The sequence below is a fragment of the Orussus abietinus genome, unplaced genomic scaffold (assembly GCF_000612105.2).
Source record: "Orussus abietinus isolate OABI.00-Male unplaced genomic scaffold, Oabi_2.0 scaffold50, whole genome shotgun sequence".
Lineage (NCBI taxonomy): Eukaryota > Metazoa > Arthropoda > Insecta > Hymenoptera > Orussidae > Orussus > Orussus abietinus.
In genome coordinates this window covers 2,394-143,254 of record NW_019394232.1, presented here as the reverse complement: position 1 = coordinate 143,254, position 140,861 = coordinate 2,394, and the positions used below count along the sequence as shown (strand labels likewise).

The window sequence follows — 140,861 nt, the reverse complement described above, 5'->3', positions numbered from 1 at the left end:
AAATCATCAGATCATCGATCCACCTAATAGTTTGAAACTTTACAACGCGAACAGGGATACTATGAGGAAGGTCCTGAAGCTCATGAAATTTCAATTCCTTTCGAATTTGTTTACAGGTATTTTAAAAATAGTTTATAATAAATGAAATTTCAAGAGTCTCAGGACCTACCTTTGGGTCTCCATATTCACGTTTTAAAGTATGAAACGATTTGAGAAAGCTAGCAAGGCCGGCACTTCCCTGTTAATATTACTTAGTCCATCGATTTCGTCGGCCCCGCGGACCTGAACTTCAATGCTAATTCAACGCCGTCGTCGACGCCAATTCGCCATTTATTTCGCAAGTGCGACAATTCATTAAGGACGCGCTTTCATTCCGCCTAACAACGACGGGGCTGTGTACAAGCCTTCTTTCATAACGAGGCCGTAATTGCGCGAGGCTAAAAGGGGCATTACTTAGTCCATCGATTTCGGCCGCGCCGCCGACATGAATTTCGATGTATGGAAATATGTCACCGGGCTCCTTCCCTTCGGCGTGAATTAATCTCTCGTCGCCTCGAACGATAACGAGGTTACGTCTAAGCGCTCTCGTGTCGAGGGATTATTTTAAATAATAGCTGTCAGTTAGGCAGGAAATTATTCCTCTCGTGTGGAAAAGGTGCCGCGAAGTATCGATGATTTGGTTCCTTCGTGCGGCACAAGATAGCGGCTATGGGGAAGATGCATGGTGGCGCTATCTTCGAGCTTGACGATGAACTTGCTTGCCAGTTTTATTCGGTCGGCTGAAAAGTATTAAAAGTGTTGTGGCATTATCGACATGCGATCAACGAAGAACAGAAATCTTGCGCCTATTTGAAGCATCAGTCGATAATGTAGGGTGACAAATCTGGAAGTGGGAGATCCAATGTATGAGTGTGGACTTGCGCATACGGGACTTTAAAAACGATTGTTCGCGCACGAATTGTTGAACAAGAAGTGCATTCGTAATTTATAACCTGCTGGAAATTACGGAATAGGGAATAAAGCAGAGGATTAACATGATAAGCGAAGTAACGAGTAGATAAATAATTGCTACCTTAACCTCAAATTAGCATCGCGCGATCTCGAAATGGCGCAGATTCAAAAGTACAGTTTGCGACTGGCACGTAAGTTGTTCTCATAATTTATAATTATCTTAAGGTCGTATGTAATCATTATTACAATGAAACTCGACCTGGCAGCCTGCAAAGGCTATTTGGATAGTTTAATTTCATGGGTTAACCTATATGTTCCCTGATGTGGATATTAACAATTATGTAATGGCAAGGCAATGCTGTTTACCTAGAAAAACAGACTTTACTGGCAAGCAGCGCAGCAACTCAGACGTGTAATTACTCCAGTAATCCGAGGATAATTAAGGATTCTAACACAGCGGCTCTAAAAAGAGGAACAGGAGGGCGGAGTTCTTTTAACGGCTCCGTGTGCACCGTTTTTGGTGCTAGTGGGTTTCTTGGGCGGTATGTCTGCAATCAATTAGGAAAAATTGGGACACAGGTAAATTCCGTTGCATATCCAAGGTATAAACATGTTATGAGAGTATGGGAGGTTATCAAAATTGCAGAAATGAAAGTATGAATCTTTATGTTGTAGTTAATTATTCCATTTCGAGGGGATCACTACAACGTTATGCAGTTAAAATTATGTGGCGATTTAGGACAAGTGCTTTACAGCCCTTTCCACTTGTGTGATGAAGAATCCATTCTGAAAGCAATTAAATACTCAAATGTTGTTGTAAATTTAATTGGCTGCGATTGGGAAACCAAGAACTTTAAGTTCAACGATGTAAATGTCGAAGGGCCAGCACGACTTGCCAGACTTGCAAAGCAATCTGGAGTAGAACGATTCATTCATGTTTCTTGTCTTAACGTGACTGCTAATGAGCCAGTGAGTTGAATATTTTATTATAAAATGTACTTCTCTTGTAAGGAATGCTTATCTATCGTTAACGAAACTCATTTCTGTTTCCTTCTTCATAAGCCAAAATTTTTGAAAACTGGCTCCAGATTCTTAAAGTCAAAATTGGCTGGTGAAGAAGCAGTAAAAAAAGAATTCCCAGAAGCTACGATCGTTCGGCCATCGGACATATATGGCCAAGAGGATAAATTCCTTCGCCAGTACGGTACCAAATTCAGAGTGCACTTGAGGTAATCAAAAAACAATTCGTTTCGTTGAGATGGAATTTTTAAAGTAATATATAAGTAGTGACAAGGCTCTTATTTATGAAACTTTTCTCAGAACTGGGTGTACTGAATTATTTCAAGTTTCATGAATGATTAACTTCTCTGTTGCCATTTTCATGTCATCTTAATATTTTAGTTCACTCATTTAAATCGAGTGATAAAGAATGTCATTCTCTTTCAGAGGAATACCCCTCTGGGAGAAGGGTGAAAAAACTGAAAAACAACCTGTTGCAGTATATGATGTTGCAGCTGGCATAGCAGCATTAGTAAAAGATCCAAATACGGCAGGCAAAACATACCAATTTGTTGGGTCTGTAACTAGAATATATTACTTACATCAATTTTGGTTGTTTTGTTACTTCAAAGAACACGATGCAAGTTTCTTTTCTAAAATGTTTGCACTTTTTTTGCAGGCCGAAACGTTATAAGTTGTCTGAGCTGGTTGATTGGTTTTGTGGTTTCCTAAGATACGAATCCAAGAAGTACGGATATCGAAGACTTGATATTAAACGTTTTCCATTATTTTATTTGAAACTTGAATTATGTTCAGCATTAAGCCCTAGTTACCCAGCAGGTCTCCTTCATTGGGAGGGTATTGAAAAAGTGAGTAAGGTTGAAAGATTTTTAAAAAGCCCAAAAATAGATCAAGCCCTTTTCTAAACAAAAGTCCGACAAATGGGGTGCTCAAATAAGTAATTTACCGGCATAAACAAACGTGGTAAATTAATTCTATCTTATAGGAACACATAAGCGACGTCGTTCTGAAAGACTTACCTACCCTTGAAGATCTAGGAATTCAGTTAACCGAAATGGAAAATCAAGTCCCATGGGAGATGAAAATTTACAAAATTGATGGCACTTACGATGCTGACTTAGGAGAATTTGATCCACCACCGTTCCCTAAAACCGTCCCTCTTCCATATTAGTGACAGTTCTTACCATATAAGCACATGAAATCACATCGTACCACAGTGAAGGAGGTATCTCTTCGGTGCGTTATAATTTATTCGTACAAGTGAAAAGAAATCATTGCAACTACGAGGTAGTCATTTGTGTACATAGGAAATCTCCTAAATAAAGATTGTTCCTCGTAAGGAAGCCACTTTCTGTGCGCCCTAACCTCGTAATGATAGGGAACCAATGAACAACACTTGTCGATCGAAGTGGTGAATCATTTTATTGTGGTTATTGTTAACAGAAAGTCATAACCTCAACCGTGTTGGCAGAGGTCTATCTTCGATCAAAGCACAGAGTACTTCTCCGGTTAAGCTAGCTGTCGGTAAAAACGAGGGAATGCCACGCTGTACTAACGAAGCAGACGTCGATACGAGGATTGCACGAATTCTTTAGCAGAGGATGAGAAGATGCAGAAATTCCTTAATTATTCCTGCATCCCGATGTTCGTTTCGCGCACGTACAGTTAAGGCGATGTGGGAGAACCGCTTTAGAGACCGAGTGAGAAACTTAGCAGTTCCCCGGTGTGCTCGATCACTACAGGAGTTTCACGTCAAATGATCTTGGAATGAATAATTAATGTTTAGGACCGATACAAGGTATAGTTAATGTCATTTCTATTGGTCATTGTCCTCGATTGCATTTAAGGATATGCGCGTCAGCTCAGCCGATGGGACTTGAAACTTCCACCGAGCAGAATTCCTTTGAACGTCTCTCACCATTGTAATCGTTTAGGAAGAACAAAGAAGAAAATCCATCCAAAGGAATTCGTAATTCTTTATGACTCGAGTCGAAGTACTCAACTCATCGCACCCCTAATATCCACATAACGAACACCGACAGAGTTGGGGGTCGCAGCGCAAGCTCAACACCGCGGAGGCATGCACACCAGGAGGTGTGGATTCCAGAAAGCCGACCTCGACGAAGAGGACCTTCTTGCTCGAGATACTATCACGGAAGCTGCCCCTCGCGGCGTGCTAGATACAGACGTGCTTTAGATTCCATAGAAAAAGTTAGACGAGGGGGAGCAAAAGGATCGCAAGAACAAGCTGGCTGCCCGCTAAGGTGCTCGACCTGGAGCCCAGATTATCGTGCACGACCTTCTCGTGGCAGCGGGCTATGACGTCGAAGTCGACCGTGTTCATCGGCTTGCCGTTGTACTCCAGCGGCGAGATGCAGAAATTCCGCTGCTGGAATTCAACCACCGAGCTGTTGGCGAAGTCGCTCTCGAGGACGTCGTGGATCTGGCAGTCGCAGGGGAAGTAGTTCTCGACGGCGCTGATGGTGCCGACCTCCAGGACCGCATCGCCGGGTCGAGGGGCCTCCAATACGTGGTTCCCGTGGAACCTGAACATCCCAATGGCGCTGTTCGAGTAGATGTGCAGCTGCTCGATGGCGTCTATCTTGTTGTTCATGATGTTGATGTTGTCCACGTGGCTGAGCCCGTTGAAGGCGTCCTTGCGGACAACGGCGAGGTCGCTGTCCTGGACGTTCAGCTCGTGGACGTGGCTGAGCCCGTTGAACGTGTTCGGCCTCAGGCTGTCCAGGTCCATGTAGGTCATCTTCAGCATCCCTACGTTCTGGAGCCCGTGGAACGAGTCCGCTTCCACGATTCGGATCCCCGAGGGCAAGATCAGGTGCTCCACGTTGCTCAGCCCCGAGAACGCGTTACCGCGGATCGTTATTAACGGATTGTTGCTCAAGAGGATCAGCTTGATGTTCGAGGTCCCGGCAAAGGAGTTCTCCTCTATGTAGCCGATCTTGTTGTTGGCCAGCAGCAGCACGGTCACGTTCTGCAGGGCCGCAAAAGAGAATTGCCCTATGAACGGAAGGGACGTGTGCTGGATAGAGAGCTCGGTCAGCTTGTTAAGACCCCGGAAGGCGAAGGGCTTTATCAGCGAAATCGTGTTCCCGTCCAGGTTCAGCTTCCTTAGCGCCTTCAGGCCGTTGAATGCCTCCATCCTTATCACGGAGAAGTTATTCTTCGTCAAGGACAGCTCCTCCACTGTCGTAGGAAGCTGCCTCGTGGGGATGTCTTGCAAGCCTCCTGTGTTGCAGAGGACCTGGAGCGGATTAGGGAATTAGTCCAGTTCCTCCAAGGGGATGTCAAAGTGCCATCCGAAGAGTCAACACTTTTCTCCGGGTGTACCGATTCGTTTTTTTCGTTTCGAACTTCACCACGTGAACATGGAGGCTATGAGGAAGGTCCCGATACCTACGAGGTTTAATTATTTTTTAAATTTGCTTATAGATGTTTAGAAAAATTGTTATAAAAAAAAAATTTAATTTCATGGGTGTCAGGACCTTCCTCGTGAACTTCGTATTTACCTGCGTGGGGGAGAGACATATGCATTCCAGCAAACACTGAAGCCCTTCCGTGGTGACATCCTCTTGCGACGTGAAAGAGACACTCGTCACAGCCGAACATAATAGGAGATAAATCCAGGTCTGCAATTAACGACAGAGATTACATTAAGACTTGTCAAGACACCCACGAGTGGGAATCCCATGTTGGGTATCCTAATTAACGAGTCGAAAGATCTGCGCTGATTGGAACATAATCCGGGAATACCGAGGATGCGAGGAGGGATCAAAGAAATAGGATTAAATGTCTCTCGACGTATGCAAATACGAGCATTTGTACCTGCGCTCTGCGATACATCAATCCGAGGAGTTGCAGGGCGCATGCCTCAGCATCCGGGCGAGCCAGCGATCGCTACGATATCCACCAGTATTTCGATATGCACCCAGGGAAAAAAGGCACCCACCGCGAACTTTTTTCGAGCGAAGACGAGCCCCTTCTCCAGTCGAGGACGAGGGGAATATTCGAAAACGAGCTAGATGGTCCCTCTGCGCGAACGGCGCTCCCTTGATCGGGCCGAGTCCGACCGCACCTGCATTCGGCTCTACAAGCCGGGTCTCTGCTTTATTTCTCTCTTCACCTGCGTTGTGCGCAAGCTCATAATTATTCTCCCCCGTTCCCTGTGTCAGGAACGAGCTTATTAAGCTGGCTGGCCCCCTTTTTCGGGACGCTCTCCTTCCCGAAAGGCCTGGCTTATGGCTCCTACCTCTAACTTAATTAATCCCATTTTATATATATATATTTTTTTTTTTTCCATCTCATTTGAAATTATTTCCCGTAAGGAGTATATGTAAGAGGGATTTAAATGGGAGTATAAATGAGGGGTATGAAGTTTTAGGATTTAATTGGATTAGAATAGAAAACGACGCACGTCGTTTGAATGGCGCGTATGGATAGTGCACGTCTACGACGGACGTTGGACTGATAGTGAATAATTAAGTGGGAGGTGGGATAGTTTTTGATACTTCTTTGGAGAGGGTGAAAGAACTCCCTGGCTTTTTTGGGGCAATATCTCTTATCGAGGTGTATGCCGCGTTCTAAAATGAAACCGATATGAATATCTATATTATGGAATTTCATCTTCTGAAATGATGCCACTATTTGCGTGGTGGGAAGTCATTCGTGTCTACGACATGTACATAGGAATGTCGGTGCACTTCTCGCGAAGTAGGTCCCTATTTTATCGGCAAGTCGACGGGCATGAAATGTTCACAAAACAGAGATGCGCCAAGTAGAATTGAATTGGGAAATTGCTTATGGGCAGAGTCACGCGGAAACTATGTCACAGAAATAGTATGAAATCTGTTATATCTCCTTCTTGGTAATTTAATATCTAATCGTAGGCTTACATTTTTTTTCTAGAAATATGGAACCTTAGAAACGTTAGAGATGTTAGGTCACCGATTTTGTGGCTGGTGGAGTCAGAAAATAATTCGTTTCATTGGTCGTTTCCGGTGTTTCCCATCGACGAATGGGGACGCAACACGTAAGGTAGAAAGTTCTGATTTTATCGCTGTTAACTGTACTTCCTGATAACCTGTCTTGCCGATAGCTGTTATTACTAACGTTGCATCCATATGTGATGATAGTAAATTCCATGTTTAATATTTATTTTCTTTTGTGCAAATGAAGTCGCAGAAAAATTACAATATTAACATCTGCACACGGCCAATGTTAATTTTAGACTCGGGAAGTGGTGTAGACCGAAGGGAACGCGAACTTATGAGAACCGGTTGCACTGACACTTGGTAATAATCCAGCATTTGGAATTATGTTCCATGATAGGGTCAACGTAACGTTCTTGTTCCCTCTGAAATAAAAAATACACAGTGAGAGCTGGATGGCGTGTTAACTTCAGTTTTACGAGGCCTATGATCTTGAGAAAGAACGATACATGGTCAGAAAAGTCATTACCTTAGACCGTGTCCGTCATCCCAGAAATAATATTTCGTGTTCACATTTTGAAAGTCAAGTAGGGCGTTGTCTCCTCTTAACACTATCTTATCCCATAACACAACCTATGAATAAGGGAGATTATGAACGATCGATACACTTGTTGGACGCTTCCCAAAATATTTAACAAGCAGTAAGAAGTACCTGATTAACATCATTGGTTTCTGTACGATATTCAGCTGTGAGAAATAAAAATAATTGTTTAACGTTCCAGTTAAACAATGGAGTGAGATGTATTACTGCGTTAAGGAAATAAATTCAAAAGCTGGTCAGATGTAGTAACAAAATTTTTGCTCCGAATGCTTCATTAAAAAATTTGAAGGGAAAAATTTTTGTTCAATTACAAGTGAATTTCTGAAATGTTCTCCTTTATAAATATTTATATACACTATGAAAAAGGATATCAGTCTGTAGATTGAAGGTTAAGAAACCAAGATCGTTCTTTTCCCTCGACGCACTGTAATCTGGTACGTTCTTTCTGTAACATACAAGTGTAAAATTATAAAAATTCATACCGACGGTCCAACCAATATTACCACACCAGTTGATTATTTTTTAAAAACAATGCAGCGTTAATAGTAAATACGGGCATGCTGCTTTTATTAATCTTCCTCGCTGCGGTGTATAATTAAAATACCGCCACCATCGGAAGATTACAATATACTCACACGACAACTTTAACAGTGTCTATTGTGGCATTCGCCCTGTAGTCGATAAATACAGTTGTCAGGAAGCAACATAACGTGAGGCAAGCCGACACGCTCAGAGTAAAAGCTACGATAGAGTTTGCTCGGGAAAAAAATGACTGCATTCTCGTATTTATCACTGATCACCGTGCAATTATAAACGACTCTTGAACTTCCACGCAATCGGTTTCCTTTTTCATCAACTCCAGTGCCCGGTCATAACCATTTTCTCTCGTTCGACTTGACCGAATAATTCAACGTGTACCATGTACAGTGAGACACGTTCGTGAAGCATGGAAAAGTAACATTTCCGCTGCCAGGTAGACTTATACCAGAGAATAGCAAAAAGTGACAGAGAGTGCCTGCACTTTGAGTTTTTTCGCCCCTTATGGCGCTGGCATATAACGTCGGTGCATCGAAACTGGTGCATACTTAGCACGGATGCATATCCACTTCCCAGTCCTAAAAATAATTGTTAACTTCGTTCCTAATTTATTTAAAATAAGAATTTACTTCGAAAAAAGAATCCGTGGGTCTTCATATAATTTTCCAAAAATCGGAAATGGCAAGGCTGACATTAACGCAAAATTCATTGGGAATGTTTCACACTTTATTTACAAAAAAACATTCTTAGAACATATATGATAATAGAGTATGTAATAATTTATGTACAGTAATTATTTCGCCGATCAATTACATTTCTCGGGCCACTTGGAAGTGGCAAGTGCCCTCGGGAAATAAATTGCGAACTCCGTTGCTTTGTACATCAAGTGAAGTATGGATTTCGAAGGATCCTCAGAACGCTATTAAATAGCACCGAGTTCGTTCCAAGTTCAATTGACGATTCTTAGAGTTTACCTCTGACTTAATCGGAAAGATGCAGCAAATTCCCTTACAATGAATGATTATTAAACCTACCAAATGACGCATATCTTCTTATCTATACGCTTCTTTTTATCCAACGTAGGGAAAGGGTGGATAGGCAACAGGCTGTGGGAAGTACCCCGGGAATGGCTGTACAGTAGGCTGCAACGGCACCGTGGACGTGACATAAGTCGTCAGTTCCGTTGGAATGACTTTAGTGGAGAACAAAGTGGTGTACGCGGTTTTTGCGCCAAAAGTGAGTTTCAGCACCCTTGAGTCAGACACGGTAGCCAGGGTCTGAGTGACAATGGGAGCACTGGTGACAGTGAATTGTGGTTGTTGCTGGGGGAAAAGCGGCACCTGAGGCTGCGGCACCGGGGGCGGGAGAATAGGCGAAATGGTGGAGGTGCCGTACTCATAGGACGTCCTGGGAACCGTGGCAACGGGTCTCGAAAGGGTGGAATAGACCGTATTCCCGCCACTCAGCACGGGAATGACATGGGACTCGTACACGGTCTCCAGGACGACCACAGGTCGGGACGTGGTGATCACCTGGGGTTGGGGTTGGCCAAAGTACTTGTACAACGCGAGTTGTTGAGCCTGTTCCGGCGAAAGCTGGGGTTCCTTGGCCATGAGACTGGGTTGTACCGAATCTATCTTCGCCTTGGACGGGGTAACCGACCTGAAGACGTCCAAATCGGAGATCCCTTCATTCCCAGGGATCATAACTCGCTTGGGAATGTCGTCGTCGTCCCTATCGTCATCACCAAAGTCCAATTCCAGGTGAAGCTCGCTGCCGGCTTCGTCCAGCTTAGAGTTGAACTCGTTGAGGGTCTTGCTTGGGATGAACTGGTAGATCTCCATCGGTGGAAGAGTCTTCGTGGCTGTGACCACTCTGGCTATGTTGTAGGTCTGGACCAAGGTGAGCCTGGTGGTGTTGCCCCCGGAGATCACGGGCAGGAGGTGGGTCTTCAAGAGGGTCTGGGTCGTGGAGAAGGTCTCTGTGATCGTCTCCAGCGGTGGGGTAGCCTGACCTGCCTCCAGCGATACTGCTGGAAGTGTCGCTATGGACGAGTCGATGGGCAACGTCGTTTCGTAGGCCGCACCCGTGTTGGCCAGGATGTTCTCTGTCAGAGGCTCCGTCGGGGCGATGCTACTTGTCGGTTCTGCCGTCGCGAATGATTTTTTTATGGTGGAGGTCACCGTCACGTAGCGGGTGTTTCGCATGGTTCCCACCTGGAAGCAGAGACGGCAAGCGTGAGCAAAGGGTTCCAAGGAACCTTGGAACTTGGTTCCGCATTAATTCTTCGGTATCATCCAAGCTATGATCGATTCTTACCTGGAAGGTGTACGGCGATTTGATGGTCGCGATCTCGAAATAAACGTCATTAAAGTCTGCAGGCGTGGATATCTCGACATTGAGCGTCTCTACCGGCAGGACGTGTTGCTGCGGCTGCTGCAACGACTCTTGCGGCTGATCTTGCTGCAGCTCGCGTTGCTGATCTTGCTCGTGCTCTTGAGCTACGGTCTCCGCGACTTCGCTCGCTTCTTTCGACTCGTCGTCTAGCGATCCCTCTTGGATCTTTCGCTGAGCCATCGGCATGGGCGTCTTTTCTTCGGCCCCGACTTCCGGCGCGCTTGTTTCCGGCGCCAACGTCCTATCATCTTCATCGGCAACCACCTGCTTGCGGATCGCAATTCTGGGTTTAGGAGTCGTCTTGTAGGACCAGCGGCCTGGGGTCCTTGGGAGCTTTACCTTGGGCAAGGGACCCGCCGATGCGAGTGGTTCGTTCTTGGGCTTACCCGGCTTTGCGATAGGGACTGGGTTATTAGGCCTGAAACCGTTTCGCCTACGCGTTACGGCCGGCTCCGTCGTCGTTGTTTGCTGGATACGATTCCTGAAACGCGAGTTAAGGCCATGTCAATGTGCCGCCAAAGAGGACTCGCTTATGACACTTCTCTTCGAACTGAATGAACCGAATCGTTTGAAACTTTGCTACGCAAATGTGGAGGCTGCAAGGAACGTCCCGAAAAAATTCCAATTTTATAGAAATTATTTATGAACGTTTTTTAAATTTTGTTTATTAGGAAACTTTGTTCGTACGTGGCAGGACCTTCCTTATAGCCTTCGTATTCACGTAGCGCGGGACTGGTCCTTTAAGGAACGGACAAACTGATCATTAGGTAGATACTTGTAACTTGGTCGGGCTGTGGTTGGACGAGCTTTCCCCAGACTTCTTTGCTGAGCCTGTGGCTCGTTGTTCTCCAAATCCTCGGCGATCTTGTTCCGGAATTTTGGTCGCGACTGGATACCTCCCGTGTGTCTGCGAGTGGTTCTCACACTGGGACCTGATAATAGGAAAAAATTCATCCTTGGCGTAAAGAGACTCGGTATTCTTGCCTTCAGGCCCAAGTGCATTTGGCGCGTTTCTCACGAAGCGACCCTACAAGACCCCCAAATGTATTTGGCTCGAAAATTCATCAAGTTACAGATAATGACCTGAGGGTGCACTGAAGAGGACTTCCAGAGGCAAGGACGATTCCTCTTGCTGGACAGTCGGTGTTGGTTCCAGGTGGGGTTTCAGCTTCCCTTGTTGTGGACCAATGGTCTTCAGAATCCTTTGCGCGTTTGTAGGTCGAACTTTTCCTTCGGGAACAGCCGGAGCTGCTGGAGTGAGAATCCTGGAAGAGCTCTGCAAGACCTGGGCGTACTTTCCATTAATGTATGTCCCAATTACGCTGGTTTCATGGACAGTCGTTAAACCATCCTTCACGATGGTACCGCCAAGTTTGGTCACCAACCCTGTTGGATTTTCTTTGTCTCTTCTAGGCGTTGGTCGAGGCTTTGGCGAGATTTTCGTGGATGGCTTCAAGTTTATTATCTGCGAGAGAATATTCTTTTTTAGCAGAGGAGGGATTTTATCTAGAGGTACATGGGCTTGCTTATGGAACTACTCAGGTGATCCGCGTCTCCTGGAATTTTTATTGGAATCTAGACACGTCAATGTTAAAAATAGACTGTTTGTGAGATGCGACCGAACATCCTTCATCATTCTGAATTTAAAAAGCGAGAGGCCGAACAGGGGCCGAGAGAATGGTTCGATAGCGGGAAAGCGTGGGAAATCGGCGGTAATCAGTAAGTAAGGATAGTCCTCGGTTTGCCTCTCAACCTCGTAAAGCAGAAGGCGGCTTCGGAGTACACGAGACATGCCATTAGTTCCGGAGAAACAAGAAACTACTCGTGCCACTAGCACACTATTCAGCTCCTGGAGAACGAGTTTTCTCGGGGCAAATATGCAAAATGTGCCCGCAAAGTCTCAGCTCGCTCATGTTCCGGTAATTCCAGAACATTAGCACCGAACCCGCTTTGCCTATATCATTTTTTATAGAATTAGTAAAATCTCTAATGAGGTTCTCGGATCGTTAGGTACGTCGGTAATTGATAATCTTGTTTTCTACATTCTGACGTTACCTTGTACGTCTCGTCGACGATTTCGCTGGGTTGTTTAGACAGAAAGTCGTACTCTGGCTCTGCCAAATTGTTTCCAAGTACTGGTGTTTCGTACTTAGAGTTGACTTGGATCACCGTTGACATTACCGGTGACTTAGTTACCACGTTTACGTGGGTTTTAACATTCTGTGAACGACAATCGGTTTCAGCAACGTCCATAAAAATCTATAATTAAATACTCTTTTTATCCCCTTACGTTATCGTTCCCGTGCACGACATTCTGTTCGGATTGGTTGACGACGTTTTGCTCCACCACGGAATTGACAACGATCTTTCCACCTTTCTGTGGCTTTTTTGTTTCGGAATCTGCCTCGCTTTTGTAGGTTTTGCTCGGCTGGATGTCTGGATGTTTCTTTTGCACGTCTGGTTTTGTTTGAATCGCCGGACTGGTTATTGCCATCTTTCCTTTATCACCGTCTGGAATGGCGATAACGATCCCATAAGCTTGTTTGTTCCCTCGAAAATCAAAAATCCATCCAATAGTCCCTCTCCAAGTCTTAGAACATTTTCAAGTTAAACTCTTTATTCTAAGCAGAAATTTACACCTTACTGAAGGAACACACTTCTGAGGAAAAGAAAGTTTTCCCTAGGAGGAAGATCTCTGCCGAGTCTGTCGTCAGATTAACTCCAATTATCTCTCGGGTTACGCGGAAGAACTTTGAGGCTTAGAAGAATAATTGTTACTTACCGGGCGGAGCACTTTGCGGGCTGAATACCATTACCGTGTTACCAATTGTTGTGGTGAAATCCAGAAAACCATAGACAGTCTGTGTAATGAAGTCATTGTTTGCGGGCGGTTCTTCTACTGTTGAGACTGCCACCTTGGTACTTTGGGTTTGGCTCGTGTAAACCTGAGCAAAGCATCCTACAGCTGCAAATAAATGGGAAGATGAAGAATAAAACATGATAACTTCCCCATCAGCTGCATTTGCGACTGGACATCAACGGCGACATAGTAAAAGACGTAATCCGTCGATGAAAATCAGCGGACCACTTGCTTTCTTTTATGGACTGAATTTTCCTTCCGCGAGGAAGAAACTTCAGGTGTCATGGAACTGGCATACCATTAACAACGGAATGTCTGCCATTTGCGTATGAATAAGGACGGCGAGTCCTCGAGATGAGGAGAAATAGACGCGCGCCTTTTTAGGCTCGAGCAACGTCCAGGAGCGAAAATTCAAGATGGCCTTCATCCTGGACAATGGCATCTCTCTAACGCACATACTATCGGAAATGGCTCCTTCTTGAAAGACAACCGGACACGTGCCTTCCTTGACTTTCCTCTCTGGACTCAACCTACATATCCACGCTTCGGCGGACTTTCTGCTCGCCGGTCGTTGGTAAAAGTGAAGTGGACCAAGTTGGCGGCCTTACGGATACCCAGGAATTTCTACGAGCTATACTTTTTCAGACTGCAGCACGTGTCACGGTAACACGTGCCACCATGCCCCGACGACGTAAAGAAACCATAGCGTTTGCTGCGCTCTGCTGTATTTGGTGCGCGCACGCAGGTCGATTAGAGTCCCCTCGGAGCGGATCCCGGGAAAATTACATACTCCTTCCTTACACGGGAAATTACACCCCAGGGAAAATTACATGAACCTTTCCGAGCACTGATCGACCGTAATCTACATGCCTTGAATAATCCGGAATACATTTTTTTCCACGGTTTAATCGCCTTTTCATGAAGAATTACATCCACAGAATTCCTGGTAATTGTTGCGTTTTGCAGTATTTTTTACCAGTGGATTTTTCAAGATTTACAATTTTGTTCGGGGTGGATCAAGATAGAAGTTCAATTATTAACATTGTTAATGATCTTACCGTAAGCTAGGACTAGGGCACATGGGATGTACTTAGAAGTCATTTTGCAGTCAGTTTAGCATCGTATGGAATCCCCTCGAGTTCGAAATCTGTAAAGGAGAATTTCTACAAATAGTAATACAGTTTCCCAGGTGAACATTCGAATAGAATAATTGAAATCCCATCGACGATGTTAAAGGCGAGTTTCGAAGCCGCTCTGCGCGCCTTTCACCCGATTATTTTCTCACGGGTTTGCAACATGCACCTCGTAATAGTCGTAATACTCTCTGCCGATGTAAACTGCGAGTACTTATGCTGGAAAATGCGGAAAAGTGACGAATTCTCGATGTGCGAATTTTCTAAACGTACGCGCGATTTTTATTTTAAATTTTTTAAAATGGCCGCCAGGAACCGATTGATTCCTGAAGACGTGAATAATACGAATAGGTGCGAAACAATTGAAGCATCGAAGTCAAGACCGTACTTTCTCATGTGGTATTAAAAAGTAACGAGATTAGAAGCTCGGTACAACTTTCAGGATCCTTCGAATACAAATTCCAGTGAGTCACTCTTGCGTGTGCTCAAGAGTATCTGTAGCAAGGAGTGGCCTCGGATCCTTGACCTCGTTATCCTTAGAGTACTCTACAGTCCTGACCTTACTTACAGAAATGATTTTTAGATCCTCTCGATAGAAATCTCGAGGATCCATAAGAAACGATCCGACAGTTCCTTCGTCTTGAAACATTTGCATATCTTTAAAGAATCGAATTCATTAAATTCGGCACTTAGCGAGTTATCAGTAGGGTCAGTGATAAGACCTTCTCATTAGAAACGAAGATCCAGACGACAAGATTTCTTCTTTAAGTGGAATCAGGGGAAGAAAGGACTCTTTTCGATTTTTTTTTTATTTAGAGGGAAGACTTTTTAAAATCAAAACATCGAAAACTGGTCAACGACCGGTCAGGATCGTCGTCCACCTTTCTCGAGGATCATGGTCAATGTTTCCATTGACCATTTCCAATTCCGCCTTTACATTTACGTGGTCGACCCACGATAAGCATATCTCAAAACCGGTCGAATAACCCGTTAATAAATTAACATATTAAATGCCTGCCACGTCTGGACTTGGCAGAATTCAAGTCAACCCACGCCCCATATGCAGACCTTCTGTCTTCGATTAATCTTTCCTCCTGATAACACTTATCCATGTGCAGACAAGACTGCCTTGGTATGCTGGGGTATCCTACACGGCTAAAAAACATATATTAAAAAAAATAAATAAATAACCACGCATAGAGTAAAAGAGACCAAGCGCGGTTGAATCCGTATCTTGGAATTTTAATTTTTTAAAAAATCTCCCCTGGAGTCTTAGGAGGTGGTATGCTAATTTTTTGTTTGTATATTTTATGAACACGTTAGAAATTTAGTGAGTGTATTTTGCAACGCTATGACGGGATTTTCAGATTTACATTAAATGTGGGAATTTATTATTTTAGTAGAGTCTTATTTATTAAAGGTGTATGGATTTTGTGAAAATTTTTAACGGGGTCCTTTATGTCCAATATTTTTGTTAAGGGTAAAGGTGGAGGCAACGAACAGACTTCGAGGAGGGAAGAAATCGAGTTAAAGTATGCAAAAATGTTCACGGAACCAAAGACCCATCACCTTCGCCGTACCCTTGACCAGTCTCAGGACTTTTCTCTCATTTTGTTCCAGGATCGCCATCCTTGTCCTTCGAACAGCCCGAGGCCGGCTATTTCGGGTCCTGCATAAAGTCCTGAGGAATCTCTCTCGAAGATATTCCACAACGGATTTCTCGAGTCAAGCGAATGGCAAAATGACTAGAAATTCTTCACCATTGAAACTAGCATCTCGATTAGAACGATACCACCTTGGAATATGAGAAATTATTTATTCATATATACTCAATAATTATTTATAACGGGGTAGGCGATCGACGGAGGTCTATGTCGAGGAGGCTGTTCCACCAGCTTTCGCCAATCAATTTTTTTAAGGAAATATTGTCGAGTCTTTTTTAATTAGTTATTCTGCAACGAGTTTCCGCCATTATCCTCCTTTCTGGAGTTTACGTCTCCTTGGAGTCCTTGGATTATCAATGCAATCAGTGTTCAATTCCTGCACCAGAGATCCAATACGCATGTGTAGGTTCCCGAAGGTTGGGAGGTTGTTCCTGTACTTCCTTGACTGTACTTTCACCGTCGATTAATTCCTGATTAACGATCTACAGGTACGCCTTCCAGTTTCTCGCTGCAAGACGTCTTCCTGTTCATAACGCGGCCCTCCTTCGTCAGCAGCCATTTTTATCTTCGTCCTGGCGTCCTTAGAAATTATGCACATCATGTCCTTGATAAAATAGAATTAGTGACGATCATCTTCCTCATTAAATTAAATTTACGAGATTAAAAATTGAATTTTATCGAAGGCAAATTGGAAGGTCGAGTCGCGCACCAAGATCATCAGGCGCTATTGGAAATGCTGGACACGTAGACACGCGTGAACATCGCTAAGAGTCGTGATATTATCTCCAGACAGACACGCAACAATCGTTCCCATCGAATCGTGAGAAAGGATTACGCGGCCGGCATACAAGGAATTAAAGGTTCACCGCGGCCGCCTATCGCGAGCAGATAATATCGCGATTCGGTTTACGTAAATCCCCCGCGTCGTCCCGAAAATAAAGAAACCAGGTTTCGCCACGACGCGGTTTGTGAAACGGTGTCCGCGCCGATGTAACGAGACGTAATCCACGAGCCAATTATCACGCCAAGTGCTCTAAGGGAACGCAAGTCAAGGCACTGATTACAGACAACTTGCGTTCCACAATCGCTCATACCTGTGTACTAGTGAAGTACTTTCACCAGAATTTCGTTAAGTACCGTGTACCGGCGCGGAAAACGCGCATCTTCCTCCTATTGACCTAATCTCAAAAATATGAAATTGCACTTAACAATTTTTCCCCTTAAGGTGGATTTATCACCTTAAGGTGGTATGAAATTTTCTTTTTCACAAAAATTAAATCTCACGAGCATTCTTCCTTAGAGCTTAACCACGTGTTAGTTTCAGATAATTCGGTGCACCCAGTTCGGGAAAATGTTTTATTAAAATGTTTAATTAATTAAAAAATGCAGGGAATTTTAATGCTGGTTTTATCACGGTGTCGAGTTATCATTAAATATGCTCCGTGTCTTGATGCTTCGTTAAACCGAAACTTTTGGGGGATATTAGTCAGCCCTCGTCGGAGATATGAAAAATATTCTGCCTCTGGCTAATGTAATTTTCGTTCCCAGAACAATGTAATGCGTTAGATAGAAAAATGATGGTATTTTGGGACAAATCGCTTCCAGCCTTAATGGCTTCCCTTGCGACGTCGTGTCTCTCGGTGATTTGCATTTGTCATCGACTGCAAAGTGCACTCGGAGTGCATTGGCTGCACGTGGCTCACGTGAGAAACGTGACCACCTTATAATTATTCCACAGCCGTATGCAAACGACATCCACATATTTTCTTAAACGCGTTCTTCGAGGTAAAAATGAGGTTTTTTCACGCGCACTTGCACTTTTCACGTAGTTATTACACCCTGCGTCATTTCTTCGCCGGTCGCAAGAAACGTTTACAGTGGAGTTAGGATTTAAAGCTGAATATAATTTCCACGGTGTGCAATTAGCTACTGAAATTGCATCTCGCTAATGACAAATGTAGCAGGATTTAGGATTTCCGGTCTGGGCATTTTATGGCTGGGTGCTTAATTTACGTATATGGTTTTCTGCTTCTTATTTATATTTATTGTTATACCAATTTTTAACATTTTTCCTCCGGGTACACTTTGACGTTTAAAGTGTATTGTTTAATAAACACGCAGTGTTTAAATTGCAAACTTAACAGAAAATAAATGTTACGGGAAGTTTCATTATTTTCTCGGGTATAATTTAAGAAAAGGGGAACACTCGAAATTGCGGTTGCACTAGTTTCAATTACCGGGCGTCGCTTTTACTTTCTTCGTTCTCCGATCCGGATCACGTTCCAATCTTACTCGAAGGAAACCGAGACTCGGAGCAAGAAGTGAAATAAGAGGAGAATACTTTTCACTTGGACATTGCTTGGGAGACACCGAGAGATAATTTTCCTCGATTTCCGGATCCGTCTTGGACGTTAACTTCTCTCGCGGAACTAACCGAGAGAGAATTCTTTCACCCTTCCTCATGGTCTCCTGGGGTCGGTTTCACTTTCCTTCATTTTCCTCGACGACTTCGAGGGAAAGAAAGATCGATCTCGGGTGGAAGTGTGTCGTTTAAATTCCATTTACAGCTTTTTTTGTTGCAACCAGGTAGTTAGAGTCTGCGAATTACTGGTTACTCTTCTTAACAACCCGCACATTGTTTCATAAAAAAACGGAGAAAATCGAGTTTATTGCATATTGCAATGATTTTTCCTACCGCATTTTAATTTTTTAACACTTTTAATCCCTTAAGAGTTCCCAAGTTCAGTTCCCAAGCAAGGGTAAAGAAAAAAAAAAAATGGCGGCGCGTCTCCCGAGGTCGGCTCTTTAAATCGGTCAACGCCCTTGCAGACCCTATCGGTTATGAAAGCGGAGGAACCTAGGGAAGAGCGTCGAAGATGATTTTGGGGGGTTGTCGATTATCGGGGAAGAGAGTCGAAGTTCGATACGTACTTCTCGCTCGTGTTTCCCGGGGAGTCTCTTGAGGAGGAGGAACGGTTCGACGATTCGATGCCGGCGCGGTACGACGGGGAACATTCCTTTCAGCTCGCCTTGGAGTGACTGGGATGTAGCTGCCGTTGGTTTCCCTCTCTCGACTTCGGCTTCTTTACATTCTACTCCAGCCTCGATCATGGCTTTCACTTCATGCACAGGTAAATAGCCCTAGAGCGGCAACGAGTCCGACAACGGTCCAGCATCTGCGAACAAGAACCGATAATCCTATCAGGCGCGTCCTAACTAAAGACTCAAGAAAAAATCGACTAGGACCAGAATCCTATTGCCATGATCCTTTTCCGAAAGAAAATGCAAAGATCAGTCGTTTTCGTGAAAGTTTCATAAGTGACCCCTGAGACGCCATTTTGGTTTCGCCTTAATGGCTGAGTGGGTGTAAAAAGAAAATTGATAAAGGTAATGGAGTTCTTTTCACCTACAGCAAGTATCGAGGCCGAAGGATCGGTGCGAAATATACTTGGTATGAAAGTATCGAGGAAATGCTCGTATTTACTTGTATCGGTTTATTTCTGACGATCAAACGCGATTTTATGTCCAAAAAGGTGTAACGATATCCGCAAAAAAAAAAGGTGGCGGTGCTGCGTAAGTTCCGATACGCGGAACGAATTGTCCAATTTTAAGGAATTTATCGGAGAGGGAGATGTGGATCGGTGGACCACTTTCAGTCTTTTTCTTTGTCTTAAATGTGCGATTGGGCAAGAAACGCAAGATAGAGAAATTCAGGTGTAAATTCGGTAAATTCGGACATGCTCATTGAACAGACACAAAAATTTATTTTATTCATATTGTATTCTAATTTTTAAAGTTGATTGTTCGATGAGCATATTTCAAAGGTTCAGAACTTGTCTGCGAACTTATTTTGAATTCCCGCTTTACTTTATCGAAATCGATTACATGGAGAACAGCGCTACTTCATGGAACTATTTTAAAGGAATGATACGAGATTCCCTTCTAGTTATTTATGTTCATTGGTTGTTCTTAATGATTGTGTTCACCTGTAAAGTGAATTGTGAACAATTGTGAACGTGTAGCATAAAAGTTAGATGACTTTTAAAGACTCGTTTGCAAAGTAGTTGAAGCGTTATTATTGTACAATATGGTGCATAATTATTAAATTTTCCCGAACGGTAGGTTATTTATCATATCACACGAAAAACAATTTTCTTATGAAATAAGAAAAGAATGCTAATAAATTACAGCAGTGTAATTAGTAATCTTTAATATTTCTGCAGTAGGGATAAGTGATTTTTCCTGAAACAAGATAAAATGGTGGCGGGACCGACAGAGCATGGAATGGAAGCCGATGTAATTTTTGTTATCGAAGGCACAGCCGTTAACGGTGCCTACTTAAACGACCTTAAAACGAATTATCTTATACCGACTTTGGAGTAAGTACACGTTAAAAAATCTACAATTTGTTTGTATTTAGAAAGTTGTTCAATTTTAGTGTTTCAGAAGAGTATTCCAATTAAATTGGTATCCTGTAATGATTATATTTCTTGCAGATACTTCAGTCAAGGTGGAATTGAAGATCGAGAATATGTGTCAGAGGTAAAGAAATATCCGATATGTATCAACGTTATTACTTAATAATTGAATATTTTTAAAAATATAAAATGACAAAAAACTGTTTCAAATTTAGCAAAATAGCACCACTCTCTATGGCGTGGTGGTTTATCACGCAGCCGATTGCTTACCAGCACCATGCACGGGCACTCTTGGACCCTATTCAAATCCACACAAGTTATTGCTCACCTTAGAGAAATTGGAGTATGTAATATAATCCTAAGTGATCTATTTTTAGTATACTTTTATATTTCGCAGGCTTTGCACATGTATTCACCGTCGTCCTTTTACAGGATGGTGGGTGGAAAGGGAGAATCTCACGCTAACATTGCCGAAGGACTCGCAACTGGATTGCAGTGTTTTGAAGATTTACAACTACGTAGAGATCCTAATGCTGCTCCACAAAAACATTGTATATTGCTTTGCAACTCGCCTCCCTACCAAACCGTTGTACAGGAGTCGTACAAGTTTGCCGGTCACACGGTCGAGCAATTGGCCGCTCTGTTCCAAGAAGTAAGTATCAAAGTTAGGAAACGTCAACCATTCGTTAATATACAATAGTAGCAATTAACACACAATTTATAAATTAATTCCTTGATTACGACAATAGTATAACGTGGTCAGTGATTTTTGGTTCCCCTAAAATATTAAAATATCTTCCAGAGGAACATCAATCTCTCAATATTATCGCCAAGGAAAATCCCAGCACTGTTTAAACTGTTCGAGAAAGCAGGTGGTGATCTTCAATCGTCTCAGACAAAGAATTACGCCAAGGATCCGCGTCATTTAGTGCTGCTGCGAAACTACAATTTGAAGGAACGACCAGTCAGTCCAACGATTGGCAGCACGGGTCATGTAGCTGCTGCGAGTGCAGCGCAAATTCCTTTGAGTCCATTGCAGAGCAACGATAGTCCAAACACGAATCAAGCAACGCAGAACATAACTCAGCCACAGCAAACTCAAGGCTCTGCCTTTAGAAGTCAAACGCCACAAAATATTACATCCGTTCATCAGCCAGTGACCCCGTCAATGGCTGCTCCGATGAGTGCAGGGCGTCCTGCATTCGGTCAACAAATTTCTGCTCCACCGAATTACCATGCAGCAGGATTGGGTGCAAGAACTACTCATCAAAGATGGATGCGGCCACCATTCATGCCTCCTAGTTCCACGGCTACGGCGAATACGCAAGGAAGTGCATTGATAGCACAATTGACTCAGCCACCGTCTTCGTTAGGAGGATTGAACGTTCCGTCATTTAACCAGAGAATGGATGGTATGATGAAAACACTTCTGTACAACCTTAAATATCCTATAAATATGTGATCACCGATAGGGCATCGATAATTATAAAAGTATGCTATTAATCTCACAGCTGGTGCACAGCAGCAGCAGCAGCAGTTAACTCAACAACAGATACGACTAACGATGCAACTGCATCAGCAACAAAACGCACAACAAGCTTCGATGGGATTGCAAAATCAACCACAGCAAAACCAGACAGGCCCGCAGTTGGCAGTGACTGGAGTTAGTCAATCGGTGCCGACACAAGTCCAACAAACAGTAACTGCAGCACAAGCTTCTGCATCTGTGTCGTCAGGAACATCACAAGTTTCTCATCCACAGGCTCAGGTATTGATTGAAATTTTTAAATTGAAATATAATTTTTTTATTTCGTCTACAAACAGTTTTTGAACTTTTATTGTTAAAAGTGACATTTCATGGGAGTCAAGATCTTTCTTAGTGTTTCCACATCTTAAGACTAATTGAATCGCATTGCTCATGTTGCAGGGTACCGTTGCTGCTGGAAATGTTCCTGGACAGCAGATCACTACCAGTCGTCAAACAATCTGGCAAGGAATTTTGGAATGGATTGAGAAACCCAAGAGTCCAGTCGACGCTTTGAAGCAAACTCGACAAGTTCCCTGCCAAGTCTCGGCCAGCTCGAAGGATGGCGAACCAGAATTGTGAGTTTGTTAATTTAATCTCCTTTAGTTTATATACGAACTGACATTATTTCTTCCATCCAGGAAAGCAGATATGTGGCCACAGAAACTTATCATGCAATTGATGCCGAAACAACTCATAGGCAATATCGGAGGAGCATATTTGAAGAACTCGAAGTCTGTCATTTTTCATCCTACACCTTCCGAGGGCCTTGACTCTCTCACGAAAGTCATGAGCTCTGGATTTGTAAGTTTAATGTTTTACATGTTATTTCAGTTTATTTGTTAGTACATACAAGGACAAGATCTTATAACTTATTAATAATTCCCATTTCAGGCAGGCTGTGTACACTTTACATCGATTCCCTCACCCTGCGATATAAAAGTACTCATTCTTTTATACACTGCGGAGCGAAGAGCATATTTAGGATTTATACCGAATGATCAGACAGCATTTGTCGATCGCCTTCGTAAAGTGATTCAGCATCAGAAGTCCACGCAGGCGTTGGTAAAGCAAGGACAAGTACGTTTCATTGGATATACATATTTTTAAATGTCAATTATATAAATATTTATAAAACTAATCGATGTTTTTATAACTTCAGCCTGGGTCAGTGTCAGGTAATGCCATATCAGGTTCGATGCCAACAACAGGAATTTCTCAAGGAGGTATTCTTATGTCTCAAACAAACACAATGGCAATGGGTGGCGGTCAAATAACACAAAATGTGGTGTCGTCGAATGGCCCACAGCAGACATTGAACACGTCAACGGGACCCCAAGGGCAATTGAATATGCAGGTATTAATATTAATATCTCAGTTGTTAGAACTTTCAATGAATTCATATTTGGTAAGATTGTAACCTGGCATTGGTATAGAGTTATGATTCTATAAAATTAATTACAGACTGGCGGAATGCAAGGACCTCAGCAAGTCGGGGCAGGATCTGGTAACATGATGGGACAACAACGACCACCTTACGATGACTTAGAAATGGCTAGACAACAAAATCTCTTGAAGATACAACATTTACGTCAGACTCTTGAGGCAGCACAACAACAGGAGGCGCAGTATAAGTCACAATTAGAAGTCAACGTAGGTGTTGTTATTTATATGGTTTATTCACGTTTTACAGTTCAATATTTAACAATCTGAAATTTATAGATTCAGCAAAATCTAGAGGTGGCGCAGCAACAGGAAATGCAGTACAAACAACAGCTTGAGGTTTGCCTTTTCGATTATTGTTTTTAGAAGTGCAAAGAAAATGTATTACCTTTATTATTAAGATATCAGAGATAGACGCGAAATATACATAGGATTTTATTGTTTATGGCAGGCACAACAAGCTCAAAGGGGTATTAATCCTGGTGCAGCGATGAGTGGACAGCAACCGAATGCACAGCGAATGATGCGTCCTGTCATGGCGAACAGTCTTGGCTTAAGACATCTGTTACAACAGGCAAGATATTTGTTTTTGCTCATATAACCTTGATCGATTAGGTGCTTCTATAAGAACGATAATTACAAGAACGATGAATTATCGATAAAATCTGACCCCTAGAAATTTTATCTGAAATTACAGCAACAGCCACAATACAGGCAGCAAGTCCTAGCTATGCAGCAGCAAATGGTTGGACCGAGAGGGCAAATATCATCTAGGCCTATCGGTCCTGGCAATCCTCAAAATCAACAATTCGAAGACGTTTCAAATTACGACTTCCTTGGTTGCAATAACTAAGAGACACGTTTTTCATAAGAGGGACTGGTAGAATAATTTAACACTGTTTTATCATTCAGTATTTATTAATGTAAAAGTAAAAAAATATATATATATACATAATTTTAGAAGTTCCAGAATTAGCATGTCTAGAAATCTATGTAAGCCGTTACGTGACAGCCAAGTACAAAACACATGTCTGTCAAATTATAACACGACGGAAATAAGAAAACCAGGTCACGATTCAAGAAGTGAAACAGCCTACGTGAATTAAATCCGGTAAGTTATTTTTATTAAACGTTAAATATTAAAATATAATTATGTACGTATACGACTATACAGTAGTCATACGGAGAGGAGTGGGGGAGGTTATAAGTAATCGCCGGCCCGGTGGCGTTACTTGTCTCGCAGTCTCGGTGCGCATGTCCGCCGCGCCAAGATGGCGTCATCCGGCAGTCGAGTGGCGTCATCTGCCGCAGGTGGGCGCATTGCCTCGTCTAACGGTAAGGGTTCCACGATTCGGTGTTCAGTTCCATTCAGTTCCATTCGGTGAGACCGCGCGCGAGGAGGGTGCGCGTTAACAGCAGGACGCAGTGGCCGATTCGACCCCCGGCCCTCGCAACGAGCCGGACCGTCTAGTGATCGTCTCGTGCCCGAATTACTAAATCCTCGAGTTCTTCACCTGGGAATGTTGAAGGACTCCCTAATCGTTCGAGCGTCCAGCCAAGAGGTGGGTAAGTTTGGCTCATCATAACTTAGGCAAGTCCCCAACGGCCGTTAAAGCCATTACGCTCACCTCAAGACTCACCGGGGACCAGGAAAGTGGGCGAGGACAATTCGATACATCGATCCTTATCGAATACATTAGATCGAATCTTCAAGAAATAAAGCCGTGTCTAGACTAAACGAGGAACGATCCTCGCGATTTTTCCCACCCTCGCAAATCCAATTGTAGAAATAAAATCGTTCGTTTCTTATTCACGATCTGCCAGGAACCGGCGAAAACGAAGGCGCGGCCAGTTAGGCAGACATTATTTAAATAAATAAATTCCAGTTAATTATACACTGAAAGTAAGAAAAAATTCATCGAACCAAGGAATCTATTTCGGGATTAAAATGTAATGTATCTCGAGTCATGTTATTTAACGACGGAGTAAACAGTGGAGATTAAAAGATTAGCTGGCTGACGCGATCGGTCGTGATGTAAGTGCGTTGTTTATTGCTTTGATGCGTAAGTGGTATGTCCTGGCACGTCATGGTAAGAGACCGGCGAGGGCCGGTCGACCAATCAGGGCCCGACTCGCGATATCGCGCTTCCGCAAGAGACACGGAACGTCCGCAACCTAGGTAGCCGATTGGCGGAGCGAATATCGATCCGAGTCTCGCCGAGAGAGGACCGACGCGGTTTCGAGGTCACCGGGACTTTACAGCCGCAGCCCTCACTCTCGATCTCGTTGCATTATTGGCCGGAATCCCGCTTTTCGGGCCGATCGGCCGACCCTCGGGGTCGGGGATACCCCCTGGACCTTTTCTAGGTTAGGAGGGCCTTCCGCTTCCCAGACGGAATACCCTCGGACCTACAGACCGCATATCGCGAAATAATTCAAAATATTAAATAATATAAAATAATAATTCCCTGAATTATATACCAGAAGAGAAATTTAAAGATGGCGTCTCGTAGATGACAATCGGAGCCGCCGGCTTTTATCGTTACTTTGGCGATCATTGTCACGTTAGGCATTCGGGAAGGCCTTTAGGGAACGACGATCGGTTCGCAGGTGTCGCGTCCACCACCTTGACCGTCGTTTGTATTTTTAAATGTACTCTATGCCATTTGGACGACTCGAAAATAGTCGCCATCCTCGCCCACTGGCACACAGTGTCTCCGTAGACGGCGGACCGCGAGATTCTGCGTTCCCGTCCTCGAGGTTCAACATTAAAATTCCGTGATTCGCGGGAAAGTACACTTTTTTTTTTTCCTTCTCTTTTTTATGCGAAGATTTTACCGAATTCGAGTTTGTAACGTCGATAACAGGACGCGGGGTAATTCGACCGGAAATTAATTACCAATCATCAGTCAACGGGTTATTCTTCGAGCCTGGTAATTTGGAAAATCCTATAATGTGCTCGTGATGGTAAGGGGAATTTTTTAATCTCTATTCTTAAACGACAGTAATTAAAACCACAAGATGTGTATGATACGATTTTTTTTTTTTTTTTTCCTTTAGTGTAAGAAAGAATTATTTAATGGAATACTTTGGAGAAGAGGAGGAAGAAGCGAAAGGCGGTTTCTCTTCCCCGATTTTCTTTTTTCTTTTTTAAATCGTTTAATCGACTTATCGAACGCGCGAACCCGTTTATTTATTTTTTCTTTCATTTTGCTATCATTCGGGGGTTTGCGTCATTATAACGAGTGGTCTAGTTGTTGCTCCCAGGGATACTCTTATCGGGTGACCTTGCTTGTGCAATTAATCGCCTCGCTTCGGCATTTTAATAAAAGCGAAGCGAAGCGGTGGGATGAAAATGAATCGGGGCGAAGGTTTCGCTGTCGTTAACTCTCGTTCAGTTTTATTTTTTTTTTTAGTCGACTTTCCTTTTTTTATTCCTCCTGTGTTTCCCGGGGTATCGCCACGTGTCGGGTTAGCAAGGATGCCGCTAAAAATATTTCGAGCTCGGTGGAGCGCAAAGGATGAGCGCTATGCTAATACTTTGCGGCACGCGTCGGCCGATCGAAATTCAATGCCACCGCGTTATCGCGTCACGGCGCGTCACACCGGTGTCGCGTCAACGCCGCGTCTCGCGTACCGAGGGATACGTCGTCTATGAAATCTGTTTAAAGAGTTCTCTGTGGATGCATATGTTCAATTATTAAATATCCTCAGTGTTGGTGAACATTTAATTTCAATTGTCGAATGGTAATCGAGCCGTGGATGTTTTCGGGGTGACTCGGGGTCGCGGTTTCCTGTTTCTTTTTCAATTATTAATGCAATCCACCGAGCCGAGATATACTCTTATCTATTGTCTCTCCTAATCGTGTTTGGACCCCCGCGAAGCGATTGACGTGAATTATCTGCGGATTGCGAAATCTCGGCCCGTGAGTGCGTTGCTCAATTGCTATCGCTGATAAGAGAACATTTCTATCGGTGTCAATAGCTGGGAACAACAGATCCCGTCATTTAGAAAATCAGAAATCGTAATGTCCCGTCATTATCCGGCAGAAAAGTTCATTCTGATAACATCTGCGAACATTTCTCTTAACGATAAATTTTCTTTCTCTTTGTACAATAAACGTGACCCTTTATACAATATACGTGACGCAACGAGTCGTACTCGATTTCGTAGATTATCTCGGTGCAGCAAAAAAAAAAGAAGAAGAAAGGATTAAAATAGTTCGGTTATCTTTTTCCTAGCTTTTCTTTTTCCATTGTGTTTTTCCGGGAGCAGCGACTTGACCCCTCGGAGAGAGTCCTCTTATCACTATCTCTCGCATTTATCGTAACTCCACGTTCTGGCTCGAATGAATGCAAATGTCAAGTATCCTTAAAAAAAAAAAAAAAAGTTACAGAGACATACATTTTATTTTGAAAATCTAGATCCTCGGAATTTAAAGGGTTATGAAAGGATCATTCTATATATATGAAATAGAATATGAGATTGGGAATAATGACCTTGGGTGAAAAAAAAAAAAAAATTGCATTTCCACAATCGATGATATCAGTAGCGACTTTTTATGCCGATATCAGGTTTACTTAACTTCCACTGTCTTTTCTGTTATCAGGAGAAACGTGGAGTAGTATTTCAAGGGGTATGTAAGGTTTTCTCTATTGTTGTGTTTAAGTTGCACAAAAACGCAAGAGAATGCGCCTAATCTGTGTTAAGTCGATTAGCGAATTAGTCGAATTAGTCATTACTTGTTTAACAATGATTTTCGATCCATCCAGTTGATTAACCAAGTCTTGGCTAACAACTAAACATTCTATTATAATTGTTACGATATTGTTGTTAGCAATCACGACGTGTCTTTTGCCTCGTATGTATAAAATGTATAAAATGTATAAAAATCGCATGCATCATTGTAGTGCGTTTTCGTAGTTGCAAAATACCGGGACGCGCGATAATAACGTTTAAACGCGCTTAATTGTTATTTGGCAGAATGTAGTTGCGCAGTAGTAGTGCTCCGAAGGACTAGGCAATTGACCGTGAAATTTAATTTATTTAAAACTTGAGTATATAGAAATTGTTCATTTGACGTGAAACGGTCGCTTCCTGGTTCCATGGATTTTTTTTTTTTTTTCGTTTCCGGTGCATTTGGTCCATCCGGCCGAGAATGGTTTTCCTAATAGATCACTGTCGACGAAGCTTGCTTCTCTTGGCGCGGAGTGTCGCGACCGTGCACCTGTTAATAATTATTCACGATCAACAAAGCAGAATTATCCCCGATGACTAGAAATTCAGGGTGCATACATGCGCACCGAGCGCCGTACCGAGGTATGCGCAATTTGCGTTCCATATTCAGATCATGAAACCAGCGCCCTCGTACGTTAAACGCGCAATTAACCTACATTTTGAACCGCACACTTGCGCGCCTCTCTGCTCGAGTACCTTCGCGGGATAATTTACTATTTAATTAACAATCGACACGTCCGGCGAAGAGATGCAACTGTGCGGATAAAATGCCCGATTCAATTTCCAGTTGCGGTGTTAATTAAACCGTGAATTTAATTTAATCCCCATGAACGTCGCAAATGGACCGCGTAGGGTGTTGGGCAACTTGGCGCGAAACTCCTGTCTCCTCCACCCGAGTTTCACTAATCGGAGGTTAACTAATCGCGATCAAGGGGTATCACGGTAATCTCGGGTTAACGAATCCTCAGTTAAATTCATAAGGCATTAACTGCCTGCACTTTATACCTGGTAACCATTCGTTCTTAAAGCCGGTAGTAAGGTCTACGGCGCTTTAAGGCTTTTTTAAAACACGTGCCCGTCCCCCCCCCCCCCCCCCCCCCCCCCCCCCCCCCCCACCGGCCCCGACTTCGCGTAATCAGTCGCGACCGAGCGGAGTATTTTCAGAGCGGTGCCTCTAATCAGCTTACTAGAACGGGGGAAAGAGGAAGACGGCCAGTGGGAGGGAAAGAACGATCCGTGTCTTTCGTAGGGCCGGACGGGAACGAGCTCCAGTTTGGTCCCATTAGTCGTGCGCGACGCGCGGACGAAATTCGGCTACTGCGCATGCTCTCTGCGGGTCGCGGATTTTCCTAGAGGGCGCGTCGATCGAGCCCAAGTTGTCTCTTTATATTGAGGGCGAATCAACCACCCACCCTACGGGTCGCGTATTCACTTAAGAGGGTGCACCGACTGCGCAGTCGCGGGTCGTGTACTTACGTAGAGGGCGAACCACCATGCCGAATACGAGAGTACGTTTAAAGTTAATATGAGTATCGTCAAAGCGGTACAGTGAATAAAATCCAAGTGTTTTTTTCGCGTAATAAAAAAATTTAACGTGTAGTCGTAGGTTAGGGCCAGCTCGAGTCCTGGGGAAAAACAGGGGATATGGGAATCGATGCGTGGAAATGCGAGCCTCGTTAATAATTAACCCGTGGATTATTCATTTATAGGAATGTTTATGCATGTTCTCTTTTCCTATCCCGCTCGGCGATAATTCTTTACGACCGCCGATACAAGTTTTCCTCCTTCGACCTCTGATTACGGGACTCACGCGTAAACATCGTGCATCTTTCTATTGCATTTCGAGTCACTAATGGAACTCTGAAGACCATCTCTGGGAGAAAGATCACTCCACAAGCGATGAGTCAGTGCAAAAACCAGTCTTATCCACTTTCCGATAAAACTTCCATTCCGCAAAACTCCGCTATATAGGTCTCCCTGAAAATGTTAGCTCTACCCAGTAATCGCGATGACTTACGTACGTAACTCTTTTATTTTTTCTATTTTTTTTTTATACGTATATATCGCGTTGAAATTCTCCGTGGAGTACGAGCGATTAACTGTCAGCAGGGAGACATCGGCGCGCCACGTGGCGACCACGTGATCGACCACGTGACTGATCATGTGACCTGTCATCTGACTCGTCACGTGGTGCCCGCTCGTATGGCAATCTTGCTTTATTTTTTATAGTCCCGAAGACCTCTCGCGAAAGGTTCGGATTCGACTAACGTAAGTGCAAGCGAGAACGTGCCGATTCCCGTCGTTTAATCCGATCTCCACGTGCGAGCTTTTCGAGGTTAAGGTCAATCGAGGTGATGACCGCCTCGGTCAAGGATGGCGTCGAGGTCGACGATTCGCGGTCACGTGGATTTATCACATTTGCGTGCTTCTAAGTCTTCCTTAGTCGGGTGCACGTGTAATGGTGCTTGTAAAAGCTCGCGGTAGATCTGTATTTAAAATCCAGTTTCTAATGTCCGAATGAAAAGTTGATCCTATTTCAATAATAGGTTTTTATGCCTCTTGTAAGTAATAGACATTGTCGACGGCACCGTAATCAATGATAAGCCCTGGTCGAGATTCGAGATAATCGATTCTCCGTTTCCTAGACGCCTTTCGGAAGAAAATACTTTGTTTACTCTGCTCGCGGTCAAGGTCGCTCGTTTGTCACGACATTTGCCAACTTTTGTCTACTTTTGCGACCCTCGAGTTTCGATTGAAGTCCTTTTATCCATTTCAGGGTCCCGGATATCTGAAGCGTGCGAACAGTGATCGGCTCTATGAAATCTTCAACCAGGTAATTATTAATGAACATCGACCTTCGTCCCCTTCTTTAATCCCAATCTACACGTCTGCGGATCAGATTGGCAGATAAACAATCGACAATACACTTTCCCCATTTTTTAAATGTACACGCTGGAAATGGAAATCTCTTCATCGCACCAAAATCGTTTCATTTCGTGTATAGTTTCGAGTGAACCTAATTTCATGTACACCGATTTTATTATATAAATCTTTTTCTTCGTCTCAGGCAATGAAGTAAATAATTTTCAGCGTGTACGGTTTACAATGGATTTTGTGTACCTACCTTGTATTTCGCGCGGAACGGACGAAGATGACTGAGGGATATATTTGTACCTCCGTTAGCTCGCAGGTAATCACAGTAATTTGTGCTCGTTATTGCAGTATGCCTCGCAGGAGAAGGATGGCGAGAGATTCATGACCCCTTGCGACTTTGTACGAACTTACCTTGGCCTTTACAAGGATGCCGATTACAATCCCGATTCCGTCAGACTCCTCGCTGGCATCGTCGACACCAGCAAAGATGGGTACGCATTGTATATTTATGATAACAACGCCCGCACGTAAATGAAATTAGCATAAACAAAGCTCCAACTTCAGCGGTATTTTTTTTTTCTATTTTCAGGCTCATCTCGTTCACCGAATTTCAGGCGTTCGAGGGCCTCCTCTGCGTGCCGGACGCCCTCTATAAGACTGCCTTCCAACTATTCGACACTAATGGAAATGGAATGGTTGCGTTTGGTAAATTATTATGGATCGATCTAATAAGCGGTATTAACGATACTATGGGTTAACGATTATCGATCCGCAGACGAGTTCGCTGAGGTGATGAAGAAGACCGTTCTGCACCAAAGGATGCCGTTCAACATGGAGAGCAGTTTTATCAAGCTGTACTTCGGGAAGGACAAGAAGAGACTCATTAGCTATGCAGAATTCAGTCAGTTCCTTCACGTGAGTTGACATCGACATTTTTAGCCGTTCGAGTAGGGACTTTGTAAAGTATCTCTATCGGCACGGAGACTGAGCGTCTTTATTCTCTCAGGACTTCCACGAGGAGTACGCGACGGAGGCCTTCAAGAAATTCGACAAGGAGGGCACGGGTTTCATCTCGGCGATGGACTTCCACGAGATCATGCTTAGTATTAAGAGCCATCTGCTCACCAAGGAGGTGAAACGAAATCTCGTCGCGGTAAGTTGACGTCGGACTGGAACACCTCCCTGTCGTCGTTGGACTCTTAAGGGTAGCGCTTGGCTAAGGGATAGGATTCTTAGCGATAGCTTTCGCTACTTTCGTTTATAAATCTTCTCCCCCTTGGTGCTCGCTTATATAAGAGAAATGACGTCCTTCCTTCGGGCGAGGGACAAGGCGAGGTAATTAAAAGGCCCCTCTAGGTTCTACGTACACCGCGGTCGCTTTGATCGGCTCTTGCAAACATTTACGGACCACTTTGGCCAGGTTTCGAAGTGCCTACGATTAATGGCCGCGTAGTTGGCACCCTTTTGAAAGGGTGAAGCCACGATTGTGGATCGAGTCCCGCGCCAAGTACCCTCGTTGGCTCTTTAATGTCATTGCTTCCTACCCGCTACTTTTTCCCCGCGGTTCAACGAGCCGACATCTCGAAGTGGCTCCTTGATCCCGTCGATGACGTTGAAATATATCCACGCATCGCCGGAGACGCGTTTAGATTGAAATGCACGATCTCGTCTCTATATCCAGATTTATAAACGAAATTAGCCGGCGTCTAGACTTGCGAATTGAAGTAAAAATCGAAACGGCACATCGCAGGCAGTGAATATCGGTCAGTCCGGGAGGAAAGTAAGTTTTCCGTACTTCATGGCGTTTAACTCGCTACTCAATAACATGGAGCTGATCAAACGTATCTACCTGAATGCAACCAACGGCCACAGGAATCAGGAAGTCACCAAAGGTACGGAGCAAACTGCGGATACCGCATCGTGGGACCATTGATAGTACGATACCGCGTATGATTTTCTTGGGAAGTTTTCATTTACCGAGCGAAAAAAAAAAAAGGATCACTTTACGCGCAAGTGAACCCTCCACTCGGTGTATTTCATTCTAGCTTTACCACCTCGTTCTATCTCTGGTCCACGGGTGCGTCGATCGCAGGTCGGAATACCAATTATTAGTTCATATCGAAGCGAAATGGTCATATCTTAACCCGAGGTAACGACGTATTTTCAGAGGAGTTCCTCCATTCGGCGCAGATGATGTCGCAGATCACGCCCTTGGAGGTGGACATCCTCTTCCACCTGTGCGACCTGCTCCACCAGACCGGGTGAGTCCTTTGACATTGCCGATAGAAGATGGGAAACCCTCTTCGGGTATATCTTCTCTATCTCGAGGAAGGTCACGTGGAACGATAGGTCGCTCTGGTGTCGGAGATCCAGACGCAAGCCAATCTATTTCAGATAGGATATCTCTGCTTGGCATTCTCGTCCACGTAGCCGGTCGTCGAAAAGCACGAAATCTCACGTAAAGCTATCGTTAGACCGGATCATCATTCATCATCCACTCATCCACTCATCATCCGAACGAACTCCGGTGACCGGGTGATGATGTCGCGCGTAAGGTGAGGCGAAGAGGACCCTTTATATGCAAAAGGGGAATCACTCCGAGAGTGGTCCACCGTGTGTACATGTATACGGATATGTATATATATATTTTTGTATTAATGTATACGTGGACATGTATTGAAATATCTCCGTATTTATGTATACGTGCACACACCTTTCTATGCGTAGAGAAAGATAGCTAAGAGCTAACGGACGTACACCGTGTACTTCTGTTCTGTCTTTTCGGGTTTACGTGGAAGTTTCACTCTCCTCGACTGAGAATGATCTCTTTACGTGTTTACGCTGCTCGGATATCAGGTCCACTGGGGAAGCTGAGCGAGGCTCGCTTTGCGGGTGCGTCTTTTCCCATTTTCCGAAGGAACTCTGTCGCGAACTTCCTGCACCCGCCGCTAGGATCTCTGCCTTTAGGACCGTACTCCTCCGTTAGCGTTCCCGGTGATGGGCCGAACGTGCGAATAAAAGAAATCAATAGTTAATGAAAAGAATATTTAATGTATTTTTTAAAGGTGCGATTAATAAATGAAAATCACGTTTGGCCCATCTTGGCTGGGGACACGGGATGCTTTGCCACCTTTTGCCATTTCTTTTGCCGGCATTCGCCGAGCTCTCTTTCTCTCTCCACGACTTTTTTAAAACCTCGTATGCCCTCGAGCAGTGTTAAAATATTCCTTAGTTGGTCCTCGCTGGACATTCATTACGCATGTTGTCAGCTATTTAAATCCGTTAATTGCATCGGTTGTGTCTTCAACTTGCAGGAAAATCGTCTACAACGACCTCGTGGTGATCACGCCGGAGCAGTATTTCAAGCAGATCACTAAACGACTGGCGGAGATCAAAGCCGTGTCGGTAAGTCCGGTCGAAAGACCATCTTCTTAGGCGCCTTTAGTTCATGGTACTCGTCGGCAACTTTTTTTTTTTTTATTCCAACATTTTTTTACTTCAGAGCCCGGAGGAACGTGGCGTGTTCATCCAAATCCTGGAGAGCGGCTATCGGTTTGTACTTGGTTCCGTTGGAGGAGGTGAGTCTTCGATATTTCCTAGCTTCGCGAACGATTGAAGATACCGCTTTCGCATCCCCTTAAGGGCCTTAATTATTCAAGATGGTCTTTCGCGGATTCGTTCTTGATTTAATATCTGGACGTATTGTCCATTCCGTCACGTTTCGTTTCAGCCGTCGGAGCCACGGCGGTCTATCCGATAGATCTGGTGAAGACTCGAATGCAAAACCAGAGGACGGGCTCCTTCATCGGCGAACTCATGTACAAGAATAGCATTGACTGTTGCAAAAAGGTTGGAATCGAAAAGTCTCCCTACGGACGATTGTCTGCATGATTAATGATGAAGCTGGTGTCCCGCGTTTGACAGGTCATCCGACACGAGGGCTTCTTCGGGCTCTACAGAGGACTGGTGCCTCAGTTGATGGGAGTCGCCCCTGAAAAGGCGATCAAGCTCACCGTAAACGACTTCGTGCGCGACAAGTTCATGGACAAGAATGGAAACCTCCCGTTGGCCGGGGAGATCATCTCCGGGGCTTGCGTAAGTGACCCTTGCGAAGTTGCCCCCGAGCGATGTCGATGGAAACCCCGATTTCGATCAACGTCGTCTCCGAGATCTGAAATATCTCTGCTTCTCATACGGCGCTTAAATGCGTTCTTTTTTATTCCAGGCCGGAGGCTCGCAGGTGATCTTCACGAATCCCCTGGAAATAGTGAAGATACGACTCCAGGTCGCCGGAGAGATAGCTGGAGGGTCCAAGGTCAAGGCGTGGTCGGTGGTCAAGGAGCTGGGTCTCTTCGGGCTTTACAAGGTGAAGACTCTCGGCTTGGCTTTCGGGTCATCCAGGATGTCCTCGAGGTCTCTTATCTCTTTCATGCTTACAGGGGGCTAGAGCTTGCTTTTTACGAGACGTACCGTTCAGTGCGATATACTTCCCCATGTATGCGCACACGAAAGCACAAATGGCCGACGAGGGAGGGTACAACACCCCGTTGTCGCTCCTCGCTTCTGGGGCCATCGCTGGAGTACCTGCGGCTGCTCTGGTTACACCTGCTGACGTCATCAAGACTAGATTACAGGTGAGGGGGTTAACGTTTCTCTACTTGAAGACCGAGTTCTATGCACGGCATAGTTTCTCCTTTGGTACTTCCTCGTTTTGTATAGACATTTGTACTAATCTTATGATAATTCGTCATTGTTCCCAGGTCGTCGCGAGGCAAGGCCAGACGACGTACAATGGACTCGTGGACTGTGCACGAAAGATTTACAAGGAGGAGGGTGCGAGAGCTTTCTGGAAAGGCGCATCAGGTATGACCTTGAAGAGCGGAACTTACGAGCGTTCCTGCCCTTTATCACGCTTTCTTATCTCAGTCGTATATTTCGATACTTTAAGGGGTATTAAATACGCTGAAGACTGCAAAGCTTATACTTGTACCCCGTATGGCAAAATTACATACGTGGGGTACTTCTTAAAGCATCCTATACCTACATAAATTTGTTCATATACGCGTCTTAAATTTTCCATGGCGAAATTTCAAACGATTTGGCACACATTGAGAAAAGCTTCGTACAGGAGGAAATCCAGCTTTTGCAGTCTTTTCGTATCCCACCTCCTGAATGTTTGTACGTCAGCTTTGAGGCTCACCTCATCTGGTACTAGATTTATTTTTTTTTTATCTATGCTTCGGGGGGATATGTTGCAATTGGGAGGTACGCAGACCTCTCTGCCACTTGCTGTATGTAGCATCTAGTGTACATAGACGCGTAGAGAAAAATGTAATTAGGTCGTAGAGAAATTAAGGCAGTTGGTAATATTTTCTGATGGTCGATTGCATGCGCGGGGTTCGGCCCTGCTGCATTCGTCGGCCTTTCTTCCGCCTCAATTATGACCCGGCGATTTACTTATCAGTGAGTACTCTGTCTCTGTCTCTTTCTCACCCTCTGTTGTTGCCTTTGTTAAACGGTGTTTCACGTTTGTCGTCTTCGTCTCGTCAAGGCCTTGTACAGCGCAGGGCGATGAGTCCGAAATTCGGAACACTCTGTGAATGACTTAAAGGGAAAAAAAAAAAAACAATTAATTAAATCTTCAATGAAAATAATTTTTTTTCCTCGGTATAAGCAGTACGTCGATTTTAAATGCTGATCCTAATTAATTCTCATTTATCGATTTATATTTATATCTTTGAATTTCCATTCACAGGGTGCTCCAAAACTTGACCGTCCATTTGTTCGTTCGAAGTTGATCCTACTCGTTTGCTCTTTTTTTTATTTTTTTATTTTTCTTCACTTCTGATTTAAATAATCCCTAATACTCTGACGCATTTGTTTGGGTGATGAGATATACTGAACAGTGACTAAAATAGGATTTCCAGCATTTACGAGGAGTCTAGAATTAATCTTCACAGTTCATGCTCTGCATTTTGTCATCGATGAAACATTCAAACCCCGGTACGGGTGTTTTTTAATTATCTCTTTCGATTATAAAACGCATCTTATCATCCCATGACTCTGAGAGGAGATCCTCGCCGTAGGCGAATATAACGAGATCTTTTGTGTTGTCGATAACGAAGGAGGGAAATTATGCCGAATGTCGCACCTTAATCTCTGTACTTGATGCAATGTCTAATTACAGCTCGAGTATTCAGATCGTCCCCCCAATTCGGAGTCACCCTGTTCACCTACGAATTACTGCAAAGGCTGTTCGTCGTCGATTTTGGAGGATCGTGAGTGTCCCTCGATATTCCTTGCATCCATTATCTTGCGCTTGCCTCTTTTTTTTTTTATTCTGCCTAGACTTATTTCCCAGTATCGAGGTTGAATTTCCGACGTGGACGCAATTAGAGTAGTTTAAGGATCTCTGTCCACCGAAGTTCTGCTTTCTGTATGTCATAGGACGAGGATAGATATCGGGGATTTATTTTATTTTTTTATTCGCACGTAAAGATACTCGGTCTCTTCTCGCGTGAGGATTAGATGTTCTTGCCGTGAGACTCCGTCGCGTTCTGAACCTGAAGATCGGCAGAGAGACAACGAGCATGGGCATGGCAGTTCCAGATTCGGAATTACTGGAGAGAACATCCGGGGGGGTCGATTAATAACTCGGTTCGATTATTTGCAGCCGGCCAACCGGCTCGGAGCAGAAGGTCCCCGTCATGGGAGTGGCGGACGAGATTCGTTCTACCAACCCGGACCACATCGGTGGCTATCAAGTAGCTCTGCCCATCTTCACAGGGATCGAGACCAAGTTCGGTCTCTGCTTGCCCAAGTTCCAGGCGGCTATTGGGCATTAACATCGTGCTAGGTGCTGCTAGAGGAGCTTTTAGCGACCTAGACCTCCCAGTAGTGTATCTATTTGCCGCCAGGGCGGCCCTAAATCGGCCGAGCTAGGCGAATCTCGCAACTACCGAACTGCGTCGGTCATCGCGGAAGTATCTCGGCAGAGCAACTCGGAGACGTCGCTATTCCCCGGATTCCTAGCTAGAAGAGCTCCCAGAAGAGTTTACAATGTTCGGCTATGATTGGCGGTAGAGTTCGCTCGCGATAACGCTATGATAAGACCTGCGATGAAGAGAGACGGTTCGCCCTATCTGGAGTTTAATTAGAATCGAGAATTTGTTCATTTAAGAAATTATGCGATCCTAGGCCGAGAGAGACAGGTCTTAGGGTCTCTGGAATTTAATTCAAGCCGATGATTTCTTCATTTCCTACCTCGTACAATTTAATCCGGAGGAAGACAGGTCGCAGAGTTTGTGGAAATCTTTAAAGCCGTCTCTCGATTCATCTCTGGTAGAACCTCGTTTCCATCAACGTTCGATAAAAAAGATAAACAACGTCGACACTCCTGATGAGGCCAACGAAGTACAAAATGGTTCCAAGGGATTACGAGTACCCACTGACGTTCGTAATTGTAATACGGATCGATGTATCATGGTATTGCGATAGGGAAGAGCGTCGTTTACGGTATTTGCAATTTTCTTCATGTGAAAGGTGCAAATAGGTCGGCATTCCTCGATTGAACACGCGAATTATATATTTTAGCGCGTTTAATTGCAATTTTATGACTACATCGTCCGACTCCGATGTCGGTTTTCGTATCTGCGAACATGGGCGAGTTTTTTTTTCTTTTTCTTCTTTTCGAGTACGCGAAGAGTTCGAAGCGAGTCCAACTGCGTTTCTTTTAAAGGCTGAGAACACCAATCTGTCCTCGATTAATTGTTCGATAATGGCACACTCGCTAATGCAACATTTCCGTCTGCAATTCTCCTCGCTCGAGTGGATTCTTTCAAGTTCGTGCGGTCGCCATTTTCAAATGTGGCGCCATCTGTCCGGCGCTCTGGTGCGATAGTCAAGGGAATAATTGAAATGGTTTTGCGAGTGTAGCTCCTTTATGTATGTCGAAAAAAAAAAAAAAAAATTGTAACGTGTAATTTTCTATGTGACAATGCAGCAGCGATCGCACGAATTTGTCATATCTTCGATCCTTAAGCGTGGGCTTTAACTTTTGTAGAGCTTGGTCGTCGACAATGCGACGTAACAAAGGAATCTCGCAAGTGCACGCTTTTTTACCTCCCAAAACGTCCGAAATAGAAACGAGGGCTGTGTTTATCCTCCGAGAGATGAATGTGTATCCGTGCATAATTAAACAATTGCCAATAGACGAGGTAAATTTCGCGGCATCTTATCGGAACCTTTATCAGCCAAAGAGGCGCTCCTCTTGCGCGACCTTTTCAAGGAGACGCGGAAGTGGCGTCGAAGGTCTCGTTTATTAAGCCTTGAATATTCTAAGACCTTGTACGCTTAAAAGTAAAGCAGATTTGCATCGATAACGCGATATGCAATTTTAATTTCAATTTATGCTCCGAACAAAATTATTCCATTATTTTAGAAATGGCGCAACGACATTTCCCTTCGTAAATTGCTCAGTTATCAGAAATTGGAGGCGTTGTATTGTTTCTTTCTTTTATANTATATATATCTTGTTTGGTAATTTCTTTCCCTTCTTTTCTTTTTATTTTGGATCCTCGTACTAAACCGATCGACGTACTGAAATCAGAGGGAAACAAACGGCCACGCAATTGCACAAAGTATAAGCAAGCGAGGAATAAATCTATTTTACGAAGCATTACGAATTTCCAATAATCGATGCGTTAGTTTTCAACTAGTTATCGTTGGTCTCGGCTCGTTGGCATATTAGGGAATTTTTCTTAAACGATATCGCGACATGCTTAAACTATAAAACAAGGCGCAATTAATTTTTCCGCGTCTTGTATGTGGTCTAATCACTGATAGAACTCGGCAGAGTTTCCAGCCAAATATATTTGTGCGATCATGTCATAGATGTTACACCGGACATTGAAACAGTAATTTGAAACGTTCGTTTAATAAATAATTCTGGGTAGGAAAATATAAATATATCTTTTTATTCAATTTAAAGAGAGGTTTAATGAAAATTCCTTAATGGCCGACGTTCTATACGATCTGTGATTAAAATCGAGAATCTTGTTATATCGAAGGCTCCTAGATTGTAAGTTTATCAATTTGACTTTCATCTACACTACCCAGCCGTAATCTTTGATAATCTAGATTTACCTCATTGCGAATTGTAAAGATATATATATATATACACACACACGTATACAGAACTGTAAATCAAAACTTAACTGTGAATATCTATACTGCTGTGCATACATTTTAAAATAGAAATAAATACTATTTAAGCGATGGTTAATGATTCTTCGGATCGAGAAAATGATTTCTTTGAATTTAATATGGTATTGTTCAAAGAAATATTTCTCCGGTAGCATGGAATTTTTTTGTTCTCGGCGTGGTAGAGTTATTTGCATAGCGTAATGTCATTGGTAGTGGCGAATTTTTTGAGAAATTTCATTCATGGAATATTTATTTAGAACCTCCCCACGTAAAAAAAAAAAAAATGAGACAATGTCGGCTTCGCAGCTGCATTCGGCCTCGTTACGAATCCTTCCGAGTCCCTTCAAATCAGTTCTGGCTGGTTAGTCTTGACATTAAACCAAAAAGGATTCCTCGTTTGCACGGAAATTAGATGATCCATTATCCTGGAACATGATTTGCCCGAAAAGAAGAGGTCATTACAATCCTCGCGTACTTTGCGATGGCATATACAAGATGGCCGCGCGAGAGAAGGCAATTGAATCTCTTATAATTCGATATATTAATATTTCTACCGGCATTACAATATTATACTGAGGTGCAGGCTTCGCGGACGGGAGTTCTCGCAGTCGTTTAATTTTTCCATATCACTAAGACCTAGTAATTTATATTTCAAGCTGTTCTGTCTCCTCAAGCCGGCGTCTTCTTCTTCGACTCTGGACTCTATGCTCGAACTCTCCCCTAATTTCCTAAACTTTATACCTTTGATATTATCTGCCGGTTGACCTCCATCGGTGTTATCAACACCTTCGTCCATGTTATCATTCTCATTATTAATTCCTTCCAGGTCGCTTCCACCCCCTTCGGCATTTTTATACTCTTCTTCTGTAACCTCGGCGTCATTGTTGATATTTTTTCCAAGATAGCGAGCGCCATTTACATCCGAATCTGGTATTACACTTGCGTCTAATTTATCATTTGTTTTCACTTCTTCGTCCTTTGAAGCTTCATCGGAATCCCTGTTCGGATTTCCTGCTTCTCGTGGTTGGATTTTCTCGGGACTTAATTTCGTAAAATCATTTTCTGTGATCCCGGAATTTTTTTCCGCGGCGATCCTATCGTCATATTTTCCATTTTGGATCTCGGTATCGATTACATCCTTTCGAGCTTGGATATTATGTTGCTCGTCATTTTCTTCCGCAATTTCTTTAAGGATCTGGTCATTTCCAGATTTTCTGAAGTCGGGCTCGTTTACCTCGCGATTTTTCCTTTCCTCGAATTGGCTTGGATTTTTTTCCGGGCCAGGCTGATCTCCATTGTTGCTCGAGAATTTTGTAGAATTATTATTCTGGATATTTTGCGGTATCAAAAGTTTCCTGTAACCAGTTTGTTGCACTTCCTGCCCGAAGTCGTCGAATATCCTGAAAGCCGTCCCGTAAATGTATCGGTTTTCACTTTCCACCTGTCCTTGCTGATCCATTCTCCTTAAATAAAAATTCGAATTGTCGTCGCTGTTCAATGAACTCCTCAATTCCGAATTATTATACGCGCCGAGGTTCCGACTTTCCATCTCGTCTCCCGAGTCCTGGACATTGTAAACGGGGTATGATTTTCTGACCTCCAAATTCCCTTCATTACCATCATCTTCCCGTCTTTCTTCAATTTCTCCGGTACTTTTCCCGGGACTTTCGACCAGTTTCCTTAACAATGGGGTTATCGTACTTAAACCCTCGACGGATCCAATTTCGTCCTGCCTGCTAGAATTACCATTTCCTGATATCGATTCCAATTGAAATCTATTGTAATTACTCTTCTGGGCATCTTCGTCCTTTTCCTCGACTTCTTCTACATTAGGATTGAACAGATTTCGATTTTCGCTCTGCCTGTAATCCGCATTGGCGAGAATTCTGTAATAGAAGTCGTCTTCGCCGAGGTCCTGTCCGCCATCTTGGATATTCGGATCCAAGCTTTGATCCCGATTAATATCGAGGATTTCCGTTGTCTCGGCTTCAAAGGGAGTATCGAAGGACTCGTCCGGAGGAATTACTCCTTTATCCGAACTGAAATCCTCAATGTCCTCGTCGAATTCTAAATCGAACCTTCGCACTTCCGGCGCATGACCTCCTTCCAAGGACTCTTCCTTCGCTTGGGGTAAATCCTTGATTTCGAGGTCCCCGTTGAAATAATTTACATTTTCGGTTCTTCTCGTCGATACCTGGCTAATTGCAGGATAATAAGGTGGGTTATTAGGATTATCATCCTCTTCGGGATGTCCTTTATTATTTAATCCTCGATATAGAGGCACTTCGTCGTATTCCGAAGAGAAGTCTTCCTCGTAATTCCTGCCTCTCCAACTTTCCAAGGAATCATCGTCTAAGGAACTTCCGATGGAGAATCCTGTCATTATATTTTGCCTGGCTAATTGTCTTTCACTTTTCCTTAATCCTTTCCTTTTGTTTTTCCCACCCGCGCTCGGCGAGCAACGAGTTCGGGGTTCCTTATTCGGGCCTGGGGGATAAATAAATTATAAATTGAGGATTCAATGGGCTTATTAATTAATCATCGAGGTGAAGGGAACTTTGGGTCGGAATTAGGGAATAAGAAATACTTACTGCACAGATGAGGATAACGTTTCGAGGCTTTGAAGGAAGAGGGGCAGTTTTTCATTCCGGGGTTGTATGGCGATTGCCCTAATTCGTTTCCCCTGCAGACATGTAAAAAGTGGCTTACTTAAATTAAAGTCAAGTAAACAATTTCTATAAACAAATAGTGCAGCTACTAGTGTATGTTTATTATTAACTTTTTAGGGTACGTCTTACTCACCTGGGCCCGTAATTGCAGATGAATATTCGGTTCCTCTTATTGTCTTTTGTAATAAAAAGAGTAGAGCCACAACCGATGCGTTCCGTTGTCGCCCAAGCTATCTGGAAGTAAATTATTTACGCGTTAAAAATAATTTAATATCATAAACCTCCGGTTTTAATTCAACATTGGATTCACACCACAACTTGGTTTCTCACTTGGGTATAATGCTCAACGTTGTTCGAAGCGGAAACGGATTGTCCAAATTTGTAATTCTTGTGCTCGTTGAACCAGGTTTTGATAACCAACTCGAATTCTTTATCAGCCGATGTTGCTGCACTCAGTGATTTCAATTCAGCAATGTTCTGTCCGATTTCAAACCTGCCTGGAAATAAAATATCAGACTCCTGAGAGGCTTCTCGAATTTTTCTTCATTTATTATTTCTTGATAAAGGGTGATAGTAAAACGCGTAATTGCTTATCAGTGATATATTGTTGGTACACAACCTACCTACTTTCCTGTCCGTTGATGGGTTGTGGGCAAAATTGCACCGATTTGCCCAATTTTGAGCACTTGTCGCCAGGTCGTCATCCCAGTACTGCATAAAGTAAATGCAATTGTGCACTGAGAGGAAAATCGATTTTTCTTTCAAGGAAATAATTTCCCAGAACGGAGTTAAAATTTCTTTCGTCAATCGTATCGTTTAGTGAGGACGCTCTCAAGAATTAACGACGCGCTAGTATATTGTTAATTAATTATTCGCTAGGTATCATTACGCAGTTTTACCATTTCCAGCATATTTCCCGCAGGTGGTTGGCCTTTAACAAGACCAGCAGCAATATTTTCTCGCAGCTCGTTATGAGCTTTCAGGATACTCTGTCTAAGTTCGCAGGGAACTCCAGATTCTGAAATGAAGTCCCGTGAAAAGTTTTCAATTTTCTAACGATACCCCTTATCACCCTAATAATCGAAATCTCTCCCAGAGAGCCCAGAATAAAAATCCCCCTAAAACGCGAGGAACTTTCGAAAGTCCTTAATGTCCCGAAATTCCGCGCTAATTACCCGCTTACCCTAACTTTGTGAGTAAATGCGTCCTTACCCAAAACAGTCACGTCCTTGCAATTCGCCTCGACGGCGAGCACGAAGACGCCCTGAAGAGCAGCCGTCGTGATAACGCTTATCCAAAGATATTCCAGGCCCACGAGGACTCGTCTTCTTAGTCTCCTCGGATATCCTACGTTAATTGTCGGCCTGTTTCCCTTTGTTAATACTTTTTCGCGGTATCTACTAAGTGTATGCCGATTTTTCGGGTTCTTCTCGGCGAATCCCCGGCGGCCATCTTGCGAGGAGTACATCGCGTTGTCTTCCGCGGCGGCCATTGTGGTCGCTCTTCTTATATCGGCTATTTTTATTTCCCTACGAGTAATTACTCGGAGTTTATGACCCGAGGATTTATAGAATACCTATCTCGGAAGTGCGATATCGTTTAATCGGAATTAAAGATGCGCGCCACTAAAGCTGTTCGTATGTGTTCGACAAGTTACCCTTGTTGGGGCCGATTCGACGTACTTGGCGTTATTGCAATTGCGATGTGTAGGAGGTATCGGGACTCGCCAGGGCTGGTTTTAATCGAAAGCGATTCTCTCGTATTGGTTTTTATTATAGGAATTAAAATTCTAGAATTATCCGCCCGACATTCGCCTCGAAATATTACTCGCAAATGTAGGCTTTGACCGTTTCAATATTTCCTGCCGGGAATATCAACTTGCTGGCAATTAATATTCCGGTATGCATTAAATGCGCCTCGTTAGAACGTATACAATTCTTATCTTTATCTCCACGGGCAGCAATTGTTGCCGCGGTATAAATATTTAATTCCATCGTGTTTGCATAATTTCATTAACTTTACCATAATTTATGAATTAAAAATCACCTCAGCGCAGACGTGATAAACAGGGTAGAGTTAAGTAACAATTACCACGTGACGTTGTCATTAAATCTTTTTAAATAATAATAGATACTAATGGACTAGAAGCGTTTACGATCGCTGCAAAACATAATCTTAGGATTCTATTACAACGAGCGATCGCAATTCCTAACCTAACCTAATTCTATCAATTCGCGTCGTATCTTCCTTTGCTTGGAGGGAATTCCTTGGCAGGGAATACGTCGACATTCTTGGAGTGTTTCGAGCTAATTGCTGTCATAATCCTCTTCCATGACAGGCCCTGTCAAGTACAGGTTTGACAGTGATCGACTGGAACCCCGGAACTTTAGCCGTATGCACATAATGCACCCAAGTGATAGAATCCGTCTCTTGCGGCTAAAAAAATAATATATCTCGGATATTAAAAAATATTTAACAACAATCCTAATTAAATAATCAACTACTGGGAGCGGTATCTACGGTGTAATTAATTCTGGGCATGGAAACAATGTCAGAATTAAATGAATGATGGACTTTCAAGGAGGGGGCTGTTTTGTTCTTTATGGGGTAATTAGTCCGACTGTATGAAGGAGGAATTTTTATGCGACCAAGGGGGAATGGAAAATTATTTGAGAAGTTTATCGCGATATGGGATATCGCGTGCAATCTAAACCATCGCAAGTTCTATTTCTCAAACGATCAAGTCCCACCTAAAGGGGCTATTGACACGAAACCGAAATTACTGTAAACGTTATCGGTGGATTTTAACGTGAGCTTCGGGGAGGTTTGCGACTAAAATATTCCCATAAAAGCGGACGGACCATGTCGTTAATGAATGTTTATAACGAAGGGAATACCGGTCGCGATAGACCGGAGAAAAGAATATGCTAATTGCGTAACGGAGCTCTCAGGAGGAAAATATTTCACCGGCGAGAAGTCTCGAACACGTGGACATGTGAAATTAATCTTGACCGTATGGCTTGGATACTTACAACAAAGCCCGGAGTACTTGTTCGAGTAAGACATTCCATATCGATTGCAGGCTGGTTGTCCGGAATGATAAGGTTGATATCCAAGGACGTTTCCACTGAAATTAAAAATCTTTCTAGTGCATTCCGATTTTTAAATTGTAAACGAGATGGGACACTTTGTTTATAATTTTACCTGGGGCCGTAATTGCAGACGTAATTCTTGGTGTAACCTCGGGCAGGGTCGTAGTAAAAAGAGTATCCACAGCCCAGTAGATATGTGTCACCCCATACAAGCTAGAGACATACAAGAGAATAAATGAATACAATACATGGAGGAATCTCGAGGGTATGAAATACTTATTTTTAGAGCAGTCAATTTAGATAGTTATCCCTGAAAATCAACTAAATCTCTAATTAATTCTGCTCATCCCTTTTCCCTCATTTTCATATATCAATCTGACAAACCTGAGTGTAATGGCCGGTTGCTCTGCTGAATCCTGTGTGATAATGTTGCACCTCGTTGAACCATCCAGATATTTGTCGCCTCCAATTAGGTTCCGAGTCGTAAGGTCCAGGAGGCCTCGTGGTCCATGTTCTTGCTATATTTTGACCCACCGCGAATCTTCCTGAAATATTTCATATCTATGAACTTCAAGTATGATGTTTGAACTCCAGGTATAAAATAAATTAATAATTCAAAATAATCGAAACAGATGAGAAAAAAATTAGTATGTATGACAGTGAGGGGTGTAATGAAGTTTCATACAAAAAATAAGACGAGAGATTTATCGCACTGCAGATTTTTTATTAGCAGTAAAAAATACATACGGACATTCCTGGATGTGTCATGGGATTCTTTGCATTGATCTGCCCATCTTTGCGCAGCTGCAGCCAATTCGTCGTCCCAAATCTGAAATTGAAAAATCCATGACCTCTCCAATTTCCGAAATCCTCGAGAAAAGTGTATCGATACATTTTGCCACGTTTAAGATTTATTGAGATCGTGTTTCATCAATTTTCTATTTATTGGGATTATGTTTTATTAATTTCCGGGGAAGGTCGGAATGCAAATGAGGGACCTATTAGCCCTTTTCAAGAAAGATCAGGAAAGTTGCAATCACCAGTTCCATCATATTCGCGGCTCCAGGTTGGCCGTGGATTTGCCCCAGGGCAACCAGCTGTCGAAGACGATTGTGCTCGTCAAGGATGCTCTGTTTGTCTTGACATGTCAATCCTCCGGCGCCTGAAAATAATAACCAGACATTTCATATCCTGCGACCCTCGTCGCGGTCAAGTCGCCGATACGTTCGCCACTTTGTAGACTTTTAGTTTCCGACTTTCGAGCCGATCGATAGAAGGAAAAAAAATGCATAAATTATTTCCGCACCTTCCAAGATTAATCCTGGGACTCTTGACGAGTTTGAAAATGGGGAAAATGGGGAAATTCCCTATTGCAGACTCGAAAGCCCGAAGACGAGGCGTCTTTCCGGTCACGTGCGACATAAATTCTGCATTTTGTCGCCCCGTGTCTCGTATCTCCGGCGAGATTTCCGTCGGGATTGGCAGGGAGGTGCGGAATTGCCGCATTGTTTGCCGAATAGAGGAACGAACGAAGTAGGGCTGTTTTGAATGTACATACAGGCGCGCGTGATCCGATTGCAAATAACGAATGAGCCAGATGCCGAGCAATTCCGCTGGCCGATGTACTAGAACGAGCTCCGCGAATTTACATCCCCGATAGCTCTTCTAGTTCGCACCCTACGCGTTCGAACGTTTTTAGATTTACACCGAGGAAGCCCAATTTCCCCCTCCGCAGAAATTTCTTCCAGCGACTCGTCACTGATAACCCATTGCGGCCGAAGGTACGCGGTTAGTTTCCGGTCGACGGTCGATCGGAGACGACCATTTTGAGGTTAGGCCTGGGTTAGTCTATATAGGGAAAAAATTTCTAATACGCTCATTTATCGGAATATTATTTTCCAAATTTATTAAATTTTCCAAAGTCCATCACTCAAAAGAATTAAATTAGTGCGTTTGAAATTCTCACGAACATCGATTAACGCTTCTTTCTGAGGGTATTATTTTCCAAGGTTATTAAATTTTTGCAATAAAATCATGGTCAAAATCACGCTCATTTATCGGAATATTATTTTCCAAGTTTATTAAATTTTCCAAGGTCCATTACTTAAGAAGGTTAAATTAGTGCGTTTGAAATTCTCACGATCATCGATTAACGCTTTTTTCTGAGGGTATTATTTTCGAGGGTTATTAAATTTTTGCAATAAAATCATGGTTAATTCTTATTCAACATTTACGATTCCGGATCACGGTGGCCGGAAAAGTCATAAACTTAGAGTAAATCCTGGCAGGTCAGGGAGGGATCAGTTCCCATGAATCTACAATAGGTTTATCCCCGGAATGATCGCATCGTTAGTCTCTTGCCAAGCCCCTCTCATTTCCGGGCAAAATGATGTTTTCAGATGTACATGTCAGTTCAGGCCGCGTATAATGGCTTCGGTCGTTTTACTTTTTCAATAGCTCGGGACGAATAGAGGGCTGGTTAATAATCAATCGATCCTTCGGCCGAAACGGCCAGATTCGACACTTTACATCCAGGCATCTACCTTACTCTACGAGCCATTAACTCTAATTGTTCGATTAGGTTGTCGATTTTTTTCAAGCCCTGGGAACGTCTGTTCTTGATTGGCAATTCCGTAATTTCAGTAATTAGCTTTAAAGAAATCATCTCGACGGTATACGTTTAAAAAGTGGGATGCATTAACTGCGATTATTAATTCCAGTGGCAATTTCTTTTTTTGTTTTTGCAACGTTTTCGATTTAGAAATCACATCATCGATAATTCCGCAATTCCACGCGTGAGTTTCTCTGAAACAGCGTTTAGCACTCCACCTCCGGGAATTTACTTTTGATGCGTGCTTCTCTCTCTCTCTCTTTTTTTTTTTTTAACATTTCCCTGATTCCAGATAGCAATTTTTTGAAATAGTATTTCGCCCCCAACACCCATGGAAACTCGTTGCATTAACTCGCGTCGATTGACCGATCTCCCCTCAAATTTCGCAATTTCTGCAATTGGAAAAATTCAACCCCGAAATAAGGTTACGTTTGGCTGGGACGAACAAATAAAATCGAAAATTTCCCGAAAGCCTGCAAAGTAGTCGCCAGTTTTCACCGTTTAATCCTCGATAGACAAGCTGAATATTTTTTCACCGTCGAAAAAATGGATTGTTCTCTCAAAACGATTTTTTTATTTTTCTTATGCAGTGTTTCCTTTTTTTTCTCTGTGAAAGAGACTTTTTTATTGCACAACACAGTCGATTGAGATACCAATGAGCTTGTCACATTTGGAATTCCAGTTCCGTCACGCACACATCCTGAATTATATTCCTATCAATGAAGTCTCAAAGGCCGATGCGTACAATGTGGAGGGGAAAATCGATATCAATTACATTGTATTCAAGTGACTCTGTACTCGATCCATTGAGCACCCATTGTTGCTCCCTCACGCGTGGTGCACTGCAAAAGCCACGTGGTCAATAACAGTCGCCGGTCTTTTGTGTCTAATGTCGACGAATAATTGTACAAGTGAACACTGCAAAGTGTTCCAGTTTATTTATTTCCCCCTTAACAAGCTAATTGCAAATTTTCGTAATTCCCGTCGAACAATTAGAAATAAATTTTTGTAAACGTTCAAAATTCTTTCCTAAATAAATCTTAATAATCGGCATTTAATAACATGAGACGAGTCCTAAAAGTTGCATTAATAGTACAAAAATTCTTCAAGTATAAGGAATTTTATCAGGACTAAGTTTAGTTAATGTAAAAGTGAAGTTTGAAAAAAAATTCAAAATGTTTAAACATCACGCACGTCTCGGCTTGATAACAATCGGAATTGAATAAATAAGTTATACGGAACTTGAAATCCCGATGGCACAGGCACGTGTTAAATTGTTTATAAACAATAGGGAGCAACTTCAAGATACGGCATGTTCCGATTTGCCTTAAGGAATTGAATTTTCATCATCGATTATGGAAAATGTGAGGAAAAGTTCGAGGTTGAAATAAAAAGAGTTAACAATTACGGTCGTTGAGGCTATTTAGGGTAAACAATTTGCGGGATTGGCAAGCTGGATGCCCTCAGTTGAATCAGAAGATTTATATGAAAATTAATCATCGGTATAAAAAACTGGTTACCCTCAATTACCCGCGAGGTGAATTTACATGGAATAAATCATTTTTAGCACCAAAAAACCAATCATTTTCAAATCAATTTTTTAAATCATCGATATTAAATTAAGCGTTTATCCAGCTCACAAGGAAACGAATCTTTTCCATCCTCCGACGTGACGCCATTTTTTAATGAAATTGTTTTTTCCTGAGAAATCGGACAATTCCTCCTCGCTGTAATTAAAATCCTCTAGAAACGACCTTTTTCCGATACTTACGAAGCATGGTTTTCCCCACACAGGCGGCGCATTCGTCAATGAGAGCGAAAATTCCAGCGACGACCAGAAGCGCCCATCTTCTTGCGCGTCCCTTATGCAGCGCGGCCGCCATCTTGGATCCGGCGTTAGGGTTCGTTTCTTCTCTGAAATATGAGAAATCGGCACAAAAACAGGGACCGGCACGGAGACACACGTACGATCGGGACCCAGGTTGAGATTTAATAGGGATTTCGAACTTTTGGGCGAGCTTTTAAAGCCGTATCGACATGGAAAGTACGCGAACCGGTCCCCGAGCAGTGGCGAACTCATAGTCGGCCACGCGACTCCCACGGTTTTTATATATTCCGTGTAACACGCCTTGATGTGTGGATGTCAAGGTAATTACCGGCGAGATCGGGAAAAGGTAGTGGGAGGACATTGGCAGGGAGTCTTTTGACAGAACCGAGGCAATAACAGCGCGTGTCAACGAGGATGACCCTCATTTACCGATTGGCTTTCCAAGTGACCAAAATACCTTTGAGAAATTCCCTTCCTTCGGAAATCATTTAATAACACTGCTATCGTTAGTTACAGAGTTGCTGGGTTGTCCTACGAGATTTCCAATTAACTTTTGCAATTAACTAGTGGAGGGATGGGACGATGTGATCAACGGACAGGATAAATTCACTTAATAATAAAACATTTCTTTAGCGGTAAATTTTTTATTGTCGTGTACAGGAGATTTTCCCGGTCGCAGGGGTAATTAATCGTGTCAACTCCTGAAAATACGTAGTCATTGAACAATGTCTAAATCGTGCGGTCGCGACTTGCGAACAATCAACGGGAATACTCGAGACAGTACGTCATCCGCCGGAAACGAGCCGTTATTACAGAATTCTGATATAGATCGATCAAAGTATCTCAAAGAGCCTTTGATACTCGGTACCAAAGATCGAATCAAAACGGGTACTCGGGTACGGATTTGCACACGAGTTGGTCGACATTAGTTAACGCGTACCGTAACGGGCATTAATATTGACATTACGTGTCTCTTGACTTCCGGCGCTATTGATACATGGGTGTATCCCGGGGCTCATATGGCTCGTTCTCTTCCTCTCTCCCTCTCGGCACATAATTAATGAATATTAAATTCGGCCGCTCGAGGGTCACGACCGAAACTCCGATTAATCGCGCCTCCTTACCGGCAAGGTCTTGCAATTACTTAGCTTCAAATTATTCAATCCAATTTATTAGCTGAACAAAGGCCGCCAAGGGAGAGTTTCGCGAGCGTCGCTCGGTCGGCCATCTTGAATAGAGGGACACTTGGGATGAAGAAGGGTGTTTTCGACAAAATAAATGCCGACTGATCGGTCAATTAGAAAAGTCACTTTTCCTGGCATCTGTGTATTTATTTCTTAAACTGTTTTGAAGATTTTTAAGGGTTATTTGAGGATCGGGAAGGAAAAGATCGACGATATCGAAGGTTTTCAAGTACCTTTAAAGGTACCTGGTTTTGAGGTACATTCTAAAATGCCTCGGGTACTTTTACTAAAGGTTTTCGGGTACCTTTTAGAGGTCTTCATGTACCTTTAAAAAGTATCTGATTTGCAGGTACATACTGAAATGCCTCGGGTACTTTTACTAAAGGTCCTCAGGTACCTTTAAATAGTATCTGAAAGGGTATCTGAGTTCAAAAGTACCTGAATCAGGTACTTTTTGCTGGAGGTACCTGAAGTAAAAAGGTACCTGATTCAGGTACTTTTTGCAAGAGGTACCTGAGTGCAAAAGTACCTGAATTAGGTACTTTTTTAAAAAGTACCTGAATCAGGTACTTTTCACTTCAGGTACCTGAGTCCGAAAGTACCTGAATCAGGTACTTTTTTAAAAGGTACCTGATTCAGGTACTTTTTGCAAGAGGTACCTGAGTGCAAAAGTACCTGAATCAGGTACTTTTTTAAAAAGTACCTAATTCAGGTACTTTTTGACTCAGGTACCTGAAGTAAAAAGTACCTGATTCAGGTACTTTTTTAAAAAGTACCTAATTCAGGTACTTTTGCACTCAGGTACCCGAAGTAAAAAGTACCTGATTCAGGTACTTTTTTAAAAAGTACCTAATTCAGGTACTTTTGCACTCAGGTACTTTTTTAAAAAGTACCTAATTCAGGTACTTTTGCACTCAGGTACTTTTTTAAAAAGTACCTAATTCAGGTACTTTTTGACTCAGGTACCTCCAGCAAAAAGTACCTGATTCAGGTACTTTAGAACTCGGATACCCTTTCAGATAGTATTTAAAGGTACCTAAGGAACTTTAGTAAAAGTACCCGAGGTATTTCAGTATGTACCTAAAAATCAGATACTTTTTAAAGGTACTTGAAGACCTCTAAAAAGTACCTGAAAACCATTAGTCAACGTACCTGAAACATTGTCAAGGATACCTGAAAATTAAGTACTTTTAAAGCGGTAATAACGATGAAACTGTGAGGATGTTGAGAGAAAGTTTCGTGAACGTCGCTCGGTCCATCTTCTTGAATCCAGCGCCACCAAGAGACGCTTCGGACGAAGGAGGACGTTTTCGCCAAATGATTGCCACTTACTCCGTGAACTTGGTAAGTACATCTACCGGTTACATTATTTCGCAGGTTTCGAAAGCAGCGACGACGATGAATCTACGATGATACCACGGAAGGGCCACTGGAAGGGGAAAAAAGAACCTGAGGAAGGAAGCAGTACTTGATTAGTTTTCCTCGGGTGCACTTGCGGTCGAGTACCCGGAATTGATAAAATTACCGTGAAACACTCCCTGGAAAGTCCACCCTTAGAGTAGTCCCCTCGTTGAAGTTCCAGGAGTTTCAGAAAAGCTGAAAAAAGGAGATATTAGAAAAAATCCTCCCCCTCGGAGAATTTTCTTACCGCATCGTTATTCGTCCTCTCCTTCACTTCCTTTTTTTTTTTAATCACTTCTTTCAGCCCGGTCGAACAAATTGTGCTTCACAATTTTTCAGCCAGCTTCACGGAGTTCCAGTCGATCGCGGCCTCCATTTTGACGAGGTAAAGAGCTTTTCATTCGAGCTTTTTATCCTCCTTCCTCCATATTATCCTCGAGATGCGCTTAAAAGGAATCGACCTGCATGGAGAACTTTTAGCTTCTAATTAATCTTACGGCTACCGGAAGAGCATCGGCGAAAGCGTTTTATCCGCAGAATTGTATTTCCCATCTACCTAATTGCAACGAGATCTATATTTATTAAATATTTCTCCTAACTCGGTGCATAGAATTATTTTAAACTTCAACGCGTGATTACGAAGACCCTAAGTAAAACGAGACCGAGGAAAGTTTCGACACTCTTGTCGATGTTGAGTAACTATTATATCTTCAGAGTAAAAAAAAAAAGAAACAACCAAACGAATGGGACAATCTGATTCAGCCCGTTCGAAATAGCATCGGTGCAAAATCAGAAATTAATTTAATTCCCTTTCGAGAGGCTCCATTGAAATTCCGCTATTTACGATACACAGTAGGAAGCCTGTCGTCTCTTCTTGGAAGTGATATAATTAATTCACCTGTTGGGGAACCAGTTAACAAAATTCACGTTTAGTGACATCGGCACTTTTCGGCTTGACCCTTTAACAGTATCACCGGGGGGCCATTAAATTGAGATTTATGTAACGAACTCCCTTGATTAACGGGTTTTTCTTTTTCCTCGTCAGTCCCTTTAAAATTGATCGACCCCCTGAAATTTATTTGACATTAGACCATGATTAATGTGGTTACCGATCAGTTTAATAATTTCTTCACTGCCAATGTCGGATGAAATGACTTTATCCAGAGAATTAACATTTCAATCTCCCGGGACCCGAAAGAGGAATCTTCTTCTTCGTGGCTTCCGGGAGATGAATAGATAACACGTTAATAATTAGCCGAATTAATTCAAATCCACGTCTAATTAATTTCTCGCGAGTTTGCTCGAAGAGTTCAGGGTCTGCATCGATCGCCTCGTAAATTTTGGATTTCAGGAAAGACCTCTTTGGATGAAGACTACGTCACACCATTGTATGCCGATTGTTGCCGCAACCATGAAGATTATTCGCGGATGTAATAATTTTCCCAGAAAATATATTTATGCAAAAAGAAATGTGTTTTTCCAAGCGAGAATTATTTCCCTGCGAGCAAGTTCCCAGTTAGTCCAATGTCAGGCCACGTGTTTTTCTTTTCTTTTTTTCCCGATTATGAAATGCCCTGATAACGATGCGCCTCAGTCCAGTTCGGCTTGGCAAATGTCAAGACGAACTTCTTTTGACTCAGATGTAAACGGATAATGTCCCAACCAGTTGCTGTGACTTTTAGGCGAACTTTTGTTTTCCTCCTCTTCAGGGTTGCGCGTAAAGCTGCCAATCGGTTCTCTTCTTTCACCCTGACGAAATAATTTTTTCCCCCCCGAGGAAATTATTTCCTCGAATGAAGTTAGAGACCTATAAAATGAAAGAATAATTTTGTAACATCTAGGTGTGGAAAAACAAGGCAAGGCTTAAAAATTAAAGTCTGGAAGGAGTCCGATCCTTGAACCATCGGACACGTAACATCAGACCTGTAAAAAAGGACCAGTCAGTGCCCTGAGTCTCAGGGAACCTCTTTCGAGCCATTTATACAAACCACTGGATGAGCGAATCGCTTTCGGGAACAGGAATAAGAAGGAGATACCCTGGATCTCCGGGCACGAACTTGACGCATAAATCTAGAGGCGGGACTCGTGGTACACAAAATCGAGCATAGATTTACATGGATAATGGCTTCCGAGATATTCGTCGGTTCGTTCTCGGCAAACCTGCCCTGGAATAATTCCTGGTCTTCGTCCATTTCTCTCGAGCCTCGTTTTCGGCTGCTGGGAAGCTTTACCTTCCACCCCCGTATCAATGCTCGTCGCAAAAAGATCCTACAAAAGAGAAATATGTGTCGAGGTAAATCACCTGCACCGAGAAAAAATGATTTCTTAGAATATTCCATTGAATTTAGAAAATAATTCCCTGGTAGTAGTAAAGGAAACATTTCTCGATGACATTTCTTTTTCTCGGTGCAATGGGGAAATAATGTTAGATCGGAAAAAAAATCGGTTTCGCCTTCACGTTTCCATTTCTGGATCAGGTTCCAAGGATTTCCCAATGGTTCGATGATCTCGGACGGTTCTTCCTGGTATTTTGTCGCGTCTAAAAATATTATAAAAGGTGTTAATAATCTTGGAAATTAATTTCCCAAGTCCGATCATCGACATCAGCACACGAGGACGCGTCGTCGCATCCTTGGAGAAGCGTTCCACTTTCGCGTTTCTTCTACGAGATTTTCCGGATTTCCCTCGGGTACTTCTCCCTGGCACGTTCTCCTGTTGCATCTAAAACTATTATCAAAGGTGTTAATATTCTTGGAAATGTCATTTCCCCAGAAGTCGAATTAGCGACATCAGCATACGAGGACTCGGACGCGCGAAAGGCTAACTACGTTTGTCAACGTTCACGATAACTCTGACGGTCGCGACAGCCCAATAAATTACACCGGTGTAACGGAGTTAAATCTTTAACGAAATTAACCTTGTAGTAGAGTAATTTCATTACGTTTATGGGAGGACGGGGCGGAGAGAGCGTTCCATTTTGCAGAGACGAGAGAAGCCGACTTTTCGACTCCGTTCGGCCATCGGACACCTGGCAGTAAATTTAAACTGGGTTCAAACTATCCAACTTGTAAAAAACATTGTAACACGTTAAACGACACTGTTTCTATTTTTAATTTAATTTTCCCCGGTAGAAAGTCAAGGGATAGTATCTTACGAGACTTTGATATCGCAGCCTCCATAAATCCGACTTAGACATCGTTCTTCCATTAAGTTGCACTTTTTATCATTTACGATTGCAGAGTCTCGCGCCAAATACATCTTCAATCGCGAATCTTCACCCTGCCCTAGGCAGGAATACCTCTTATGGGGAATAAAGTTTTGATCTGGTGACAGGGAATTGATGTATGCAAATGCCGAGTAAGCGATTGTGGAACGATTTATGGTTATCGATAGAACGTGAGACTTTTGCCGCCGGCTTGTCCTCGCTGCAATTTGTTTCTTAATATTTTTTTTCTTATTGATTTACCGTGCTTTTTGCTTTTTTTTTTTTTTCTTGACAATGGAGGTCAGGAATTGTTCTTGCCGTTCAGGGTAAGGTGCACGAAGGATGGGCGGAGAGTTTAATACTAGGCACGTGTCGCCTTCGAATTTAATGGAACGGACTGCCTCGGGCTTTTGGAATAATGATCAGTCAATTGGTAACACGGAAAGAGTCGTCCTCAAGAGTGTCAACTCGGTGAAAGCCGAATTCGAGGGGCGTGGGAACCTTTTTGGCGGAGGCTATCGGAGATACTTTAAGACCTCCTATCCCGAAAGGAGACGTCAAACGTCTGAAAGCCGACTGGATATTGGAATTACGATGACCCATGCCAAAGGGGAGGGGGGGGTCAATTTGACGGAGAAAGCCTAAATATCTAAATATTGACATATTCACAATTACTCGTTATTCCCAATCGGGGTCATTTTTAATCCGTGGAAATTAAAGTGTTAAGAAATAAAAATAAAAAAGAAATGAGGCAAATCGACATTATGAATTAAAAATGAATTTAGACCGATCGTCAAAGTTACTAACACTCGTCATTCGTGTAGAGGCGACATACAGTCTGGCAGGTACTCCGAAATTTAAAATTCAATGTGACTTCACCTGGCCCAACCTGTTCCGAGAACTCTTTTTATTAGGAAGACAGAGAGACGTGTCTCACCTTGAGGGACCCATTCTTCCGATTAATCAAGGCACCTTTTCGCTACATCGACACATTTACCTTTCGACGATGACTTCGAATTTTTTCTAGGGCATATTCGATCCTCAAATTTGATAATACGATGTTATCGGATAATAACTGTCATAAAAATTATGATATACCACTCACGGGTGGATTACCATAACGCTCTACTTTTAATTTAAATACTTCTTAAACGCCGCCATTTGTTGGCGACATGTCCGGCATGTCGCGATAAATCTAATCGTGGAAATTACAGCGGCATAAATAATGGAGAAAAACTAGGAAAGTCGTAATTCATGGAAATAAGGGAATTTCTTATCACTCGTTGGTACGGTTTAATTAATCCATGTTTCTGGAGGTTTTTTGGCACCTTCGATAGACATACTGTCTGGTGATTATGGATTTATTAAAACGACTATGACGGTCACGTGGATTGAAACGAGCCGGCCACGTAATAATGTCGTTAAAGTTAATGCTCTCGACGCCGATAAATTTCTCGCCCAGTCTCATTAATTATGGGAGATATTCATAAGGCCGTAAAAAAAAATATAGCCCCCGGGTACAGCAGCCTTGTGGTTTCCTTCTTTCCATGATTTACCGCGATTTCCTGCTGGATTTGCTTTTGAAGCTTGGCAGCTAGCTTTCGACCGAGTCATTAATCATCGCCACTTACCGTTAAGGAAAGATCGATAATCATCGGAGAGAAATTGCACGAACGCGTCCGATGAATTATTTCTCCTTAACCTGATAAGGAGAAAAAATAAAAAAAAATAGTGCGCGACATTTTTCATTCTGATTATCGTCGGGAAATAATTAATTAATCGAGGATACCGTTAAAATGGTTAATATACAAATGTTTAATAGTACGTTGTTTCACGGCGAATTATTGCAGAAATTGCGCGGAATTGTCCCTGCAATAAAGCCGAGGAATTTTCTGTCGAGCGGGAGCAGTTTGAAAGTGAAGTCATAAAACGTTAATTAAATCAGAAAGGATGAAACGAGGTCTCCCCGTAGATTAATTAGAATTTTACCGCCCCGTGAATAAGTTTAACGTCACAGGGAATTTTAATAAAGTGTCTATTTGTTGTCAGGAGAAGCATCCGAATTATTTCCCGCGAAATTGTTACGGACAACTGACCCAATTTGCGATGCTAATTTCCATGTATAATTAGTCGCGGTCAGTCTAATTTCTTGCTTATCCAAAACTGGAAAATAGGCCTCGTTTCAGTGCCAAAGATAACTTATCTATTCCCATCGAGTGCGATGTCTAGCTCGTGACATTTCTGAATCTTCCGATCGGGTCATGTCCGAAAATATCTCTCGTTGCTAATACAGCAATCCTTGCAAATCTTCCCGAATGGAAATTTCCCAAGAAGCTAAAATGACGATTTGGGTGTAATTTTGAATTAATTCAATTATTATCAAATATATATTTATAAGAGATACGGTTTCCATCTAATGTGTATTCCGACGAGTACCGGTGCGACCTGATATAATATATAAAAAAAAGTTGCTATTTATTTCGGTGGTCCTCCGAAATACGTGGAACTTTTTTTCGGGAAACACGTAAAACTGTGGTACGATGGCCTCGCAATAAGTGGCGTACATAATTGCTCCGGATTTTTCGACGGATCTCTCGAGGTTTTCCCACGAGGGAACACTTAAAAAGTAAAACCCGCACTCCAATTATCGAATATCCGGATTATGCCCCGGCTAATCTAATTGGATCCATGAATGGACCTAATAAAGGAAAGATTTTCCAAGGATTCGCGAGGAATCTTAATACGTCGGAGAAATCCCTTAAAATGTCCCTAATGAACTCGAGGACCCGATTTAGAGACGACTTTATCATTTCCAAATTTCCGAGCAAAGTATGAGATTTCGAAATTTAATTTCCCTCCTAAGATAATTCACGGATTAATATTTCCTTTGAAATTCCATTTGACTCCCTCGTTACCGCGTCCTAACTTAAATTTATTTACGTGTTGTTATTACATGTCCCGAGGCAGGGATATTATATATGGAGTCTTGGCTTTACAGTGCGGGGACACATTTATATTTTCCTCCGAGCCCTCGCTATCGTATTTCTTCCCTTATCCGAGAATATACAGATTGCGGAAAGATCGAAAATGGCGGAATCTTTACGAGGGGGAAAGATAGGGCAACGTTAACGCGATCGTGCATTTGGTTTCATGTCTCGAGAAACGTATCTGGGTTGGGCATAAAATGGAATCTCCTTTGCCAAGTGCCGTGCACACATCATGGAAGCGTTAGTTCTTACATTTTTTATCGAAAAACCGTAGCCTCCCTCTTGGTCCCGCGTCGTTGAAAATGCCGGACAGACTTTAGAAACAGAATAAATAATCAACGATAGTAATTCCTGGGCTTTGTTTCGTGTCATTTGTAGACATTAATTATGCGTAAAACGTTAACGGGAGGATTTACGCACTGGCGAACGGCGATACCAAAATGGCGGCGTTAAGTGAACTTATACGCGATCAAATCGAATTACGGAATGAGCAACGCGAGACTGGATTGCGGAGGAATAAACGTGTACGTATCTAGCCCCTGTATTGTGTACTGAGTGGAAATAATAGCGGTCGAAATCGGTATTGCCCTCTTAAATGTTACAGCATTGCGCATGATCTACCCTTTCCCCCTGAACGACATTGCCATGAGAATTGCCAGTGAGAACGACCAAGCCTCCATTTCCGATTGTATTTCCCAACTGTACCGCAATGTCGAATGCGCAACTTTGCTCTTTTAACGAGAGACGCCATTATTGCACCGCACCAGGAATATATATATTTTTTTTTATTAAACTCCCGTGAAATTCTCCTGAAAAATGGAACGTCTCCATTTCCTTCCCAAGCATCGTTCTGAAAATCCGACGCGTGCACCTTCCATATAAATTAATAAGATACCATTTTCTCCGACAGACTTTTTTTTACCAGGTTAATATCGATGTTGCAAAAGTAACGTAATTGAAAATAGAGACGGTAGAAGTTTGGGAAAGCGAGAGGGAATTTTACGCGTCTTCTTTAGCGACGTCCGCCATTTTGGTACTCGACTAATCGGACCGATTGATTCTGGAATAAGTGGCGATTTTTTGCGATATCACTTCCGGCCGTGGTTTCTCGGAGAAAAGGATACACCCGAGGAATTTATCGACCCTCTCGAGAAGAAAGGTTAGGGCGCCTTTTCTTCGCTGAGACATTAAACTTTGAAAGTTTCAATAGCTCCGGAAGCGCTTACCACATCGCCGCTGACTATAACCCCTTTCATTGTGTTCCTCCGACAATGAAATCGTTTATTCCATTGTTCATCTCCCTGAAGCCTCGGAATGGGGAAGAAGGTAAACTTGGCCGCTACTTTTACATCCGAGAAAAATCCACCGGAGTTTGTACACCTGTCTCGGTGTTTTTCTTAAATTATCCAGTCTATCGTCGTAGGAACAATTGATCGCCATCATCCCCATGTTTCCAGATTAATATGCAGTGGAGAAATGTTTTATAAACATTTTCACGTTTCAAACAGTTTCAAGAACTGCACTGTGGAATTAATTAATTAGTCAGCGTGCATCGGTGTGCACGGGCTCGAGGGGAAAGTGAGTTCCGGTCCTTCGCGGGGGATTCATTTAAACAATCGCATCAACAAACTCCAGTAATTTAACCCGTAATCCGTAATGGCGCTAGGGCTATTTCTGAAACCTCATGGAAATGCAAACTCGGAGGAGTTAACGTCTTCGGGCGATAACGAATGCAACTTTATGCCGTTGCTTCTCGCCTCTAATTAACGGAGGTGCTCCCGGACAAAAGTTGCGGAATTGTCATTTAATTGGAACTACTTTGACAGCGATTCGAACGAAATATTAAATTCCACCCCAACTTCGCGGATAGAATAAAGGACGTCGCAGAGATATATTTAATTAGCGATAACGGAGTTTGCCAAATGTTCAACCGTAAACGAATAAAGAAATGGGAAAAATGGCGCGGCACTCAACCGCGTTTCTGTACGGCCGTGTTATGAAATAATTATGGAATAATACGCGTAATAAAGACGGAAAGGAAAGCAGTATCTCGCTAATGACAACGAGATGGCAATTTGCAACTCCAGGTCAAGTGGGACGGCCCTACAGGCGTACTCCTGCATTGCAATTAGTACCAATTACGGGTTAATAGTATTGGTACTGACCGGTTACTAGGGCTTTAGGATGCAACTGGATCGGTTCTAAACTGTACATTATGGTGCCGGAAATCTGCCGAATATTCATGGGGGATTCGCCCCTAGGGAATAAACCCCTCCTCGCAAATACACCGCTCCGAAAAAAGCCAACAGAAACTAGGAGAACGTAACCTCGGTACCGGAATAATAAAGCCCGTTTTACTAATTCCACATTACAGGAATCAAGAGTGAATATTAAACGCCTAATTACCCCATTTTCGGTATTTTGAGGCTGAACTAAATAATTGTTATCTACACTCTTAATTTTTTATCGTTTAATTTAAATTTCAAACGCGATTCCGAGCTGCGGCCCCTGCGAGTCGGCAACACTTGCGGCAGGGATGTAAAGCCGGTTGCTCCCGTCCAGGGGATTTTATATCATTAATGTTTATACATGTTTTTGACTCTTGATAATTAAATTTGGACACGTGAAGCTTCATGGAACGCGTTAATATTTATATTACCGTTCGCAGAAATGTACGGTTTGAGTCCGTTTATCAAGGAGGAACTTTTCAGCCGCGTTAATTGCTCCCTAGTGCAATCTCAAGCCCAACATTGCTTACAATTTCATCCATATTCAACGGTGCTCTGATTGTTGATACAGTTCTCCTGGCAGCAGATTGCGCACAGCTGCGACATATTTACTGCAACTTCGAAAGACCAATCTGTCGTGGAAGTTAATTTCGGAAGATCGATGCGGCGTACCAATTGACCCAAATAAGGAAACAAGTCGCGGTTCTAATCTGGACATATGCATGCCCTTTCGTTTCCCGAGTTAAGTATCGATTCCGGCTTTCGAGAGATAAATCAGGTCGAAACGATTTCTGTGGCAGGATAAATAAATCCCATTTAACGCGAAGACTTTAAACTGCTGCAAACAAGAGATCCTTATTTAATTGTATCACGATTTTCATAAATAAAACAATGTCAAGCAATGTTACATTGTTAACTAACGTACGGTTCGCGTGATTGTAAAAAATTCATTCCCGAGCCTATCCAAATTGCGGAACAACTCCGTATTCCATCTTAACTAACGATGTTACTTCGTTAAAAATTTCCTATGTAGAGAGGGGAAAACTTGCGGGAAATGTCAATAAAACGAGGATGATTGATCTACAGTGATGGATCTAGAAATCCAATCGACAGGCTCCATTTTTCGGGTTCGCCGAGTGTTTGCTCGGATTTTCTGCAAATAGCAATGTTTTCCATTGCAAAATACAATACAACACCCTTCGGTACGAGCGAAATACGTAAAATATACGTATCTAATACATCATTGCCATGTTCTAGGCTTTTCATGCCGAAGAATGGATGCATCGACGTGAAATCTACATTTCTATCAGCTCTTTGAAAGAGGTCCGACCTCCTTATCATCCGTTATCCCATCGTTTGGTCACCAATTGACAATAACAGCGTTGACCATTATTCGAGTCAGCTGATCAAGGGTTGAGATACTTTAAACCGAGATACACCGTCATTGTTCCGAATTCATGTTCATCGGTCCATTCGGGCAAATCATTGATTGGCAGAGTGCCATTTGGGTGAACGGACAACAATTCACTTGGTAATTGTCCCGAATGCACGGCAGCTCGATTGTCGAATGCTCGAGTCCTTCAAAACGCAATTTTGGGGATGCAAACGGTTTATGGAAGCCTCCTGGGATAGTTAGATGCTTCACGCGTTTGTAGACAAATGTCAAATTACGTCAATCATGTTTTGCCATGTGTAGTTTAACCGATCGTATCGAGGATTACGAGATTTCTCCCGTTTCTCGCTACATCATATCATTATAAAACTATTGTTTCAGAGTTGTAGAAAAATTTAATGCGGCGTATCATTTTTTTTGATCGGCCTGGACCTAAGGTTACTCTTACGCGATTTATCTGTAAATTCGTTAAAGACGTTTACACGGGAGGAGACTGCTGAAGTTCCGATTTGAACAATGACGGTGTTTTACCGGGTAATTAGCGGCGACACCTCGTCGAGCTCGCTCTGATGTAAATCACGCCAGACTACCGGATAAACACTAATGGGTTACATCGATTAGTCATTTACTGGCGATCGAATTAGCGGTATTTCGAATTAGCATTATTCAAAGCGGAGCTTTCGATAGGAGAACGAGCTCGATCACGAGTCGACTCCGTCACCGGAACACTTCGCCTAATGAAAGCGGTGCAACCACTATTTACCCTCTCTCCTGTCTACAAACCGTAATCGTTACCGTAATCGTCCCTTCATTTGCATATCCTCAGTCCCCGTCCCCCACTTTTTGCACCCCATTCCAATTCCGCAAAGGGAACAAAAGCGCAAAACGTACGAAGTAACACGTGAACTATTTTTCCCGAAATATTTTTTTAACGCGAGGAATTATTTTCAGGGATGTCAAATCGAGTCTTTCTCCGGTTTCTTTTGACAATTCGAAATTTTGTACGAAGTAACACGTGACACGGAAGTGAGCGTGCCTTCGATGCAACGTATTGCAGTCTGCTCTTGTGCGATGCTAACTCCATTAACCTAGTTCGACTTTGTACGGCGAATTCTTCGCCATTTCTAACGGACGTACAGGAAACTCCTTCGTGTTCGGCATCGCGGCTTTAAACCGCGCGTGCTTCGGTGAAAACCACGCGAAATCCTGAAAAATTCAGTTTAACCGCGTTGGGATTTCCTATCACGGTTAATTAGTTACAACTTTGGCGATTTCCTTTAGAATTGGCTTGTAAACGCGATAAACGTCTTCAGGGCAGTAGATCGGCATTTTGTTTAATTTTCATGATTACGTTTCGTTATTAGGATTTCATTACTAGCCCGTGAAATCCAAGATGGCGGCGGGGGAACGGATTAAGCGGCTTCGCACGATACTCGGATTTATTTCTCGTAATTAAGGGTAAGTTTGATTAATTCGATTCAGGGAAGCTTATTCCAAGATACTCGAGGAAGCTTTTTAAAAAGCTTCGTCACACGTGGGGAGGTCGGGTTGCAGGAAAAATGCATTTGCATTTGCATTTACGACTCGAGGGATTTCCTTTCCTCTGCAAGGATTTCCTCCGCTTAAACTCTCGAATGGAGTATTCCCAGAATGTAGATAGGAAATATCTTCTTGCAAATAACTCGCGACATTTCCATATATCCGTTTTCATACCTCGGAAGGATTCCTCGCCTGTGATAAGAATGGAACATATAGATTAGGTTTTCACCGACGCGCAGTGGCCAGAGTTAACATTTACGTTTGTTTTAATAGAAATAATTAATCCAAGGGAGATTCCATAAATTCAGTCGTTTGATATTTATCTAATTGCGGTTATGGCCATACCGCAAAGTGTCTGATAGAATCTCGTAGTAATCATCGTATAATTTATTTCATGATAACTACAGTCATATCTCTTAGCTAGCCCCAGATAATAATTACATATAACGGTAACATTTATAGTATTCTTCCATATAACCTAACAACATTTAACGTAATACACTTTTGTCTCGTCTTTCGGTTAAAAGCGAAAGCAAACCTCGAGTGAGATATTCCATTGTGTAGCACACCGATGACGTACTCGCTATTTCGCTAATTAGCAAGAGTTACTAAAGGTCGGATCTGAGGCGAAATGCGACTGGCTTGCTCTTTTTTCTTTTTCTTATTCCTTTTCTTCCTTTAAATCCATTAGTTTTACGTAATTCCTGCCCTAAGTTAGAGTTTCTGGTTACCCTTACCTTATAAATACAGGCACCTAGAGTCCCGTACACGCGAGTACCTTTCTGGACCGACAAAGTACTTGTTATTAATAATATTCCCAAGATTAATCCACCGTTGAATGTAATTTTATGTATCACTTCGATGTAGAAATAATTTCCGTCTGGCCAAAATAATTATAGTAGAGGCGTTTAATGAACACTTAATATTTTTTTTTTTTTAAGCAAAGAGAGTACTTAGAGGGTCCTCAAATGTACGAGCGTGTCGAAAATACACGTCTGTCCTTATAGGGTAATACCGCTCTTCTTAAAAAGTACCATATCGTGATTTCGTCGAGGTGCACCAAGTGCGACTTCTTGTATATCATATTTACAATAAATAATGGTACGATACACGTTTAAGCATACTCCATACACACTGATTGATTGTAACGTTTAATTCGTATTCGTCGGGTAGAAAATCGATCATGGGGAAGGTAATGAGTGGAAAGGTGGTAGCGTAAACGTACATATCTACATTACTATAAGACGCTTCGGTACTAATTGAAAGTATGTAGCAAAGACACGCTTCTCGCTCCGCTTCAAAATTGTCCGATCGTTTTATTCGTCTTACGAAGAATTATGATTTTTTTTTTAACCTTCGCCCTGCACCGTATGTCTTCAAATTAAATGCGGATAATGTCTTTTTAGATTAAGGGGGTGTGAAAGTGCATCCGGCGTTTATGACCTATTGGACGCCACTTCCACGTCGCCTTAATGTCTGGCGGAGGAAATAATTAATAAAAAGAATGCGTAAATCCAGTGGATCGATATTTTGTTGCATCGGAATGAAGCATCGCATGAGGTACAAAAATATTTTTCTCTTACTTCAAGCAGCGATGCGGAGCAATATTGACTTAATACCATTGTTTATGCATTGCATATGTATGTACAGTTACCGCGGCAAAGGAGCAATGTTAATTGCACTGTTAATGTTCAGTGTAAATATTAAATTAAAATGCAGTCACGTCTGATGTATTTTGCAAACGTAGAAATTCAATTTACGCTTTCGATATTTCCGTCAATTGACAATTATCTCTTCTCGGCTTGTTTTCCAAACATTGGACGAATGACAACGATTGGACAATTAATATTTAGAGACGAGAAGAATCATGCGCGATTGTTCAGCTTTTATTTTTGTTTATTGCTCACTCTCTCTCGAGGCAATTTTGGCGAAACGAGGTACTTGTCGATACGAGGCAAAAAAGTATTCCAATCTTGTATAACTCATCGGTACTCACTTTAACGATTATGACCGAACAATAAGTGGAATATCTTTTTACGTCATACTCGGACGACTCGAGAGACAATCCGTGATTGTTTATCACCGCGAGAAACAATCCGGGATTTTTTTATCACCGCGAGAGAGGCGCAAGATTCTACCAATGTGAAAATCTCCATTGTTTCAATACGAGGATCGACTTAATAATTGACTAAGTATATTGTTACGTGGCATACGCGACGCGAAGTGGTCCCGACCGTGAATTACTCGTGCAAATGATTCGACGCGAAATTGAAAAATTAAATAATTTCAATAATTAATCGATCGTGGGCCGATGGCTTCGAGATATTTCGATTGTTCACATCTTTTTCCGAAAGAAATGTATGCACCCTGTGATTGTTGCAAAACTGCCCGTCGAATTATTTCCTGTACTTTCAATTAATTTACGCATCAGATCAGGCGTTAATGAAAACTAATCGGAAGATATTGAAGAAATATGAAATTGTCAAAATGGATAATTTCAGAAGCTTCATCTGACACGAACGACCCACTACCTGGATTTAGTGAGAAAATCGGAATAATGGAAAAAGCATAGAAAGGAAAATGATATCGAGAAAGCGTTTTCCACCTTTGCATCCCACGGGATTCTACGATAAGCTCTGTGGTGATCGATCGACTAATCGATTCTTGCAACCTCTGGTCGAAAAGTAGCTTCGGATACTAATTTGCAGTCGAAAATTCGCAATTGCACTCTATATACAGTGCGGTACATACACGAAGTGCGCTCCTACATGGCGTTTCACGTCTCGTCATTTTGAAAGCGCACATTGTTAACACGTACGCAATTGTTTATTTACTCGACTCCCGGTAACCTAACGTAGGCATGTATATTGACTTGACAACGAATTTCATTTTTGCAATGTTAATATCACGAAGAACGGCACAAGCCAAAGCACAGATCGCTGGGATATTTATTTATTTATAAGGTGTGCCTATGTGCGTGCGAGTGTCTGCGAATATATATATTATGTATATATATATGTACAGTTTATTACAGACTCTAGGTAATCTTAAGGTACATCGCTATATTCTACATTGACTTTGAAGAGAAGGAGTCGTGAGGAACACTAGAGCCACGCCGACAACAATTCGTTACCCATCTCCATAAACAATGTAAAATTATTAAAAAAATTACTAAAAAAACCAACAAGGGATGGCGGGAATTAATCGAGGAGTGTCAGAATCGATTTGACCGTTTCGTCCTCGTTAAATCCTCGCAGCTCCAAAGGGTGGCTTTGACTTTAAAGTTAAAACGTATTCTTTTCGCGGGAGTTTTTGCCAAGAGCTTCGAGAGCTCCTCGCGTTTTCAAAGGAAATCCAATAAAGCTCGTCTAATAGACGGGAAAGAGAATTTTCGATGAATTTTTCGAGGGAATATCCCGGGATTTGTGGAGCCGCAAGACGTCTCCTGGGAAAGCAAGATGGCGGCGTCTCGATACCAGAGACTGCGCAAACTTTTCACGCTTATTCCCGTCGATTATTACTTTCCAAGGTATATACGAGACTTCGAGAAACACTTTTAAACCAGGAGGTGATAATCAAGAGTAATCCTCGATAAATCGAGAGCGTAGGTAAAGAGAAGAGTGAAACCTTGCGGAGGAATATTGATCTCTCGGCAAACCAAGATGGCGTCGCTTGCCAATCCACGACTGTTATACTAATTTTTAACACTCGCTCGGTATCTGGAGGACTTCGGAGAGTAATTTGACCCGCGAGGTGAGAATCGAGAGCCACCGTCGATATATCGAGCCAGAGGGAAAATGAAAGAGCCAAACTTGCGGAGGAGTATTAATGATGGCGGCGCGATATTCCTCGTTCGAGGGATCGATCCGTTCGGCGGACCTTTAAGCGAGCGATTTGGAGGGCTCCAAAGGAATTTAGCAAACGGCGAGATGAAAAGCTCGCGCGAGGTGTCATGCCCTATACAGGCTTCGATATATATCGGATTTATCGAGTCGGAGGTCTGGAGGGACGCCATTGGGCCCGCCGAATTGAAAGAGCAGGTTTTGCTCGCGATCGTATAATTCAATCAACGGCGATATCCTCGCGAGAATCGTAAAAGCTTTTCCGTCGTAAACGCGGAGGCTCTCGCATTTTCCCACCACTTGTGTAACGGGTGTAGCAATCGATCGGGAAAGTGCACTTTAATGCAACGCCACGGCAAATCCGAACCCTCGCGAGGGGATTACACCTTGATTCCTGTAGCGAGACCATTTTACTCATTGACGATTCTTCGGGGAAATTTGGACGAGTTAAAGAATCCGATATCTGAAATTGCCCCCGATTTAAATCCGTTTAATCTCCTCTTTGGGGTATTTTTAATTTTATTCTTGGTAATTAATTAGGCCTCCAGAATTCATCTCGATTCCTGTAGCGAGACCATTTTAGCGCAAGAGGTAGAATTAATTGCATCTTTCCGTATGTAATAACCCATTCAGCCATATTACCGCTCGTTGAGAAATCAATGAGCAGAAAATTCGATTACTCTGGTACTGCAATTTCAAAAACAATCGGGGATTGTATATCACCACGTTAATGGTTGGTTTTGGCGATGGGTTATCGTCGACTGCAATCGGTCTCATGAATTCAAATTTTGCAAATTACTTGCAACCAGTGAGTCATTTCAAGCAGTCTCGGTACATTTCCAAAATTCCCGCTCTTAGAGGTTATCGTTTGACTCGTTCGGTAATTTGCATGAAACAACCGGTTAAACTGAGAAATACGATCCTAAATTCGACTCTTTGACCTCCCCTCGACAGGATTATCAGATTACCAATAATCCGCTCTATTTCATTGGAAATACATGCGTCAACAATCGCTGCAAAAAAGGCCCTCATAAAATTTCCCATTACTCCAATATTTCTACAAAAAGAGATTAGAACCAAGAAAACCTCTCAAGATATATCGTTAAGTTGAGGTTTAACAATAAAACCCAAGAAATCCAATATGGCGGAGTGGGTAACGATCGCAGCGGCGCAGCGCGAAAAACTCGGGTTGCATTAACGAACGTGTGCCCGTATAGAAAAATAACGCCTCGAATTTGGATCGTGAAAATCTATCGAACGGATAGTCGCTCGCAATTGTTTCATCCTCTCTGTAAACGGGAGTCGAATACGATCGGGGATTAACGAAGGACTGGTCAGGATGATGCGATGACTAACGTAGTAGGTCGCGCCCGACGAGCGAACATGGCCGCCAGTTTTTCGTACCGCCGAGGCACTAATTACCATTAATTCTACGCATTGCCCGTTAATCATACATGAGATTTACGGCCTATGCCAATGATATGTGAGAACATGCTTCCTAGGACTAACGAAAAGCTTGTCGCGCGCGTGTGCATAATTACTCTAGAAAGCTTACGAGCAACGCCCACCAATTTATGTATAATATGTATACACGTATTTATTTATATATATATCCCCTCCCTTCTGGTTTTCGGAATTCCCCAAGTCGTCGCGCGCGATCTCCCCGGGAATATAAAGAATAAACATTTAATTGTTGTCAGGACAATCACGGAGGAAATGATTAAAAATTACCCAGGAAGTGGGAGTCCCTCTTTGTCCTGGCAGAGACACGCGATCGACCCGAAAGTGGACTACGAAGCTCCCCATGCGGATCGAAACTTATATTTTATTGATGGAGCCATGAAAATTCAAACAAGGCGCACCTTCGAAACGTTCGGAAATGCTCGCAGAGTGGAAGAACGGAATTGTTGAGTTTCTCGCGTACTTTTGCAATGGCGCTCGAAATCGGTCCTAGTTTCGAGTCGCGTCCTTTTTCCGTTCTCACGGCTCGGAAAGGAGAAGAAAAATCGCCCCGAGTTGTTCGATCGATTTTTTTTCGAAAGCAATTTGGAGAAAAGTTTCGTTCGACTTAACAGATGAGACTCTCTCCCATCGTCTTAATGTTTTTTTTTTTTTAATTAATGACGCCGCGACGCCTTCGGGAATTCCGAGCTCTAAGCGGGAGGGGATCGCAATTATTTAGAGCCTAGAATAATTTCGTAGAAAATAATTTTCCCTTTGTGTCGTTAATCAAAATACCGAAGTCTCCTTCCTATGTGTCTCAGACATCGCGCAAATAGTTAATAACATTTGCCCGGCGCTAATGTGGCAACGATGTCGCACTACGTTTACAATACTACCGTTAGTACATTAATGTATATATATATTCACTCGCATGATATATTTATAATTATCTGTATCTTTATATTTATATTTATGTATATATGTATAGAGGTGATATGTACCAAATGGAAGATTCACGTTACGGCGCGATTTGTGATTTCGCGTGCCGGAGAACGGGGTTTGCTTCGTTTATCTTTTTCATTTCTTTCCCTCAACACTCGTTGAACCTTTAGCAACAATCTCTTGAAAATTCTCGACCTCCCCTTCGTCACGAGCGCCGTGTTATTATTTTTTTTTCTTTTTTTTCTTCGACGCCCAATGTGCGGTTAACAATTAGGATTAAGCGATCCCTTCCTAGTTTCACTTCGGAAGGAAGCTGCGTTATAAACAAACGTCGATTGGTCGTTATTTAAATCTTTTTCGACGTATAGAAAGGAAGGGCGCCATCTTGCCGACCAAAGAAAGATTGATTCACCTTTCGGATTGTTTGCGTTTTCATTTAATAATTCAGATATGCGCATACTATTACCGGACTGTCATAACAGTATCCTAGCCAGTGAAGAAATTAATTCTCGGGCGTAATGAAGTTTTTAAGTACCTAGGGTGAATTAGTCGATCTTAAGTCAATATCGAAACGTCCTAGCTCTCCACGCAGCGAACAAAAACGCGCCTCGATATAATTTCTTTAAACCCGCGACGTAGCGCCATAAAAATGAGCCTTTACACCCTTAACTCGCTAGGAGGCCTACATAATATTTTTTTAATACCTTATATACCGCGGAGTAAATTACACTGGGTGCTTTGCGACAGGTAAGTCGGCCAAATATATGGAAAATTAGTTAATGGGAGTTCCGAACTTCCGCACGTCTTTCCATACATGTCCAACTTGCTTGCGATTTACTCCCCATAGACCATGTCCACGTGACATCGTACACCATAATCGCATAGATACATATGTATATACATCTCTTAATCGAGTCACATCTCTTAAAACACTATTTTGGAATTTTTTAACGAATCACTCCTGCACCTCGACCTCCTTCGAGGCTCGTATGGGGATTGAAAGCAGCTTTTCGCAATTTCGGACTTTCAGTACCGAGAAAATATTTATTCTGCACGAAGGAACTGAAATGACTTTTTTTTTATTTTTTTCGTTATTTTTATTCACGCGATAACCTGCAGAATTAAAATCAAATTTTATTCAAAATGCCGGCTTAGTATTTAATAATGGCCGAAGGCCCAATTCTATACGTGGGTATGTGATGGAGATGCAAAGTCAGTAATTAAATTCGAGAGTTGTGGTGCCAGGAGATGGTTATTCAATTTTAGTTTATGGAAGTTAAGAGCTTTTGCTACTTTCAATGCCCATCGAGGTCTACCCAAGCTCTATCGTTAAACAGCAGCGAGGAAATACGTTCGTTTCCCTATTCTTAGGGCTATGTCTCTCGGCAGCTTAAAATCTCGTTTCTATGCACGTTAGAAAGCAAGATCGATAGATCCTAACGTGAGCTTCGTCGTAAATCCTAAGGGTCTAGATCATTCCTTCGTAATTAGCTGTGGTAATGAACACCACCGATTCGGAGATGCTAATTTTGACGGAGACTAGAATCAGGAAAGGATTTCCCATTTTAACATTCACTCGACGAAACATCCTTTCGATAATTACCCTGTTAAAAATATTTACCAATAATTCATTTCTTTTTAATTATGTTTAACGTGGATATCCAATACGTGTACTCATGATCGATATTCTAACTGCAAGGCCATGTCTAGTAATGGGATCTCGTCCAACTTCAGACAATTAGTGTCGACGTGGGAACGAAAAAAAAAAAAGGCGGTAGACAAGTACTTTCTACCAGCCCGTTTATATCGGTGAGTGCAATGCATTACGCCACCTGGCTTTTCTGCCAAGGAAAATAATTACAGTTGTGTGTGTCAGAAAAACGAGCTGGCGACAGAATGCATCAGTCACTGTAACGTATGCGGTAGTAAAGAGTACTCTCCGGTGGAAGGTTTACCAAAAGGATGAACGTCATTCATGGCAGAAGAGTCATTCCGTCGCCCAGTCAGCTGAGCTGTGAATTTTCAATTTGCCCTCGAATTTTCCAAAACGAAGCCGGATTTAAAAATCCCTCTTCATACCCTGCCCCGGAATTTTTTTGACCACCGTCCTGCTCAATCTCCAGTTTCTAGTCTCCCTAAAATCCGCATAAATACCTAGACATAAGCTCACCATCACCATATGGATGGACCACATCCATTTCCCCATCAGTCGACGCAAGTCCTAGAATTTCGCGCCGGACAGGATTAGAAAGCAAGAACGAATTATCCTAATTCCTGGTAGACCATCGAATCGTCGCAATTTCTAGGCTTTCGGTCTTCCCCAGCTATCCAGGAATCGATCGCCTGACTGAGAAATTCAATTCTGGGCCCTGGAGCTCTCTATACGCGAGAAAAGGTGCTAGGCCATGTTCCCTCTCTCTCTTTTTGTCAAATTCCTGGCACGCAAGCCGACAGATCTGTTCGAATCCTGAAGGCCTACAAAATTCCTGGAACGACCAGCAGCGAGACCAGCACGATAGAGGTTATGTACCCCCGTGGACTCTTCGCTCCCGAAGAAACGCTCGACGCCACTACCCCACTGCATGCCTCCGGTGATGGGTCTGGAAATTAAGGATGCAACACTTTTTAGGTCATACTATTCTTAAATATGAATCCTCTAACACCAGCGTATCGAAAATGGAGCGCAAACGCGACCAGAGTATCCGGGAATTTAACAGACCGTCCGGCGTTGGAGCTTCGATCGCCCAAAAGGATTCCGAGCGAATCATGCGGAATATTCCGCGGCGCCTCCGCTAAACTAATATCAATTAACGGGCGACATGGCGTGCAAACAAAAATATCGAATTATCCAACAGAGCGAGGCTCGGGGCCCGCGCATAATGTTCCGAGATATCGAACGCTCATAACGCCCGGGATATGTACAATGGAAATCCGATTATCGGCACGTCACCTGCCCTAGACGTCGATTGTGCAACAACCTTTCATGCGTTTCACAGGACTCGGCAAGTGGGTCGGATTAACGAGGAACAAGAAAATAAGTGTCCGAGTTTGGATTTGCAGAAGCGACCGCCATTCCTACGAACCTAACCTCGAAGAATAATTTCCTGCTCGCGGCGCGCACATAGCGCAACCACCTCCAGGGTGTTAATTTCCATTTACAATTTGAAGCGATATACATCTCCGTTTGATAACCCTAAATCTAAGTCATATGCTCCTAAACAACGGGGTTCGAACTTAATTAAGAGCCTCCGCACCGACACAGCGAATCCCGAAAGGCCCTCGCCATATACGGAATTTCCCTTTAAGCCGGGGAACAATGATCTACGACTCTGGCGAATGCGTTGATGTAATGCAACCGTGCATCAGGATGCAACATCACCGTCGATGATGCGGATTAATGAGAGATCTGCTCCGCCATACAACCACCCTGCGTTATGCATCGATATCGCCCACGTGCATAGATAGAATTTCACTGTGAATCTAATTTTTTTTTTAATTAATGCTCACGGTTTATTAAACAATATTTAACGGCACTTCTTCCCGGTTTCACGGTGGAGATGAAACGTCTAATAAAAAAACATCCCGATCCTTGTCGATGGGTCTGCAAAATACATCATGAAAAAATCTCTCGCCCACGTTGCCGTGGAACCACGAACTCTTTTATAATTAGAATGGAAATTAATGTGCATGGTTCATTAAGGAATACTTAATATCAATTTCCCCGTGGGTTTACGGTGGAAACTGAGTATCCAGTTAAAAAAATATCACGAGGCAGAGAGGAACGACTATGGGAGATGTGCAACGATGGAGATGGGCGATGATCGCACCCCCGAGTGGCGGTAAAAAATTGTTAAGAAATTAACCGCGATCGGTTTAATAGCGAATTAAATAATCAATAAGACGGTCTTCGAGGGGTGGATGCGACGAGACGGAGTTACTTCGTTCGTGGACGTTATTAATTATTAACGCGATTAGTCATGCGCATACCTGTGTTATTACCGCACAGGGTGGTTGTAGGTACACCTGGGTGGTCATCGAAGAAAAGAGACGAAGAGGAGGGAAAATGGAGGTAGAGGGAAGTGTACCCTGTCCAGGGTACACACTAGTTGTGGACATGGTCCATTGTTAACACGATCAATCGCGCACAAGTTTGACCACACACGTGGCCGATCGTTTGCACACACGAATGCGTGTTCGGAAAATCCAACCTACTATCAACTGTGCACGAACATTCGATTCCCTCCACGTACGTTTGTGCGCAACGATAACGTTAACTCGACAAACGCGCGAATCAGTTTACACGGCTTGGGAGATAAAAGAATTAGAATGCAAATGACAAAGGTGGGAGTTTACCTGAATGACCTGCGATTTAAAAAAAAAAAAAGAATGTGGGTCCGATTTTCTAAGGATTTCTTTTTAATGAGGACTTTCGAGTCATTTTGACCCGAGTAAAAATATTAATACACATTTCTTCACTTTTGAGTTGATATGCGCATAAAATCCCATTCGAAGACTGAGACTCGAAAAGCGGAGTTTTCTCGGTGAATGCAAAGTGGACGGAGTTTTATTTATTTTTTTCGGTCTTCCGGAGACGCGGCGATTTTTCTCCGTAAAAAATGAAGCCGTGAGAGAAAAGGGTGCAGGAAGTAAGACGAGGGCGAGGGCCTTCATTTATGAGGAGTCTAATGCTCCAGAAACGTCTGGATGTGAAAGAAGAATTTACTACACGCCCGTGAGGGACGAATGCAATGAATCCCGCGATTCCCGGACAAACGACTTCCTTTCTCAAGATTTCGCGAGAATTCCCCCCCACGATAAGAAACACCAATGCATTAATTAACCCCCATTAAACGTTGAAATTTATGCGCGACGTAAATTCAATCGAATGAACATTTTTTTAATGACCAACCAGAGTGGCGTCTGAAAAAGTCTGATTCCCGTTCAGATGTGCAGCATCGTTCGCAACTTTACCACGTGGGTATGAAGGTCCTAAAGATAGTCCTGACACTTATGGAATTTAATTTTTCTAAAAAATGAATCTCAGGGGCATTGAAACCACCCGAGGGACCTCCACATCTATGTTACAAAGTTTGAGACGATTCGGTGCACCCAATTTGCGGAAAAGTTGCAGAAACGATTGACCCCTCGTGGCGCTTTCATATCCCCTTAACGCTTCGTATCCCCAGAGTGCAGGGCATTTTATTTTACACTTTCCCACGAGCTTCGGAAAGGAAGTCTCGAGGAGGTGGGAGGAACACATGGGAAATGGGGTAAGGAGGGTCGTTCAGGGGAGTTTCTACTTCCGACCTCGGAGAATCGCATTACACGAGGTCGTAGGATCGTGGCATACGTACATGCCGTACTTATAGGATAGTTCACTCACCTGGCACACCTTTCAGCCGAGGCAGGAACTCGTTCCAGAACACGCAGGCCGTTGTTCGGGGTCCTTTGCCGAGGCCACTTTTTTCGGCATCGAAAATGTAATACTGCGGCTCGTCTCTCGTGTATGGCGGCCATTCTTCCTCGTTAACGGTCGGCTTTCTGGAAAAAGTAATTCAGGGGGAACGACGCCATAAGTGGGACTGTGACGGTAATTGCAATTAACGCGCGCTTTAACGATACGTAGAAATTCCGGCCATTCCGAGATAGGATTGAATTTGCTGAAATTTCATATTGGAATTGAAATGGTCGTTAAGTGTTTGTACACGTGTTTGGCATCAAATTATGATAGGCTTATTCTGCAGGGAATGTGGAAAAATTGGCGAGGGATTTTCTTTTTCTTTTTCTATTTTTTTTAAGGGTCCGAAGGTAAACCACGAGGCAAAAGTTCGTCGAGTAACTCTCGCAAAGGTCGGTATATATTTTTCGGATTAACAAACGGCGCCGAGGGAAAATACCTTCTGGTGCACGAAGCGATGGGTCAGGAAGATTCAATCTGATTCGATTGATTTCCGAAGGGCTTCCGAAGGATCAAAGTTCCGGGGGATTGCGAGGTGCGAACGTGCGAGACGAGCTCTGATAAAGACTATGCGGAGAGAAGCGGAGCTTTCCAACTTTATACCTCCTCTTCTCCCAGGCCCGAGCGATATCTCCTATCCGTGATGTTAAGGGGGTTAAAAAGTGACTTTCCACCCTATCAACTTCCGGATCTCTACTATCTTCCCAAGTGAAGTCTCCTCGAGAAATGTTACTCTCGCCAGGTGAAGAATCGCCAAAAAGTCTAAACAAAAGGAAGTCCTTCTACCGGAAGCTATTGTTCTTTCGAGCCGTGCCATTTTAGGAATTTCGGCAATTCTGTCTTCGGGGGAGTTTAACTTTGATGTATTGAAGTTGAAGTTGGGTTTTTGATTTCTAACGGAGCCGCTCAGCATCCGGTAGCCTGGATATTCATTTCCTGCGAGTGAATTTACGGCGGCGACAGTTCCTCTGGATATTGAAACGCCGGATCATGGGATCTGTCTCCCGGTGGAGGTTATCGATATACGATTTCGATATATCCACATGGCTGGCTATAATCCGAAGAGGTCGTTCGGTGTGCCGGATGGGTTTGCTTTTTTAATATTTGCCCGCCGGATCAAATCCCGAATTTTTATCGAATCGCGAAGCCAAGTCGCCCCTCGGGATCATTAAGGTGACATCGGCGACAATCAACTTTTCTGCTAGATAATTATACCGAATCGTTTCAAACTCTACAACTTGACTAGGAAGATCCTAAGAAAGGTCCTTACACCGAGGAAATTTAATTTTTTATCAAATAATTGCAATAATTGCATTTAGGATAAATCAATGCACGAATCTGGTGCCGAATCTTTGGGTAGAAGAAAAGTGGTCAGGATTTTCCGACAAACCTTGTCGGATTTCTTTCGTGTGCGTGTCGGTTAAACTTCCTCATTTCTCACAAGCCGAGCTCGACGGATCACGCTATTCACGAGGGAAAACCACGGGCACAGATTTAATTGACCAGAAGAAAGCACCCTAACTGGTCAATTGGGGATAGATAGTTATTTTCTGACACGTTACCCGCCAAGAATTTAAATCTGCTCTTTTTATTTCCACTTATCTAGTCAGCCAGCAAAATCAGTCTGACAATCGACTATTAGCAATTTTCGCAAGTCCGGTACATCCAATTTGGAGAAAAGTTTTATAAAGACGTTCCTTAGGACCACTTTGACGCCACCTTAAATCGGTTAGGGTAGGACTGTAGGGATTTATTGCAACGAGTTTTCCTCCGGAGTGCAGCCACCTTAATGGTGCATCCATGTACGCAGTAATGGTCGTTTTCGGACATGTTTCGAACCTGGAGTTTGGAATCTGTCCTTAGATGTTGGTCTTGAGTACATTCCCGAGGAAACTGCGGAACGGTTCTTAGCCCTGTTTACACCTGCGCGTTTACGTCGACTGGATTGGGGTGTGCAGGAGGCCACGCAAACAGTCACTCCCGGAAACTTGGTTTGCATTAAACTCTGCATGGAATCGTTTATTTACCCCCACTAATTATTACAGGCATGAGAACGCGGCTTTGAACTCGCAAGAGTTCATCCGTCTTTCGGGATGTCCTCAACTCGAACAATTAACAGCCCTTAATACCAGAAAATTCCTAAAATTGGCACGAAAGTGGCGTCAAGGTCTCGTTAATCCCACTTTCCTCCAAACTGAGTGAACCCAATCGTTTGAAATTTTCCAACGTGAAAACAGGGTCCACAAGGAAAGTCCCGACACCCATGAAATTTCAGATTTGGCCAAATTCACATCCCCTTAAAAAAGGGACCCGACTATCGAACCCAATAATTGTACATTCGCAACTGATCCACATTTAACCTCACGATAAATTCCCTTTCGCACACTCCAAATTAATGAGAGAATATTTTCCGACCCTCCCACACTTTTCCACCGTGGAATAATTAATATCACATCCGAACCTAATAATTCATCGAAACGCGTAAAATATGTCTACACCGGCGGTAATCGTATGCGCCGATCGAGCTAAATCATTCATTCCCATCGGGAGGGAAAATAATTACCGAGGGAAGTGCACATGAATTATGACGGTTAAACATTAAACAGGGAACGGGGAAATTTCGATAGAATTCCGGCACCTTCGATGCTCCGCGGGATAAAAATAACTCCCGTGCTCCAGTTCTCGTGTCGAGTAATGCCGAGGAGGGAAAAAGTGTTCTGGGAACACGGGCAAGTTTCAGGAGCAGTTTAATCAATTAGGTCGGCAGAGCCGAGGCATGCAAATGCGGTGTAAACGCGTCGCGGCGGCTCTAAAACGTACAATCGATCGTTATCCTCTCCTCGGTCTTCGGTTACGTATCGGGCCTAATAAGAGGGCAACAAATGACAGTTTATGATCTGCCATTAGCTCTGGGGAAACCTTATCCGCGTGTCGCGCCGATAAATGTACTCCGTGGGAATAAATCGACAAACTCTCCCCGGAAACGCTCCCTCGACACGGAATCTAACGTGATCACTTGGAATAACGAAAGCGTCATGGCTTACTCCTGCATCTCGATAAAGTACACAACGGAAAAAAGAGGGAGACAGCGAGCTTCATCGGCACTTCGATCGCGATTAAGTCAAAATTATTAAATTAACGTCCGTCAAAAGTTAAGTCATGAATTTAGTGAAAGTGGCATCGTACAGGTTATGTTCATAAAACTTTTCTCCCGAGTGGATTTACCGATCAGTTTGAAACTTTACCACGTGAATAGGGAATAACGTTGAAACGCCTCGTAGACTTCGTCGATTGATTCGAGGTTATGTTACGCAAGTGTCAACTAAAATTAGAAATTCAACGTCAATGTTGAAATGACGTGATTTGTAAGGTTACTTTTTTTTTGTCGTGGGTCCTTTTAGAGACTGGCGGCTGTTTCGGTGCAGGGATGACGAGTGGAGGTGGGTGACTAGCAGCCAAAGAGTCCTCGATTTTCCCCGCCACCCTTTTGGATCTCACTCCCTCCTTTCCGTGTAGAGACTCGGCGCCCTCGAGGCGGGCAATGGCGCGCCCCTCGTCTGGCGACGACAAGTTCGGGAAAATCCCGCCGGTGGCGCTAAGAGGGCTTCCAGGTGCGCCAACATCGCGTACCAGCACCCCGACCCGCATCCATCCAGCTAATGCAGGCGTTCGTTCCCGCGCGATTGGAAAGCGGCCTGCGTGAATAAGCCCTGCTTGTACCTGCACCATCTTTGCACCGGCACTTGCACCCCTGCACCACCCTTGCACCACCGTTTGCAGCGAAACCGCGTTCCCACCGCAGAAATGGACGTTTCCGAGCCGCCTCCCTCAGAACTAACCCGCAAAAAATAATCCGCGGTCGTAAGTCTGAAAATGCCCGATTCAGAATTTCTTCTCGCCTTCCAGGGGATTTAGCGACAAAAAATGTATACATTGGTATGAACATAGGGGAAACGTTTACTTAGGGACTAGAGCGAATGTTCGAGGGTGGATTTTTCGGTATGAACTTCTTTGACGTTTTCAGCACCTGCGCAGGTGGCGGTAACGTTTCGGCTCAGTACGCGCCCTGCACTCGAGGTGTAATGATCGGTGAGTGGGCATTTTGGAATTATTTAGGACAGCTTATTCCAGAGAGGAAAGAACCGTCGACGTAGAGAAGTCTCGAGTTTTCCAGCGGGACCGTCAATCGTTCCGAGATTTCCTGAAAAGATTCCTGGCTCGCCTCGCACGAGCTCCAGGGGAACGTTTCGCATTTCGAGCCCGGTGGCTGCTCCAGGCGAAGGAAAAGGAAATGCACCAAAGGATTTCCTTTGCTCCCATCTTAGAATGTATTTTCAGTTGCTATTATTCCTTTCACCCTTGTATACGCATTCAATAAACAAATCCATACCTCTAGCATTTGTCTCTCCCCTACCTTATCGGTTTCGCTTTTCTGCGCTTCGAGAAATATTATCAGCGCTAAGTCTAACACAATTATTCCTGCATCTTTAATTCCTATCACCTCTCGCGATATGTGGAGTTTATTAATATATTTATATAGAAAATATATTAATATAGAAAATCAGAAAGGCACTCGACGTCGGTATTACGCGAAATCGCTCTCCTTCAAAAGGAAACTCGCCGAGGTGTTCACCGGCTGCGGTTTAATTTAAAATTCAGGAAGTTTACTACCGTTTCGCCGCATACTTCCCGCGGTTCGAGAAGTTGCGAATCTTCGGCTCGACGAAATTTCCCTACCATTCGTTTGGACATCCTAGCCGAGAATTCCGCGTCGCGACGCGGTGAATAATTCAGCGATCCGAATGGTCGAATAATTCCAAGAGCTCGTGTTATCGATAACGCGATATCCCCACATTTTGTATGACATTTGCCGCCATATGAATTTCTTGCATACAATATCGTGTCCCGAACACCATCATGTAACAATTGAATCCGTGGTATTTTCAGCTATTAGAGGAGAGATTTAATAAACGCAAAGGGTAGCAGGATTTGGGGAGCGAAAAAGAGGTGGAAAGGCGTTCGAAAAGGAAAAAAAAAAGGACGAGCTCACGTCGACTCGTATATTTCATCCTTAGGATGTCTCTTTTTGTCCGCGATTCCGTTTTTACTCCTTTTCCGAGCCGGGTGAAAAATTGATCAGGATTTAGGATTACGATGACACATCGGGGACTTTCCTCTCCACGTGGTTTCTCTTCGGGGGGCAGCCATTTTAAATCTTCACACCTCCTTGCAATATCCCGAAGAAATTAAATCCACGTCTTAGAAAAACTCCAAACCAGAAGAACCGAAAAATAGTTATCGAGAAAAGAGACGTAACGACAATTTTAACACGAAGTGAAGGTCTAGAAACGTAGCTAGGGGGAAACGAGAAAAGGGAGAAACAAGAAATTCATGATATTCATACGCGAGTTGGAAAAAGAAACTGGCATAAGAGAAAAGCATGGATTTAATGTAGATAATTGCACGAAGCAGGGGAAATTATTTATAACAAGTGGCACCGAGAGCTTTCCTCGAGTTTCCTCTTTCCCGACAAACGAGTGCCAATTCGTTCGCCATCTTTCTTTTCTTTCGGCCCGAAGTTCCTCACACTTTTCTCTCTGGCAATATAAGTCGCCGAGCTGACACCTCGAGTGTTGCAGCAGAGGAAATATTGGACATAACGAGGGGAAAGAATCGAAGGCACCTCGGGTGTTAATTCCATCCGGAACGAGGAAAGAATTCGGAGTGAGCGAAGCTCGGGGGAGCTTTATTGCTCGCTGTTCAACAATGGGACCAATGTGCCGATAAAATAGCGTTTCGAGACACCTCAACGTTTAGTTACGAATTTACTTCGATATTTACTCGAGCGTCCAACGCGAAGGATTTCGCGAGAGAACTCGACAACTTCGACTTCTCCCTCGGAATAAAATGAGTAAAATGGAGATAAAGAAAATGAAGGCTCGATCGCGGAATAAAATAGTCGAGAATACTCCCGTCCGTCCTTTTAGTTTATTCCGTTTAGCTCGATGCACCTTCGATCCATGTATATTTTCACAAAATATTCTGTCCCTCGAAATTTCTCTCTAAAATAATTCCGGCCATTGTAAAAGCCATAGAAAAAAAATCTTGAAAACCTTGAAACGAAGTCGTGACGTTCAGGGATTTTAATTCAGGGAAATACCGAGCCGAGAAACAATCGAGCGGAAATAAACGGGCCGATAAGTGACAGAAAGGGCGACCTCGGGGCGGAAAGAAGAGAAAAGCTCGAGGCGAGTCGACGTCGCGGCGGAAATGGCGCGGATCCTACGTGACGCTGCAAATGACATAAATAATACATGGGGGAAACCGGCACCGAGGCATCGAAGCTCGATATTCCATCGGCCGCTGGCGCGAGGGAACGTGCTCGACGAAATCAAGAGGAAAAAGGCCGAACGAGTATGCGCGCCCCAGAGCAAATTCGCCCCAACTTTTCGCTTCCCCCGGCGTCTAGAAACCGGCGAAACCAGTCGAACCAGAGAAACGCCACTCCGCAGGCGAAAATAAAATCTTTCTCGGCGACTTCGGCGGAAGTTTAAGGTGAGGCGAAAGTGGCGTCAAAGAGGCCGGTGAAACTTCCCTCCGAGAGGCGGACATACGTAGTCGTTAAAGATCCTCAAACGTGAACGTAAAGACATCGATTAAGATTTTTCCAAAAATTTCTCCCGGATACTTGACGAATTTTCCGTTAACAATTGATATCTCACGAGTGGAGGGACCTTCGTTATGGCCTCCATATTCGTATTGCAAAGTTCGAAGCGATTCGGTTCACCCAGTTGGTGAAAAGGTGGTGCAAATGTTTGGACCCTCTAGGGGCCACTTTTGTATAGCCTTAATGTCCTTTTCGGGTATCCTCGCAACGGGGGTAGGTACGCGGGAGGCGCCGAAAATGACGAGCTCCATCGCCGAGGGCTGGCGTCGATTAATTTACAATTTACAAACTACTCCGCGAGAGCGATCCGCCCATTACGCGAGCGCGCCCTCCGCTGCCGTTATGCGGTATTAACGAAATTTAACGAGCGACAAACAATTAGGAATTACCTCGGCAAGCGAGTTACGCCGCGATGACTCCCGGCTCATTAGGAGGCTCGGAAATAATGCCTGCCAATTAATATGTCCGGCGCAATTTCGAGATACTTTCCTCCTTGGCCCTCTGTCGGTCAGCGAGAGTACTTCGGGGCACGTACAATGGGGAATTACTTTGTTAATACTCCGTGAAAAGTGCTACGTGACGCTACTACGGATCAGGAGGCCGAAGGGACATCAATGACGAGGATCATCTTCAGGGTGTGGAGATTTACGGCCAGAGTTGAGATCCTAACCTAGAACTCGCCCCACTTCATGGAAGTTCTTTTTCACTTCTTCTTTTCGATCTTTCGGAAATTCTCTATCGTCTCTTTTGTAGACGATGCAAATCGGTGATCGGTTTTTCAGTCTTCGAGGGAATACCAAAGGGCCCTATTAATTATCGCCGTCCAGCCTTCCCGTGGAATCTCAATCAGCGATGATTAACAACTTCCTGGACAGTTCCATCACTCCTGAATATCATTTGCAATCCAGTGGCATTCATTCCCGCCTTTTCCATTTCATTTTCCATCTCGGCGGGACCATCGTCTTAAAGGCGACTCGTTAGAGGTGCAAATTGGCGAAACTTGTTTTGCAAACCGGTGCACCCTTCGAGCTGGTAATAAAGTTCCGGCAGGCGATTTGCATGACAAACGAGCCTTTGGTTTGGCCTTATAGGCGCGTAATTGCGACATCCAGGAATAGTACGGCTACCGAACGGATTCCGAGACTTTTGCACCCTTTCGCCTTATATTCCCCCTAAAGGGGAATTTTTTCGCCATTTTTTTAATATAACCGTGACAAAGCTTGCAGGGGTTGCGAAAGTTCTACAAAAAAGGGGTCGCCGAAGATTGACCTGACCTACCCTAAAATCCAAGCCCAGCTTCCAGAGCAAGAAATCTTTTACTTGGACTACTCTGGATATTTTCTCTCGACTGTATGGAATCGCGATTCTACATCGCGAAATGGCTTTGAAAATTCCGCAGGATTGCAGAGATTTGCCGAGAGTTTCTTTGAAAGTGGCCGCAAGGTGCGCCCAAGAACTTGGCTAAAGGTCGATGGCTTGTAATCAAATAAATCCGACTGGGTTCTACCGTCAGAATACAAACGCGATGCATTCCAGAAACTCCGGAGCTTCAAAGTTGCAGTACAAGCTCGCCTTGAGGGAATCTCAACAAGTTGAGGGTGTTTAAACTTCTTACCCGGCTAACGTAAAGAGGGGAACCCTTGAACTAGCGTTGACAACGGCTTGCCCTCAAAGACAGGGAAAACTCGGCGCGCCGGGAAATCCGAATAGGGATTAAAAATCTCTCACTTGAGAAAGTACTAAAACCAAGAAACAGGGACTAGAAACCCTAATTCGTCTGGGTGAAAATGGCGCATGAATTTCCGAGGTGGGGCAACCCCCACCGTTTTAGCACTTACCCAGTGGAGGCGAAGTGGGAATACGTCTGCATCATCTTCAGGGAGAGATCTCGCTCCTTCTTGGTGTACTCCAAAGACATGTTCCTGGGATGTCCGAAAACGTACTCCACCTCGTCGCCATGCATCACTCCCATCCACTCGCCCCATAGATTGGTGCTGGTCCTCTGCGAACAACATTAACAAATGATTAATAATCGAATGGTCAGAAAACATTCATAAAATTGCAATACCTTTCCCGGAAAAAGTTGCAATAAACCCATAAATGGCATGTCTTAAAACAGATTTATATTATATAAATTCTGGACTTTAGTATACGATATTTTGTTTAACACCATGTTAGGGTACTATATTTTCTTTTAACAACGTGGACCGTTCAAAATTGCAACCTTCTCCGCGTCGGTGATGGGGCTGAGCATGGATTGCTTTTTTCTTTTTTTTTTTACAGGAATCGAATCGCCGGGGGGGAAACTTATTTACGGGGCCGAACCCCCCTCGAAGATGCTACCAGGATGATGGATCCTGCTTTCACAAAAAGGGGCTTTAAGTATTTTCAGAAAATATCCCGGAGAAGCTTCTGGACGATCAAAGCTAACGACGGGGGGCAGGTGTTGGATCCTTCCGGAATTTCAGGAATTTAGCGGCGTCGTTTTCGAGATTGCTTTCCAATTCGCCGATAGATTTAATTCATCGCCAAGATAATCGCGTCGATAGCTCGAATTGGCAATTCGTTGGCAGGTCTCGAAAAGACCTAGGAGTCTCTTTCGTTTTCCCATCACGACCATAACCCGAAAACTCGGGGGAACTAAAAATCGAATAACAGTTTGGAAATTCGGCGAGGACTTCCCGATAAGGGAATTTTCCCACTCGTGACCCTTTTCGAAGCTTCCCCAGGAGAATTCCCCAGGTGCCTCCCTTCCGAAACTACGAATTCAGGGAAAATATCTTTCAACGCTGTTAAAAAAAAAAAAAAAAAAAGATATCCTAATTTTATAACCTCCACTTTCGAGGTTCTACCCAGCTCGCAAACCATGAAAGTACTCGAAGACCGCAAAGAGAATGGTAAAACGTACTCAGGATAATTCCTGAGCTAAGTGACCGATTATGGACCCGTGTTTCATGTATGGCGACATTCTTCATTGCCGTTTATTTCATTAAGCCAGTTATGTCCCATGTTTCATTTAGAAGCAAATCATTGCACGCAATGTGGAACAACTGACTTGGCGTTCCCGTCCACTTCCCCCACCAGGTCCCTTTTTGCTGAACATAGGACCAGTCCCTCACCTGGACAATATACGCTCTGACAAGGTCCCCTAGCAGCAACTCATGAATCCGTTTGTCCACGCATCCTGTATTTCCGGAAGGAGGTGGACCAGAGCTATTCCGTTCATGCCAATTAATAATAACAAAGCCGGGGATTACTTTCTCCGAGGGCGACGTCAGTTTCCGCTCTTCAAATATGATGGTACACAGGCACGTTTAAATAATTGTGGGCCCGCTGGAACAATAAAGCCGCCTCTGGGTTTTGTTCCCAGGCAAGAACCGCGTAACAGTCGGCTAGGATTCGCCATTGCATTATCCGGTGCACAGGAGGTGCAATATTTAAGTGCATCGTGCACGTCAAAGTCCTCTAACCATAAATGATTAGAATGGCCAAACGTCCATTTAAGGATTAGTCCTCAGGAGCAATTTTTTCGATTGCCGCCCAGAAGAGGAAGGACGCCGAATCGAGAAGAGGGACACAAAAGCCCGAACAAATCAATGACCAAACGAAACGCGCCGTCGAAGTTTCCATTAGGGGATGAACATTCCGAAATGCCAGTGTCGAGGATGTCCGAGGCTTATTTCCTACCAGGCCACGTATCCGTGACCGTACTTCCGAAGACCCTCCGAAGGATCCCCAGAAGGTCCTGCGAAAGCACCTCGAAGGTCCTCAGGAGGATCCCCGGAAAACGCAACAATCGGCGAAAATGCGTCCTAGGACGAGCTTTCCATTCACGGGACACGTAGGGGGGATCCTCGCGAGGAAGTTGTTCGCTCGTGAAAATTCGATTTCCACTCCAGGGGACGAGGCTATCGATTTCGGAAAGCTACCCAAGCCGCCATTGGAAACGCTTCCGAGGTCCCTTTTGCTCGGGAGAAAAAACACCGAGGAAGTCACCATTAACGCATTCCCATGGAACAGGGTACTGGATGGACCATGTAAACCCGGCCACGATTATGATTAATATAAAAAGCACTCTAGACGTAACATCGAGGCGATACGAAAGCGGAGTCTAGGGATAAACCGGCATAAGGAATCTGGCTTCGTACCGAGCGTGGCTCAGCCTCACAGAGCGATAATGTGATAAAAACTGGGGAAACTGTGTTGGCAACTTTTTATCCTACAGACATCTGCGCCGAGCCGTACTTTTCCCGGGATATATCGCGCCCGGATTCTGAGATCGTTTTCCTGTTCTTTTCTTTTTTTCTCCCGAACGACCCTCGGAGGAAACTTTTCATTTAGGCGTCGATATCGCGTAGATTTAGCGGCGGACAAGTTTTTTTTGAAAATCCGCGATGAAAATGACTTCAGAAATTTCGATTCGTTCGTCTTCGCCCCCTTCGGCGGAAGCTTGTTAACTTTTTGGAAGAAGCTCGAGGGGGGGGAATACTTTTAATTTAGACCGTTGCCCCGTCGATATCGCCTCGACTTGCCGCCTGTGAACCCGGCAGGCAATTCCACGGCATAAGGTAATCCAACTTTTTCCTAGATGCAATATGCGAGGGATCGATATAGCCTTCGACAGACTCCGGATATAGTCGGCAAGGTTTCCTCCTTTTGGGAAATCAGGAGCCAATCCCGCTGAAAAAGCCCCCAAACTTTTCACTCTGCCATTATTTCCTCTCCCAGGCTCGTTTCAACTTTTTCTTCCTTTTTCAACCCCCCATTAAAAATGTTGCACTTCCATCCGAGGCAACTTCTCAGAAGAGGAAAACTTGCAGGGAAATGAGGTATCAGAAATTGAGCTCTTCTCTTAAAAAAGAAAGTCAACTTTTAACCCTTCCGAGAGGAAAAAAATTTCAAATTCAGCCTCATTTTCCGAGCCCACTTGCCAATGCGGGAACGATTTTAAGGAAAATCCAAAATTAGGCGACATTAAAAAGATATCTAGTCGGGCGATTGTCGCGGTTCGAAATTCCCGCGGGTAACGCGAGAAATGCGAGAAATATCGGGAATCGCGCGTGAGAGAGGAGCAAACTCGGAATCGAGAATAAATTCCTAAACCGATGGCGGGCTTCATTTCCGCAAATTTCCAGGAGCGTAACGGGGTCGGGGAAATTGGGTTGAGGAATTTTGCGAAGCATTAAATCCGCGTTAATCGGAGATATCGGAGCACGTAGGCGCTGCAACTGCATCCGACTACGGGGACGTCGGTAATGCACCTGCCTCGAATGTCGATACACGGACACTTTTGTCACGATATTGGTCTGCTCTTTACAATTAGAAAGCTCTCCGTCATGTCGGGCATGTATGCCCGATGCCTTCGTTCGAGGTACTTTAATGAATTCCATGTACGGGGCGTAAGATACATCTCGTACATCGAGAACGTATCGACACCTTCTCAATATTCCTCTGAAAGTTTCCACACCCTTCCCCATGAAATACCGGAAACATGAGATTTACATTTTTTTTTCCTACCCCCAGATCCAGGCGAATCTACGGTTCTACGGAGCCTCATCTGAATACATAAATCCGCAATTCACTTTTTGCAATTCAGGTCTCAGATCCCGACCTTCTGGCTCGAATAAATTTCCCCCGCGAAATTCCGTATACATTAAAAAAAAAAAAAAATGAATGAAATATTACAATGCGACATAGAAATAAGTTATGAAATTGCGGAAAACTTTGTTTACTTCTCCCTTTAGAAAAAACTTGGCGTTCGTGTCCCGCTATAATTACTTCATAATAACGTGATTACTTCCTCGAGAAAGTCCTCGAGGTAAAGGTAAGTCGGCGAATCTTTAATCGCAACTCGCTTTGGTAATTGCGTTACACGGCAACGAGAGGTCGGAAACTGTAACCCGAATCCTAAAGTTAGAAGGGGCCGAGTTTTCAGGGTTTTCAGGTCGTTATTTTTCACGCTTGAAAATGGAGAGAGAGAGAGAAGAGATATTCAGGGCGCGTCATCCATAACCTATGTACGTGCAATGTAGGTACAAAGGCCCTCGCATGTCTACACCCCCGCTCTCTTTCTACCCCGAATCTGTTAAAACGAGTGCAAGAAGGTGCACGACCCTCGTGCCGTAAATCCATTCCCTATCTTCCGAGTTATCCGACTGTGATACTCGCCCGTGGGAAATTAACTTATCGTTAGTTTATCAAATTAACGTCGCTCGATAGGCACGATTGCGCGCTCGACAAAATTCCCGATAGAGTTGGTAGATTTTCGGACCTCACGGTACATACAAGAAATTCGGAAAAAAGACTCTGACCTCTTAAACGGAATTTTCGACATCATTAATTAGATCCTTTTAATCTCAGATTCATTTGAAATCTAACCACGCGATTTTGCCAGTTTTCCGGAATTTCTATATCAGAGAGACATGGGCCGAATTTCCGAAATTCGAATCGAGTCACGTCCTCAAATCCTCGCGGCTTCGGAAACCCGGCAACATTCGAGTAATCCGACGGTTAGCCAGAAACTCAACTAGATTGAATTCGGCAAACCAGAAATTAATCTCCCTCCGACTCCCCCCCGAGGGGCATTACGTTTTCAATTTATGTCCCGGCATTATTACTCCAAATATAAGAAACACCGGCGAAAAAATCCAAACGTAAACTGGAAATGAAGTTTCAGGTTTAAGTAACCTTTCAAAGGGATTTCGACATTATTTTCCTCGGTTAACTTCCCCTTCGTCAAATATATTTCTCGCTACATGAGAAAATCAGACTAAGTTATTCCTCCAACGTTTTTCGTAAATTTCAAAGCCCGAGAGCTGGCCTGCACTTTTTCTTCCTCGCAAGCTAAGGATAAAGCTCGCCTTCCGATGTAGGTGGCCATCTATAAACTTTTAACACGCCCGCCATTTTTTACGACCTCCGTAGCCCGCAAGAAAGAAAAATTGCGCAGGGCGCCTCTATTTGTTGCAAATACGTATTTTATAGCCACGTTCGAGCTTGGATCCATTTTTAATTTTCCCTTAATCCACCGTAATTGAAAGTCGAGGGTAATCCTATCGAACGGTTCTTACGGCACCAACTTGTAGTACCTAGAGAATGATTACGCTTGAAATGGCTGTAACGAGTCTCGTTACTTTAATTTTTCGACAACGTACTTTATGCGTGGTTGCCCAATTAAATTCCATCAATTCTCTATTTATTGTTAAAAATTCACAGATAAAGGATGGTCTTCAATGTCGGGATTTGATAAGTACGATAATCACACTTCTCGAACAATGGGGAAAAATAAGATTGGCGTGAAACCACCGCACCTAGGGAATAATCAAATCCGGTGTAGCAGTCATTGGAAAAACGATTCCGGCATTCCGTATAGAAATGAACGAATGAATAAGACGTATATACCGATGCAAGCTCTGCTGGGGGGGTTAATATTTGACGAGGAGCCTCTACGAGACTTTGTAGGTCAAGGATCCGAGGTTCCTTTGCCGGCTCCGTTGTCCCTCGGAATTGTCTCCCTGGGAGATGACTGAGTCAAGTTAGCTCGTCTCCGCGGAAAGTACATAGGCGGAAACGATGTTTCCGCAGACGTGGGGATGTGTCGAGGAAGGCGTATTCTTCCATTTCAGGTTAGGTCAGTGGAGCCCTTTGTCATTCGCATTGGGTTTGCGAGGAGTACCTCGGTATGCTCTGTACAAGTATAATTAGCTACTTCCTTTGACAACTGGGCCTCTTAAGGTGTTACGATAGGCTCATTCCATTATACATCAAAGCGTCGAAATATTTATAAAACATTTCCCAAGTTTATTAAAGTTTCAAGCAATTCGGCACACCCAGTTCGAAGGAAAGTTTCACTCCTTAGTCCCTTTAATTATTCCTAGGGCACCCTTAATTGTGCATTTGGTAGTACAAGCACGTAAGGCGTACCTGTTACGTATCAGGGAATAGGTAATGCGCCATTTATACGTATATTATACGTACATGCTAGGGGAACATGTCGGTCGAGGGTCGGAAGTGGGTTTTGGGGCCATTTTAACCCCAGGGTTGCGACCCCCATAACCATAGCTAGATTCTCTCCATTCGCCATCTTTCTCCTCCCCTGAAGTCGTGCCCTTGTGCCGGTAACACCGTAAAACCTCACCCCATAAGTACGGAATGGGGAAAGCGATCTCTTAGGGTAGGCAAAGAATGACTAAGGGGACGTTAAGGGGGAATGATATCTCGATGGGTCGCCATGGTCGATGGATCGAACGATTTAGTTATTCCAAGAGATATCCAGCCGGATATCCGCAGCCCTTCCACCCTTATCACGTATCCAAACCGTGAAAAGAAAATGATGTCAAAGTTTAACGAAACAGTGGACAGATAAAAAAAAAAGATGCTCGAAGTTATCTCGATAAATTGAATGAAAATTACTCACCCTGAGAAGAAAAAAATGTCTTATTTACATCTTTCCTATTTTGCTGGTAATTATTTTAGAGATTACGTTCCCTGGTTTAGAATTTCGGAGAGTACGTCGAGAGTGCGGGGACCATTATTCACGGCGGGAAATTTAAATAGACCCACGACGGAGCTTCTTCGGAGTTTAAACGGCGGTCCGTGCAGTGGCATAAATTGCGCATTTAAATTTCTCTCGTCGTAATCAATTTTTTAACGAGTTTGTTCCCGCGTGCACCTCGCCCGGCAAAGGAATTAATTAATTCATTGACTAAGTTACTATTAACAACTTCGGTTATAAATATGCAACAGGTGGGGGGCCATTAAGTCGAGGGTCCTGATAATTTGTGGCTCGCTCGTGTGCACCGAGCAACCATAATCGAAGAAAAGGACCATTCATTGTTTACGGGAGTACAAACGTTCTCATCGCTTTAGAAGAAAAGTCCCATGAAAGTGCAAACTAATCTTACAGATCTACCGATTTTATCCGCCTCTGTGGGATTTCAATAGCTAATTAATCCGAACCTTTGCGCGACAAAAATGTATACTCTGTCATTGAAATAAACGAAGACGAAGAGGAATTAATGCGAAGTCTATCCTGTCAAAGTTTTGACAGATCTTCCCTGAGGCTGCCGATCTTCCAGCGAGGAGATCTCTCCAGGCAATTAATTCCCAAAGTTGTTCCTCGTGGCATCCGGAAGGAGTTCTAACCCAACTGGAGCATAACTCCTCGAAATCTTGTATCGCTCGTTAGTAACACAATATTCGGCGTTATAGTGGAACAATGCTCGGCGATTTGTATCTCGTTGACACGTTAAACTTGGAAGTCCAAACACACCGCACCTCGAGTTCCTGTTAATTTACTATTTGTTTTGTACTTTGAAGTTCCACAGTTCTCTAAGGCGATTCCCCGTCAACCCTCCACGAGCTTGAAGTTTCAACGATAAATCCCGACCGAACTAAAAAGCTGACGACTTCTAGTAATTTCTCCTTCCCCAATCTATAAAGAATCTGGATCGAAAATGAATGTCAACGATCAGTCGGAAAAGGGATGACGGTGATGTGTGACGGGGCGAGAGCCAAGGGTCTTTTTTTTCTCATTACCGCAAATTAGGACGTTCCGTGTCAGATCGCCGATAGGATCGGCCAGGTCGAACCCGTTAACGTCCCATTGATGATTCCGCTTTTTGCATGGGGTCCCTTAAGGGAGGGTTAAACCTGGGCACGCGATCGACGTTAGGGCGAAAGGGAGTCAGAGTGCGATGGTAATCGGGGTTTATATATGGCCGGTATTACACGGGACTTAGGCCAGGTCCATCTAAAGCTGGTCGCTTTAAGAGGTGACTGCTCGTAGAAAGCGCCGGTCTTTGCCAGCCTTAATCTCCCAACGACCCTCGCCTCCACAATAAGCTAACCCAAAACCGAGTTCGACTCTGGAGGTGCTCTCCAGGTCCGTTCTAATCCGCCCTCGATCTCGCCACCTCCTGACCCTTCGAGGTGGCACCCCTCGACAAGGGTGTGTCACCCCCACGTCGACACACTATCCGACACTTTGACAAAGAACGACCAGCTGAGAGGACAGATTAGAGACAGTTCAGAATTTAGGGGATTTAACGGAAGACCAAGAAAAATTGTCAAAGACGACGGACCAGCTCCTAATTAGTGACTCAACCATTCCTGGACCTCCTCCACCTTGGAAATTTCTGCCTCAACTTTTTTCACGTTTTAGGATCATCGTTACACATGGAACGAAAGGAACTTTGCTATAAGTGCTGGTAGAAATTAGTGTGGAGATAACCTCTCGGTTACGTTTTCTGGAATTCGGCTCGGTGTGTGGTACCAGAAGCTGTTATTAAGATTACGGGCATCGTGCATGAGAAATGACGACCTCTTTACCTTTCCCCGCGACCTCTCCTCGCCCTCCTTTGCGACCTACCCTGCCTGATAAATTGCCACCCCCGCTAATTACTGGAGCTCCACTTACCACGCGCTTACATGCATTTCACGTCCCAGTTAGTTAGTAGCCCCGAAAGACGAGCCTTCATTGGCCTGGTCCGATTAAAAACACATCACTCGGTCATCATTCCCTCGCCTCAATTACCCCGTGGATCGATCTCGTTCCTAACATCCGCGGTTACGATCACGCACGGTCGTACTCGCGGATCCCCGGTGCTCTAATTGTGGAATTCGATGAGAACGTCGATACTAAAACCATGGTTAGGCCCAGATCTATCCAATTTGATGGATCACCGAATAGCCTCCCCGGTCATTAAAGCGTCATCAGAGCTTGCTACCATATCGGGTTCAGATTGGCTAATGATGTCCAAAGACGAGGTACATCGACTTGGCCAGATTTGAAGGTGTCACCTGATCATCAGCTCCTGTACTTTGATGGTACCGCCCAATCGATACGTCAAGACCAACACTTTTCTTGGCGCTATCATCCCTGATAACCGTCTACGCTTTTACTTCCGCGTTGAGATTTCGGATGCTGGGCATACTGCACCTCGGAATTAATGATAAGTTCCTACGAGTGCAATGTCGAGGTTGCGCAATACTTCCGGTGGAATTAATACCAGAGTAGCAAGTTCCTTTTGAGGCTCTAAGGCCTCAAAGCTCCAAAAGCTCGCGGATGTGGTATCGGGCGCTAGATGATGCCTGCGCAACTGTCTCTACGTACCGCAACTCGTAAAGTAATTGGATCCTCCCGTAGAATGCGTGCCATAAACGAGTAAACGCCATCAAAGTGAACCCCCGACTTCAGCCAAATGAAATACTGTTTTTAGCCGGGAATTGATATGCAGTGGAGGCAATAAGCCCCGCAAAATTGTTACTCCGGAAGTTAGTGCCCTTTAACAACGGTATTACTCCGCAATGGGCGGTTAAAAATCTTCACTTCGAAATGACTAGATAATAGGGAGGAGATATGGAAATCAACTAACCAAGTGAATGACGACGAATTTCCTAAGGAAGCGAATTTCCTGAGGAAGCTTTAAAGGTATATAAAAAAAAATCGGACTTTCCGCGGATCGCGCGAGATAATGAAAGTTTCAATGGCCGGATATATCTTATCGATCTATCGGATTACGTCTAGGATGATTTACTCCGATATTAGCTCGGGGACCAGATCCTGGAAGTTCCTTTCGGAGCTGCAAGTTCGAAAGCTCCGGAGACCTCCCGGGCGAGAGCATCTACGAGAGCCAGCTCCATCGGGACGTTCCCGGGGTAGCTACCCCAGAGATAATTGGATACCTCAGGGTGATGCGGTGCATGATAAGATTCCCGAAGGACCCCAGGAACCCCGCGAAAAGGGTCCAGACGGCCGAGGCGAGTCTTCTAATCCGTCATAATTTCCTTTGACCTCCTCGCGAACCATCTTTTCAACCCTTAGACTCGCTAATGACATCAACTGCGCTCGCCGGAAATTGTACGAGCCGCTGAGATGAATGTCATTACCCGCGATCTCGCGAAGGAGACCCGAAAGAAACTCGGCGAGGATTACCAAAACTGGGGCGATTAAAAATCCCGAGGATTCAAGATGGCGGCATCGAGGAACCTTTCGAGCGACCACGCGAGAAGATGCGTCATTTAATTTCTGCATTTATTCCGGAAGAATCTTGTTTTTTATATTCCGTATGAAATTATCTAATTGGGAGGAGGATTTTATTTTATCAAGCCCCGAGTTGCGGGATAAAATGTATAGCGGGGATATTTGGCGAACGATTGTTACGGGAACATTGTTCTATCCTGGAGGACGGTAAACCGCGGCGCCATTCTGAAACGGCGCCGCACAATACGTTAGACCCTCGTCTTCTGGACAATTACCGCTTCATTTGCATGAGACTAAGACGAGGAAACATTCAACAGTTTGGACTGTCCTTTAACTGGCGATGTCCGGCATCTCTCTGTCCCCTTCGACCAGTCCAAGTCTTCTAAACTCTCCCCTCGTATTTTTTATCCCAACGAAACAATTAATTCAAGGCGTGTACAACTTTCAATTATACGATGCACTTGAAGTTACACGCAAGACTTTCGACTACTTTCCCGCGAATCCGACCCAGGGAATTTTTTAAAAGCTGTATTTTTCATTTCATCCTCGAAAAAGGAATTCGCAAGCTTCGAGGTCGCTTTTCGGAAGGAAGCCCCTAAATTAATGAAACTTATTTACCCAGCCCGGTCTGGTATTTGCGGACATGTTTGCACGGAAACTCCGAGAGTAAACATGCATTCGGAGTGACCAAAATTATTCCAAGTCCTCCTCTCGGAATTCTGAAAGGCTGATATACCTTCCCGGTCAATTACCGGTGAAGCTTGAAGATTCAGCAGAAGCTGAACAAATATTTTGCTCGTTAGCCGGTACCCTGGTCATGGGGATGAAAGGAGATTCATTTATTCCAAGGGGATAAATCGATACCCGGAGTCATGTAGCCATCAGAGAATGTCGAGTCAGGGAACCAAGGGCGGTCGATTATCGATCTTGAATATAACCAGAATTTCCAGGATGGGAGGAGTTTATATATCTCCGCAAACAAATCAATACCTTGGTGCCGTATCGAGACGTTGATTTAATTTTAACATCGGTCCACGAGATATTTGTTGCTAATAAATAGGTGCCAGAGATCGGTTCAGGTTATCCCGGGGATTGATGGGAGAGTTAAGGATCCTCCGTAAGGGCCACTTTGCAAGGAACGGGCAAGGGAATGTCGCCTTTACCGCGAAGGTGTCCGGCAAACAGCCCGTACACTTAGTGTTTGGGCAAGGTGTTGCACGTCGGTTTATCCTGCAAATGGAGTGCAAACTGTCTCCAAGTTGCAATACATTGTGCATACGATCTTGCAAGCGACGAGCCCGTTTCCAAAACTGCAGTTACTCGTTCCTCCCGCCGCAAACAATTTCATATAAACGGAATTGAAGAAAGCTCCTTTCTCCGCCTTTTACTTCCGCCGAGTGCTCTGCGTGCATTTCATGCCGTACTTGTGTTAATAATTGCAGACCCGAGATGCACCTCGGTCTCGTATTCGATTTACTCCGAGCAATAACGCATCCGCGAGAAGAATATTGCGACCGCCGCCATATTTAATACCCGCGACCAGAGTAGCATCTAAATCAAAGAAAACGTCGAAATAATTTTCCCAGCGACCACGGAAAAATTTCTCGTCTTGGGGATTTCATTTATAATTAATTTCATTCACGGATCGTTAGTCCGAACTTCGTAAGATAGAAAATAAAGAAATGACAGCCGGTTCGGGATTTTTGCAGGAACGGCAAAATCGAAAGCTCCTTTCCCATGTCAGTCGACTTTTCCCCGATCGCTGCGTTTCTCGGATGCTTTTTCCCCGGATAATCGATACGCCCCGAATGGAGTATTTGCTCGGAGTTTCTCTTCTGGCGGAAAAAGGAGCGGCGGAAACGTAAGAGGGGATTCCGGAAAGGACTCCTCTTCTCCTGCACTTTCTCGACGTCGATCCAGCCGAGAGCTCCGCAGCATCCCTTCCATTAATTGTCAGCTTTGTGCGCGCCCTCTGGTGGTTACGAAACGGTTGTCGCGCAGAGACTGGGAGCCTCCATTAAGAGAGGGTTAACCTCCCCTAACAGCCCTGACCGAAACAACCCGCTAATTTCTTATTGCCAGGACACCTATCCACCTTACTCCGTGCTTAGAAAAATCCAAACTCCTCTGTCTGACATGACTACTCTATCACTACTTCCCAGGGAAAGTGATGACGAACTGCAACCCTTTCCAATATAAAAACATGCCGAATTGAGTATCCCATGAATTCAAACGAAGGGCTAAATTCCGCCCCGTAAAAAGTGAGCATGGCGGCGTTAGGACATGTTATACCCAACGAGGGAAACCCCTCATCTCGCGCGAAAGCATCTTTTTCCCGGTGCACTCCTTGAGGTGCATTCAAACGGAAGCGGAGCAGACGGTGCATTCAGAAGGAAGCGAGGCCGTCCAATCGGACGCGTGAAATTACAGCTGCAGAAGCCGTTGTGTCTTCCGATTGGCTTGTGCCACGGCGAGTGCATCCGAATTCTGCATCAGCATTCATGAACGCAAGGTGGTTAGAGGGGCCGTTGCATATTGCCGCGCGGCTGTTATCACCCGACTTAGGGGAAGGATCCGTGCGGGAAGAATATTCATGTCGAGATAGAACCAATTATGCCATCCCGCCGGAATTAATATCTTGCACTCCGGGACAAAGGCTTTTAATGTGTAAGAAATTTTCCGATCATTAATTATATTTAATCTTATTCGCGTTTTTACTTTTGATAGAAATGAAACCAGGGCGGCCGGTGCAGCGGTTGCAGCAATCGCAGCAATACCCGACTACTTCTCGGTACTGCGCGATATTTGGCCAGTCGCGAGCAAACGCGTCAAATAAACAATGTGCGTGGTTACGGACTGTAATTAATAGCAAATGTTTCATTCCCACATTTGCGTAGGACGGTATGCTGCTCCGAGTAATTACATTCCGAAGGCAGCTGCACCGAACGTGCGCGATTTTCGCGCTTCGACGAAAATCGGGAAAGTGAGATTTTCAGATTTCTCTTTCATTTGAAAATGTATAATATTTTCAGGAACGCCGCCAAGAAGCGATAGAAATCCTAATAAAGAGTTAATCGGAATGTAACGTTGCGTTACGTGGCGAGATATTGAAAATAGCGAAATTTTCGGAAATTAGGACCGGTGCGAGAAATCCAAAAATTGCTTATGATTCTTTGTCCGTAAATCGAATTGCGAATTGAGGTTATCGCGGGTCTCTCTTCTCGCTAATGGGTCGGGGCGATAAGCCGAGCAGAGGGCGGCGCAACATTTTGGGTGGAGGCGCAGGATAGGATTGGCTCTTAAATATGAAAAGCCCATCGTTACACCCGGTTTCGTAGGTACTTTCCGACAGAAGGGCGGGTGGCAACCCTGGTAGGACGAAACGCTCGCTAACGGGCATCTTCAAGTGCTCCTCGGAAGTGGTGCGTTCTATTATGAGCGGGGACACCCTCGCTAACAAGGCTCACCCTCGGGCGCCATCTACGGTCGCGCTGCGCCGTCACCTGAGGATCTCTCACCGCTCCACCTCTTCCTCATTCTCTAGACTCCCCCGTTTGCGCCCAGGGAGCCGGATAGGGACAAATTGCCAAATAAGTCCGCGGGACACCATTGTGAACGAGAATACACTTTTTGGACGAGAGAATTCTTCCGGGGAAGGAATCCGAAGGGACTCCACGAGAAAAGCGTGATAAGGCGATGCGAAAGCGGAGTTCGAGGGATCAATTGTTCGTGACATTTTCCTCCGACCCGGGTGTACCGAATTGTTTTACTCGAATGGGCGATTTTACTCTGCTTTCGGTTTGATAGAAAAAGGAAGGATCTTAAGCGAGCGTGAGAATTGGAATCGATTCGCAGCCGATCGAATCGAATTAGATTTAAATTATCTCGGCAGGCCAACCGCGAATTGCAGTATCGAGCACTTTACTCGATCGGCCCATTCCCCCGTAAACGTCTCAATCTCGTTCGATTCGATTCGGATACAATCAGGACTCCATTCTCGATTCACTCGAGGACGGCATCTGGCGCTGTTGCATCTGCGGTTGCATCTGCATCCTCGCGAAATAACGTCAATTCGCGTCTTCCCCATGGACATCGCAATTACAATTCCCCCGCTTTTGAAATATCGTTTAAACTCAAATTGCAACTAATTCGAGGTATCTCCGTCGCGATTAGGACGTCCTTTAATTACCCTTTTTTTTTTTTAAGGAAATTCAAGGAGTCCAACTAACTCGTCGGCACGTCCTGGTCAGTCCATCGGAGTCGGAGGTTCAAGGATTAAGGAGGTTCGTCCCTCGGCGACCTTTGAGGGAACAAAGTAAATGGCCAAAGTGCTCGGAGGGCGCGAGCACTCTAATTAGCGCAGGTCGACGGTTGCAACCCCCTGGTTTTAATTAACGGGTCCAAAGCAACCGGAAGTAGAGGAAGAGGATGTTGCGGTTTTGTTCAAGCCGGTCCTTCAGGGCGCTCGGAGGGGCATATGAGCAACCCCGAGGCTCGATCGATTACCTCTCCATTAAAGTCGATCTTCGATCCCTTTACACCCCCGCGTCCTCTTTCCGAGACAAAGCGAGTGGAAATGAAACCCCGGCAAAAAACGAAATTCAATCGGGCCCAACAATTCGTAGAAAAATAAGGATTTTAATTTCGTCAAAAGGAAGAAGCGAAGTTTAATAAACTGGAAAGAGTATTCCCTCTATTTCGGAATGTTTCTTTTTTTTCTCTCTGGAAGAATTCTCAGCGTCCAAAATCCAGGAGGAAAGTCCACGGGGAAAGCTTCGGGAGAGCTTGAAGCTTTTACCGAGTCGTTTTCGGGCAGACGTGGGCGTGTCTTGATTCGATATATGCCAGGTTTAGGGGAAAGTCGGGTCGGGTCGCCTCCCGGCCATGGAATATGAAACTAAATTCGGCAATGGGGATTCAAAAGTGGCCCCGTGGGCTCGAGGAGAACAAGGCGCGGTTTTCCTTCGCATACGTCTGTCCCTCCGAATTTCAGCCCTTCGGTTGCACCCCCTCGCCAACATACATTTCCTCAATAGTTCCCGCCATATATTGCCAATTATTTCCCCCGTTAAATAAATCCGCCCAGTTTCGGAATTCTTCATCGATCGAAAGGTAAAAGCAACCCTCCTCGAAAATTCACGAAAAAATGGAAAATTAATTTCAGAGAGGAAATAAATATTCCCACGTAAAACTCACAGACTCGATTGTATTGTATAGATCCTAGGGAATGGCAATATATTTTTTTTTATATAAAAAAAATATAAAATCATAACGGCGCGAAGGGTGAAAGCGAACTCGGTAATGGCGGCTTCCGGCTCGCCCTTTCCGGTTCTCCGACGGTATTCATTTACGTGGCTGCGGTTGGCCAGACGTCAATACAGAGGCCGAGAGGCCGACGCAACAAACTGGAGGGCGAATCAAGGCATTTCACACAGGGCAGAATGGAGATCGGTAAAATTTACGCCTCGTCCCACCCGTCAAACCGCAGTTTCGCGCCCCGCCATTTTATTGCCGGGATGCAATAAACTAACAATAAGTATCGGAACGGTTCCCCGTGGGTCTAGACATTTCCCAGCCATTTATCGTGGGATATAAATCCGATATTACGGCGGCCGCGTCTGAATTCACATTCGCGTGAATCCAAGATGGCGCCTGCGGCGGGAGATTGAAAAGCAAAATCGCGCGAGTACTCACTTGGGTGAAGAAGTAGTAGTACACCCTCATCCCGCGATCGGCGAATAGCTGGGCGAAGTGGATGGACGGACAGATGAAGAAATAATCTCCGACGACGTCCGCCACCATCTTCTGGTAGAGGAAGCCGTCGTTCACGTTCTCCCAATCGGTGTACTGGAAGTTGAATTACATTGATTAGCAAAAACTGGCATTTTCTCTAGAGGGAAGTTTAAAGAGAAATTAACGATGTAGGGAAATCAAATGTCCGATGGAGAGATGGTCGAAGTAAAGAGGCTCTTTAGCGAACAACTACGAGAGCAACTTCGCGAACAAGCAGCTTCGGTCTCACGCCAAGTGCAACGACTTCAATCGACCACTTGGCTCCTCGTTAAGCGTTTTCCCTCGGGAAACAATCACCGCCATTACTCTAAAACGTTTAGATCAGACAAGACCACGGACCTCAACCAACCAAGTCTCCTTACGTCAACGATCAATGTAATGGACATTTAATTTCCTTGAAACGTTTCTTTAAAGTATTTCCTGGTTTGTCATGAGGTAAAATACGAGAGATGCAAAAGACCTTTACGAGGAACAATTACTTAGAGTAATGTCGGCGTGACAGTTTGAAATCCCATGCAACGTAGGGAGTCTTGGGGGTTATCTGGGGTGCATTATTTTAAATTATCGTGTTTTAAGGCGTTTCACTCGCGGTTCCATAATTTATCTACCGCGATTCGCATCGGGGAAGGAAAAGATTCCCGAGGGTCGAGCTTAACCCCTGCGTGACGCGACAAGTGCAACTCCGCGATTTCAATCGAGCACTTGATCACTCGTTAATCACGCGGCATGTCGCGTTAATAATTCCTCGCTAAATGCCGGATCTTGAAGCCAACTTAATCTACATTACATCTCGAACGCTTTCCTCGTGGCTGAGGAACATTTACACCATTAACAAAGATGACAGACCCGGCATAAACAAAATGGCGCCGTCTGGCGTTCGCTTTCGCGGAGAGTTAAGGGAGAAATTCCGCCGGCGTTTTAAGTAAGAAGTTACGTCCCTTTCGCAGTGATTTTATTAAAATATAACGCGTCGCGTAAACCTTACTTAGCTCCTTCAAACTTTTACGATGCACTCTTGGAGGGAAGTCTCGAAAAGTTCCTTCATACTAACGCGAGTAGAAAGTCAAGCGGTGAGGATTTTGCGAATTCCGGAAACCGAGGGTGCAACGATAAGTTCTCATCATACCCAAAGAGCTGAGCCGATAACAAATGTAAACTGGAATTCCCGATTAATCGTACTTTGGAAAAAAAAAATAATGCATAAAACAATGGATCTTAATGCCTGAATATGTCTATTACGCGAAAAGGATCTTCTCAATGGAACAATTATCCCAAATCCACATTTGGATGCGGACTTTACAATGTACCTTTAGGGGGGAATTCAAGTAACCGCGTAATTCCAAGGAAACAATATTATTTTGTATTTGCGTTTACGCTCGAGAGGCGCGAAACGAGGCGAGGAATTATTCCCGAGGGAGGTGTTACGCGAGTGAAACGTTAATTACGACAAGGAGAGACATTGTCTTCCGCGGATCTTTTGAGGATCCGAGGAGACGAATGAGACGCGAACTTTACGGGGGGAAGGGAAGAATGACCCGAATTTGAATGCAAGCTCCCTGAAAGATGAACACAAAAGGCCCAGCGAGTGCAGAATTGCGGCATTGTGCCCCAGAAGGGGGGAAAATAAGTTTTGGAAAAATATTTCGCAACTTCACTGTCTACAAATCGAACCGCAAAGATATGAAGCTTTTCTCCAAACAGTTTGAACCGAGCCACGCGAGTGCATCCCGAAATTATACATCGCGCATTTCTTCCTTATCGAGGAGCAATCGTCCTCGGAGATAGTAGCGAATCCTCCTTCGGACCGATGTAACTCCACTCGGGAGAAAAAGGACTCTCCCAAAGGGAGGGATATTCCGAGTCGATCCCCTCGAATGCTCATTTTTCAGGACGCCGCGAAAGATAGAGGAAGAAGGAGACGAGAACAAGGAAGCCCGTCGGCGTTAGGTCAGTTTAGGTTATCGTTATTTTATCGGCGCGGCCGCGCGGTAACGAACAAGCAACATGGCGAATGGCGAAATGGCGAGGTGTAACGTTACGGTGGTCGTATAACGTGACCCGATAACGTTACAACCGGCGCTTCAGGAGGAATTGCGTGAATACCGGGACATTATTCGCCACCATCAAGGAACGCTGATGCCGAGGTTAAAATAGTACCTTGATATGATTAAGACCGAGGAAACGGACATCAAAGCATGGAGTATGGTAATCGTGTCGCGGTAACGATGGGCATTTGCACGCGCAATCAGGGCTGTTTTTCAGATTAGGGATCAGACCCATTATGACGATTTCTTGCAAGTTCCCTTAGGAGGTTGGATGAGATCTTTCTGGACATTCTGGATCGATCTAGGAGCATGGTTGATGGGGATATCTAGGTGCACTATACATGGACCAATCTAGGAGCATCACCGATAAGCTTGTACCGGATGCAAGTAGCATCCATCCAAAGCTGGTTACTTTGGGCTGGCCATCCGAGCTCGAACTCGGTCCTGGCATTTCCGTATGTCCGGTTCGATTAGTCGTAAAACACTCAGGCAGAAAGTTATCGTGAGCAGGGCGATCGTAAAGTCCTTGCAGCGCCAGGAAGGCCGGCAATTCGTTGTGGTTTTACGCCCGACGTAAGATTACGTCGAGGGATTGCCAGAGGATCTCCTTCGGGAGCATCCCGAGGGTCCCGGAAAAATTCAGGACTGCCGATAACTTCCGGGACAAATCCTTGAGTAATCAGCTGGACGTGTCCTTCCGATTACCGCAGGCATGTTCGAAGGACCGTGATCGGCAGTCCTGGGTCATCCCTTTCACGAGGAGTTCATAAATCTCTACCTCCAATTTCGAGATTAATTCAGATAACTCTCCTGGAGCAATTGGTTAACAATGGTTTGTCTTCCTAACACCCACGAAGAGTTAAATTATTTTTTAATTTTCTTCATAGGTACTTTCAACATTTTTTTTATAAAAAAAAATTCTTAAAAAATGAAACGCAAGGTGCAAAAGTCATTTCCGTGGCTCTGCGATGGCAGGCTAGGGTTTAAGGGGAAACGTTAACAATTTCGAGGCGTTAATTTAACTTTTCAGGAGAGCCGCTCCATTAAGGGTCGCGGCTGCGCAAACACGATAAGGCGAGTGCATACATCACCAGGGTACAGGACAGTTTGTCGGTGGATATAATTCAGAAATTTCAATGTAATCTTCGGCCCATGAATCTACGGAATGATCTCATATAACGCGGTTTCGGATAATCGCCCGCCGAGCGTCCGAGGCCGTCGAAGAAGCTGGGAAAATAATTCGACTTTTACGAGGGCCTCGAGGTCAGCCTACGAGCCCGAGGGCTTAAATAACTCACTTAAATAATTATTCCCCGGCATAATAATGCCGAGCATGTTGCAGCCCCGCGATTCATCACCCGCCGGGTCCTTTTTCTCCTTAATGCTTCGCCTCCGCCATTTTTCCCGGCCGACGTCCCTTAAAGAGAGGGACCCGAGTTCCCCTCAAATCCCCTGGGAGAGATTATTTCCTCCCCAGATGTGGATTTGTTTAAACTTACAACGGCGAAACATTGAAAAATTTCTCCGACATTGATTTCTGATACGATGATTATCTTGCAAGGGAGAATGCGCGATGCAGTTACGAGAGGTCGAGATGGAAGGTGTATCACGTGCGGCAAGTTTAAGGGATATAAGATGGTTTTATGGAAATAAGCTTCGATCGCGAAAGCACCCCCCTAAGGCCGCCCTCTCGAGGGAAACAGCGAATCCTTTTATCCCGAAGGACGGAGGATCCAGATTTCCCCGTTCCTTCGACTCGCCTTCGACAGATCTCGAAACTCGAGTTTAATTATCGGGGCTCGAAAAACGTAAAAGAATCCTTCGTTAAGGTTTCATTAAAACTTGGAATTTAAGGGGGTGGAGTATTCCCGGAGATTATGCCCTAAGAGACTCGGGTAACGCTGTATAAAAGCGAATAAGACGCCACCTCCAAGACCCTCTACACCATCGATAATATTAATTGCTCAAGACGGGTGAAAGAAATTTTTCGCCGATAGAAATTTTATTTCACCTTTTCATTTTTCCTTACTGAAAAACTGGACATTTATCTTCATTGAGACGAGTCTCATTTAAAAGTATCTTTCGACGGGTATTTTCCAAAGATTTTCCCGGATCCCATTCCTGGGATCCATTTCGCTTTCTAGTGCACAAAGTGCATACGTGCACTTGGCGTTCGACATCCATCATCCTGTCGCTTCCGATTTACCGGAATCAGTCGTACTCCCCGAATAACATCCACGTAAGGAGAATCGAAGAAACAAATGTCGCGTATGCAAGCCTAGCAATTGGAATAAATTTTTCTAAACGATGGCAAAGCCAAGACACAACAAACCGAACTCGACCAGCGATGAAATGCCCCTTGCCCTGCAATTTGCAAAAGTTGCGTCGTTACCGGCGAAACTCGGCCCGTTAACAATGCCAAATTGTCCGATAATCGTTAAAACCTGCAGAAACAGCTTGGCCGGAGTACACGCGAATGTCCAGCCTGGAACAACCCTGGGCTTTCAGGGTGGGCTTTATGTTGGCCAAATTGTTTTCATAGAAGCTGACGGCTGCCGCGAAATTGGTTGTCGAGAAGAAATTCACTGCGTCTCCTTTGCATGAGGAAATTACGATCCTTAGCGTTCCGATGATCAATTTGCATCGGTACTCGTCGTTGGCAGAACCGAACAACACCAACTCGTGAAACCTTCTCGCGTTGCATCTCCCAAGTTCTTTTTCTGCCTCGCCTTAAAATTCGAGCCGCAATTCGCGAGGCTGTCAGCCAAAAGCTGGCAGTAAAACTTGAGAAGTGGTGGAGCGACAAAACGTCTTCATTTCACTATGGCCGCGTCAAAAGTAAATATCCTTGGGGCCACCCTCCTCTTGTTCACCCCCAATCCCCGACGGCGTTTCAGCGCGCCTCCATTAGCGGGGGTCTTTCTTTTTAATTATGCAGATGCATCTCAATGTTGCATCCCTGGTTCCCTCCGGAGAGAGAGAGACCGAGCAAACCCGGCCGTGCGCGATGAATGCACGCTGCACGGCTTTTCTTAGCAAGAGTGTTTAACGAACGTATTTTCCTAGCCACTCTGCAGGAATAGTCGCGCCTCCGCTTTCTCGGCTTCCTATCTCGCTCGATCGGACATTTCGAACCATCAATTATACATCGTCTATCGTCAGGGAACTAACGAAACGCGACGTAAATCCGTGGCAAGAGGAGCGAACGTAAATCGCGTCATTCGCTTTCAAAGTTCTCATCCATTCGCCGCCATGGAGTCCAGAAAAGGACTCCCGAATTCGACACTCCGCCGTCCGAGAGAGGAGAAACAGAATTACCGCTGATGAAGGGAACGCTCAAACGAGGTGAGCTAAAACGGGAAAGTGGCCCTTTGCTTCGACTTCCACGTTTCTTCCACGCCGGCCGGCTATTTTGCGATCAAAGAAGCCTCGAAGCAAAAAGGAAACCCATTTGGGCAGAGATTCCGCCGATGGGAAATGCATTCGGTCCCTGAGGCCCGTAAAGTGGCCAACCAGGCGGCACGAAAGCCTAAAAAACTCGGCCCTGGACTCCTTTCAGGATACCGAGTCAGCAAAGGGATGATCAAGTTCCAGTCCGACTGGAGGAGTCACCAAAAGAGTCGGATTCGACAAGAAGCCGCAACACGAAATGTGGACTCCAGCACGAGGTAAATTCAGGGATCCAAACTCTACTCCAGGGATTTGGACCCCAGGGTCCAGTTTCACTTCCGCAGGAAGTTCCAAACTCCTCGATCCCAAACTACCGAGCACTCATGAAAATGCCCCAACAATTAGGCTCGAGGAGACCCACTCTATTCCCAACCATGACCGATGCAAAATCCTGGGGGCTCACTTCGTCAACCGATCGGCACCAATCCTTTCCACGGGATCCTCCGAAAGAAAGTCTCCTTGGTACTTCCGGTCAGCTGTAATTGGGATTTATAATTCGGGGAGACTTGCAAGTTGGGCAGTAGCGAGCTTTTTAGGAACCTTCGGAAACCAGCCTTTGATCGCGACCGATTCGCCGACTTAGTTTCCACCCGTTAATCACGAATGCACCTCCCAACCTTGATGGAGATTAAAGTGCGACTGTGGATTTGGAAGTTTGGCAATTAGTAATTACCTACCGAATCGGAGGATCTTCTGGGTAGCGGAAAAGAGGGTGTCGACTTTGATGTAACTCATTAATACTTTTAAACTTGGTTAGGAAGTTCTGTCATTGGAAGGGGCCTCATTAAAAGTACAAATCGCGTCAATCAAATCTGTCAAATCGCGTCGGACGAAATGCCGGAAGCTGTGGATATTTTTAAAGGAACCCAATAAACTGCAAAATTCATCCCCCAAAATTCATGGATTACAAAACCAATCCGTGAAGTTCATTCAAAGAAATGATTTTCTTTTTTTTTCTCCCTCAGTGCCCCTTCTCGCTCCGACATCCTCCACGTCCGTGCAAACTTGAAATTGGAAGCGGTAACAGTTTGTCGAAAAGTTCAAAGTGAAATTTGGCAAATGAAGCTCTCCGCGAGGACATTTCAAATTGCGAAAGTTGGGGGGCGAGTATAAGAATGTTCGAAAAGTTTACAGACTCCGAGTTTTCGGATTGAAAGTTCCTCGTGGGAGTTCCTAATGAAGCGATCAACAATATATATTCAGAGTCGGAGCGGCGACAAAGGAAGAAATTAAATAAACCATTTCTTGGACCCCTGGAAGTGTAACAATTTCTTGATAAGACTCACTTGGAACATGATGGCCTCTCTCTCGATTTGCGTCATGTTTTTGAAAATGGTGTTGATGATTCCAAGGAACTTGTCCCTCTGCAGGGAACTCGCGTGGTCCTTCTCGAAGAGGTCGATAAAATCGTACAGAATGAAGTAGGTCCCTGGAAGCATAGGAAAATACAATTAATCATTGCCTAAATATTAATGGTGAACGCTTACCAAGCATGTTCAATTAAATCTATCCGACTTGTAAAATAAAACGCGAGTTTACGAAGATCCCCGTTCAAAGAATGGAGTCCCTCGATACGAGCTCGATGTGATTCTTTGATCCCGTCCCATAAAATGCCTTATCATTTTGATAAGGTCACCGAGAAACTTTCGCGGTAAAGAGATATATGCAACCGCTCGGAATAAGGGCACGAGTCCAATTTACCGTAAGGATCATATTCCCATAACCGTTCGGCTGGGAATATAGTCCTTAGACGAAGTGGACTCGGATACCTCGACATGTAGAGAAGGGTATTCGAGTAAATTTCTTGAATAAGGGCCCATTTAAGTTAGAGCCCTATTTCTCGTTTCGAGGAATTATCCAGCCGAGAAGTTACCCGATTCGTGGATTCCTTAAGGCGATATGAAATTTGCGACTACCTTGTCGATCGCTTATGAAACTTTTCACCGAACTAGGTGTATCGAATCGTCTGAAATTCTCCCACTTGCGAACGGCGTTAACATTCCGAGCAGAGGTCGTGTTTGCGATATTCCATTTTGAAAACGTCCATTTTTAACGCGGACATGCGCCGCCATAATCATCCCACGTCTGCATTCCCGATCATCTGCATTTTTCATCTGGCACACGTCCTTGCAACTTCTTCGCCCGAGCACGTCAAACTTTACGAACGCTCTGCCGGAGTTGGTTCCTCCATTTTTCATAAAGTTTCGGGGAATGACGCGGAACGAATATTCTCGGGGAATTTCTCGGCTTTGCCACTCCGAGGCGCAAAATTCCTGAAATGGCGACAATTCCGCGAGATTCCTCCTCATTGTCGTCCGATTTCATTCCTACCCACTTTGATTATTTACGACACCCAGGTTCGCCAGATATTCCCCGGAATCTCTTGATATTATCTGCCGACGTGGGATAATGAATAATGAGAAAAAAATATATATATTGCTTAGGGGCTTTCATTTATTGCATTTGCATATGCAGGTTCACTTTGATCCCACGTCAGCGGGTGGTTGGATGCAATTAAGATACCGCGGCTAAACAAAGCGTCTTATATACATGTATAGCCGCTAATCAGAGCAAAGCCAAGCTCGAGGCAACACGCCATTGTTGTTGTTAACGCAAGAATGGCCAGGGAACAGTTGGAGATTGTGCCCCTCCCGTTGGTGACAAATTCTCAAGTAAATCCGCAAAGTGACCGTCGCCAAAATCTATTCTATACAAAAAATTATTTCCCTAAATCAATAACATTTTTCTTCATTGCTCGTTACATGGACGAGGCGTCCGATTCTACGAGCCAGGAAATCCCGAGGGTCGTCGCCGAAAAACCTCCTCCCATACTCGATTTGGATCAGACCGCAATCAGACAATCCGGCAATTATTTCCGAAATCAATTCCACTTTCCGCCGCGCCGCGACAATACTTCCCCCGAGCCTCGCAGCGAGATATATCGAGATCTGACCCGACGACTTCCTGGCTTCCGGTTCCCCGTAATTGGGAAATGATTCCGCCGATCGACCGAATCGGGAGTAATGGTCCGTCGGTGCCCTCCTGGAACGATTCTCTGATAACCCGAAATCCGACGTCCGGGGCTCGCCAACTTTTTCCACTTTTTCTTCCCCAAGTTTCCCGGATACCTGATAACCAACTTTCCAAGTCATTGCGGGGAACTTACTCGAGAGAACTCATCAATCGCGCAAAATTCCTTCGTGACTTACAATACCATCGAAGATAAAATTCCCACACCTGTATGAATATAATAAGCAAGGTTCTACTGAATTTAACCGATGGCTAAAACTGAGCGTACTTACATTTATCATTTTTCTGGGCAAATTAAGGGAAGTACGTAAGAAAAGAGGAGTCATTTGGTTCGTATTTGCTAAATCAGAGCCTATGTCGTCCCTGTAGGAAAAGTGGCTTGGGTTGTGGTTGATGGCAGGGAAAAAAGAAACATACGTTGCACGTCGAGGTAACAACGTGTCGGTCGACCGGAAAGTCGATACCAGTTGCGAGGTTCCGTTCTGAATGTTTCATTAGGTATGAGTACGTGGCGTCGTAAGAGCCCCGGAGACTAGGAACAACTTTTCAGGTAAGTCCATGTTCACCGAGAGAAATATCTCGCACAATTCAGAAAAACGCCGAATTTTAAAAAGGAAGGAAGAATCAGGAGTCACGAAGCAGAAACGTTCCCACCCTGGTGTACCTACTCCCGCAATAAAGGCATTTAAAAGGAAAGAACAAGTGTAAAGGTTTTGTTTCCACTTAATTGGTATAATTCCTGAACATTAAACGTTCAGAGTTTCATCTCATACCGAGGGAAGAAAATTAGTGGGATTAAATTAGTAGACGGTATTTACGTTGTGTCGTAGACCATTAGGGTATTAAGGCCGGTGGTTAATATCCTCATGGTTACTAAAATAACCAGAATTATGTTTGCGTTTAACCCCAGACCGTGAGAGCATTAACGTCGGGTAATCCACGTGTTCATCTTTCCTGAAAGGGCCGAAGCCATGTTTGCGTTGTAACCTAGGCCCATCAAAGGGAAAACGTTTTATGAATATACACGTTCCGAACCGCCACCCACTACGAGGGAGGGATTAAAACGTTTTCCGCAACGTTTCCTTCAATGAAGACGACTCACGTCCCCTGGAAGAAGACGAGAGCGAGGGAGAAAAAAGCTCCCCCAACGAGCGACGCGAAAAAATGGACTCGACCACTTCGGCTTAATAATACTCCGGAACAGCAGACAGCTTTTACATCTCGGGACGATTCGCTTTGAAGGAACTTCCCAAATAAAGAAGCACGTTTCTTTCGATCGGGTACCCTTCAAAGGGAGACAAGAGGAGAAATCTCTCAATGAGTCGTCACCCTGCGGAAGAAATGGACTCGTCCACCAAGGAGCAAAAAGCTCGATATGTCTCACTTGCAAACTCTCGTTTCAAGTGCGAGGTTGTGGATTGTATTAATTCGATACCGAATTGGATAAATCCAAAATTTGAGTGCGCCTCCACCATCCGATGTATCGATGTTAAGTAGAACCGGATGGTGGAAACGCGATCCAGTGTCGAATAAGTACCCACGGTGCAGACTTAACGAGTACCTCGAGTTCTTATCTTAAATAGAGGGAAGACGTCAGGGGGAGTGAAAAAGTCCTAGGGGTAAAAAAGTGGTTTTTTACAGTCAATCGACCCGTACGAAGGGAAACGGACTACGTCGCTCCGAGACGCCCGACTTCTCCCGGAAAGTCGTTGTCGGGTAATCGGGTTAACGCGACGACCTGACGGAAGCGCATCGTTCGAACGTCACGTCAAGGTTGATACACCCGGTGATCCCAAAGGCCACGACTTCAGGGTCGGTAGATGGGGCGAAAGAACCCCCGGAACCGTCCCCTAGCTCGTTAGGTCCTGCGACGTCCCCGCTCTATTTCTGGAACACCAAAACCAACCTGACCCTGACTTTGGACGAGACCCAACCCCCTAGTCTATTCGAAACCAAGACGCGAGAAATGTCTTGATTACTCGGTTAATTCGCACAATTGGAAAGCCCCTCCACCGGCATTTCCCGACTTTTCGCCATCAGCTGAACGAACGCAATCCAACGGTGGAACGGTTTAATTTACTTCTATATAAACTCGCAGTTTACAAGTACTCGAGTTGCACATCTGAGGTGCACTTCCATGGCAAAAATTGTAACCGAATGAAATGTATCTGCTCTATGAATAAATAACGAAAAGGGAAGACTAGGTAGTAACAAAACTCTCAATTTACACATACCCGAGTTACATTTCTTGGCGGCACGAGGTGGGCTCGCATAACCACAAAACTTGCCAACTTTCCATAAGATCATAATTTCAGTTTGCAGCGCCGCGTTGCAGGGCCCCATAACCTTAGAACTTTCCAAGGTTTCCATTATTTTCATCATTTTCATGGGATTTCTTCGTCTTTTTACCGAACCGCGGGTAAATCACTAGATGAAATTTCCCAGAAGTAATACAAGTTCGCAACTTCCCTAGCCGCTTGTTTATTTCTCGCCTCTATTGCACGTTGAAAAACTTCATGGCCCCCATGGAAAATTGCGTGAAAAATATGTCCCGGTCCGAATAATTCCATTTCGTCGCAATGGTGGCCATTGATTTTATCGTATTATCGCAGGGGGTGGTAATTAATTTTTCACCCGTCCGAAAATGTGAGATACTCGCAACTAGTCGCAGAAATCGTGACAATAATTGCAGCTTTTACCCCCTCGCCGGACAGGTGGGAGGAATTCCAATTTGTCGTCGGCATGTGGCACAGTGGCAACATTAATCTCAATTTGACTCCATGAAGGAAAGGAGGGTTCGAAAGACCTGGCCAAGGGTACTAATTGGACGTGTCAAGTGGAAGGGTTGGCGGTAAAGTGCCGTGATGAAGTACTGGAAAATTTCAATGTCAAGTCTCAACCCCTTCGCGCCCTGTCCCCCAGTTCGTTAAAAAAAAGGACCTTTGAAAATGATCCTTTTAGCCCTAAATATTCCGCAGACATTAAAAAAAAATGTCCCAAAGAAGTGAGTGCTTCTCGAAGGGTAAGACGTGGGACTTTTTTTTTTCCATATGGTTTATGTTGAATATCTCCGGTTTATTCAAACAGTCCTGGTCTCGTGATTAAGTTCCTTATCTAATTGCACCCACTTTCAGGAATGATGGAACTGCACCAACTGTTCCCTTCTCACTATTCGCTCGAGTAATGCGTTTTCGACGTCCGGCATTAATCATTGCCGGAGAAGCATTAGTCAGCATTCGTAATGAGATGTCTCAATGAGTCCAGAAAACGTGGCACTCCATCACTTTGGACTCATTTGACTCCTTATTCTAGATCTAGCGCATTCACAAGGGAAACGACCGCCGGTAATTACATTCTTAAAATGCATCTCACCCCGACAGAAAAATACAATAATTACCCTCACATGATATTTAGGGGGATTTAAGTCCGGCGTTGCCGATAAAAAATATCTTACATATTTATCTATTTCTTAAACCCCTTACATCTTTCTGCGTTCACGTATAGATTAACGAGATTAGGATAAAAAGAACAAAGGGGAAGGAATTATCGCGTCTGGTGGAGGCTTGCGTGAAATGCATAAGAGTGGTGCACGACAGGTGTACACGATAAGTCGTGGCCGATGACGTGCGTTACGGATTGCCCGTAAGGCGGATAATTGCGTCGGTTGTATTTATGCGGTGTCGTAATGCAAGTCCGCCTTGATGAGGTCAGCGTTTTCAAACCCTCCACCGAGGCGATTCTTTTCCTTATCCACTTCTCCACGCGTTTTTAAGCCCCAAACGAGGCAGCCATTCATTTAAAAAAAAAAAAAAGAAAAAAAAGTCTCGCGGTAAATTAACGTCACTGAGAAGACAAAAGCGAAACTACGAGGGCCTTTTTCCACCTGCCTTGAAAATAATCGCCGTAAGGCAGAACGAAGAGAAATCCCATGTTATTGAAAAGCTCACGAGACATTAATGAAATTACTTTCAAGGGAGGAAAATTGAAGATAAACGAAGCGAGGTAAAAAGTGCGGAGCTTCCGGTTAATCGCCGATGGCTTCGGGAGGAAAAATCATGGCCATGGTTTCGGTCCCCTGGGGATATTTCTAGAGACGCCATACGTCACCCGCGGAGTGCACTTTATCAAGTTCTATATATCACAAGTGCATATTACTTCATTGCAGCGAGTCGCAGATTTTTCCCCTTCGGCCGAGAGAGACGCCAGGTGGCGATAACGGCCTCATATCTCGGGAAAGATAGACGCCTCTTCTTTCCTTTTCGGCCGAGTTTTCCCGGGTTAATGTATAAGCACCGGGGAAATGCATTAGGTGTTTTCAGAAATTCGGTATTTGCAATTCCACATGCAACCGGCGAGTATATTACCAGGACGGCGTAACGTGCCATAGTGGCACTAGGAGGGGAAAATAGAGAGGGATAGGATTCTCTGGCGAGGGTGTGTTGCACTTTATAGGGTGTAAACTTTACGGCGTCGACTTCTCGGGTCCCTTATTGAAGTTTACACGTGGTTGTATTCCCGGAGGTTATTGAATTCAACTAGGCCCGGCGCTCATGATGGGCAGGACCTCTTCGACCTCCTCCAAGGAGTATCCTTCCATCCTCCCCCGAAGGTCCTGAATCTTCCATTTTTCCTCACCTCTCGATACCCAGGACCCAATATTCCTGTCCATCCATGGGAAACGGGAACCATCACCGAGAGAGAGAGACCATGTACTCCAACACGGCGGTGGAAGGTAAAGTACTCGCGAAAAGGAACGGTTTAAATCGGATGATATTTGCCGGAAGGAAATATTCCCCGTGGAAAATTTCTGAATTATAGGGATTTATAGGGTCCATCCCTGCGGACTTTGATAATCAAAAATGACGTTCACCCCCCTCGAACTCCCTCCAAAGTCCCCCAAAGCGCGTAATCCTTGATCAGGTTAGAAGCCCGACCTGAGCGACGACTCCGGGACAAGAATCGGATTCAGGAATCGCATCCAGGTCGCACGGGGCTTAAGCCTGGCACTATCAGGCGATCTCGGGAAGGGGGAAATAATGTCCGATGCAAAAGAACTCAATTACGTCGCCGGCAGGAGCAGGGCAGCGTTTCCAGGGAACTCCTGGGAGGGCTTTCCAGGGAACTGCCGGTCTGCGGGGGGCCACGGGGGTGGAGATAGAGGCGGAAGAGGAGAACGGACCCGGAGGAAGAGCCTCCAGGACGGACAGAGACATTCGGCCAGGTCGGCAGGAGGGAGAGAGACGGGGATGGCAGGCGCGACCTCACCTGCCTACCCCCAGGCTCGCCCGTCTCTCTATCGATTCACCCCCGGCAACTTGTTGGCTAACTTTGCCCTCCACATCGGCTCGTACTTCTTTACGGCTCCTTTAACCGCTCCCTTCCTTCTGCCATCGATGCGATTCCCTCCTTACCGAGCTAAATCCCTCGCACCTTCGTCGATGGTCGCCCTTCTCGGTACCGAACTTTCCTAGGACTGTTAAGAGACCCAGCGACTGCGATTAGACGATTCCCTGCTTCACATTGCAGGTAATGGGTTCGACGTAGCAATTTTCTAACTTCATTCCGACGTGCTTATCATGTGACCTCCCCTCCTCTCTGTCGTTATCGATTCGCCCCCCAGCAACTTGTTGGCTAACTTCACCCCTCGCATCGACTCGCATTACTTCGCCAGCTTTAAACGCGTCCCTTTTTCCCATCGAAAGAAATGACCCACCCTTGCACTCCGACCTTGTCCTTTGACAAAGCCGGTGCGAAACCACAGCTGGTGACCCAGGAAGAGGAATACTCAACTAAGGAACCTCAGATTTATCGAGGACGCGAAACCTCCAATTTCCCTACAATTGCACCCCTTTAACGAACTTCAGTAACACGTGAATAACAAATGTCATAAATCCAGAGAAATCCATACTCACAAGTCGCCCCCGCAATGTCAAAAAATCCTGACAAAATTTCCAAACACTTTTAGATTAGAAATTTAAATTGGTTCACGCGTCTGCTTTTCTAAAAAACCATTTCTTTGGAAAAACTGAACCCTTAAGTGGCAAGATATGGCGATCGCTCGACTTCCGGGGGTTTCGGCGGTATTTTAAAAAAATGAGCGCACATGCATCTCCCTTTATCAAACACGCTCGGAAATGTACCGATGCTCTCTATGGCGGCGTTTTATCTCTGTTATGTGCAATGTAGACGAGGCCACTGCAGTTGTTTCGCGAGGCGAGGTGTCACTCGCTATTTTTTTTTTTTCATGCTTCAGATAGAAATGCCCAATTGTTTTGCCCAGTTCTGCAACATAGGAATTTAGTGCACCCATCGTCAGAGAAGATACCCGGGATGTCCCGATATCGTCTCGCGATATTTCTTCCGAAATAGGCGGGGATGAGCTTGAGCCAGCTCACGAAGAATCTCCCTCGATCGGGAAAGTTGGCGCACGTCCTCTCTCGAAATTGAGCCTTCGAGACGAGTTACTTCCAGCGGCGAGTGCGACTCGACAGACTACAAACAAGATTGCGAAGAAGCAATTTTAGAGCCCGAGAGTATTGATTACGTGGAACTAGTGCGCAGGGAGTGCCCACTTAAGGATACGAAAACCGTGGAAGGCAATCCACCTTTTCCAATCCTTCCAGGAGATATAATAAAAAGATATCGATTTTTAGTGGACATGCAAACGGGACTAGGCTTAGATCGAAAGAACAGCTGATCGTCCGAATGCTCGACGAGCGTTTCGCCCTGATAATGGCGGCTCCCAAACGTTATCTCGATACCTTTCGAGATGAATTCATCTTTCGCGGCCCTCTGCCATGAATTATGGAGCAAACACGAGTCCTCTCCCGAAGCTTCGGATTGTTTGCGAATATAATGCACCCTGATATCGGATGAGCGGCTGGAATAATAGCCGGGAAGGAGGGAGAAAGAACGAGGACGGAGAGCAGAGGTGAGAAGGAGAAGTCGGAGGGAGAAAAGAAAAGCTCCTACACCCTCTGGTCGGCGGTTTGTATGCCGAAGAGGGAGTCAGAGGGTGAAGGAAACCCTGAGGAAATCCTTGACCCAGTTCCCTCTTCCGAGAGGGCCTTCTTGGATAATGTTGAGGAGTGCCTTCTCGTCAACCGCGCTTCCGTGACGTGTCCCCAAAAATAACGCCGACCAACTTTCCCCTCGATCCGGGAAACTTTCTTTATCTTATTCTTCCCCCCCCCCCCCGGATGTGCCATATTTTATTTATGAAATATTGCCGGACCTCCCATGGGGAAAGGTACCTGTTGAGGGGGAGCGAAAATGCCGGACGCTCCTCGACTTTCAACCGAGCAAACGGAATTTAATCTGCGACTTCTTTCGCTTTAATATTTATAAGAAATTATTTCCAGGTTCCACGTGTCGTTAAGAATCGAACTGGCGGATTTTTTAACAAGGGATCGAATATCTGCCCGAACGCCGCCAATGAAATTCTCAACAATGAAAGGGAATACATTATCGACATTGTGCGGCTCGATTTTACGAGTAATGGAAATTCGTTCGTTTACGAAATAAATCGCAGGAATTTATGGGAACGCGATATAACAGGGTCCAGGGAAAATGCGCGTAAGAGAGATATTATCCTGCAGCATCGGGACGATCGATGGAATTAAAGGCGAGGGTCCTTATTAACGTCCTTCCACCCCGAGCGAAGGATTCAACGGAGGGGAAGCCAAAGTGCCAGGTCGATTGAGCATAAAACTCGCCATTTTTGTCACCCTTGACTTATCGCCCCTGTAATTTCCTCCTGGAAGTCCGGCTCCGAGTCCGCGTTTATCACCACCAGGAGACCCCCAGGACGACCGATTTGGGGGAGCTTTGCGAGGACCTCGTCCGGTGCGCCGAGCTGCAGGAAACGTACGTCCAAATGGACGAACAGGGTCCCGCAAGCCCGGAGCGAGTTACGCTTTCAAAAGGAAAATATAGAAATAAAAAAAAAGAGAGAGAAGAAAGGAAAATAAACGAGAGCACCGAGGAAACCTACCTCGAAATCGGATTGCCCGTTTTGTAAACCTATTTCCGGGCACCCCTTTCGCTTAATCCGGTTTTTTGAAATCAAGCCGTTTCCTGTTACCCGGATTTTTCCCGAGCTTTATTATTCCCCGCTTCACTCGCAATCAACCGACCTGGACGTTTTCGTCGGCATTAACGAAGCGACAATCCGTCGTTTTGGAGCCAGGGTGTGTAATCAAAGACGAAGTTTCGACGTCTCGTTTTTACGGTAAAATCGGACTTCCTTCACGTGGTGAAGCTTTAAAACGATTCGTTACCCTCAGGAGAGAAATTTTCAGAAATGAAACCCCTCTGACGGGAGTTTGACATCGCCGTAAGTTTCGATTCGATACATCGCGTCATAGGTCACGTTCCTATTTTAGGGGTTGATCGGGGAATTCGGATACCGATCTCGCCTCGTCGAGGGTGCACTTCATCTACGTCTTTCAACTTCCAGGTTGCGGTCCACGTGCTATCGCGTTTGATCTCGTCCCTCATTGTTTTAGGTGTAATCGCGGCGGGAGATTAAAGACTCTCGATTAAAAGCCCAACGAGCACCGAGAGGCGGAACCGTGGCTTTAATATCCGACGGTTAAAAGGGTGCGCGAATCATGCCCCGTCGTGTCCGATAATCCGATTAAAGGCTAAATCTTTATTCAGGCTCTCGTCGACGGTGCTACGACAAAAGGAAAAAGTAAGATGATCCTTCAAAGTGGGTATATAATATCCTCTTGTGTCGCCTTCGTTATGGAAAATTCGATTTGCAGGCCTCCGGAGAAAATTCCCGCCACCCCCTTCTATGTTTGTCAAATTCATCGAACGCGTACGTAACATCGATAAAGGGTGTTTCAATGAAAATGTAATAAAAAAAAAACAACGAAGATACATCGACTGGGTGTTTTTTTAAATTAAATATGGCCCCAGCCGGAGAGGGAGTTCGCTGTTTTCAAAATCGCTCGACGTAAATGAATGTTGACACTTCGTTAAACGAAAGAGTCTCCATTAATATGCGAGCCATTTTCCCCTCGTTTTGGGCGTTTGGCCCAATTCCTGACGGACGCGAATGGTTAATGTTGCTTTGCAAAATGCAGGAAAAAAAAAAAGAAAAAAAAAACACGACGGACAACACGTGGATAAGTCTCACGCTCGGCGGGCAAAAAGCTCGGCGGCACACATCCGTGGCATTAAATTCTCTGCTTTTCCATTTTCATGGAAATACCCTTGAAAAAAAAAAAAATAGTACCGTCTGACTAGACCATTTCATGCGCGGGAAATCGCGGGTTATACAAAATTCAATCGCAATCGTTGCAGAGACGGAGCCGCGCGGTTAATCGTGCAAATTGCAGCCTTGTTTCCCGGCTACGAATGTTTAAACGTCACATGACAGCCCGATGTGTCCTTTCGCCTCTTTAGCCAGGGTCGAAGCTGCAATTACTCGACAATTATGCGACCCTTTTGTCCCGCCATCGCGCCCTTACATTAGCATAATCATTTTACGCCCGGAAAATGGGACACGAAGAAAAAGCGAACAACGCTTGAAGAAATTCCGCGCAATTGGGAAATTGTCAACGCGAGTAGGTCTCACGCTGGGAAAGAAACGGATACTTTATTAACGATGGGATATCAGGAATTAACGCATCGAAAACGCGAAATCCCGAGTCGATTTACCCTTGCGAGTACTCGAAACGTAAAGCCCGTAAAGAGAAGTTTCGAAACTGTAACGCCCATATAAACGAAGCGGTGCTTCAAACGCCACGTCGATGGACCAGGGAGAGTAAAGCTCTATTTTAAAGCATCCCTCGAGGATATATTGACGCATGCCCATGAAAAGTTATATGCCGTATTTAAGAGCCATTTACCGGCATAAACGTTTACCTGTACACGCTTTAAATGGAGCCGTTAACTCTTCCCGGTTAGTCCGCGTTAGCCCCGGGTCTTTTTCAAGTTCACTTGAGCAGAAGCTTCATGCCGGAAAAGCTCGACTTGGCAATCGATCCTCAAATGTTATCCCAGACGATCATAAATTAATCTAAAGTCGCCTTATCAACGACGTATTTCCCTGGAATTGCAAATGTTAGGTGACACGACGCGTACTTTCTCTGGGGGGTTCGGGATGATTTATCGCCTCTTTCGTTTAGGGTCGTTAGATCATGGGGATCATCCGTTGGCCGAGCAAATTGCGTTAGAGTGATCGATATCCAGGGATCCTTTCTACCCTCCATAAACGACTGTTCGAGGTACCCGGCTTTGCCCAAACACCGAAAACCAAGACGCAAGTCAGGAATTAAGTGGGATCGTCCTGGTAAATGTGGAATTTTAAGAGGTAGAGTATTCAAGTTCTCCAAGTTCTCCAAGTTTCGGAACTTGGGAAGCCCTCAAAGCCCTGGAACCTTGAATATCATCAGCTCGTAGCCGTCCCTTGAATTTAAGAGGCCCCAGGCCGCAACGGCGGCCCGGAAAATGTCCTCGAAAGTACCCTTTTTATTTCCTCTCAAAGCCTGATATTCCCCAAGAGAAGATGTACGTCCTAACCTCTACCGCGTTTTAAAATGTCCAGGGAATAGATCGTCGACGGATTTATTCTCCCATCGCTAACGAGATTATCAAGGGGATGATTAAGTTTACGGTTCCACATATTCCACGTGCGCGTCCTCGACATCCACCGATAGTGGCCTCGAATCAACGAGGACATTATTTAGACGATAGGCAACGAATGGGACTGGTCGCTTTCCCATGGAACCATGGCCTCGACCAATCAGGGCTGAGGACGCGTGAGACCGCGTCGCGACGCGTCGCGTCGCCCTCCCCGTTCGTCTATTTGCGTAATCACTTTAGGTTAGAAAAACCGACAGAGGGGAGAGGTGAAACGAGACGGCGGAGTTTTTACCGGCACCCCTCGTACGAGGGGGCGAAATGTACGCTCGCGTCGTTTTGGAATCGACCAGCGTGAATTTACACGGACACGTGCACACCCACGTCAGTTTACACGAGGTCGGGTCATTCGGCTTTGCGCAGTGACCAACCACCTGAACGCTGAAGAGGGACCAAGGGGGATGTTGGATCAAAGATTTTTGGGCTCGACATGTGTGGTCGCGGTTTTTGATAAAGACCGACGCGATGTGCCCTTCCCACAGCGATCAGCTGATCGAACGTCAAACGTTCCGAACGGGAACGATGATGCTTTCCTTGAAACGAAGCAAGTTGGAGAGATCATTGGGACTTTGCAGACAGAGATTTTAGGCACATTGGTTTGTCCTCAGACGTGACTAATGGGCGATGAAGTAGTCGATCAATGGGACGTGTCTCTAACTCGGTATCGGGGTATCACGGAGGGTGGTTAACGCGCTGCCGAGCATTTGCCTATCCCGTGTCCTCGGAGGTGAAACAAAACATTTCTCTGTTGATTCAAGAATGGCATAGGTACACCGGGTCCTGAATCAACAGCACGTACCCCTAACTCGCCGGTATCGTCGGGGATGGTTGGGGCGCGGATGGGTGATTGATTTATTGTTCGCCAGTAGAGTTCATTCTGGAACGACGTGTGAAAGCCGTCGCCATCCGGCCATCGATCGTCGGGGGCCATTGGTATTTTTTCCTGCCCACAAAATGATTCACTGCTGTCCCCGACTAGCCTCTGCTGTCAGACCCGATGTTCCCCTGCTTGGCCCCCCGTCGAGGCCATTTTTGCCAATTTGTATTCCCTTCGTCGCTTACTCCGGTCGAAACCTCTATAATCGAGTGCGAGCCTAACAAAACGACTCATTCTTCCCGGCGCTATTTTCCCTGATATCAAGCGAACGAATGGCAGGGACGCACCCCCAAGCTTCGACCAGCCACCAACTATGAACCCTGGATTTTATTTTTTCAATGTCCATAAGACCACCTGTTGCAACCTGCTCCCGGGATAAACAGACGTCCCAAAGTGTGAAAAATTGCCGACACTTAACTATTCCACCCCCTCCCAAGAAGTAATGAATTTTAAGGCCTTCGGTATGTGCGCTTTGACCCTGCACTTGGTGCACTTGAGCGATCGACTCTTTGCAGGACTGGCGACCAACACCTAAGACGCTCGAGTAGCCACAAGCGATTTGCTTCTTCGTCCCTAGAGTGGCCTCTTTCCCGCGTTTTCGCCGTATTTCACCTTTATCTCCCGACCACGGCCGCCATTACTTCTTTATTACTATCCACGGACACGTACTTCACCCAGGTAATTTATATATCCTCGTCCACGCCTTTCGTCCTACTTCACGGCCCACTTCCGCTTATCCCCGGAAACGTGGAAGACGTTTCAAGGATCCAGGAGGACCTTACCAGCCAGCTAACCTTTGGAAGAGGAGTCACGGCGGATTTTCGCGGGTACTTTACACGAGAGACAACGCGAGGCGAAATTAATAGCGTCCGCTGATAGTTCCTTTATCCCCAGCAATCACGAGGAGCTGAAGCCAGCAGCAGCCGTGCGCCATTTTCCCGGTGAAATGATTACGGCGGAGTGGTCGGACCCTGTCGGAAATTCCTTTCATCCAGATTCCAAAGGCTAGTCCTGGAGGACTCGGGACTCCATTTTCCTGGAGTTCCGTAGGAAGGAACGAGGAGCGAAAACCGGAGGAACGCGGTCTTGCAACAAGTGCAAGACCAAGGCCGATTTTGCTCATCGCTCCTCGTGGACTGGGCGAACACGCTCATAAGCATTTCGACGTCTAGATCGCTCCAACGAATATCCGAAAGTCTTGGCTCTTCGCAAACTTTTATAATAACCTCCCTCTGATCTCCCGACTGCAGAAGCCCTGAAAAGCCCCGGGATAACTGGGATTCCTCGAGATTCTTCCCCGGTCTCCTCCATTGCTGACGTTTGCAAGGAGTGGACTGGTTGCGAGTGAATGTAATGCGCCTTTCCTAATTTCCTCTCTTGAAGAACCCTCGAGGAGCAACGATGCCCGAAGTGGCCCGAGAAAATGCCCGACCCCCCCGAAGGGTACAATCCGAGTTATACTTTCTCCCCTGGTTTATCGACGCGCAAACTTGGAACCCGCGAGGCAGCTATCAGGGCGACCGGGAAATTTCGGCAGACACCCGTAATTGTCGGGACCGACTTGGATCTCTAAAGGGATCGACCTACTACACAGAAGGGCCATGTAAAATTCAGAAAGGGAAATTCCTGCACCAGGTGGAGGCGCAATTTCCCATTACCCGAGAGTCGCGGATGAGAGAATTGGAGCGGCGACGGTGACATTCATAGACCCGACGACCCGAATTACTCCATGAATAATGCAACGTGACCGTAGCCATATCTGTCGGCGATTTCTATAAGGATACTCGATCCGAAGGTCTTATCACTCGTTCGACTTCTCCCGATATTCCGCTCTACGAAGATCATACTCGGGAGATATTAATAACCAATTCCTTCATCGTCGTCAATTTAAATAATAGGAACTCCCGTTAAGGAGGTCGCCCGAAGTGGGTGCGGTAATTACCGCAAAGTTTCGGTAATATCGGGGAATATTAACCGACGAGAGATTAACGATATGATATCGGAAAGCGATGCGCGGCACAGATGCGCAAACGCACCGATCCCTTCGGAGTTGGCCAACTTTTCCGATTTCCCAACTCGGGCAACTCGGAGGTGATAGTAAAAATCGTTTCCTCTTATCATACCTAAATATGGCGATGGCCATTTCATTACTTCTCACTTTTGGCAATAAATTCGTATTCGCCATCTCCCTGGGTCCGCTCACGTTGACGCGGATTTCCTCGTTTCTGGACAAAGTTCAAAGCACGTATACGTCGCAATTCCCACGCCGTGAATTTCTCCAGGGATCGGAGCACATAAAATCGGAGCTCGGTTTATCTCGCGAGTCTCGCGAGAAATCGGACGCAACCTCGAGAAGCCTTCGTCGCTTTACCGAGGTCCAGGATGAGAAACTAACGACTGTGCCTCGGTGCCTATGAACAAATTTTCATAGTGCCCAAAAGTTCTCCTTAAATGGTTACGAACAAATTTAATAAGCACTTCATAGTGCCTAAGACTTCTCCTTAAGTCGGGAGTTTCCCTTCCAGCGCGCATGACCGACGTGCCGATATTATTTCTTATCGTTATAAAAATTCTAATATTCCGAAACGTCAATTCGATTCACTATGTTCGGTGTCAGACAGTCAAGTCACGAGTCTCCCTTTCGGATAGCAAGGTGGTCAGTGGAAGCAGGACAACGGCTCCAGGACCGACAACACGAAACAGGTCGACTAACCAACCTCGACAGGATGTAGAGCCGAAGCACAAAGCACGTGGACCTGGCACGAGCTTTAAGTACGTTTCCAATTAAGCGGATAGGTTTGTACGTGCAAGACCCGCCAGGACCGGGAACGACCGTTTGCGTTTCCGGTGCGTACACGAAAGGCTTTGGCCAGTTCACAGCTGATGGATCCGGCCTAACGCAAATTCCCCATAAACGATGTTTCCACGGATTGCCCGCCGGCTAGGATCACGGAGGAAACGCGGAAACTCCCGGATCTTACTCTAGATTCCCGTAAATGTACGTCACACGCGGAGAAAAAAAAAAGAAATAAAATCATATCGCATTAACTCAAGGAATGATCATTTCCCTCACCCTCAAATAAATCTGTCACAATCCCGAGGAATCGTAGCATCCGATTTATTTGAATTAACTTCCGGCAAATGATCATTAAACGAATGTTTCTTTCGTTCGATGAACAATTTTTTTCATGATCGTATCGATCGCGAAGAGAATATTGATATTGATCAAAGTGGATATTTTTTTATGTGTAAGCGAAGGGAGAGGTTTATGGGGTAAAGGAATGGTTTCGTGTCTACTTGTACACAGATTTGAAGTTACTTCGGAATATCGCGGGAGTAAGGTCAGCCCTAGGAAGATGAAAACGCGTACTTAGTCCACGGCTTGCGTTTCTCGAGGCCATTAATATTTCCGCCACGCTGTAATCTGAAATAACGCGGCCGCCCCATCTACCATCTTTAGTAGCGCTGAATTAACCGTTGTTTGAAATTTCGCTGATATAATACGAGACCGTAACCCGAGGTAACGTTAAACGGTTTGCGTCACTGGGCCCGTAATTTACACGCATGACAGGATACATTAACTGAATTGCTCTTCCACGAGAAAAAAAAAAAAAGTAACGAGAGAAAATGCGCGGCAGAAATTGTTCGGCCTTAAATAGCCACTTCTAACACGACCGGATCCAACAAATCTGCATGTCGAGCATGTAATCAAAGAATTTCCCTTGCGGCACCTTTAAATACCAATACACCTTTAAATAATAAATTGACTTCCTTTCTTGAGGCGTCCGATGTCACATCGCGGTGCTCTTTCAATTACCCTCGGCTTTAATTCTCCTGCGTAATTGCACCTGCGATCAGGAGGAATTCCTGCGACATCCGGCCTTGCAGAAATAACCCGACCAAAATGGCGACGCGTTTCCGCATGTCCGTCACGCGCGTCCATTCCGCATCATCGCACACGAGCGGACTCATTAATCACTTTCGCCGCACATTACAGAGCTCCGCTAAAATTTGACATCCAACTGTCAAACCGACAATCGAGAAGATGCGTATGCTAATATTCCCCTCCGATGCGTGTCGCCGTTTAATATGGAAATCGCATGTTAATCGATCCCGCGTCGTTAATGTCGCGACGCCGAAGATTTGCGGCGAGCGTTCTCCAAAATGGCCGACACGGCGGTCGGCATTATTCAACGCGCCTTAATAAACCAATCCCAATCGACGCTAACAATAGTACATTGCCGGCAAAATTTCAATCCCTCTCTCCACCTATCCAATAACGCGACCATTAATTTCATGGGATTTTGAGAAAATCCGATTCTCGGAGATTGCAAAACTCCCTGGGTACGTTCAAGTAGCACAGTCGGCGAGTGCTTTGAAAATCGTCGCGACTTCTGCAAACGTTAGGAAAGTCTTAAGGGTAGTCTTTCGCGATGCAAAGCTGTCGGCATCAGCCGCGCCCCAAGATTAATTGTTTACACAAACTATCCCGCTCGTTCTGGATGCAGAGAGAAGGGGGGAAGAGAGGAGGCAGACATCTAATCAAGATTAATGAGACCGACACCGGCGTCAGATAGGACGCGCTCTCGAGCTTGATTCCGCGAGCCTAAAAGCTCTCGGATCAGCTGTTACCCCAATGCAAACGTCTTCTATTTTCCTCCTCGGTTTAAGAAGCTCGAGCCTCTCGGAACCTCGCTTCCGGATCTCATTACGAAGGTAATTAAAAAGTTCACGTCCAGGCGTCGATTAGATCCCCTTCGCAATTGCTTGATCTCGCATTGGCTGGCGAGTCGCGTTTTCGCGAAAGGGGTCGGGACAAAAATGCCCCTTCGCCATTTCCGCGCGAGGTTTTTCGCCGTTTCGGGAGTTCCCTGATTTCCTGGTCGGTGTTTCTTAAAAAAAGTCTCGCTACGTTTCCCGAATAGTATTTTACCGGTTACAAGTTCCTCGGCACGTTCGTCACAGCTGACGACCCGATGCCCCGTACTTGACCACGTTCCCCTCGTCATGAACCCGCGAGGTCGCCGGATTCAATTAGTCCCGGGACAGCGGGGGATTTTCGCGAATCTCATTCCATAATTCAGCCAGGGCATCTGCGGCTTCCGGTTCCAAAGTTGGCCGGAAGTCTCGTTCGCCCTGCTAGTGTCTAACTCGAGGTCGTTTAATTTTCGCGCATACGTCAGCCACTCCGTCGCTAAAAGCCGAAGAGCTTCGTTTGGCTCTCGTTCCCCATAATTAATTCGGGATTGCTCCACGACCAAGAGAAATCCCTCGAACTATTCGGAATCGGTGGATTTCCCGCGAATGGGATTCCGCGTCACGAGTTGCCAATTGTGCAGCAAATTGAGCGATTCTGGGTCAAGAGAACTCAGGGGCGAAAAGAAAACCCTCCCCCTTCCGTTCGTTGCTTTTCAAAGGTTTATCGTTCTCGGGAGGAGCGTATATTCCCTCCCGTTCAAGAGCGCGGTCTCTCTTTTTGGCCAGAAACGCAGTAAAACCGGGAATGCGGACCGCTTCTGTTTCGGTTAGGGGAAATTTGCATGAGAGTACACAAATGCGAGCGTTATGCTCCGAATCCGGAAACGCGGACTGGACAAACGCGCATGCCTCGCGTTCCAGATATTACGACGCATAATTTCAGCCATGATATTGGAGAAAGCCCAAAACTTGCTCAGTTTCCAAAAAAAAAAAAAAAACGATCTCCCCAACAATACGAATTGATTTGTAAAAACAATTAACTTCTTCTCTAACTAATTAGAGTGCTGTTTGTCGCCGATTCAATTACGTGCAATTCGAAGCCCGGAATGGGTTCGCCGTGTAATCACGCGGTGAAAATCGATCTTTATTCCGGTAATAAAACGAGGCTTCGAAAAACGAACGCTATCCCGGCGCCTAATGTAAAATTAAAACACCACTTTAAGGTCGGTTCCTGCGAGGATTTATCTTTGCAATTTAAATTAATTGCAGCTTGAGAATAATTCAGGAAAGGGCTGCCCCCCTCTGGAATCGGTGGGTTGTTTTCTTAGGTTAGGAACGCTTCCCATAGTTTACCCAAGAACCCTTCCTCTACTTCTTCGTCCAATTGATTTCGAAGGCAGGAGTCCAGATAAAAAACTATTTCACGCCAAAAAAGAAAGAGATAATCAAGTAACTAAACACGCCAAATCCTATTCGAATTAACCTTTCTAGCCGCGAAAATCGGATCAGCTGATGAAAAAAGGACTTTACTTATAGCCTCCATATTCACGTTGTCAAGTTTCAAATGATCTGGTATCCTCAATTCGGAAATAAATTTCACGAGCGAGACTTTGACGCCACCTTAGGGGGGAATGATTATGTCCTGAATCAGAAGGAACGAGCAATCTCTTCCTGGACGAGTTATACGCCATCGAGAAGGTGGCGGGTAGATTTATCAAAAATTTCGATCGACTCCACCCATTCGCGTTATAAGCCATCGCGTTCAATTACAGGAAATTAGTGCCTCGATAATCGAGACGAATGGAATCTAGTTCGCTGGGGAGAAACTTTTTAACCCATCCATCGATGAGCACTGTCGATTAACTCGACTGACGGTATCGACCAATCGTCTTACTGCCCACTGGCATGCATAAAAGATTCATCGAAATCGAACTCTGTTCTCCAGGAATTTGTCGCCTGCCGAAGAACGAATTAGAGGGCAGAGAGATTCCAGAAAATTTTGGAAGGTCTCCCTGACGCGGCGGAAAAATTTATTAACACCTGCAAAACCCTCCAAATAAATTATATTCCTCGGTGAAGAATTACAACCCTCCGCGGCATTAAGAGGATTGATTTTCCTCGTTGTAGGTTAATGCGATATGTAGGGCGACCCATTTCTCCCGTTTCACGTATTAAACGTATGGCGCTTTCAAAGCGGCGTGCTTTCGCAAATTAACGACAATTGCGCGTTAAAGTGCGTCCATAATCATAACAAGGAACGGGTAAAAAAAATTGGAAAACGGGGTAATCGGGTTATTATGCCGATAAATTCGCCTCCGGGTTGCCGGATTCCTTTTTTGCGATTAATTCGCGGTATGACTTTTATTCCTCCATAATCACGTCGTCAGGTTAAACAATTTAGTAGACTCAGTTCGGAGGAAAGTTTCACGATTGACACCTCAGATGCCACTTTCTGCTCCCCTTAAACCACGAAACACCTTTACCGGGAGAAATGAAATTTTTTCCAGGTTCTCGACACCGTCGGCCCAGTTTTAACCGCAAAATCAATCGCAACAATCGCACGCGAACACGGGTAGGAAAAGTTCCTCGGAGTTGTGATTACTGCTTTAAGGGTGCCAAGTATACAGTCAAATTACAGTAGTTGGTACCATACCGAGCGTTTGGGGTTACGACTCCACGGTTGTAAAGCTTACAATGGCGGTGGCATAAAACGCGCTGGTAATTTTTACGGCCGCTTTTACACTTGTAATTTTTACCCGACACTCTGTTAAACATAACAAGGAATAAACCGATTATTAATTTGTCCTTTGCGATGCAGCCTAATCTGCAAATACGCGATTTAATTAACAGAGTGCCCGCGACTTTTTCAAACATCCAACCATTCACACACTTTTTCATCCGAAATCATGATTTCTTTTTTTTTTATTGGCAAACCGCGAGTGCGAAAAACCACGCCCGATGGTTGACAAAGCAAAAGGCCTTTCCCCGGAGACAATGGATTTTTAAGTGAAACCTACGTTTCGCGTTTACGCGGTGGATTTAATTTTCCACCCCCCGTCCGAAGTTTGACCAGGAGGGAAACAAACGAGCCTGGCATCAAAGGCGGCCAGAAGAGCCGGGAAATAAAATCCCAGGTTCGAGAAAGAGAGTTTGTTAGGAGACTAATTTCGACAATTAGCCGCGGACGAGGGGCGGAAAATATTCAGTTACAAATCAAGGCCATTATGGGCCGCAACCAGAAACTTTTCGACCCTCCAGGGCGAGGGGAAAATGCCCAGACGAGATTGGTCGGTAACCCGCAGTTGCGACGGAATATCCTGTGATTTTTCACCCCCGGATCCTGCACTCGGTCGGAGGCTGCATTTGCATGGCAATTTTTCACCCCTTTGGGCATGCGGCTCTCATTAGTATCCGCCGATTTTCCCTTGGCGATCTTCGCGGCGTGAGCCGAAATTTGCCGATTTCAAACTCGACGGTCCCAGGCTGGTGAAATTTTCGTTAACGTTGAATATCAAAACCACACATTAAACGGAATAAAACAAAATTTCACTCGACCATTATTTCCATTTCCATCCTTCCGGAACAACGCGTTCCCATTCCCATAATTTCTACATTGACATTCCTCCGAGAAGCTCAAAAAAGAATAAGGAGAAAACCGCAGCATACGTCAATGGCGGCCTTACCTGCCGCTCATTAACTCCAAAAAATAAATCCGGTGTCTTTCCGCCGACGTAGGAAACCCGCCCTAGCCCGCTTTCCCCCGCCTCTCCGAGAATCGCGAGCATTTTCTTGCGTTTCCCTCGGAAATGTTCCTCTTTACTTTTTCCATTTTCCCCCGCCGCGGAATTTTTTTTCCCAGAGTCATCTCGCCGAGGAAAGAGTGGTTCCGCGTGAAACCGCGTCCGCCACGAAATGACCGCCATGGCGGAAAATCAGGGGGGCCTCGAAAACCACCCCCCCTACGAGCGGGGAAACTCGAGTTTCCCTCAGTTTCCGGCGGAAGACCCCGACAAAAGTCCCCGGAGAAAGTCCCCAGTTTCTGGAGAGGGACCTCGGCGCCGGGACACTTGACGGAAACTTTCCGCGCGGACACTTTAATCCCCCGGTTTCGCCGCTAAAAGGATTTCCACCCCCTCCGGCGAGGGGGTGGAAAACGTTTTTTTTTTCGCATTTCCCGCGACCTTTTCTCATTTGCGTATCCGACCGAGGCGAACGCATGACTCGAGTGACAAGATCAGCACCATTGCAATTAAACGAAATAAAGGAATTACCGATAATAAGTAACGACTTCCGTCAAGTTCCCAAAGTGCGGAGGCAAATCGAGCCGGCACGTTTACACGAGTGCAGTTGCTGCTGTGCATTCCGGGTAAGAGGAAGAGGCGAGGAACGTACATCCGCATGCAAATTAGGGGGCCAAGGGGAGGAAGCACATATCGACGCGTGCGAAGCATGGCGCAGGAATAGAACACCGGGCGTATCGAACTCCGACAACTAGACTGGGTCCTATTGAGCCATTCCAGTCACGATGTCATCTTCCGAATGCGCCCAACATCCGAAAACATTACTTATTGTCCACCGAACAGAGTATACCGCGACATGAACCCCCCGACGCGTGACAAAGTTCGCCGAACGTCCCCTCGGCGATCCCAGAACAGGAGATGAAGCCAACAATTACATTAAACATGACTTTCCTAACCGGCGGGTGTTTCTATACGACAATGAACAACCCAACATATGAAAAGTCCTTTATCACGGGCACGGTTAACAATAGATCCGATCAAATATATCAGTGGATTAAGAATCTCGGTAGAGTTTCGCGCCAAATGCATATACAGGCGCGAAGCACATTTGGAATATGTCAAATTGAGCGTTTCTTCCTGCCGAAATGATTTCCCCGGAAAGAAAGGGGTTCGAGCCAAAGCAGAACTCATAAGAAGCGGTACTTGGATTACAAAAGGGGCAACAGGTTGCCGTTGCTCAAGGGTAGGACAAGGGTGGCGCGAAGTGCGGAACCGGAGAAGGAAGTCGAGGACGTTCAAGCTTCTCCTCGAGCTCCGTTCGAGATATCGCGAATAATCGGGGAATCGTGCGAGTTCGATGCGACTAACGGTGCGTAAAACTGGATCAGGATCCGAGGTACCATTACGAGGTTAGGGGCACACCTTCGACGGGTACATCGCGAATACAGACCCTTCGGAAGTTAGGTAACGTCTCCGAAGGATGCGATCACGAATGGAACGAAACGTACCTCGAAAAGTGAATAAAATGGAAAAATTTAATTCAAGGTCTGCGAGAGAAATTGCAATATGAGGATATAATGGTATGCGAGAAATTAATCGATATGCGGTAGGTTGTACGTAGATGGCTTTCATTTTTTTTTTCTTTTTTTCGATATCCTGCATTCTTTGTACCCCACACGTATTTCCAGGTTGCGCAGGTAAGTAATTACGACAAGGGTCCTTTGAAGCGCCGGCCGAATTACCGAAATGCAGGAACGGTAATTACGTTCTCCTTTAAACCGGGTTATTGTCTGTAACTTAATATTTCGATGCAAACGCAGGCTGTTTCGATGGGGGAATTATCGATTTCCAAGTACACCCCCGAGGCCTGGGCGCGCATATTGGAGTTTCATATTATCTGGCCCAGAATAGGATACCCTAAGGGGTAATTATTCGTAACTACTTCTAACGTACCCTGGACTTATCTTAACAACGTAATGCATCTTTCAGCGAGTGATCGCAATATCAGAAGCCACTCTCCGTACGCAAACTTCGCGTACAGGAATCTAGGTTAAAGACTTCCTGTCTTCACTTTATTCCAGAGTTTGGAGGGAATAAAGATAAAAAAGAAAAATGTCCAGAGCTGTTATCAAAATCCCTCCGAGTAAGATCCCGACACCCGTGAGATTTACTTTGTGACCGATTTTTCCTGTTTGATAGGACCGGGTCCTTAGAGGTGGGTGGAGGTTCGATTGATCGAAGGTTAGAGGTGGCGCAGGATCGCGGTAAACCCGATTAATGTCCCCATTCGATTGCGTCCCGACCTTCGACCGAGTTTTACGAGCCGGACACGCCTAATCGTTATTCCTACCATCAGTCCAGATCCCAGGAGCTCCATTCCCATTCCTGGACTCCTTCCGGAGCCCGATTGTTCGCATCTGTTGAATCTGGCAGCTAGCCAGCCCACTCTGGGGTAATAATGTCGAGTCGCGCTCCTCTTTTTTTCTCTCGTTTCCTGGGCCGATAGTGTACACGAGCCAGGACCCCGATTAGGGGTTATAACAGTCGATTACTCGTACTTGGCGCTGGTGCACCTCGTTTTCACCCCTTCAAAAAGTGGACATCGAAATTCCGTCGTTTCGTTTCTCTTAATTTCAGTGTCTGACAAATTTTATAGGACATCTTTCAAGATCGAAGCTTGAAGGGTGTCTCACTGATACGACATAGAAATTCTAGGGTGCGATAATTTTCCCACGGAATTTCGGAAAGTTGTAACCACGATGTCATATGGATATAAATTTATTTACGAATTTTCTTTATAGCTTCCGTACGATTTTCGGTATCGGAAGTGTTCTGAATATTTTTTAACGGGGTACGTTTCGACGTATTCGCCCCGGATGCTGGCTTCGAGGGTCCAAGTTCGGATCGATGCGGATGAAAGGGAGAGTCTATGGCATTCCTGGCCCGCTCGTAATTTGCAAGAGCATCGGTGGTATACTTGCAGTTTTTGTTTCCCCCCAAGTACCGCACCTGCGCTCGCTGTAAAAACTCGAACCGACCCCCTAGTATCGATTTCTATCTCCGCTTTTACGACTCTCGCCCCGTAAACGTTTCCGAGGTGCAGAAATCTTCGCCATCTCGAAAACCCCTCTCGTCTGCGCGGCATGAAAAGAGACCCGGGATATTTTCCCATAACTTAAGGTGCCGGGATAAACTCTACACGGCATCCACACCTTTACCGGATTAATCTCAATGAGATAATTCCATAACGACTGTGAACGATGCCAGGTCACTTTTCATGCGACGCAAATTTTCAGGATGGTGTCGCGCCAAGTGCACGCCATAAACCATAAATTTAATTTTCTCGAGTTATCGCGATTACCGCGATGGAATTTCATTACCACCCCCGTTCGACATAGGAAATCGTTGATGGCTTTTCCGCCACCCCCCCGGCAACAATCTTGAAGCGTGCAATGCAGAAATGATGGATCGCCACATTCAGGCGACGAGACACCTTCCAGCGTATCGTAAATTCAGGTGTCACCGTAAATCGCAAAGAGCCACACGTTCGAATTTGTACACCGAGGGTGCAGGGTCACGTGGCGTCGTGCATCACCCTCTATGACGGAAAAACCTGCGCCTCCGCTTTTTCAACTTCCCTCAAAGTCGCGTCGAACGAAGTCATTTCCCGCGATTCCTACTTCCCGAAGTTAAGGCTCCACGCGGGAAAAAATATTGTTTCTTTTTTTTTTTTTTCGGTGCAACAAGATCTTTTCCCCCCACTTCCTCGACGCAAACTTTCAGACTCCCTGAAATTCCGACCTTTCCATTTTTGCTTCTTTTTTTCTTCCGGCGTTTCTAAATGCACCCCATTTGTACTTTTTACCCCGACGGCGGTCGTATCGCGGTCTCTCTTTACGACAAGCGCTCTGCACTCGCGCTTCTTCAAAATTTCAAGTTTCCGGAAGTGGAGGCGCCTCCGAGTAAGACACAAAGACGTTTCCCCGGAAGTTTCGGTGCAACGTTCGTACAAGCCGGGAATTTTATCTCGTACATGGGGGGGAAGATGCATTTCGCAAACTGTCGTTTCGGATGCTGACGGCGAAACTGGGATGCGTCGTCGAGGCACCGCAACGGTGTAATACGCTTTTAGTGCTAAACTGTACGAGCATATTAAACGTATACCCCGGCATTAAGGTGATATGAAAGTGCCACCTGAAGAGTCAGCCGTTCGTGACACTTTCCTCCGAACTGGGTGTACCAAACCGTTTGAAACTTCACAACGCGAACATGGCGACCATAAGGAAGGTCTCCCCACCGATGAAACATGACATTTCATGCGAATTTTCAACAATTCCTATAAAGAAATTTCAAGGAAATTGAATTCTCACAAATTCGTCTCTGTTAGGAGATTCCGAACCGACTTAAGGATCAGCTGTTCGAGCTTCGCCCCTCGTCGCGAAGTCATAATTCGCCGGTCGCCCCTTTGAACGACTCGTTGCTCGGTACGTGACGAGAAAACTGGGAGTAATAATTGTTCGCGGTAATGGACGGGTCACTGCGTGAAATTTTTACCGACGTCGCGATCGCGCCACGCTAATTCCGTCCCTTTCATCCGGGGGAATGCAAAAAGCGACAAGTCCGAATCGTAATTCATTTTTAAGCTAGCTTCCCGCCCCGCCCTCGTTTCGCGCTCTAATTGCGCGTTCGCCCGATTCCTATGGAGATTAACGAGAGTGACCTCCGACCCGACGAAAACAGGATTCCCGTTTAATTTCAATTAACCATCCCAAATTATGGGAATAATCAGCGAAAAGGAAAAATCACCCAACGGCGTTGCGATATATCATTAAAAAAAAAAGTTCTTTAGTCCCATGACATTTATTCCACTAATATCCACGCGATTTGACGAGACAGGGCGAAGCTCCTCCGCGGCGAGAAAAATCCCAGGTGATGAAGCTCGACTAGTTCGATCGGCAGGGTAGCTTAAATAAATGCGCTTGATAATGACGAAGGGGTGGAATAAAAGCAGGGCTAATTAATGCACGAGTAGGCGGCATTATGCAGGGCTGCTTTCATGCCGGTGTAACCGCGAAGTAGAGCATCCATTGAAGGCACCCTTTCTATCGATCAGTCTTTTCGCGGGGGGTGCTCGACATTTTGCTCAGAGATTTACCGTAGAAACCCAAGGGTCGGAGTCATATAGTAATTAGTTGATGTATCTTTTCTAAGCCTGATTTAATCTCGGCCTGACTCCCTCCATTGCCCTACGGGAAGCTTTCGCTGATCCCCGAGCCGAGCACGCTTACCGCGTAACACGCCGGCGCGTACAAGGGAAATTAATTTACTGAAATAACATTTAATTAAACATTACCGAGAGAGGGTGTACCCGAGAGGACGGAACTCGTTCCCCTGAATCCCCCCATCCTTCTTCGCTGATACATCTACCGTACGTTCTCAAACGAAAGTGCGCTATTAAAAAAGAATGGGGTTCTTTCTCCGGTCTTCGAATTTCTATTTTTTTTTTTTATAACGTTTTGTTTATTAGACCGATGACAGGGAATTAGTTCTCCGGGGTTCGAAGATACTTTGAATGCCGTATTTACCTAGTTGCCCGAACTATCTCTGGCATGTAATCTTGTTGGTAACCGAGTAGATTGTCAGCCCCCTGGAAAGCTCTCGAGGAGCGAGGAGCATCAAGACAGCTTCCCTTAAGCTCCTTAGAAGCGAAATATCCTAAGTTACTTTTCCAACGAGCTCATATTACCGCAGCACAACCTTCGCCCGCGATCCATTTTTTTTTTTCTTTAATGGCGTCGCCGAGTGAAAAATTCAAGAAAATCTGACTTCACCGAGGCTGAAATGTGACCGCATCAATGCCTTAATCTTCCAAAAGCTCGCACCGTACCTTCGTTTTTGTTGTTCCCGATGAGTATCTCCGTCTTCTCGAAATCGGCTTCCTTGAGTAGGTCCAGGGGATGTTTGGGTAGAAACACCCCATCGATGGTGGGGGCAGAGGGGAACCCCAAAATGCCCCAATAGGAGTTCCACTGTTGAACGGAGATGGTCTTGGCATCGACGGACCTCATACAAGCCATGACCCTGGCAGGGTTCTCGGAAAGCATGGTGGAGTTGCATCCGCAATCATCCACGAGGACTCTGGCGACCTCGTTAGCTTTTTCCCCGGTCATGTAGCTCCAGGGGGCATTAAGGGTGCCGCTCTGCAGGATGCCCCTCCTAACCAGCCCCCTGGTGACGGGGGAAATGAGATGCAAAGAAACGGATCCGCCCCCAGCAGACTCGCCAAAGATGGTGATAAGGTCGGGATCACCACCAAATGCGGCCGCGTTATCTCGCAGCCACCTCAGAGCCAGAGCCTGATCCCACAAGCCCATATTCCCAGGGGCCTCCTCGCTGTTAGCGAAGTGTTTGTTCAGGTACAGGAAGCCAAATGCGCCAACTCGGTACTGCATGGAAGCGACGATTACGTTGTTGCTGGCGGCCATGATGTCGGCGTCGTAGACATCCAGGGTGGCGGTTCCCGACATGTACCCTCCACCATAGATCCAGACCAAGATGGGGACCCTGGATTTTTCCGCGCCCTGGTGCCTGAGTCGGACCTTCTGGGGCACCCAGACGTTGAGGTACAGGCAGTCCTCGGAGATGTTGGTGTTGGGGTTCCACATCTCCTCTCCCTCGAACCCTGGGAAGTATTCGTATCTCTCCTGGTAGCAGGAGTTGGGCAACATGGTGGCGTTGAGGACTCCGTGCCAGGGGTCCATCGGCAGCGGTTTGCGGAACCGCAGCGGCCCGATCGGCGGCTTGGCGAACGGGATCCCATAGAAGACGTGCACCTCGTGATCTAGCACCGTCCGAGCCAGTCCTCTCACCAGACCGCTGGTGGTCTCCACAACGAGCGGGGCGTTGCGAACCTCTCGAGGACTGGCCCGGGCGAGCAGAGCCAGCCCCAAAAGCGGTATCAGCACTACCATCGCCCCGCACGACATGCCGGAAGTGGGATGTTCTGCCCTCCGCTTCCGGTCCCACCCCGCCTGGGGGAGACTCAACAAGTTCCCGCCTAACCGGAACGAATCGCCACCTGGCGACTTTCCAGGTTCCTATTGGAGTGATCCTTGACTTCTATCTCCTCCTGTCGACAGTGGTCCACTTCGATGTCAACCCTGGCCAAGAATCCGAACCCTCTCGTCCTCCCCCAAAATCTATCCCAGCAAACCCAGGTTCCCTGGATCCTCTATCCAATCTCTCCAATATCTCAAACCACTCGGTGCTACGTTCCCACCAGCAACAACCTGATCATATCCCGTACCGCACACCAGGTCACGATCTCCTTGAAGCCTACGACCCAGGCCTCCTCCACCAGCTCCCCCCGCTAACCTTCCCTGGTTCCAAAGCCGCGCACTTTTGCACACCCACTCACTGCCCTAACCTAGCCTAACCTAGTCCATCTCTTCCCTCTCACCGCCTTCCCTCGACGCGTCCTCTGTCCTCGCCCCTTCTTTCTCGGCTCCTTCTGGCGAAGTTACCCCCTCGACCCCGGTAAATGTCCTGCGGTATCGTCCTGGTAGCGGCTAGGCTGGAGTTGGCATCAGGGACGGTGTCGCGCGGCGGCCGGCGTGCCGCGATGCACGGGGTCGACTGACCGAGGAGGAGGTGGAGGGTCGCCGGCGACAGTGGGTGGGAGTGCGCCGCGCACTCGGCGGCGACTTCCTCTTAGGCCGCCCTGCGCCCCTCTGACCCCCTAACTCCCCTCGACCTCCCAACTCCACCTCCACGCGCTAGCGCGCTCCAAGGTTTCCCTTCGTCCGTGCTTTTCACGGCGAGGGGCTTTTGCCCCCGCAAGGAACGGCAAAATGGAAAAGTGGAATATTCCCACCTAGTGGATATGAGACCGCGTTTACACAGAATTCTAACCTCAAAGAAAATCTAAGAACTTCGGGATTTCTCGGGGGGAGTGGTGAGCAAAATGGCAAGAGCTGATTTCACCCCGGGAAGAGATGTCATCGAGCCAAAGAAATGTTTCCTTCGTTCAAAGAATAATTATTTGAAAGAAAGGTCGGATCCTATTTTCTCGATTTTATTCTTCGAAGTAACGAGATCTTTCTTTTATAACTGATACGAGGGGATGTTCATGAAATGAAACCGGGGTTCGGCAAATCGTTGCAATCGATAGTTTTAGATAGTTTCCGCGTTTCCGACGCGTTCTTCCCGTGGAAACCCTTAAATCATCCGAAGGCTTTGCATATCTACCATCTAAATACGGGACTCCCTTATAGCTTCACTTAAACTCCAGCTTATCTTCGAAAGTGCCAACCCTCGAAACAATAAAGATGCGCTATCGTTGCGAAACCGTGCTGTTTACAACCCCGGCTAATCTGCCGCTAATTATTAGAACTTTCGGAAGAATCGCTCGAGAATCGCCTTTCCTCGTTGTTGGTCGCGACCCGAGCTTTTGCCTCCATTCCTGGGGCAAAGGACACGCTATCTCGACTAAGCCTCGACTTAAAAAAGCCTTCGTGCTGCAAATGGATCGGAATGTCCGTAATATTGCCTCCGAGATTACCAACAACCGATGGAAAAATGAAGAAAAGCCGGGCGATAAAGAAAATGCGACGCGTTCGCTTGTGGGAAATCTTTCCAGATTCGTGGAAAGCTTCGCGAGGATCGTTAAGACGATCTGGCGTCAAGGAAGGATTTGCGAGGATTTGCAGAGGACCTAAGTAAGTCCGGCGAATTATTCCGGACAACTCGGACACAATTTCCAGAACGACATTTTCCCACTTCGGTGTTCCTTTTATGTCGCAAAAGTCACGCCATCGGTAATCACCTCGTTCCAGAAACCCTTTCGTGCCGAGACCGGATGAAGGTACTTAACGTAAATGTTGCAAAACTCTTAAATCGTCCATGACGTCAAATGTCGAGTCGTGCAAGCTCCAAATTTCCTGAACGATGGAATAAAAAAAGGGGGAACTTTCCCGCAGAACTTTTGCCGGTAATTCGTGGAGAAGTGATCCCTAGACTTAACCGACCTACATTAAGCATTTAATACCCCCGGTGAGGGGGTGGTTAAAGAACCAAGTGTCAAGGCCAGTATTGTTAAAAGAGAGCTCCTTAAACTGAGAAAAGTGGCTCCCCGGAGAGTCCGGCACAATTTTCCTGAAATCCGCTCCCACCTCGTCGACCGTGGTTATTGCAAGTCCTATTTAATCCGACATTTCTCGAAGTTACGAACGATCTTCGATCGGCCTTGACGGATTTTGAGTATCCGAGTGGTGGTTAAAAATTAGCGAGACCAGTCGCAACTAATGGCCGGTCTGCAATGATCGTGGACCTAGAAGCTAACGATTGGCCGGTCCTGCTGAGGGGATAACGAGCCACTTCCGCAATTGCACGGTCGTCCATTTGTAAGTTACTCTGATTACGAGTAGAACCGTCCCGCATCTTGTTATGGGATGCAGTTATCAAATTGTTGTTTCAATATAATCCGCTTAGAGGTCAATTGACTTTACGACCTACGAGCACATAAACGTATCGAACACTTTCGACGGTGTAACTTATCACTTGACTTAATTTCCGGAGGCGCTCCAACCGATGGAAGATCAACCACTAAGTCGCGGCAAAGTGCTACCCTCGCAAAGGAACGTTTTTCAAAGACGTCGGGCCGATTATATCCCCGATAAATTGTAAATTCATGCCATCGGCACTTTGACTTCCTCAACTAGAAATTCATCGTTTATAAGGACTCTCCTCGGAAAGGAGCAATTTTTCAAAGCGTCGAGGACCCTTTCCTCAAATTACAAATTTCCGCCATCGGCACTTCTTCCAAAGGAAATTTCCTCGGATGACAAAATTTCTTATCACGAAGAACCCTTACATGATTAAGGCGACGTTAAAGTCCCGAATCGCCTCTTTTACCGCTGAAGAGACTCTAAAAAAAATTAAAGTAAAACTATCTGGTTAAAAAAAAAAACACTCTAGGCCATTACAATGTTTAAGCCAAAGTGTGAGAATACCGAGCAGGCCGCTTCGCGTGTTGACAATGGGAATAAATTGAACTGACGAGATTGCTGCCATAGCTGGTGACCGACCTATTAAACTACCGCCAATTGAGCGTTTGTGCCGCACATGATAGTGCCTTCGGCAAACAAGAGTTTCAAATACTATAGACCGCAACAACCCTTTGGAATTGAGCTTCTCCCTAAAAGCAATTCAATACAAGATCTCGACTAGTAAAGAAATTTCGCCCCCCAATTATGCAAAGATGGATTCAAGGGGGTCCAGAAATTTGCTAATCCGAGCTCTAAGATATTTTCCGCTTAATGAAGGCCGCAGTTGTCGGTCTCGAAAGCGTCGCTTTGTAAACTCTTATCCTAACTTCTGGGCGAAATCCTCCAGGTCTCGATTCGAGTCCTCCAGTTTGCGGACGACAGGAAGTATGCCCGAGAGGACGACGACAGAATGAAAACTCTTCAGGGGATCTTCCGCAGGCGGAAGTCGAGACGCGCATTTCCCGCGCCGGATAATCCGTCTTAAGGGTTGAAGCAAGACGGAAAAACAAGAACGGGGAAAATGGAAACCAAGCTCGGAAAAGGGGATATACGTATATCGAGGCATCAGCTCTTACGCTTCTAAGATCCGATGTCTCCGAGGCGACGGTCTTTGTTCACCCTCATAAAAGAGTTTCAAATCTCGGATTTCTCCGAGAAGATAACTAGAAACACGGAGGAAGTAGGGCGAATGTGGAAAAGTAGTTGAGAATGAGACTCGGATGAGAAGAAAAGAGCTTCATCGCGGTTTCGGACGTGACGGTAGTGGTGCTCTCATTAAAAAATGCTTCGAAAAAAAAAATCCGATGCCATCAATTTCCCCCTTTAGACAAATAGGACGGTTCAATTTCAAAAAATTACATTTTACTTCCCATTTCGTCGAGTCATATATTTTTTAAATATAGATCTAAAGAAAATTGGCCTATACCGGTTCCCCTGGAAATTCGACCATGGCGAGGTTAATTCAGTAATTATTAAAAGAAATTAAAATTCAACATCGGGACATTTTCCTTTGCGTCACTCGGAATGTCGTCCAACACGGGAGACTACCTGACACGGAAAACCACGGCGATAACACCTTTGGGAACTGCAGTGCGTGGAATCCTTTTGATCCCGCACTCGACGTACTCGTCTTCGTAATCGCCCGTGGACGGACGGAAAATAGAAAAGAGGGAACGCTTGTCATTTGTTCTTTGTGCCCACCGAGGCAAAACGAATGCACGCGGTTCGACGAATATCGGGAGGTATCATCGCCGTGTACCCGAGGAACATCGTCATGAATAATCAATTCTCTACCAGATAGAAGTTCCAAAGTTCCGACATTTCCTCCCTAGATCCTTCCCGAAAACCTCTGCGGCCCCCTACAGACAAAATGCCTGTTAAGAAGTGTACGACACGCCTTAATGGAGCGTTTACAGAAAAATGAACGCCTCGTAGAGCTACGATTCAAAAGGATCGAGAGTTCGGCGCCAAGTACAGGGGACGGGGAAAATCGGAGGAGCGATCGATCGATCCTTGGATCCGAACTCGGAGCTTCCCCGCTGGTCTGGGATCAATCGGGAAGGAAGAGGGTGGCGAATCTCCGGCGAGCGTTAAAAGTTCGCTTCATCAATTCGGTCACGTCGACTTTTCTCGTCCCGTTGGGTCGACGCGATAAATCTCTCTTCTTGATTCTCCTAGGAGGCCACGCTTCGATGGTTACGGCCTCGACGAGAGACCCTCCTGGAGAGAATTCCAACTTCCCGGAAC

General features: G+C 44.9%; 9 protein-coding genes across 19 annotated transcripts; 3 read left to right on the top strand and 6 right to left on the bottom strand.

Moving 5' to 3' along the window:
* The first annotated feature begins 879 nt into the window (after positions 1 to 879).
* LOC105703443 (NADH dehydrogenase [ubiquinone] 1 alpha subcomplex subunit 9, mitochondrial) lies at positions 880 to 3,933 on the top strand. 3 transcript variants are annotated; one of them, XR_002762240.1, is made up of 8 exons: positions 880 to 1,142; positions 1,304 to 1,530; positions 1,627 to 1,920; positions 2,014 to 2,180; positions 2,398 to 2,526; positions 2,630 to 2,819; positions 2,957 to 3,207; positions 3,415 to 3,933. XR_002762240.1 is itself a non-coding variant. In XM_023432898.1 (7 exons), exons 1-7 carry the CDS (start codon positions 1,106 to 1,108, stop codon positions 3,140 to 3,142), a joined length of 1,230 nt encoding a protein of 409 aa, XP_023288666.1. In that variant the 5' UTR covers positions 880 to 1,105; the 3' UTR covers positions 3,143 to 3,310. The 3 variants fall into 3 exon arrangements, 2 of the variants coding, with proteins under 2 accessions (XP_023288666.1, XP_012287273.1); XM_023432898.1 differs by lacking the exon at positions 3,415 to 3,933 and having other exon boundaries at positions 2,957 to 3,310; XM_012431850.2 differs by lacking the exon at positions 3,415 to 3,933 and having other exon boundaries at positions 882 to 1,142; positions 1,322 to 1,530; positions 2,957 to 3,310.
* On the bottom strand, positions 3,375 to 6,181 carry LOC105703444 (insulin-like growth factor-binding protein complex acid labile subunit). The gene is made up of 3 exons (XM_012431851.1): positions 5,815 to 6,181; positions 5,499 to 5,618; positions 3,375 to 5,233 (listed from the first exon to the last, which is right to left on the bottom strand). The coding sequence occupies exons 1-3, from the start codon at positions 5,830 to 5,832 to the stop codon at positions 4,184 to 4,186; spliced, it is 1,188 nt and encodes a 395-aa protein (XP_012287274.1). The 5' UTR covers positions 5,833 to 6,181; the 3' UTR covers positions 3,375 to 4,183.
* Positions 6,182 to 7,115: 934 nt separating this feature from the next.
* LOC105702607 (signal peptidase complex subunit 3) lies at positions 7,116 to 8,477 on the bottom strand. Of its 2 annotated transcripts, none has more exons than XM_023432423.1 (5): positions 8,154 to 8,477; positions 7,890 to 7,963; positions 7,630 to 7,718; positions 7,447 to 7,532; positions 7,116 to 7,342 (listed from the first exon to the last, which is right to left on the bottom strand). In XM_023432423.1, the coding sequence occupies exons 1-5, from the start codon at positions 8,294 to 8,296 to the stop codon at positions 7,213 to 7,215; spliced, it is 522 nt and encodes a 173-aa protein (XP_023288191.1). In that variant the 5' UTR covers positions 8,297 to 8,477; the 3' UTR covers positions 7,116 to 7,212. The 2 variants fall into 2 exon arrangements, with proteins under 2 accessions (XP_023288191.1, XP_012285721.1); XM_012430298.2 differs by having other exon boundaries at positions 7,447 to 7,550; positions 8,154 to 8,472.
* Positions 8,478 to 8,759: 282 nt separating this feature from the next.
* Positions 8,760 to 19,233, bottom strand: LOC105703457. Its single transcript, XM_012431873.2, has 9 exons — positions 19,041 to 19,233; positions 14,371 to 14,459; positions 13,235 to 13,417; positions 12,743 to 12,963; positions 12,508 to 12,672; positions 11,536 to 11,917; positions 11,228 to 11,384; positions 10,375 to 10,933; positions 8,760 to 10,271 (listed from the first exon to the last, which is right to left on the bottom strand). Exons 2-9 carry the CDS (start codon positions 14,411 to 14,413, stop codon positions 9,126 to 9,128), a joined length of 2,856 nt encoding a protein of 951 aa, XP_012287296.1. The 5' UTR covers positions 14,414 to 14,459; positions 19,041 to 19,233; the 3' UTR covers positions 8,760 to 9,125.
* Positions 19,234 to 20,085: 852 nt separating this feature from the next.
* Positions 20,086 to 24,450, top strand: LOC105703459 (mediator of RNA polymerase II transcription subunit 25). Its single transcript, XM_012431877.1, has 15 exons — positions 20,086 to 20,227; positions 20,333 to 20,488; positions 20,606 to 20,651; positions 20,743 to 20,870; positions 20,960 to 21,179; positions 21,330 to 21,939; positions 22,039 to 22,295; positions 22,455 to 22,630; positions 22,694 to 22,856; positions 22,947 to 23,132; positions 23,215 to 23,409; positions 23,517 to 23,705; positions 23,775 to 23,834; positions 23,947 to 24,069; positions 24,193 to 24,450. The coding sequence occupies exons 2-15, from the start codon at positions 20,367 to 20,369 to the stop codon at positions 24,346 to 24,348; spliced, it is 2,631 nt and encodes an 876-aa protein (XP_012287300.1). The 5' UTR covers positions 20,086 to 20,227; positions 20,333 to 20,366; the 3' UTR covers positions 24,349 to 24,450.
* Positions 24,451 to 24,772: 322 nt separating this feature from the next.
* LOC105702797 (calcium-binding mitochondrial carrier protein Aralar1) lies at positions 24,773 to 40,383 on the top strand. Of its 6 annotated transcripts, none has more exons than XM_012430649.2 (18): positions 24,773 to 25,057; positions 28,106 to 28,132; positions 31,010 to 31,066; positions 31,456 to 31,598; positions 31,697 to 31,812; positions 31,883 to 32,022; positions 32,114 to 32,260; positions 32,858 to 32,999; positions 33,275 to 33,368; positions 34,422 to 34,512; positions 34,610 to 34,685; positions 34,838 to 34,956; positions 35,032 to 35,202; positions 35,333 to 35,473; positions 35,547 to 35,741; positions 35,868 to 35,970; positions 37,295 to 37,385; positions 37,781 to 40,383. In XM_012430649.2, the coding sequence occupies exons 1-18, from the start codon at positions 25,016 to 25,018 to the stop codon at positions 37,950 to 37,952; spliced, it is 2,067 nt and encodes a 688-aa protein (XP_012286072.1). In that variant the 5' UTR covers positions 24,773 to 25,015; the 3' UTR covers positions 37,953 to 40,383. The 6 variants fall into 6 exon arrangements, with proteins under 6 accessions (XP_012286072.1, XP_012286081.1, XP_012286113.1 ...); XM_012430665.2 differs by lacking the exon at positions 24,773 to 25,057 and adding an exon at positions 26,075 to 26,462; XM_012430658.2 differs by lacking the exon at positions 28,106 to 28,132 and having other exon boundaries at positions 24,774 to 25,057.
* LOC105702786 lies at positions 40,059 to 44,595 on the bottom strand. Of its 2 annotated transcripts, XM_012430636.2 has the most exons (8): positions 44,193 to 44,595; positions 43,880 to 43,998; positions 43,604 to 43,691; positions 43,311 to 43,477; positions 43,114 to 43,214; positions 42,903 to 42,994; positions 41,053 to 42,798; positions 40,059 to 40,736 (listed from the first exon to the last, which is right to left on the bottom strand). In XM_012430636.2, the coding sequence occupies exons 1-8, from the start codon at positions 44,470 to 44,472 to the stop codon at positions 40,732 to 40,734; spliced, it is 2,598 nt and encodes an 865-aa protein (XP_012286059.1). In that variant the 5' UTR covers positions 44,473 to 44,595; the 3' UTR covers positions 40,059 to 40,731. The 2 variants fall into 2 exon arrangements, with proteins under 2 accessions (XP_012286059.1, XP_012286051.1); XM_012430628.2 differs by having other exon boundaries at positions 40,061 to 42,798.
* A 445-nt stretch (positions 44,596 to 45,040) lies between these two features.
* On the bottom strand, positions 45,041 to 52,002 carry LOC105702826 (venom allergen 5.02). Of its 2 annotated transcripts, XM_012430711.2 has the most exons (7): positions 50,455 to 52,002; positions 47,113 to 47,234; positions 46,820 to 46,901; positions 46,457 to 46,617; positions 46,185 to 46,285; positions 46,013 to 46,107; positions 45,041 to 45,416 (listed from the first exon to the last, which is right to left on the bottom strand). In XM_012430711.2, the coding sequence occupies exons 1-7, from the start codon at positions 50,564 to 50,566 to the stop codon at positions 45,367 to 45,369; spliced, it is 723 nt and encodes a 240-aa protein (XP_012286134.1). In that variant the 5' UTR covers positions 50,567 to 52,002; the 3' UTR covers positions 45,041 to 45,366. The 2 variants fall into 2 exon arrangements, with proteins under 2 accessions (XP_012286134.1, XP_012286125.1); XM_012430702.2 differs by having other exon boundaries at positions 45,041 to 46,107.
* A 12,815-nt stretch (positions 52,003 to 64,817) lies between these two features.
* LOC105703003 (acetylcholinesterase) lies at positions 64,818 to 136,692 on the bottom strand. The gene is made up of 6 exons (XM_012431044.1): positions 134,957 to 136,692; positions 107,358 to 107,500; positions 100,478 to 100,630; positions 84,639 to 84,802; positions 76,059 to 76,216; positions 64,818 to 73,275 (listed from the first exon to the last, which is right to left on the bottom strand). Exons 1-6 carry the CDS (start codon positions 136,053 to 136,055, stop codon positions 73,151 to 73,153), a joined length of 1,842 nt encoding a protein of 613 aa, XP_012286467.1. The 5' UTR covers positions 136,056 to 136,692; the 3' UTR covers positions 64,818 to 73,150.
* Positions 136,693 to 140,861: the final 4,169 nt, after the last annotated feature.

Excerpts from the sequence above, each read along its gene's own strand:
- LOC105702826 (XM_012430702.2), bottom strand. The coding sequence starts at position 50,566 with ATGGCGGCCGCGCTGCATAAGGGACGCGCAAGAAGATGGGCGCTTCTG. Across the intron at positions 47,235-50,454 it reads TGTGGGGAAAACCATGCTTC|GCGCCGGAGGATTGACATGT; the intron begins GTAAGTATCGGA and ends TATTATTTTCAG. Across the intron at positions 46,902-47,112 it reads CCGCGAATATGATGGAACTG|ATTTGGGACGACGAATTGGC; the intron begins GTGATTGCAACT and ends TTTCAATTTCAG.
- LOC105703003 (XM_012431044.1), bottom strand. The coding sequence starts at position 136,055 with ATGTCGTGCGGGGCGATGGTAGTGCTGATACCGCTTTTGGGGCTGGCT. Across the intron at positions 76,217-84,638 it reads TCCCACTTCGCCTCCACTGG|AAAGCCGACCGTTAACGAGG; the intron begins GTAAGTGCTAAA and ends TACTTTTTCCAG. Across the intron at positions 73,276-76,058 it reads TCGGCTGAAAGGTGTGCCAG|ACCCATCACCGGAGGCATGC; the intron begins GTGAGTGAACTA and ends CTTAATTTCCAG.
- LOC105702786 (XM_012430628.2), bottom strand. The coding sequence starts at position 44,472 with ATGGCCGCCGCGGAAGACAACGCGATGTACTCCTCGCAAGATGGCCGC. Across the intron at positions 43,692-43,879 it reads CGGGAAATATGCTGGAAATG|TACTGGGATGACGACCTGGC; the intron begins GTAAAACTGCGT and ends TACTTTATGCAG. Across the intron at positions 42,799-42,902 it reads ACGTTATCCTCATCTGTGCA|GCCCGAATAAGGAACCCCGA; the intron begins GTAAGTATTTCT and ends TTTATCCCCCAG.
- LOC105703443 (XM_023432898.1), top strand. The coding sequence starts at position 1,106 with ATGGCGCAGATTCAAAAGTACAGTTTGCGACTGGCAC. Across the intron at positions 1,143-1,303 it reads GTACAGTTTGCGACTGGCAC|GCAATGCTGTTTACCTAGAA; the intron begins GTAAGTTGTTCT and ends TGTAATGGCAAG. Across the intron at positions 1,921-2,013 it reads ACGTGACTGCTAATGAGCCA|CCAAAATTTTTGAAAACTGG; the intron begins GTGAGTTGAATA and ends CTTCTTCATAAG.
- LOC105702607 (XM_012430298.2), bottom strand. The coding sequence starts at position 8,296 with ATGCAGTCATTTTTTTCCCGAGCAAACTCTATCGTAGCTTTTACTCTG. Across the intron at positions 7,719-7,889 it reads AACCTTCAATCTACAGACTG|ATCTCACTCCATTGTTTAAC; the intron begins ATATCCTTTTTC and ends ACGCAGTAATAC. Across the intron at positions 7,551-7,629 it reads AAACCAATGATGTTAATCAG|GTTGTGTTATGGGATAAGAT; the intron begins GTACTTCTTACT and ends CCTTATTCATAG.
- LOC105703459 (XM_012431877.1), top strand. The coding sequence starts at position 20,367 with ATGGTGGCGGGACCGACAGAGCATGGAATGGAAGCCGATGTAATTTTT. Across the intron at positions 20,489-20,605 it reads TATCTTATACCGACTTTGGA|ATACTTCAGTCAAGGTGGAA; the intron begins GTAAGTACACGT and ends TATTTCTTGCAG. Across the intron at positions 20,652-20,742 it reads ATCGAGAATATGTGTCAGAG|CAAAATAGCACCACTCTCTA; the intron begins GTAAAGAAATAT and ends TTTCAAATTTAG.
- LOC105703444 (XM_012431851.1), bottom strand. Across the intron at positions 5,234-5,498 it reads TATGTCTCTCCCCCACGCAG|GTCCTCTGCAACACAGGAGG; the intron begins GTAAATACGAAG and ends AATCCGCTCCAG.
- LOC105703457 (XM_012431873.2), bottom strand. The coding sequence starts at position 14,413 with ATGACTTCTAAGTACATCCCATGTGCCCTAGTCCTAGCTTACG. Across the intron at positions 12,964-13,234 it reads CCCGCAAAGTGCTCCGCCCG|ACGGTGATAAAGGAAAGATG; the intron begins GTAAGTAACAAT and ends TCGCCATTCCAG. Across the intron at positions 12,673-12,742 it reads TCGTGCACGGGAACGATAAC|AATGTTAAAACCCACGTAAA; the intron begins GTAAGGGGATAA and ends TGTCGTTCACAG.
- LOC105702797 (XM_012430649.2), top strand. The coding sequence starts at position 25,016 with ATGTTGAAGGACTCCCTAATCGTTCGAGCGTCCAGCCAAGAG. Across the intron at positions 35,203-35,332 it reads AGATCATCTCCGGGGCTTGC|GCCGGAGGCTCGCAGGTGAT; the intron begins GTAAGTGACCCT and ends TTTTTATTCCAG. Across the intron at positions 35,971-37,294 it reads TTTCTGGAAAGGCGCATCAG|CTCGAGTATTCAGATCGTCC; the intron begins GTATGACCTTGA and ends GTCTAATTACAG.